Genomic DNA, 143,518 nt, shown 5'->3' with positions numbered 1-143,518 from the left:
CAGTCGGTTGAGCGTCTGACTTCGGTTCAGGAGCCCCATGCCGGGCTCTGTGCTGACAGCTCAGAGCCTGGAGCCTGTTTCTGATTCTGTGTCTCCCTCTCTCTCTCTGCCCCTCCCCCGCTCATGCTCTGCCTCTCTCTCTGTCAAAAATAAATAAACATTAAAAAATAAATTAAAAAAAAAAACCCTAGATGCCTTCCATTTCATTTTTTCCCCCATTATTGATTGGGCAAGAATCCCCTGCACCATGTTGAACAAGTGATGAAAGCAGATGTCCATGTTTACTCCCAATCTTACAGGGAAAACATTCAGTCTTTCATCATTGAGCATGATATTAGCAGAAGTTTTTCATAGCTTCCCTTTATCAGGTTGAGGAAGTTTCCTTCTTTTCCTAATTTGCTGTGAGTCTGTGTCTGGAATGAATGTGGACTTTGTCAAATGCTTTGTCTGCATTTTTGGGTAAGATCATATGATTTTTCTTTTTAGTCTGTTGAAATAATAAATCACATTGATTGATTTTGAATATCAAACCAACTTTGCTTTTCTGGGATAAATCCCACTTGATCCAGATGTATTGTTATTTTATATATTGTGGATTCAACTAGCTAAAGTTGTTCAACTAGGAGGAACTGGATTTCATATTTTAGCCCCTGACTGGTGCACTCACTCTTGAGTTACAGCTTCTTACCCTATTCTTGTAAGAGAGATCTTCATTTTGTTGATCCACAACCAACAAAACTGGCAGAAGGAAGAAGTAACAAACACTTGTCCTTGGCTCAAGTAATTGCAACTCAACATCCCCAGGCCACCACACTCTAAGACAAAGCCCCCCACTTCCCCCTCATCCCACAACCAGACAGGAACCGAATCTTCTAAAGTGCAACCTGTGCATTTGAGTCTGGAGGAAGCCTGAGCTACACTGCCCCCTGGTGTACGATTTATCCTGCACAATATCCATCAGGACCCCTAGTCTCTCCTAATGTGGAAAATCTCTGAAGTGTCCTGCAGATCACTCTGGGAGTGGCACCAAACCCTCCCCCAAGATTCCCCACCTCCCATAGCCTCCCAGATTCCTGGGCTGAACTTTGGGAAGAACGCTGTGGTGCTGGAAGGGGCTTCTCTGTCCCATCTTTTCTATAAACTGTGTAAAAGGTCATGGAAAAGCCAATACGTTAGAATATATTGATAAAGTCAGCTCTGAGATTAAATGAATGATTTAAGATCCATGCAATCTTGAACTGGAAGGCCCATTCTCAGCTGTTATTTCGGGTATGTATTTGGTCCTAGAACTAAGGCTAGTTCAGTCCAGAGCTCACCCCAGGTGTGTGGGAGGAGATAAGGAGGTGAGAAGCCTTGGGTCATCCTGAGATACATAAAAGAACGAGGCTGAAAGACAAATAGAAGAACATGGAGGGATTAGGGAAGAACGCTTCCGATACGTGGCTCCACATTATAATCTGTGAACAACTTCACCTCTGTTCCAGCACACGGTCCTTACCAAGTCACATGGTCTGGCATGTGGTAGTCAAGCAGCATTGCGACTGCCACTCAGGCATTGAACCTGGCACCTTCTTGGCTGCGTCACAGCAGGTATCCAGAGAAACAGCCTGTGTCAAGCAGGTTTGGACATGACAGGTGGGACAAGTGAGAAGTCCTTAAAAGAAATAGAACTGCTTGTTGGAATATCCTCAGGCACTGGTTTTCTATGTTGGCTGCATGTGAGAAACTATAAAATACTGATGCCTGGATACCACCCGTAGAGATTATGAGGTAATTGGTCTAGAGCCCAGGTCCACGTCAGAATTTTTAAAAGTTCCACACGTGATTCTAATGAACAGAGCTAAGAACTACTGCTCTAGGGATGTCATGATTATTTTGGCTGTGATGTGCTGGAGCAAAAACCTGACAGAACCCGAAAGCTCTTTTGAAAACTGGAGGCAGCTATCAAATGAAGGCAACTTGTAAACAGGGACAGAATATCCTGCAATAATAAAAACTGCCTGATGGGAGAGGGGAGCTGCAGGGACTGGCAGTCCCAGTCTGGCCTCTGTGCAGCTGCAGGACCGTCTCCTGTCACTTCTCACTAAAATGTTTTTCTTGGAAAAATGAGCACATCGTGTCCCTGAGCTCAGAGGAAAGCCTGGAGATGACATTCCTTCCTGGGGCTTGGGCATAGCTCTGCGGTGTGTGTGGAGACCGGCAGAGTTGGTCAGCAGGGAACTTGAGCGCTGCTCTCTCTACGCGCCTGGACATTCCCCTGCACAAATTCTGGAGTGACAGGAGCAGTCTCAGAGGGTTGATTTTGCCATGCTTAGATGCCAATGTGGTGGCCTGGGAAACCCCTAAGGTCCTAAAAGCCCTCAGATTCAAAAGAAATGAGCACCCGCTCTATGAGAGCAGAAAGAAGACATCTCCAAGTGTCTTAGGAATGGAGTGTAAAACCATATAAGGGGCTTCGCTTCCTCTGAAGAAATAATTTAGCAGAGACACATGCCTGAACTCTTTGATATCTCACCTAGTAAAAGAAAGGACTGTAGATTTCCACTGGCATCTAGGTTGTTGGTTAGATTCTAGCTCTAAGTAGGTGTTCAGGCATTTGCAAATGCCCTAGATCTCCGTTTGATAAGACATGCTCCCGCAGAGCAAGGATTTTGTGGCTTTAATTAGCTTGAATACTTCATTGATCTTCCCTAAGATATTTGTAGCAAGACGGAGAGGAAGCCAACATAGTCGACACCTGCAAAAGGCCCACAGCCTTCTCTTGTGTTACAAATTTCATTCACTTATTACTCATGTATTCTTCATTCACTCAGTAAAATATTCCTCTTTAAGCCGTGGGTGGGAGATGGACATTCCAGAGTCTACGAGGAAAGTAAGCTTTCGCGATGAGCCCTACGGTTCCTCCATCCCTTCCTCCATATGTTCTTGAGATTTAGGACTTCAGAATACAAATCTATGTAATAGAACGGAGATGTAAAGGAAGGTAGTTACCATCAGAAAAAACCAGGCAGAGCCACTACAAGCCAGCGGTAGCGTGGCCGAGCGGTCTAAGGCGCTGGATTAAGGCTCCAGTCTCTTCGGGGGCGTGGGTTCGAATCCCACCGCTGCCAGGTGGAATTTTTACCAGCAGCGGAACTGAGGTCAGAGGATGACGAATAATCACTCCAGTGTCTACATAGGTAGCACCGGAATGGGTCTGGGGTGAGTACACGAGGGTGAACTTTCAGGTCAAGTGCAGAGAGCGCCTGCTTTCTGGCCTGGGTAGCGCTCTGGAAAGTTTTGCCAACCCGCAACGTTTTGATAAGTCTTCAAAGACGAAGTTCACCAGGAGATTAAGGGACGGCAAGAAACAAATGTTAAGACTTCACAGTGGCAGGTGTGTCCACAGAAGTAGCTGTCACACGCGGATTGATATAAGGATTGATAGAAGGGCTTGGAAGAGACAGGGAGTGCTTTTTTGTTTTACGTTTTTCCCACTCATAAACGGAAACGCACAGAGGCTTTGCAGCCAGTCCCGGAGCAAAACGTCCAGAGGAAACTCCTTTGGCAAGATCACAGGGCTCAGACCCTAGGGCTGTACTGTCGCCCGCACGTACCTGCAACTTTTGCGCTGGCTCCTGGGTTCTTAGGTCCCCGTTGGCCTGTTTCCTGGAGCCTTCCGGCTCGCGTTTCTGCCTCCCCACTCCCAAGCCCCGTTTCTGCTCTCTCGACGCAGTGTCTCCCGGTTCCTCCAGGTCTTCTCGGCCAGGAAGCGAGAAGGAAGGACACGGCTGAGCGAGACTGTCCGAAGATGTGTCTCGGAAAGGAGGCAATGCCCGCGGGAGGAGGGGGGTGTTTCGGTTTTCGCAGACCTGAGTCAGGGGTCCTTGATGACCAACTTGGAAAATAAGCTCACTGCCCCTAAGCGCTTGCTCTCAGAAAGCCCGAGAAAGTTTCGACCCCAAGTGCGAACTCCTATCAGACATTTTCACGTCTTAAACTGTCAGAACTTCCGTATCTGTGCGTGTGGTTTGGGGGCTCCCCCGAAGAGTGGATGGGTGGAACCCAAGTGCAATCTAAGACTTGCCCCTCTCACTGTGTCTCTTGGGGGAGGTTGTGGTGAGAGCGCTTTTGGGCAACGGGGAGAAACTTCCTTTCGAGGAGGGGGTGAAGAAACGGAGGTGGCCCGTGTCCTTAAAAGAATGACCAAGAGAAACTTCAAGTTTCTGGGCTGCTTCTCCATCTAGGAGTTCCAGTATGGTTGTTCCTCTTTTGCTTAAGCATACTCACTTAACAAAATCACAATCCTTATTTAAAGAAAGCCTTCTGTCCCCGCACTCACCTGGCTCATCTAGAATGGAGAGAAACAGTAATGCTAGACTGGCCTCAATTTAAATTCATGGCAGTGATCTCAAGCGTGTCTGCATGACAGTCTTACAAGTTTTCGAGAGTCCTCTACTATATAGGATTCTTAAAGACTGCTGTTTCATCCCTTCTCAAAACAGCCATCACCTCCTCATGCATTCTAATGCTCAGCTTTCTCTTTCACCGAGAAAACAGAAGCAGTCACAGGAGAACTTCTACAAGGTCCTCATCCACCTGCTGCTGAGTATCTTTAGGACTCCCGTTACTGTGGATGATCTATGCGAGATCCTAGCTAAGGCCATCTCTACCCTTGGTGCAGGAGATGCTGTCCTCTCTTGCTTACCCCAAAACATTCTTTCCAACACTTGTTTCTTCTCTGTTCTGCGGGATCATTCCCATCAGCCTACTGGTACGTGGCTATTAAGATCCAATTATCAAATAAAAATAGCACGTTCTGGCAGCAATGATGGGAGCAGATACAAGGCTCGCTTTATATTCACGGTCACTCTAAATCTTCATGCGGCTTTTTCTAGGTCTCTTAGTATCACGCTAATAAGTGGTGCAAAGGCCTGAAATTTGGTTGCATGGGTGGAGTGTGAGAATGGACATTTCTGTTTTCTCCTTAACCTCTTTCTCCCCAACGCTGGTAGGAGGTGATGTAGATCAAGATGTATGCACCTTCCACAAATTAGTGAGTACCTATTTTTTGCCAAGGATTGTCCTTGGCTGGAGGAGGTAAGGTTGTGATCCCAGGGAATTCACTTTCTAGAAGTCAAAGGATTATTTTCTCAAGCAAATGGTGATGTTCAACCCAATCACCTTCCATCTAGATTACAAAATGTGAAAATAAGTGAAGAGGTTAAGTATGAGGTAATGTGGCAGAGTGGTCTAAGGTGCAGGGTTTAGGCTATGGTCTCTTGGATTTGTAGGTTTGAATTCCACCACTGCTAATGCTTTGATGTTTTTAAAATAAAAAAAAATCCATCCTTTAAACTTCTCTTACGTACTAAAAAGTTAGTACAAAAAAATGTGATCAACAGCAGGTGTCTAGTCATTGAGGGAGACCCTCACAATCCAGCCGGGTACATATTACTGATCCCTCAGTGAGAAGACATGTAAATTTCCTTTTTCTATAATTTACAGAGAAAAGGGAATTGCTGCTCCATGAAATAATTGAAATGTTGTGGTCTCCCAAAACCATTCTGATCAAAAAGAACTAGGCCGATTTCAGGTTTGGGGCAAGAAACATACATGAAGAGCTGGCAAGGAAGCAAGAATTTCTGCAAACTACTAGGCCATGGCAAAAGTTCTCAGGAGCCAACAACAAGTTTCCACTGGCCAAAGATGGAACAAACGGATGACCAAAAGGAATACCTACTCCAAAACATTGAATATAAAAACATATAATGATCTCCTAAAGGCAGAAAGAAAAACAACCCATTGATCACCAGTGGGGACAACCAGGGAGAAAATTATTTAATGTGAAATTTGGCAATTAATGGGTTAGAATCAAGCATTATCCCTACCTATTAAATGTACATTCTGTTTAAGATAACCAAGTAGCCCTAGCTGGTGTATAAAACTTCTGTGAAGAGGAAATCAAGCCAATAAATATGGATGAAATATAAAATTGGATATCATGATTTAGCTGTGATGATATTAATATTTAAGGATAAGCTGATGGGGCAATTTGCAATGGAGGGATCAGGCTCTCTGTATGTGAACCCCCTGATCAACACTAATATTTAAAATTGAAAGAATATGTGACTTTTGAGCTGATACTCAATACGTGAAGTACATAGAATTGCTTCTGAAGTACTTTTGTAAAAACTCTAATCTTAATCAAGAATTGACAGTTAATGTTCTATTTTCAAGAAATGAGAGAGCAGTATAAATTAAAATGAAGGAAAGCATTAGATTTGGAAAAACGTATAACATTGTCCAAAACAACTGATTCATTTCTTTATTATCTTACTGGCAGAGACAGAAAAGAGGAGAGACACAGAGACACTGAAAGAGACTGATCCAAAATAGAGGAGATTTACACACAAACCAAACAAATATATGTGCAAAATCTGTTTCGCTCTTGATTAGATTAAAACCTCTTTATGTGCCATTTTGAGAAAATCAGGGAAATTTCAATATGCATTATGTAATAAATGTTACAAAAGAATGAATATTAATTTTCGTAGGTATAAATTTGTGGATATGTAATAATGTTCATATGATTAGAGAACCATACTGAAATATAAATGGTGATAATACATGATATAGGTTTGTTTTATCATACTTCAGATAAGAGGAAATAGAAGAGGGGACCCAGGCTGGTTCAGCTGGTAAAGCATGAGACTCTTGATCTCAGGATCATGAGTTCAAGCCCCACATCCAGTATGGAACCTACTTAAAAAAAAAAAAAAAAAAAAGAAGAAAAGAAGAAGAAGAAAAAGGGATAGATAAATTAGTAAAACCCTGAAGATTGTTGAATCTGGGTAATGATTATGATTATGGTATCTCACCATTTACTTTATATGAAAATTGATAAAATAAAGATAAAAATGAAATTCCTTTAGACTTGTGAAAATGTTACATTATTATGCTTAGTATTTACAAAAATCTGATGCGAAACATAAACTTCACTTATGTAGTAAAAACATTCTCATTCTCTAGAACCAAGTAAGACTTACTATTCTATTTTTAGTGTCCTGATTTGTATCCCCAATGTGTAGGTGTTGTTTATATTTATCCTGCTCATCTATGATTGGACTATTTCATTGTGCAGATTAGTTCCCATTGGTTCAGATTACTGTTATTTTAACTACGTTTACCAAAGTTTTCTTTGTACTTCTTACTAAAACTCCTGTAACATTAGGGTTAGATATTCAGGATTAACCACTCATTATTTAAAAAAATTTTTTTTCTTAAATATTTATTTATTTTTGAGACAGAGAGAGAGCGAGAGCATGAACAGGGGAGGGTCAGAGGAAGAGGGAGACATAGAATCTGAAACAGGCTCCAGGATCTGAGCTGTCAGCACAGAGCCTGACACGGGGCTCGAACCCACAGACCGCAAGATCATGACCTGAGCCGAAGCCGGACGCTTAACCGACTGAGCCACCCAGGCGCCCCTAACCACTCGTTATTTTAACATTTACATTTTATATTCTATACCTTGTTACTCTTAATGTTTTGGGGAATAGTTCTCTTAGAGACTGGTAAGTCAGTATATATACATCTGAATAAATAAAATTAGTCAAATCAATTTATTAATTTTTCAATTAATACACTTTATGTTTGGGGACAGTATTATGTTAAATTAAGCACAGAGTACAGAGTTCCCATGTATACTCTAACTGCCCTTCATCCACTGTTGTCTCCTATAATGATAACGTGCACTGCTGTGGTATATTTTGCTGCAGTTGATGAGACAATTTTGAAGGTTTATTAATAATTAAAATCCAAAGACACATTTTCACTATGGCAAAATACCTGGGCTCAAAATTGAAGCTTGCTCCCAACAAGACAAGAGAGGAATGCAGCACAGCCTGAGAGGACCAGAGCATGCAAAACTACAAACCCAGCCTGGCTGACTCTTTCTGCCTGGTACCACACAGAGAGAGTAGTACCGGCTCAAAGGCACTGCCCCTCACCCCTATCCTCGAAGGTGCAGATACACCTGCCGCCCACACACGCTCGAGGCAGGGGCACTTGAGTGTGGCTTGTTGTGCTTCTGGGAGACCTTCGCTGGATGGATGAGATGTCTTGGGGAGCATGGGATCTGAAACGTCTGAGAAAGACGCGGAGCTAGGGCAAAGGATTCCAACCGGGCTCAAGCCGGTGATCTCTGCGCTCTTGTCTTCGGTGCGTCTCCGGGAAGCCCACAGAACTGTGAGCTATTTCGGGGAGCAGCCGCCTCCGCCACAGGAATCCGGGTCTGGGGGCAGAGGCGGGGAGACAAGTGCCCAGAATGGCCGCGAAGCCTGGGCCCCGTGGCCGTGGTCTCTAAGCCTGTCCCCAGAGCCTTTCCCCATCACTTCCCAGTAAGGGTCCCCACGCCAAAAAGTGAGCCCCACTGGGGGCGCAGCGCGGCAGGTGCATGGTGGGTGGGTGGCGTGGGGACGAGGCGGGGGCTGGCACTCACAACACGGGGGAGGCGAGGGCGCTGAGAGGCGGCGTTCCTTCAGAAGCCTCCATCTGAGCCTGAGGTCCTGCGGTTCGCGGCCGCCCACCCGGTGCCCATGGGGTGGGTTCTCCTTTCCCTTGCTCCGCAAGCCCTCCCCACCCGACCCATGCATCTGTTTCGCCAACGCCTCCATCTCCGCCCCCCTCCCTCTTATCCGCTTTCTGGCCCCTGACAGACGGCCTTAGTCGCCCCCCCTCTCCATTGTATTAAGGAACTCCGGGACGGGAAATGACGCCACACGTGAGGGCCCGGGTTGGGTATCTTGAAAATCCCGGTCCCAGGACACCTGACTACCATCACGTGGAAGCGTGCGTTTGGCTCTCTTCAAAGGGACTTTCCGACCAACCCAAGACAAACTGCACCTGTGACGGACCAGTGTCTTGGCTTCGTCATTTCCAGAAAGAGCGGTGACTCAGCCCCAGTGCCGTGCGCCCTTCGATAGCTCAGCTGGTAGAGCGGAGGACTGTAGACTAGACGCGATGTGGACATCCTTAGGTCGCTGGTTCGATTCCGGCTCGAAGGAGGTGCCTGTTATTTTTACTGGACCTCATGAAGGCCTCCACCGGCTAGTGTCAAAGGCCTCGCAGGAGGGACCAAAGCCAGGAAACACTTTCAGAACTCCTATACAGCTACGTGTGTGCTATCTATCCCCAGGGAACACACCTGCACCTCTTTTCCGCAGTCCGCACACCCATGGCCTGCAGCGCGCAGTCTGCTTGGTACTCCTGCCTTATCAAGGAGCCCTGATGCCAGCCCTTTTTATGCACCCGGTGCTCTAGCTCCGGGATCTGCCACCACCGTTTTTGCTAAACATACATCCCTACCGAACAGGCACTGTCCTCGGCAAGCCCTGGAGGCTGATAAGGACACAGGCCATCACACGGGTCTTGGGCATCCTTCTTGAAAACCCACTCTCTCAACGTCTGTCTCAGTCTCCTTCTCCTCAGCTTCCTCCTAGCTTGGGCGCCGTCTCACGTCTGTCTAGCCCAACTTCAGACTCTTGAAATTGTCTTCGGTGCGTCTCCGGGAAGCCCACAGAACTGTGAGCTATTTCGGGGAGCAGCCGTCTCCGCCACAGGAATCCGGGTCTGGGGGCAGAGGCGGGGAGACAAGTGCCCAGAATGGCCGCGACGCCTGGGCCCCGTGGCCGTGGTCTCTGAGCCTGGCCCCAGAGCCTTTCCCCATCACTTCCCAGTAAGGCTCCCCGCGCAGAAAAGTGAACCCCGAGGTCCTGGGGGCGCAACGCGGCAGGTGCATGGTGAGTGGGTGGCGTGGGGACGAGGCGGGGGCGGGCACTCACAACACAGGGAAGGCGAGGGCGCTGAGAGGCGAGATTCCTCCAAGGGGCCTCCACCTGAGCCTGAGGTCCTGCGATTCGCGGCCACCCACCCAGGGCCCATGGGGTGGGTTCTCCTTTCCCTTACTCCGCAAGCCCTTCCCACCCGACCCACGCATCCGTTTCGCCAACGTCCCTTCCCCTCCCCCTCTTAATGACTTTCTGGCCCCGACGGACAGCAGTAGTCCCCCCATCGTCTCCTCTCCCACTGTATTAAGGAACTCTGGGAGGCGAAAAGACGCAACAGGTGAGGGTCCCAGTCGGGAATCTTGAAAATCGCGGTCCCAGGACAGCCGGCTGCCATCACGTAGCAGCGTGTGTTTAGTTCCCTTCAAAGGCAGCTTCTGACGAATCCAAGGCAAACTGCGCCTGGGGCGGTCCAGTCTTGGCCTCGTCATTTCCAGAAAGAGCGGTGACTCAGCCCCAGTGCCGTGCGCCCTTCGATAGCTCAGCTGGTAGAGCGGAGGACTGTAGACTAGACGCGATGTGGACATCCTTAGGTCGCTGGTTCGATTCCGGCTCGAAGGAGGTGCCTGTCATTTTTACTGGACCTCATGAAGGCCTCGACCAGCGGCTAGTGCTTAACGACAAAGCCCTCCTCTGAACCTGGCAGGGTCAGGATTACAGCAAACTCACTCTCACAGTCCAAAGCCAGGAGAAGCTTTCGGGACCCCCTGCACAGCCAGGTGTATGCTGTCGTTAAGGAACACCTGCACCATCTTTCTGCAGTCCACAGACGGGTGCCTTGCAGCGCAAAACAGTCCACCCTGCTGGGGCTTTATGGAGGAGCCCTGAGCAGCCACTTCCCACACCATCCAGGGCACTTTACACTCATGCACCCACCCCCTGTGTTCTGGGCTCTGCCACCAACACCAATTTGCCCAGATGGGCAGATCCCTGCCAAAGAGGTGGCCAAATAGGTGCTGCCCAGGGCAAACCCTGGAGGCCCCCAAGCACACAGGCCAACACAGGGGTTAGAGGACAACCTTGGCATCCTTCTTGGAGACTCACTCTTTCATTCTCTGTATCTGTGCACGGGTGTAGTCTTTTCTTTCCTCTATGTTTTTGCTTCCCAATTCCAATGCTGGGTAAATATTTTGATCTACAAAGACAGAAATGGCTCATCTTCGTGCTTAGCGTAGTATTTGTACAGAATTGCCCTTGGAGAACTTTCAATAATTGCCAATTCTGGACTGCACCTTAGCTGACATTTGTAGGATGCAAATGTAATTTTGTATGTAGTTTGAAAGGGAAGATTATAACTCTCAGTGGCCTATTTACGTGGGTGTCTAGATTGTTGCTCCTGACAGACACAGGTTTTATTTGTGTTGCACTTTTTGCCTCTGGAGTTTTGTGGCTTTTGTCATAAGAACAGTGATCTTTCCTACTCTGTTCACACCATTGGGCACATACAGGTGATCTACATGAAGATTTTACAACTCTTTCTCGGCAAAGAGACCTCAGGTTTGAATGTCACCATATGCAGAAATTAGCATTGTGGGATCAACGATGAAATTTCTGGCCTCTCTTTGACACCCGAGAATTCTACTTCTTTGTGCACTCGGCTAATGCTTCCACCATTACATTTAGATTTGTTTTTTCCTGTCTACTGAGAAGTGTTCCCTGAGAATGTGAACTGAAGCAGGTATTCATCAATAAGGGTATAGTAAATCCTACATCCTCTTAGCTCAAGAACCTAGGTCATGTTGGCTCAAAAAAGCTGTCACTCCTTAAGACTGTATGTTTTAGTCACAAACCCTTTAATAGGTACCTAATCTGTCCCAAGTACTGTGATTGTGCCAGGGAAAGAGAGATTAAAACATAGGTCTTGCCCTAAATAGTTTAGTGTTTGTAGGGGACAGACAGATGGAAGCAGATAATTAAAATATAATGTCCTGAAAACTGTAGTAGAGGTACATAGGACATTCCATGCAAATCTAAAACTAAAACTAACTTTGGAAAGTTTTAATTCAGGCTGGGGTAGAGGTCAGAGTAAAAAATGGGAGAGGTCTCCTGGTAGCACCAATGGCCTGAAGTCAGTTGACTTTTAGAACAGGAGACTAGATCTGTCATCAGGTGAGTTCAGTGGACACAGAACAGCTTTAGAAAAATACACAGAAACCTGAAGAGTGTTGATTTTGTGTGTAACTGTATATAATATCACTAGAGCATACATACAAGTCCAGGACTAGCCAGAAATGAAGTATTGATAATCATGCATGAAATTTAACCCAATCTCATCATATCCCTTGGGTTTTAATTGCTACTCACTCCAGAAGCAAGGGGAAGATTTCTCAACATCCTGTTTGAGTCTTCATAGAGAAAGCACCATGGCTTTATCACTTGATCTATATGTTATTCTAGCAGAATGGCAAGAAGAAGAAAAATGCATAGTGTTCATGTACTTCAACATTCGCCTCCACTCCCGTTATCACTTTCTCTGCACATACATTTTTGTTGCTGCCTGGCTTGGGTGAGCTGACAGATAAAGGCAGAAACATTGCTAATGTCGAGAGAGAAAAATCTTATGTTGAATGAAGGCTTTACTTCTTTTTCAGATTTGACTAGAATAGGGAATCGGGAAATTTCCATTCAAGATCTCTTGAGGGGTGCCTGGCTGGCTCAGTTGGCACATGCAATTCCTGATCTTGGGGTTGTGAGTTCAGACCCCACTTTGGGTGTAGAGATTACTTAAAAACAAAGTAAAATAAAAAAAGATCCTTTGAAATTGTCTTCTTTCTTTCTTAAACCTCACCATCTCTTTACCATCTGGGTAGCCTTTCTCAGCAAGTACTTCCTCTAACTGGGTTCCTGATGCCTGGATCAATATAATTCTTGAATGCAGGTCACCCCCAGTGGTAACTAAATAGTTCCAAACAGGTTATAAATAAAAAATGTTTACTTTTCACTAATGGGATTAATTAGAAACCAAAGCTTTTGTCACTCTCCTCCATCTCTGCACTTGTGCTAATACCAGCAGTCAAGAAGGATGTAGTCCAAGACTGGCAAAAACAAACAAACAAACAAAATATATACATATATACGTATAAATGAATATATATATGTATAAATGTATATATATGTATAAATATATATATTTATATACGACTATTTGCATGTAAAATCCATAAATGAGAAACCTAACACCTGACCTCAAGTGGGATATGTTTTCGATCAGTGTGTAAAGGAGAGTGGAAAAATGTCAGCATCTGTTCAAGATGGAGGACAAGGGATATCTTCCTCTCAGGTACACTTTTGCCTGCTAGTCCTATATTGCACACAGACTGAAATATCTTGGGGCATTTTGTGGCAAAGCCTCCTTATTTAAATAGTAGCTTTTAGAGGGGTGCCTGGCTGGCTCAGTTGGTAGAGCACTGGACTCCTGATCTCAGGGCTTGTGAGTTCAAGCCCCATGTTGGGTGTGGGCCCTACTTTAAAAATGTCAGATAACGTATCAGATAAACTCAGAGCCTACTAAAATCATTGAGCACTGTCCAATAAATAAAACTCTCTGAAACAGGAGAGGGTGAGATCCTAGAAGTTGGTAGCCTTGAGAGATAATACGGTGACTCAGAATCAGAAGGCACCCTCCCCCCTCTTTTTTTTTTTTTAACCAGGCAGAAAAACAATCTGAGAAGCCACACTTGAGATTAAAACATAAAAAGACAAGCAGTTTTTTCATAGGCAAGGCTTGGTTTCCTGAGTGCTGTTCCCATCCCTGCAGCTTCACTTTCCCCCTCAGTATGTCAGATAACAGGGCAAGAGTCTGTGTCACAAAAAGGGGAAATGAGTTCCTGTCCCTCTGTCCTGTAGCATGACCCACCCTCAGTGGAAGGCCAACACCGTCGCAGAAGATGGCAAGTATTGCTCTTTTTACAAGTGGGCTTTTCTGCCTCTCACCTTAATATTCTAATGGGGGTGCCTGGGTGGCTCAGTCAGTCAAGCATCTGAATTAAGTGTCCCACTTCGACTCAGGTAATGATCTCACCATTCAAATGGGTTGGAGCCCCACATCAAGCCCTGCATCACACTCCTCACTGACGGAGCAGACCCTGCTTGGGATTCTGTCTCTCTTCTTCTCTCTCTGCCCCTTCTGCACATTCAATTCCATTCCCTCCATTCCCACCTCGGCCCAAACTCTGTGACTCAGTCAAAATGTGCCATGTTTCCTGGCTTACAAACACCAGGTGATGACAAGGTTCTCACTCTGCTTTGATCCCTCTGCCTCATCCTTTATCAAAGTCCTTCCCATTATCTCTGAATCATTTCAGGATCATCTTTTACCACAATCTTCTCCTAGCTCCTCAAGATTCAATTTGGTTCTCCTCCTCTTTGTCTCTTTGGTACTCCTTGATTACTTTCACCTTTCCACCTATCACAACATACTGATGGTATACTTTCACATCCTCTTTAGGAGTGAGCTCCTTGAAATTTGGGGCAATGCTGTATTCATTTTGCATAGGACAGACACCCAGCATATGTGAAAATATTAACTGGCCTAAGGCATTGCAGCATCAGTTCAAGGAAGATGAGGGTTGTGAATGAATCATTACAACTCGGAGTAATAACTAGAGACCTGCTTTCTTGGAAGACAAAAAAAAGCCCCATAATTTCTTCTAAGATAACAACCAGAGATGACATATCCCACGTAAAGAGCCCAGGGTTTTCTGTGATGAAAAGTGAATGAGGAAGCATCTGGGAATCACACAATAAGATATTCAAATTAACTCGACCCCTGAGGAAATTTGAAAGTTGAAAAAAATACATGAAAATATCTGCTTGATGACATCGGAGAGATAAAACAAAGATAATAAGGGTTATTTAGCCAAAATATAGGAGTGATAACAACTAGAAATCTACAGTGATATTAACTAGAAACTCCCCACGTATAAGGAAATAATTCATATTGTGCTGCCAACGTGAATTGTATGTCAGAAGCAAGCAAGAACATAAGAAAATTACCATGGGCCAGTTTCATTCATAAACATAGATATAAAAAATTGTAAACAGAAAATTAGCAAACCAAATAGTGATATATAGAGAAATTATAACTTATCTGACAGAACTGGAGCTATTAGATAAAAGTAGGATTGATTTAACATTAGAAAAATCAATGTTCTTCACTACACTAAGATACCAAAGGAGAAAAATAGATGCAGAAAATTTGTCTAATAAAATCCAATATCTGTCATGGTAAAAATGATAAATAAACTAGGAATAGAAGTCAATTTACTTAGCTTGAGGAAGTGTTTCTGCAAAAAGGAAGTCTCATTGTATCTTGTATCTCACAATATATTTAATGGTGAAATTGTGTTAGATTTCTGTTTGAGCCTGAAACACGATTAGGATGCCCACTAATCTGCTGTTTCACATTATACTGAAGGTTTTCGTTAGAAGAAATGAAAATGAAGAAATGATTGAGTAAAAAAATTTGAAGAAATCTATGAAGTAACAATACTGTGGACACCATTTGTAAGATTTAAGATCCACCAACTGAAAATCAATGAACTCCTAGGTGTTTGTCCCTCTTGGTTAGTGGGATGGCTTTTGGTGACAGTAGTCTGAAACACCTTCTCTTCTCGCCTCTCTCTTCTCTCTGGTGTCTGTGGTGAGGTGTGAAGGCTCATGTACACCATGACACATACCGCCACGCCCCTCCCCCGCCCTTGCAGTTAACCTCATCAGTCCTGGCCAGAGATATGTGAGCACAAGTGATATAAGTGTCCTCGTATGCCAACCCTGTGCTCTCCTCCTCATCCTTAGTGACTGTGCAGACCTTACACTGAGGAGCCTGGATCTCCAAGCCACTGCTGCAGCCCACAAGACTGTGAAATGAATGAGAAATAAATCTTCACTGCATAAAGCCAAAGAAAAAAATCTGCAGGTGTATTACTAGAAATAATAAGCAATAGTCAAAGATTACTTACGTTCTTCTATGCCATAATACTAGTTAGAATGTTAAATTTAAAAAGATTACCTTTATAATAGCATCAAACAATGAAATACCTAGAAACACATCTTTTAAAATGTGCAAAAATCTCCAGGCACAAAATGCAACATATTATTGGAGAATTAAGGGAAAGCTACACAAAGGGAAAGACAGCCCCTGTTTTTTTTCCTGTACTGGAAAACTCAATACTATAAAAATGTCAAATCTTAAAGTAATCTATGATCTTAAAATCCAATAAAAATTCCACACTTAGGCAGTGCAACTTGACAATTCTAAAGTATATATGGGCATGCAAAGGGCCAAAACTAGTTTAATAGACTCTTGGAGAAAAACAAATAGAGAAGACTTGCTGTATCAGAAGGTAGTCATAATTATTATGAAGACACAATTTAGTCAGAGTGGTAGTGATATAGGATAGGCAAATATACCAATGGAACAGTACAGTTTAGAAAAATAGACGAATGGTTGGTCGCTGATTTATGACAAAGATTAGTGAGAGAGGGGAGGGAACAGACTTTTCAATAAATGGTGATGGATCATTCACCTAACATAATGGATGAAATGAATCTTGATTTATTAAAGCACATATCACATGTAAAATGATAAATGATAAACCCAATTGTGAAGTGTAAAATAGTAAAGCTTATTTTAAAAAACATAAGAGAATGTCTTGATGACCTTGAGACAGGCAAATATTTCTTAAACAAGACCTATAAAAACAAATATAAAGAGATAAATATGATAAATTGGGCTATATTAGAAGTAAAATCTCATTTAAAAAATTCCACTGAAAAAAATAAAAAAAACAAAAAGCAAAAAATTCCATTGAGTGAACAGTCCTGCACAGGGTGGAGAATGTATTTGTGTATACAACAAAGGATTTACATCCCAAATATGTGAAGAATGCCTACAAATTTATAAGAAAAACAATTGATAACCCATCCCAAATGCTTTTTCTTTCATCAGTTTTAAAAGCAATGTAATTCCTGAAATAATATTTTGATGACCTTTTATTCTATTAGAAAAAATAGGTTCTCCTAAAACTTCACAATGTATCTATGTTCCAAAGGTTTTAAATATAACATTTTAAAAGCCTTAAATTTTTCTTTGAGGTTTTATGTGAAACATTTACTTTCTTCAGGAAAATAACTTAATATCTAAAGAAAAAGATATTAAAATCAATCATTTTTTTATTAAAAATGTTTTTGTAACACTTTTATTTTTGAGAGACAGAGCATGAAAGGGGGAGGGGCAAAGAGAGAGAGGTAGACACAGAATCCAAAGCAGGCTCCAGGCTCTGACAGAACAGATCCTGATGCAGGGCTTGAACCCATGAACAGTGAGATGATGACCTGAGCCAAAGTTAGATGACTAACCAATTGAGCCACCCAAGCATCCCTAAAGTCAACTATTTTTAAAAATGGATGAATGCTCGTACAAAAAAAAAAGTGCTTTTATCACCTTTTCCCTAAAGAGAAACACAAACTATTTCACTATCTTTAACAAACTCTCAAACTACAGCTGTTTAAAAACTTGAAATTACAGGGACTCCTGGGTGGCTCAGTCGGTTGAGCGTCCGACTTTGGCTCAGGTCACGATCCCATGGTCCGTGAGTTTGAGCCCCGCGTCAGGCTCTGGGCTGGTGGCTCAGATCCTGGAGCCTGCTTCTGATTCTGTGTCTCCCTCTCTCTCTGACCCTCCCCCGTTCATGCTCTGTCTCTCTCTGTCCCAAAAATAGATAAACGTTAAAAAAAAAATTAAAAAAAAAAAAAAAGCAAAACTTGAAATTACACGAATCAAATTTTCCAACTATTATGGAGCCAAAGGTGTTCAGATTTCACATATTAAAGAACTATCTTATAGTTTTCAATAGCTCAAAAGTCAATAACACGCAAGTGCTACTATTTCTAGATAGTCAAAAATCAGAAGGAATTGCATGGTCTGAAGGGTATTTTAAGTTATATGAGGTCATTGATATCCCATACATAATTCAAGTATGATATTCTAAAGATAGGCAATTAAAAAATAAATATCACTTTACAACCCAATACATGACAGTAAAGCCTGGAAACTTAGTTTTTCCTCCACCTTTAATTTATGTTGTTAGATACTGGAGCCTTAAGAATCTCTTAAAAAGTCATTAGACTACTTTTTAGAGCAGTTTTAGGTTTACGGAAAAATTGCATAGAAATTACAAGTCACCATACTCCTCATGTTTCCCCTATTATTGAAATGTTGCACTAATGTAATACATTTGTTATAATCGATGAACCAATATTGATACATTGATATATAACTAAAGTCTATAGACATTACTCTTTGTGTTGTATAGATTTGAGAAACGCATAATTTCATGTATCCATCATTACAGTAACATACAGAGTAGTTTTTCTGCCCCCCAAATGCCTTGTGCCCCACTTATTCATCCCTCCCTTGTAAACCTCTGATTTTTTTTTCTTTAAGATCTTTAAGTAATCTACATACCCAACATGGGGTTTGAACTCACAACCTTGATATCAAGTGTCACATGCTCTACTGACTGAGCCAGCCAGGAACCCAACCACTGACCTTTTTACTTTTCCGATAGTTTTGCCTTTTCTAGAATATCATATTGTTATAATTACACAGTATCCTTTTTAGACTAGTTTCCCTTACTTAGCAATATGCATTTAAGTTTCCCTCCATGTCTTTTTATGGCTTGATAGCTCATTTCTTTTTTAGCACTGATGGATTTATCTGGAAGAATCCCAGTTTATTTATCCCTTCACCTACTGAAGGATATCTTGGTGGATTCTAAGTTTTGGCAGTTATGCATAAAGCTACTATAAATATTCATGTGCAGATTTTTGTGTAGTCATAGTTTTCAACTCATTTGGGTAAATACATAGGAGCATGATTGCTGGATCATATGGTAAGTCTATGTTGAGCTATGTAAGAAACTGACAAACTGTCTTCCAAAGTGGCTGTATCCTTTTTATCCCTGCCAGCAATGAATTGCTATTCCTATTCCTATTACTAATTGCTATTCCTATTACTGCACACTCTGTCAGCATTTGGTGTTGTCAGTGTTTTGGATTTCAGCCATTCTACTAGGTATGTAGGGTATCTCATTGTTTTAATTTGCAGTTCCTAATGATGTGTGATGCTTTTTCATATGCTTATTTGCCATCTGTGTGTCTTCTTTGGTGAGATGCATGTTCAGATCTTTTACCCATTTTTAAAACTAGGCTGCTTGTTATTTTATTGTTGAGTTTTAAGCGTTCATTTTATGTTTTGGATACAAGTTCTTTACCACACACATGTTTTGCAAATATTTTCTCCTAGTCTGTGGCTTGTGTTTTCATCCTTCTAACAGTGTCTTTCACAGAGCTGAAGCTTTCAATTTTAATGAAGTCCAATGTATCAATATTTTCTTCATAGTCTGCTTTCTGGGTTGTATTAAAAGACCCAGTGCCAAATGCAAGGTAATTTGGATTTTTTTCCTATGCTATATTCTGGAAATTTTATTTTGCGTTTTACATTTAAGTCTATGATCTCTTTTGAGTTCCTTTTTGTGAAAGGTGTAAGGTCTGTGTCTAGAGGCTTTTTTTTTTCTTTTAGTATGTGGATGTCTAATTGAGCACCATTTGTTGAAAAGACTATCCCCTTTCTCTCTTTCTCTCTTTTTTTAAAGTGTATTCATTTATATTTTTAGTATCTCTACACCCAATGATGATCCCAAGATCAAGAATTGCATGCCCTTCCAACTGAGCCAGCCAGGTACCCCAAGACAGTCCCCTTTTCTCCATTGAATTGCCCTTGCCACTTCTTCAAAGTAGCCTTCTTCTAATCTTATATTTATGTAGGTCTATTTCTGAGTTTTTTATTCTAATCCATTGATCTTTTTGTCTATTCTCTTGCCAATTCCATTAGTGTGTTGATCACTGTAGCTGTGTAGTAAGTCTTAAAGTTGGGTAGTGTCAGTCTTCCAACATTGATCTTCAGTGTCATGTGAATTGCGGGCCTTTCCATATAAACTTTAAGTTTTTGATACCACAAAATTTGCTGGGATTTTTATTGGGATTGTGTTGATTCTATAGGTCAAGTTCAGAAGAACTGACATCTTAACAATATTGAGTCTAGGAAGACCCATGTACATAGAATATCTCTCCTTTAATTCTTTGATTTTTTCATCAGCATTTTGTAGTTTTCCTCATACAGATCTTATACATATTTTGTTAGTCTTTCTCTCTTTCTCTCTAGCTCACCTCTCTAAGGTCAGGGCTCCCTCCCCACTCTGCTCCCATGGCTCTTTTCTCCCACAAATCAACTCTCCGCAATTCCTAGGTTCTGCGGAGATTTTTCCTGTTTGTAGACATGCAGCTTTGCTCTCTAAGACTTCCAGTCAATTTCTTGGGTGTGCAGAATGATTTGATATTTATCTAGCTGTTCGGAGAGGAGACAAGCTTAGGGTTGCTCTACTCCTTCTCCATCTTAACCCTTTCCCCTATACATATTTTGTTAGAATTATACCTAAAGATCTATTTTTTGTTGTGCTAATATAAATGATACTGTGTTTTAAATTTGTTTTTAACGTTTTATTACTATCTATTTTTGAGGGAGAGAGAGAGAGAGAGAGCAGGGGAGGGACAGAGAGAGAGGAAGACACAGAACCCAAAGCAGGCTCCAGGCTCCGTCCGAGCTGTCAGCGCAGAGCTCGACAAGGGACTGGGACTCATGAACTGTGAGATCATGACCTGAGCCGAAGTCAGCCACTCTACCGACTGAGCCACCCAGGAGCCCATTAAATTTCAAATCCCAACTGTTCCTATACACTATCTGGTATAGAGGAAAGCAATTGACTTAGGTATTAAACTTGTATCCTGTAATTGTGCTATAATTACTTAGTAATTACAAGAGGACGGTTTTTTGGTCCATTTGGAAATTCCTATATAAACAATTATATCATCAGTGCACAAAGACAGTTTTATTTCTCGCTTCTCTATCTGTATACCTTTATTTTATTGTCTGCATTAGCTAGGACTTCCAGTATGATGTTGAACATGAGTGACGAAAGAGGATATCATTGTTTTTGTTCTTGATGTTAGGGGGAAAGCATCTAGTTCCTCACAGTTAAGTATGATATTAGCTATAGGTTTTTTGTAGATATTCTTCATCGAGTTGAGAAAGTTCCCCTCTATTCTTAGTTTACTGAGCATTTTTATCATGAATGAATGATGGATATGTCAGATGCTTTTTCTATATCAACTGATATGATTATATGATATTTCCTCTTTAGGCTGTTGATGTAATGGATTACATTAATTGGTTTTTTAATGTTAAACCTTCATATCTCTAATAAATCCCACTTGGTCATGGTGTAAAATATATTGTTGGATTTGATTTGATAATTGTGTTGAAGATTTTTATATCTGTGTTCATGAGAGATATTGGTTGGTAATTTTCCTTTATTGTTTTTGTCTGGTGTTCATATTAGGGTAATTTTGGCCTCATGGAATGACTAGGAAATATTCCTTCTGTTTCTAACTTCTATAAGAGATTGTAGAAAACTGGTATCATTTCTTTCTTAAATGTCTGATAGAACTCACCAGTGAAACCATCCAGGAATGGTGCTTTTTTTTAGAAGGTTATAAATTTTTGATTCAATTTCTTTAGTAGAGAAAGGCCTAATCACAAGACCTACTTCTCCTTGTGTGAGTTTTGGTAAAATGTGTCTGTTAAGGATTTGGCCTATTTCACCTAAGTTATCAGATTTACAGGCATAGAATTGTTAATAATATTCCCCTATAATCCTTTTAATGTCCATGAGATCAGTAGTGAATACCTCTATTTCATTTCTGACATTAATAATTTGTGTCTTTTTTCTTTCTTTCTTTCTTTCTTTCTTTCTTTCTTTCTTTCTAGTCATTTGCATCTTTTCAATTTATATTTCACTAAATAGGTTAGCTTATTTAGAAGTTTATAAATGTTACTGATCTTTTCAAAGAACCAGCCTTTGTTTTCACTGATTTTCTCTACTAATTTCCTGTTTTCAATTTCATTGATATTTGTTCTAATTATTATTATTTCTTTTCTACTGCTTATTTGGATCTAATTTCCTCTTCTTATAGTTTCCTAAGATGGAAGCCTAGATTACTGGTTTTAGATCTTTCTTCTTTCCTAATATGTGTATTCAATGTAATAAATTTCCCCCTAATCATTGTGTTTGCTGCATTCAACACTTTTTGACAAGCTGTGTTTTCATTTTAATTTAGTTAAAAATATTTTATTTTATTTTATTTTTTTTTTTTTAGAGAGAGAGAGTGTGAGCAGGGGAGAGGGGCAGAGGGAGAGAGAATCTTAAGCAGGTTCCCATGCTCAGTGCAGAGCCCAATGCTGGGCCTGATCCCACAACCTTGGGCTCATGACCTAAGCCAAAATCAAGAGTTGGACACTCAACCGACTGAGCTACCTAGGCTCCCCTAGTTCAAAATATTTTAAAACGTCCTTTCATGTTTCTTTTTTGACCCATGAGTCACTTGGAAGTGTGTTGTCCAATCGACAAATACTTGGGGATTTTCCAGCTATCTTTGTATTATTGATTTCTGGTTTAATTCCATTGTGGTCTGAGAGAATTATATAGTTTCTATTCTTTTAAAATTGTAAACATGTATTTTATGACCCAGACTGTGGTCCACCAAAATCAGCTTACATCAGTACAGCAAGGAGAGCACTAAAATGATTCTTTTTTTTTCCTAGCCAAAATCCTAAATTGCAAAATCCTTTTCATTACGTAAGGAAGGAGCTTACTCCTCTCTGTCAAACCCAGCAAGAAGGTGTTAAGAAGCTTAAAGTCTCTGGCAGTTAATGCACAATTCAGCCCTAACTCCTGAGAACACAGCCTCTTTACCAGCACCATTTGGGAGAGGTGCTAAAATTGAGATTCAGAGCAAGTTAGGATGGAGGAAATCCAACTCGAATACTTGCCCACCATGTGCAAACAATTCCAACTCCAAATTTAGAGCACAGAGAGACAGCTTGGTCTGAAAGAAACCCTGGTCTGTCAGGCAAGACTCCTACAGGAAACTGGGAATCAGCAGGCCACAGTGATCATGCTCCCTCTAGGAACGTAAGACCTCCATGGTGGCAAACTTGTAAGTCTCAATGGGGATAGACTGCTTTGAGTCAGTCAAACCTTCCCCTAGAATCCCTGCTAGGCACATCCACCTGGATTCCTGCGTAACAGCTTAGGGAACATATTGTAGTTCCTATGTGGGAGGTTAAGGAGGCTGAACTTCAACTTCAGAGACTATGTTGTCCTCTGGGGATCAAAGGGAAAGAGTCCACACATTCATGAAAGAGATGACTCTCCCTTGGTGGAATATTCACAAACATTATTGCTTCGGAACATGAAGGCTTCTGGTAAGGGTTAGGGACTTCTTGTCCTGTCAGGTGTGATTGGTGGAGAACATGGGTCACATGTGGTCTTAAGAAGCTGAGGCCTTCTTTATTACCCAGGCTAGTTGTCATCCCTCTCACTCCCAGCAAGAGACTGGATGGTTTGTCTCTGGAACAGGTAAAGCGGAAAGTCTTTTACCTTTGAAACTAGGGGATTAAATAAATTATATATACTGGTTACCGTGATGTCTGTTTTAGATGACACATATTTAGCAGTTAGATAGGAAACTGAAGAATTTTCTTTGCATTATCTGACAAGTCCAAAAGGAAAAGTATGAAGATACTGGCATAGGTGCTTCCTAAGATACAAGCCAGTGGTATCACCATAGAGTGAGGCTGAGAATTATCAAGTACCATCCATGCACTCAGAGCTTCCAAATAGCTACTTAGTTTCCCTCTCTTAATATAAACGTTTAACCAAGGATCAGCCAATTATTGGAAAAAAATTATCTAATGTGATTTTATTTGTCTGAAACAAGTAAGTGAGAGAAGATAACTTGGAGGAAGCAGTGACCATATAGGGAGAAGATAATTTTACTTAAAAAATTTTTTCTTAAAGATTTTGTTTTTAAGTAAGCTCTACACCCAACGTACATCAAGAGTCACATGCTCAACTAAGCTTGCCAGATGCCCTGATAATTTGAAAGTGTCATTAACAGGATGCCTAGGTGGCTCAGACGGTTAAGTGTCTGACCTCAGCTCAGGTTATGATCTCACAATTTGTGAGTTCCAGCCCAGCGTCAGGCTCTGTGCTGACAGCTCAGAGCCTAGAGCCTGCTGTGGATTTGGTGTCTGCCTCTCTCTGCCCCTCCCCTACTCATACTCTGTCTCTCCGTCTCTCAAAAGTGAATAAACGTTAAAGAAAAAAAAATGTCACAGGGACGCCTGGGTGGCTCGGTCGGTAGGTTGGACGTCTGACTTCGGCACAGGTTATGATCTCACTCGGTTTGTGGGCTCGAGCTCCGCGTCGGGCTTTGTGCTGATGGCTTGGAGCCTGGAGCCTCCTTCGAATTCTGTGTCTCCTCCTCTCTGCACCTCCCATGATCATGCTCTGTCTCTCTCTGTCTCTCAGTAATAAATAAACTTAAAAAAAAATTTTTTTAATGTCATTAATGTTCTCAGAGAGAATATGTTACAATCATAAGACAGAAAAGAGTTTTGCAAAACCAAACCAAACAAAAAAGAATTAAATGAATTAAAAAATATGATAGATTTAAAAATGTGCCATAACATAAAGGCAAGTAAAGCAAATACTTACTAATAGAGAATAAGATAGAAAAGGTAAGAACATTTGAGGATCAGTAAAGGAGGTTGTATTTCCAGTTGATAAAAGAAGAGAGGAAAAATGGAGACAGAAAAATTGCCAAAATAATCCCTGAAAATTTACTATATTTTAAGGGCATTAGTTTCTTGATGATGTTGTTTGATATTCAAAAGTCTTTATTGTTGGGGCACCTGGCTGGCTCAGTCAGTAAAGCATGTGACTTTTTTTTTTTTTTTTTTTAGCATTTATTTATTTTTGAGAGACAGAGAGTGAGCAGGGGAGGGGCAGGGAGACAGACACACACACAGAATCCGAAACAGGCTCCAGGCTCAGAGCTGTCAGCACAGAGCCCGATAAGGGCTCAAACTCACAAACCATGAGATCATGACCTGAGCCAAAGTCAGATGCTTAACTGACTGAGCCACCCAGGCACCCCACATGTGACTCTTGATCTTAGGGTTGTGAATTTGAGCCCCATTTTGGGTGTAGAGATTATTTTTAAAAAGTGTTTATTTTTGCTGAAGTACAATAGATCTATTTTTTAAAAATTTTGAGGGGCGCCTGGGTGGCGCAGTCGGTTAAGCGTCCGACTTCAGCCAGGTCACGATCTCGCGGTCCGTGAGTTCGAGCCCCGTGTCGGGCTCTGGGCTGATGGCTCAGAGCCTGGAGCCTGCTTCCGATTCTGTGTGTCCCTCTCTCTCTGCCCCTCCCCCGTTCATGCTCTGTCTCTCTCTGTCCCAAAAATAAATAAACGTTGAAAAAAAAAAATTTGATACTGGTGCTTTTGGTGTTACGTCTGAGAGTCTGTTGTCAAACCAAGGTCATGAAGATTTACCCTTATGTTTTCTTTTAGCAGTTTTATAGTTTTAGCTCTCTTGTTTGCGTCTTTGGTCCATTTTGAGTTAATTTTTGTACATGGTGTGAGCTAAAAGTCCAACTTCATTCTTCATTCTTTTGCAGCAATTAAATAACTGATTGTTCTAGCACCATTTGTTAAAAGACTTTTCTTCTCTCATTAAGTAGTCTTGGCACTCTTTTTTTTTTAATGTTTATTTATTTATTTATTTTGAGAGAGAACGAATGCAGATGCACAAGCTGCGGAGTGGCAGAAGGAGAGGGAGAGAGAATCATGACCTGAACCCAAATCAAGAGTCAGATATTCAACTGACTAGGCCTCCCAGGCACCCTGGCACTCTTGACTATAGATGTATGGATTAATTTTAGACTCTCAATTCTATTCCATTGATCTACCTATCTATCTATCTATATACACACACATATATATCTGTCCTTATGCCAGTACCATACTGTTTTGAGTGCTGTAGCTTTGTAGATGATTTTAAAATCAGGAAATGTGGGGGCGCCTGGGTGGCTCAGTCGGTTAAGCAGCTGACTTCGGCTCAGGTCATGATCTCGCGGTCCGTGAGTTCGAGCCCCGCGTTGGGCTCTGTGCTGACAGCTCAGAGCCTGGAGCCTGTTTTGGATTCTGTGTCTCCCTTTCTCTGACCCTCCCCCATTCGTGCTCTGTCTCTCTCTGTCTCAAAAATAAATAAACGTTAAAAAAATTTTTTTTAAATCAGGAAATGTGAATCCTCCAACTTTATTTTTATTTTTCAATACTGGCTTGGCTAGTTGGGGTCTCTTGAAACCCCATAAGAATTTTAGAATCAGCATGTCCATTTCTGAAAAAAAAATGCAGTTGAGGTTTTGATAAGGATTGCGATGAATCTATAGATTACTTCGGTTAGTAATGCCATCTTAACAATGCAGTTGATCCTTCAACTGCATAGGTCCATATATATTCAGATTAAAAAAAAACAAAGTACAGTACTGTAAGTGTTTTTTCTTTTCCCTATGACTTTTTTTTTTTAATTTTTAAAAAATTTTTAAGTAATCTCTACTCTGAACATGGGGCTTGAACTCACAACCCTGACATCAAGAGTCACATGCTCTACCAACTGAGCCAGTCAGGTGCCCCTTATAACTTTATTAATAACATTTTCTTTTGCTTACTCTATTGTAAATATAGCATATAAAAATACATATAACATATAAAATGTGTGTTAATTGACTGTGTATGTTATTAGTCAGGCTTCAGGTTAACAGTATGCTATTAGCAGTTAAGTTTTTAGAGACTCAAAAATTATACTTGGATTTTCGACTGTGCAGGAGGGTCAGTATCCCTAACCCCAGTGTTGTTCAAGGGTCAACTGTATTAAGTCTTTTAAACCATGAACATGGGCTGTCTTTCCATTTAATTAGGGATAGTTAAATTTCTCTCAACAATATGTTTAATTTTTAGTGTACAAGTCCTACATCTCCTTGGTTAAATTTGTTTCTAAGTATTTTATTCATTATTATGCTATTGTAAATGGTAGAATTGTTTTCTCAATTTAATTGGATTATTTATTGTTAGTGTATAGAAATACAAATGATTTTTGTATATTGACTTTGATACCTACAGCATTGCTGAATTCATTTATTTGCTCTAATTTTTGTGTGAATATGTGTGTAGATTCCTTAGGATTTTCTGTATAAAAATCATAAAATCTCCCAGTATAGATAGTTTTAATTTCTTCCTTTCCAATTTGGATGCACTGTATATATTATATTGTTTTGTTTTGTTTCATCTCATCTTGTGTCATTTCATTGCATAGCATTCCATTCTATTCTATTTGCCTAAATGCCCTGGCTGGAATTTCTAGTTCAATATTGAATAGAAATGAAGAAAGTGGTCATCCTTGTCTTGTTTCTGATTTAAGGGGGAAAAAATGAAAATGAGCCTTGAAAAAGAGACTGAGATACAAAAAGAAAGGTCAACAAAGAAATTGATTTAAAAAAAGAAAATTCTTCAGTTTCTTATCTAACTGCTAAATATGTGGCATCTAAAACAGACATCACAGTAACCAGTACACATAATTTATTTAATCCCCTAGTTTCAAAGGTATAAGACCTTCTGCTTTACCTGTTCCAGAGACAAACCATCCAGTCTCTTGCTGGGAATGAGGGGGATGACAATTAGCATGGGTAATGGAGAAGGTATGTAGACCCAAACTGCTTCTTAAACATTTTTCATCCAATTCTTAATTTAGCCTTCCACTCACTCCACTTCCAAAAAGAGAGGGAGTCTGGAATAAATTGAACCGATTTTTGTTTTTTCTCACTGCTTGAAGAGAATTCATCTTTTTTGACAAATCTTTTCAGGTCAGCCACTGCTAAATTATCTGCTTTTCTTCTTCTTCTTCTTCTTACTGTTTCCTTTTCCATGCTATGGTTTTAGTGGGGCTTCAGGAGGGAGTAGATGTAGATTTATGCCTTTTTCAAATTTGAAAAATTGAAGATTTTTTTTTTCTACTTTTAAGTACGTGTTTCCTCTAAAGCCACTTGTCCTGTTTTATCCTTCTCTTTCCACTGTGGCTATATTCAAAGCCAGGTGATATTTGAGGGTCAGTTAAAATGTATCAATTAAGGACTATGGAGTGGTTATCTCCTGTTTGTATTTTAGATTTGCATTGTATTTCTCTGTTCTTAATTCAATTATCTACCATGTTTTTTTCTCCTAGAAGTTCTTTTTACATAAACATTTGGTAGTGGCACTCTGCCTTGTTTTTTTTAATGTTGTTATGTAGTTACCCTTTTAAAAAATGAAAAGGCAAGAAAAAGAAGAAGAGAAAACATAATTTTTATTTCATTTTAAGGAACTTGTCATAGTGAGAAAGATAGGTTTCTGTATTCAGTGTAGTATTTTAATCCAGTCTCCCGATTCTGAACTATGATTCTCTATGTGTGTGTTTTGGCATTGCCTCCATTATTTTTGGATCAGAAAACAGGGTGTTGCTGAGAGACTTGAATTCCTCTTGGAGTTAGTAGTTCATTATAGTTTTACATTTTCTGGCTCTGAGTAGCCCACATGGTATTTGATATTCCCCAGTGGCTACTTGGCTAATTTTGTGGAATTAGAGTTGCTATCTTTAAGAAAGTATTTCTGACATTAATTTTTAACTAATTTCCAAAAACTTAGAATTTTCTTTAGAGATGTGATTGTCATATTTCTGAGGCTTTTTTATTATAAAAAATTTCAAGCATACTAAAAATAGAATAATATAATGAATCACGGTGTAGCCAATGCACAGTTCCATGAATTACAAATTTAGGGCGAAGCTAATTTTACCTATCCCCCCCCCCAGTCACTTTATTTGGAAGCAAATCCCAGATATATCATTTTGCTATAACTTATTTTTTGACATAGAGTTGCAAGAGCTGCTGCTCTCAAGTTTGGGGTTCAGAGCAGTTTAGTTCACATACCATTATTGAGCACCTAATGTGTGCCAGGCACTGTGCTTGGTGCTAGAAATACAGAGATCAAAATATAATTCCTGGGGCGCCTGTGTGGCTCTGTTAGTTGAATGTCCGACTTCGGCTCAGGTCATGATCTCGCAGTTCCTGAAGTCGAGCCCCACATCAGGCTCTGTGCTGATAGCTCAGAGCCTGGAGCCTGCTTTGGATTCTGTGTCTCCCTCTCTCTCTGCCCCTCCCCTGCTCATACTCTGTCTGTTTCTCCCTGTCTCTCAAAAAATGAATACATGTTTTTAAAAAATTAAAAAAAATATATAATTCCTACCTAGGAATTCAGAGTCTAACAGGGGATGCAGATGAGAAAGCAGAAATACAATGGGTTAAGTATTGAGAGTTAGGTCAGCAGAACATGCCCCAATTCAGGTTGGAGAGCAGGCAGAGTGGTGGGATAGGGAGTGGGGGGTAGGAGAAGATTCTCAGAAGAACTGATATGCACCAGAGTACATGGAGTATGAATAGGAGTTAGTCAAGTTTTCAGCCAGGGGCATAGAGTAGACACAAATGAAAAAAAATGTGAACAACAGTCCAGAATTCTAAACATTGTTTGGGTGTGTGGTATGGTATATATTACCAGAGGACAAAGTAAAAGACTGGGAGAAGCAGAAGATAGAAATGACATGAGGAATCTTTCCCTATCTTATTATACCCTGAAGGCTCCTATCACTTGCCAACCCAGAATCAAGGGTAGGGATTCCCAATATCACTTTAAGTCCTCAGGGAGAAGACACAATGTCTGTGTTACCTGGGGAGTAAACATTTCCCCTAAGTGCCATGCAGAAGAAAGTTGGATGATGACTATGGTCTTCCACACTTGGTCTGACTCAATTTTTTCTCTCATTCCCACTGTATTGCCCCAAGCCTTTTGGGGCTGCTGGGCTTGAGGGGGTTGGCAGATGGAGGCAGAAACATTCCCAGGCACCTCTTGTTGGATGAAGGATAAGCCTCTTTTTCAGATTTATCAGTAATGGAGTCTGGAAAATTTCCATTGAATTGCATATCTCCCTTGGGTCTTTTCAGAATTATTTTCTCGTTCTCTCTCATGGTTTTACCTCAACACTTGGGTCCCACTTCTCTAGCAGGTACTGCTGCTAACCAGGCTCCCAATGTCTGGATTAATCAGTCCTCATTTTAGGACATCTCCATTGGAAACTGAAGTTATGCACAAAGGATTCTGTCCTACAATACAGGGGTTAGTTAGAAACAAGTCTTCAGGCTTTTCCTTCTCTGCACTTAGGCTAATGCCAGGATTTAGGGAGGATGCATTGTAGAACAGGAAAGTTGACTGTGCATAAATGCATCAGCAAAAAAGTGAAGACCTGCCTTTAGATGGAACATTTTTCAACTACTGGAAATGAAAAGAACTATAGGTAAGTGCAGTAAGTCTTTTCATAGCTAGATGAACGATTTGACCCCTGCATATCCACCCTTTGCCTTCCAACCCCATGTTATTCTAGAGTACCATACCTTGGAGCATTGCGAGATCATGGTCCTTCATTTGAAGTGTGCCTGTTTAAGCCTAAGACAGTGATCACATTGTAGAAGGCACTCTTTTTACAAGGAGAGAAAGGTGGGCCCTGATGGCTGACCTGTACATGGCCATACAAAGGGACAAGTGTGATGCAGCCACCTCAGGATCAGAAAGCCCCTTTGTTTACAAGGCAGAAGAATAGCATCAGAGGAATTATGCCCAAGAGGAAAACACAAGAGAAGAGGCAGATTATCTAACTGCTGCCTGTTTTCCCAAATGCTTTGCCCATCCTTAGGAACTCCAGGCTATGGTTAGCCTCACACTACAGGGTATGAAAAGGACCAGGGTGGAGCTGACCATTGGGTCATAAAAAGGGAAAGAGAATCCTTACAAGGTGATCCCCACCCTCATGGAAACATCAAGGACATTCAGGGGCAGGTAGGAGGGATTCCTTCCACATTTAAGGTTGCGACTCATCTTCCTCTTACTTAAGGTATAGTTAGGTTCAGTTCAGTGGAAATATTTTCACAGAGAGCCAGAAAGAGTCCCCTTTGAGGTGACCAGTTCTATCTCATTGCACTCCATGCATTATGTCCTGTGCTTTGGCCCAGATGTACTATGTTCACGTGCTGCCCTTTTCCATTAAAAAATCTCTTTTCTCTTCTATCAAATCCATACTCACTTTTTAGTATTTATTTTAGGCATCACCTTTCTCCAAAATACTTCCTATCTCTCTAAAGTCTCAGTTTGGATTTTTTTCCCATGTGCCCCCTTAGACCCTATTCTTTCCTGTGACATTCCACCTGTGACACATATTAACTTTTCCATCATTCTCATTAGGCAGTGAGCTACATGAGAGTGGTGACAACATCTCCTTTATTTCTGAATCACCACATATAGCATCCGATACATAATCAATACAGAGCAAGAGTTGAATGATTTCACTGACAGTAAGGCAATTTCTATAGAAGCTGGAGGGAGATGAGGCTCTGAATGGAATCCTTAAGGAGAAAGACCATAGAATTGCTTTATCCTAGAGAAAAGGCACAAATATTTTTCTGCTCAGGTAGGACCCACAACTGAGACACTGTAAGTAAAGAGGTTCCTGTTTGCTAGGAGCAAGGACTGCTGCGGTGTGCCAGAGAATAGTAAGGCTGAGAATCAAGGCCTTAAGGTCAAGTCTCATGCTTTGCATGGCTAAAGGGGATCAGTATTCTCCTAATAACTGAGGTGTTTTAAAAACTTCTTTTAGCGGTTTACAATTGAGGAGCGCAGAAGTGGTTAAGTAACTTTTCTGAGGCTACTCAGCTAGTAAATGGAGATACTGGAATTCAAAACCAGGCAGTCTGGCTCAGGTCCTGATCCTGGTAGAATGGGAATCATATTCTTCATGAAATAAGTTTTTGATATTTTTGTCCAACTCATATACTCAATGATATCAGTATTATAATAATGAGGCATCACTATTTAAGATCTGAGAATGGAGACTCCTGGCATTTTCATACCTAAGTTTTTGCCACCCTTTCTGGAAAATCTTCTCCAGCTTTAAAAGTAATATAATGAGGACCTCAGGTTCTTCAGATCTTAACAGTGGTTGGAGAAAGTGGGGAAGTGTGTGCCATATCACGATAAAATAAGTTTCAGGATTGTTCTGGAGATGACATGTCCTCACCACGATCATGTTCATGTTGTTGCACAGGTGGGAAAGATAATGGCTCCTGGGGGGAACCAGAGCATTGGTGTTACAGAGTTCATCCTGGCAGGTTTCCCAAATCTCAACAGCACAAAAGCAGAACTGTTTTCTGTCTTCCTTCTCGTCTATCTGCTGACTCTAACAGGCAACGTGTTGATTGTTGGAGTGGTAGGAGCTGACACTCGCCTGCAGACTCCTATGTACTTCTTTCTGGGTAACTTGTCCTGCCTAGAGATCTTGCTCACTTCTGTCATCATTCCCAAGATGCTGAGCAATTTCCTATCAAAGCAACACACTATTTCCTTTGCTGCATGTATTACCCAGTTCTATTTCTACTTCTTTCTTGGGGCCTCGGAGTTCCTGCTGTTGGCTGCCATGTCTGTGGATCGCTACCTGGCCATCTGTCACCCTCTGCACTACCCCTTGCTCATGAATGGCACTGTGTGCTTTCGGGTGGCCTTGGCCTGCTGGATGGGGGGACTTTTCCCTGTGCTTGGCCCCACAGTGGCTGTGGCCTTACTTCCTTTCTGTGAACAGGATGCCATGGTGCAGCACTTCTTCTGTGACAGTGGTCCACTGCTCCGCCTGGCATGCACCGACACCGAGAAGCTGGAGGAAACAGACTTTGTACTGGCCTTTCTCGTCGTTGTATCCTCACTGATGATTACTGCTGTGTCCTATGGTCACATAGTTCTGGCTGTCCTGCGCATCCCCTCTGTTTCAGGCCGACAGAGGGCCTTCTCTACCTGTACCTCCCACTTGATGGTGGTGACCCTCTTCTATGGAAGTGCCATTTTTCTTTATGTGCGACCATCACAGAGTGGCTCTGTGGATACTAACTGGGCAGTGACAGTGGTAACAACATTTGTGACACCACTGATGAATCCATTCATCTATGCCTTACGCAATGAGCAAGTCAAGGAAGCTTTGAAGGATATGTTTAGGAAAGTGGTAGCAGGCTTTTGGGGGGAACTTTTGCTTCCTAAGAGTTTCAGTAAGAAGGAGTGAAGTGAAAGTGAAGGGGGTGTAATAACCAGTCATAGGTCCAAGTCTTCTCTGTTGTCATTCTTTTTCCGGTGGTTATCATGGACATCACCAAATGACCAAATTCTGTAATCCCAAAAGAATTCCAAAGCCATCAAGTCTACCCTTCTTCTCCTTCAGACAAAATTTCTTGATTCTATCTCATACATACCCCCATATTATTATTGATATATCATGATCAATGCCATCATTACATCATAAGATCCTCCAGCTGGTGAGATCTTAACCTAAGAGTCCATGGTCACCAGGGAGTCTAAGGATGGACCTCAGAAAATTTATAAACTGCCTTACTATTTAAATTTTATGTGTTTGACTTCATATGCATTTGTCTGGGAAGAGGATCCACAGTTTTAATCCAATTCTTGGGAGATCTGTGTGACCTTTGCCAAAAGTTAAAAACTGATTAAATTTTTCAGTAGTATCTTTCGGTTATTTATGAAAAACAAGAATTTTAAGAAAAATTTCCTTATAATCTTAAAAATAAATAAAAATAAAATAAATAGATTACCTGTGTATTTTTGTATACACTTTATGGAAAACATTGCATTTACTGTCAGGTGGAAAAGAGGTAAAGCAAACTGAGTAAGGGACTTATGCACTTCCCCACAGTAATCCGAATGTCTTTGCAAAAGCAGATCCAAGAGAAAGTTCATGAATATTAGCATTTAATGTGGTTTTCTAATTTGTACTTTATTATAAAGATGATTTAAAGATATCACTCATTTTTTCACTGGATTGTGTTCCTTTCCTTTGTCCACTTTTTATATCCTTATTTCTGTTGTGTTCAGTCTTGTTTTGTTTTTAGTAAAATTGGAATTGGGACAAGGACCTTTAATATCAAAGAATTACAAATGTCAACTATTGCTGTACCTGCCAGGAACCAGACTTTGTGGTACGTTTTATGTACTTCACTAGATATTTGAAAGGGAGTGAAGATTCCTATTTGTGGTACCCCTGGAAATCTTGGACAAATATTCACTTATTTCTTCATTCACTTATTTTTTTTTCCATTTATTTATTCATTTGCTCCACAAAGGTCTTTTAGGCATCTGACATATGCTATATATCATATATAGTGATATATGCTCAGAGGAACAAGAAATGGTTCCTCACCTCATGCAACTTTGATTTTAGAGGGGAAGACTGAGACAAATAATAATGCAAAGGAATGGGGATGATAAAGGGGTTTATAAAACAACATTGAAAATTATATGAAAACTGATTTACCCTTTCGTATTTTCTTGTTAAAGAAATGTTCAGAGGCTGTCATTCATTAAATAGGCATTAATTCCATGTTAGAGTGTGTTTGTATACACAGACAACATATATATAGAAACAGCACATCAACCTCAACATTGGCAAGCTGAGCATTAGCATGCAAAGAGATAGCCATAAAGCTTCAGTGGGCTCTGGAAATAGTAATGCTTTCATCTAGTTCTATTAATAATACACACAAACACACACTAAATAATTCAATCCCCAAAGATTTCTGAGTGAAAACGAAAGGCATGGAAGGAATGACCAGTGGTTTGAGAGAGAAAAAGAATTCTTCAGGAGTGATCTAGGAGCGCTGCCCAGAGAGCAGATGAACTATTTATTACCTTAAAATCTACCCAATTTCATGAAGCCTAAAAACCTTCAGCCAGTCCCAGACACTGACTAAAGAGAGGAATTCGTATCACAGTTTATGATATTTTTGGAAGGAACCACTCCCATATTTTGGCAATAAAGTGTGTTAAACCATCGATTTTCAAAATTATTTTATTGTAGGAAATGACTTTGGACTCAATTCAATAAAAGTATATCGAATACCATATTCTGGGAAATAAGTTGGTATGGAGAAGTACAAATACATGATCTCTGCCATCAAGGAACTCACAGACTATATAGGTATAAATATTATAATATATAATAAAATTATATTAATAAATAAAAATAAAATAAAAGTAATATATATATGACTGTGGGTCAAAATATAATAGACCACTGTAAAATTTAAAAGTGGGTCTGACAAAATGACATTTTACTAACAAAGCATAAGAACAAATATTAGGTAATTGAATGTGATTAAGAATGGAAATATCACAATAAAAATTGTACTAGGGAGCAATCTGTGATTTTATTTTTTCAATCTTACTTTACAAGTTCTTGTTCCATAGGAATTTTTTACTCTTAAAAAATTTTTTTTTTCTAATGTTTAGTTTTGAGCGGGTTGTGATGGGGGGAGGCGTGAGAGAATGAGAGGCAGGGAGAGAGTGAGACACAGAATCTGAAGTAGGCTCCAGGCTCTGAGCTGTCAGCACAGAGCCCCATGCAGGGCTTGAACTCACAAACTACAAGATCATGGAGATCATGAAGATCATGAAGATCATGAAGATCATGACCTGAGCCAAAGTTAGACACTTAACCGACTGAGCCACCAAAGTGCCCCATGAATTTTTTACTCTTCATCTTAATCTCAACAGCACTTCGCACAACTGATCTTGGACTTGTATTGAATATAGTTTTGTTCTTTGGTTTCCCTGGGACTGCACTTGCCTGGTTTTCTGTCCACATTTCCAGCTACTTTGTTTTGTTTTGCAGGTGTATCCACTTCAATAAAGCTATTAAACATTAGCTAAGTTGTAAAGTTATTTCTAGAAATCACAAATTAAGAGGACGCTGAAAATAAAAATGTATCTCCAACACCTAGAACAGATCCTGGTCCATTGAATGTAACCAAGAAAAATTTGCTGAATGAATTAAAGACTCATGAGCAGATGATAGCCACAGCCCTGAGAGAGATGCTGAACTCAAGTATCCAGCAGCTTGAGTGTTAGTACTCATTCCCACACTCAGCCCACTCCAGTGACTATTAGAAACTGAACCTCTCACATGTAGCTAGAGCCCTTAGAGGGTTATTAACAGTAGACTAGAAAAAATTTCCCTTGCAGCAATCAACACATTTTTCTGCCTCTAGGAAAAAGTCATCCTTGAAAATTCTCAACGGAAGCTCTGCCTTGCTACATAAAATTTGTGTCATCTGGGGTTACCAGAGGGCAGGTGGGTGGGGCGATGGGTGAAATAGGTGATGGGGATTAAGGAGTGCACTTGTGATAAGCACTGAGTGATGTACAGAATTGTTGAATCACTATATTGTACACCTGAAACTAATATAACACTGTATGTTAACTATACTAGAGTTAAAACAAAAACTTAATTAAAAAAATAAGGATTATAAAAAAACATTAAAAATATTTGTGTCATCTGGGACACTGCAAACTAATACATTAATATAATATTATTCCCATTTTCCCAGATGACACAAATATTTTTAATGTTTTTAAAATTTTTAATATTTTAATATTTTTAATGTTCATAGGCAGTATAAATATAAACCTCAAAACGATATGAAGAGACATTTCTCCAAGGAATTTATATAAATAGTCAATAAATACATGAAACTCAGCATTATTAGTCATGAGGGAAATCAAATGAAACCACAACGAGGGACCACTTCCTACCTGCTAAGATGGTTATAATGGAAAAGACATAATAATAAGTACTGATGAAGATGTGAAAAATTGGAACACTCATAAATTGGGAATGTAAATTCCCACGTTAGAAAACAATATGGCAGCTCCTCAAAAGTTTAAGCATAGTGTTACATATGACTCATCAATTCTACTTCCAGGTATATGCCCAGGAGAAATGAAAATTTTTGTGTCCACACAAAAACTTGGACATGACATTCATAGCGGCATTATAATGCCAAAAGTGGAAACAACTCAAGTGCCCATCAACTGATGAATGGATACATAAAACGTGGTATATCCATACAACAGAATATTGCTTCACAAAAAGGAATGAAGTATTGATACATGCTACAACATGGATGAATCTTAAAAACTTAATGCTAAGTGAAAGAAGCCAGTCATAAAAGACTATACATTGTATGATTCCACTCACCTAAAGTATCCAGAATGGGCAAATCTGTATAGAGAGAAAGTAGATTAGTAGTTGCCCTGAGCTGCAGGAGAGGGATGGGAGGAAATGAGGAGTGACTTTTAGTTGGGTATAATGGGGTTTTTTGGGAGTGACAAAAATGCTGTAAAATTGATTACATTAATCTGAAAATATGCAAATATGTAAAAAACCACATTTGTGTATTTTAAGTGGATAAATTATATCAATAATTCTTATAATGGATCTTATGCTTCATCACTTATAGTGATTCTACTTTGAATCCTGATACATTTTCCCTGGTAATCAGCCCCCATTTTTCCTGTATCCCCATTATTTTTAAAAATGAAGACAGAAACTGGGTCAGACCTGAGTTTGCTTTCTTGCCAATCAGAAGAGTATCTGATAATTTGGAACACAGCAAAATCTCATCACATTATTTTTTGAAAGCACAGATTACATAAGGGTTAAATATGTATCAAATAGTCATGCTCACTGGTAATTTGCTGTGGACCCTTTTGCATGATTCAAGGGGGACAGGTCATGTTCATAATAGTGGAGAGTACTAAAGGCCCACACCAGCTCCCACAAATCAATATTATTTTTTTAAAAAGGCAGTTATATTATAAAACACAAGCAATCAGGACTCTAAGAGTAAACAGATAAACAATGAAAAGCAGACTTAGACTGTTAGGAACTTCAGTTAATATAACCATTATTTGGGTTCTGAAACCCGCACTTCTCTCCCACCTAAGATCATCTTACACCTATTTCTGCTTTTTCAGACTGGCTTTCCTTTTACCTCCCTCCTCAGGCTGTGAGCTATCATCCCCCTTTAATTTGCTCCTTTTTGCCTTTGTTCCAGTGCTGCTGAGTTCTTCCTGTCTTGATTGTCAGCCCAACCAGTATTCCTGCCTTCTACACAGTAATAGGAGCAGTAATAGTGCCACTTTCATGTGTGCTGGTCTTAAAAGTCCTTACAAGTTCTTGATAACCCAAGGAACCTTTAAGGGCAGGGAAAGACAAGGACTCACTAAATAATCATGAACTACCCCTAAGACCTTTGAGCCAAACATGTGAAAGGACTAGGTCTTCCCCTTCACAGCCAAGCTCCTACAAAGAATTCTTTACCTACATGGCCACACTTTCCCCCTCATTCTTCAACCCACCCAGCTCTGTCATCGTCCCTATACTTTCTGTTTTAAATGCTGGTAAAGGCTGTCAACAGCCCCTGAGTAACCAAATCAGCTGTCAGAACAAGTGACTGTCAGGAGGTTTCCTTCTCCAGTTCTTCTACTCACTGGATTCCATTCCCAACTTTTTAAACACTGATGATCACCAGGGCTGGTTCTTAAATTCTTTCTCTGCGAATGCTCTTCCCTGCACATTTTTAGCCAAAGCAACATTAACTGCCACCGTGTGTATGTGTGTGCATGTTTAATTGAAGTATAGTTGAAACCCAATATTACATTAGTTTCAGGTGTACAACACAGTGACTCAATAACTCTACACATTATATTGTGCTCACCACAAACGTAGCTACTACCTGTCACCATATATACAATTACGATGTTTTTAATTCCTAAAATTCCTTCCTTTAGTTTGAATCTTTCTCTGGAACCCCATGCCTTTATATCCAGATTCCTACTGTGCATCTCCCCAGTAGCAAATACATCAAACACAACAAAGCCCAGGCTAGGTGTATCGCATTTCTGACGGGACAACTAACTGGAAGTCAGGGCATCCTGGAAAATTCTACTCTTTCTTTTCCTGTCATCCAATAACCAATCACAAAACTCTTTATTCTTGCCTGGCCACATAACCTAACAACTCCGGAAAGGACAAATATCATGGAGTCAGTCAGAAACTCAAAGATTCCCAGTGTACAAGCAGTTTGGGAAGATAAGTAGATTTGAAGGCCTATCATTCCAACAGTTCACAGGTTTGGGCCACTTCTACAAGCCGGAATCAACCATACTCTTAAGGTTTCAGGTAGACACCTCACACTACAGCCGGCTGGCTTTCCAGGTAAGCAATCAAAGAATACCAACAGGGCTCGTGGATTCTTGGTAGAAATGACAAGACTACTATCACTAGGTTATATTGAGTCTTGGAAAAAATTCAGTTATGATCTCTTTGAATAGAACGGATGTCTGAGCCTTTGGAGCCCAAGGGTCCCCAGGCCGCAACTTTGCATTATTGGGAAGATTTCCAGGGCACTTGTGACTGTGCAGCAGACGGTGTCCGCAACCAAGAGCGCAGCCGCGGTCCTAACCGCGCGGCTGCTCCCAGGCGGGTGCTAGATTCCGCACCGCCCAGGGATCACTGCAGGGGACCAGTGGCCCCAGGAAGAGGGTTCTGGCCCGGCATTGTGATCCCAGCACACCTCCGGTACCACTCTCTTCCGTGTGAAATGCTGTAGTGAGAATTGCACGAGTTTTCTTCCCGCGAAATGTGCCTCGCTAAACACGGCCGGAGCAAGCTACTCCTGACAAAAGAGCCTGTCAGAGCCAGACTGCGGCACCCCTATCTCATGAAACCCTTGGCTCACCGTAGCATCTTCATTGTCCTTGCATCGGTCCACAGAAGTGTCCAGCTTGCTCGCAAGCTGATCTCGAAACAGGTCCAGGTTGGAACGGACCTCAGCCTAGGTGGACTTAAGCTTGGGTTGTATTAGCTGTATTTGGCTCTAAAAGGACGGGGAAGAGAAGGGAAAAAAACCAAAAAGAACAGGGCTCGTCCGGGATTTGAACCCGGGACCTCTCGCACCCAAAGCGAGAATCATACCACTAGACCAACGAGCCAGCTCTGAAGGTGGGCTTTCCTCTCTTGAAATGATCATTCATCCTCGTTTGTTGCATCACACTACTGGACCGTTTTTGACGCTTCTCGTAAGCCCAATGATTTTTTCCAGACCCCAAGAATATCAATGAGCGCATTCGAAGGAATCTGAGCCACAGCGTCCCACAGATAGGAATGTTCATTATGGAGCTCAGGCTGAGCTGCGAGTCTGTCCGCGGACCCTCCTGAGGTGGGGTCTGGTTGCTTACAGGGTTAGGACCAGAACCATCGCAGGCGCACCGGGGTGTAAGGACACAGTAAAAATAGGAACCACCGAGTTCACGAAGAGGCAAAGGTTACCTCCAGGACCAACAGAGGAGCTCGACACTATGCCCCCCCCCCCCCCCCCTTGGAGTCAAATCCCAAAACTACTGCTTTAGTCCACTGAGCTTGCTTTTGCTTGTTCCTTTCAGCTTTATTTAATAAACGTTGTGTTTTAGGTCTAGATTTAAGCCACCCTTCAAAGGTGGGCATAAGGTGACCTTGGGGAAGAGTTGTCCTTTCCATACCTTCTTTTTGAGAAGGCTGGACCCTCCTGCTTCTCTATCACCCAGAAGATGGTGGGTGGAAAGGGAAGGGAGGGCGTTGTCCTTGCTCTGCAGGGCTTTCTGCAAAGGGAACGATGTTCTTGGGCTCTAGCTTGTCTGCCCTGGTCACACTGTCTACCCTGTGCTGAGCACATTTCTGGCACACTGGGTAAATAGCTACTGAATCTCCTGAACGAGGCCCCAGACTCCTGGGCGGGCTGAGACCAGAGGAGAGAAAAGGAAAAAAGGAGCGTTCCCTTTCCAATCCTTTCATGAGTCTCCACTTTGTATTTGTTCTGGACTTCGGGAGAGCCTGGAGGCCCAGAGAGAAGCTGCCTCGGGGGAGTCCACGTTGTTAGCGAAGAGCGTTAAAGGACCGAGGAGAGGGTTACACTCTTTTAGCCAGCGTTTGCTTCAGGAAACCTGGAGGAGTCTCAGGTCCAGATCGACTGTGGCGGGGTCTGATTCCGCTGAAAGGCTTGGGGAGGGGGTGAGGGATGTCTGGATGCCTTGGCGCCTTCACTGTGGCGGTCCCCAAATTCTGAGGGTCCGAAGGGTATGAACTGTGCTTAGAGAAAACCATCTCCATTAAAAAAAAAAAAAAAAAAAAAAAAAAGTTTTATGAGTCCAAGCAGATGGGAGACATGAGGTCGCGGACATATCTTGCATCCTTTTCTTGCATCCTCTTCTGTAAGGAGCCCTCACCCTACCCCACTTTACCCCAGGGCTCACTGGAAGCCCGGGTGTTGGCAGAGCTCAGTGACTTGTTAGGACTGAGGCTGAGGAGCCTGTGCTATGGGCTCTACCGGTGGTCTTCTAGAGACCTACATTCGAGTTTAGGCCTAGTCGGGAACATGTTTCTTAGCCATTCTCTTGATTGAAGATGCTTCCTTCAAAACGAATTTGTTTTCATTTAGATTTATCTATTAAATTTTGTTTAGATGTAAAAGCCAGTTTGGCTGCAGTTTTTAAAACAAGGGATACAACGGTAAAAATGGACCTGTAGGGCGGCTCCATAGCTCAGGGGTTAGAGCACTGGTCTTGTAAACCAGGGGTCGCGAGTTCAAATCTCGCTGGAGCCTTAGGTGGGTGCTTGTTTTCCCACAACGTCATTCTCCGTTTTTGTCTACTTCTTGACCCAGTCTTGATGGGGGAAGAGTGGGGGGAAGCACTGTGTAATCTTTTTGGTAAAATCAGATCCTGGAGATCTGGGACGGAGGGTTATAGAACCGGAGCTCCTGGGATCCCAAGGAAAAGACAATGTGTGTGTGTACCTTTCGGTAAGTAGGAGAGGAACCAGATTCCTCAAGTTTCTGCTAGAAGACTGGATGGGTTGGCGGAGTCCACACCTCCGTATTTGAGGAAGAGAGCAAATCAGCTCGGGCCCATTGATAGCAGTGACCCCCGGCGGCGTGGAGTCCGGCACACCTCCCAAGTGCACCAGCCGGGCGCCCAGTTTCTCCTGCGCTCCTGGAGAACTGGTTCGTGGGTTAATCGGCCAGCTTAGGCCAGAAACTAGGTAGATAAACCCCAATCGGGCTTCTGCTCTGCTTCCATACTCACTTTCTCCGACTCAGAGTCTGTTTCCTACGCCCCAGGCTACTCCTGGGATTCGATTTATTATAGATTCGACTCTCGGGGGACTTGACGAGCTTCAGTCTTAGTCTGAATCTCAAATACAAAGAAGCCAGACTTCTCACTAGCTGGTACTATATCCACAAAAATCTACAGTAACGCGCAGAAGTCGCGCCCTTCGATAGCTCAGTTGGTAGAGCGGAGGACTGTAGAGGAACGACGTCTGCTGTTATCCTTAGGTCGCTGGTTCGACTCCGGCTCGAAGGAGGTGCTTGTTGTTTTGATGTAATCCCGTACTCAAACTTCCTGAAACTTTTGCCCTCCGGTTTCTTTTGATTCTATTTTCAGGCAACAAGAGAAGAGCTTTCCACCTACCAAGAAACCTAATTTCACTTATCTTTATGATCATGGAGTAGATGTGGTTCACTCAGGAAATGTGAACTAATGGCTTTCATATTAGATTTGAATCTGTTACCTTCTAATCTTTAGAACCAGTTTACGTTGATTAAATATTGGGGTAACTGCGCTCCACCTCACCAGATACCTATATTTTTTCATAAGCGCAAATAATGCACACTAGGCAAATCAGGGCTTAAGGAGAAATATATTAGAAAGTCTGCCTTTGGAAAAGGTAAATACACAATAGAGAGTGAGCAATGCAAAAGACTAAATATGCACATGTAGATGTTCTTTCATTAATAAGAAAGAAATACTAATTTAAACAAGAGGATACTGTTTCATCACCAAATCAGAAAATGTTGACTAATATGTAATACTGACCAAGATGCAGTGAGGACTTTCTTGTAGGATGGTACTACTTTCTGGAGGACATTGGGTGTTATAAATCAGGAACCTTGGGGTGTCTTGGGGTGACTTCAAGCCCCATGTTGGATGTAGAGATTACTTAAAAAATTTTTTTAAATCTTTAAAAAAAGTAAATCAGGAACCTTAAAAAGATAATGTTTGATCAAGTATTCTATTCTACTCTTAGAAATTTATCATTCATACATGAAAAAAGGATATATGGCAAAATAGTTATTTGTGGGTGATTTGTATCTTTATATTTTTATGTATTTTTTCAAAATATATCACGTGTATACACTACATTAATAAAAAACAGTGTTTTAATCTTACAAAATGAAGTTTAAACATACTCTGTGTCACTGTGGAAGACATTTTGGCATTTTCTTATAAAACTAGACATACTGTTATCATACAATCCAGGAATCATGTTCTTAGGTAACTACTACCCCCAATGGTAGAAAACTATGCCCACACAGAAACTTGCCCATTTATGTTCATAGCAGCTTTGTGCCAAAACTTGGAAGTAATAAAGATGTCCTCTGACAGGTGTTTAGGTAAATAAACTATGGTACATTGATACAAATGGAATATTCAGCACTAAGAAGAAATGGGACATTAAGCCATGAAATGATATGGAGAAACTTTAAATGCACATTCACTAAGTGAGAGAAGCCAATCTGAAAAGGCTTCATACTGCATGATTCCAAGTATATGACATTCTGGAAAATGCAAAATTATGGAGACAGTAAAAGTGGCTGCCAATGGTTGAAAGAAGGGAGGGGTGCATTGGCAGAACACAATTTTTAGGGCAGTGAAACTATTGTGTATGATACTACAGTGTACTGGTGGATATATGTCATTACACATTTGTCAAAACTCATGGAGTGTATAATACAAAGAGTAAATCCTAGTGTAAACTGATGTGGAAATGTTGGGGTTCAGAGCCTATGGCCAAGAGACAATTCTTGAGATGTCTTCAGTGCAAAAAGGTGGTTTTATTAAAGCACAGGGACAGGACCCATGGGCAGAAAGAGCTGCACTGGGGTTGTGATGGGTGACTGATTATATACCTTCAGATTGGGAGAGTTTAGGGATAGCCTAAGTCTCTAAGGTGTTTTGGAAACAAGGTTTTCAGGATCCTGAGGGGGCTGCCTGTTGTTGGGAAAAGATCATTCATTACTGTTTAGTAAAAACTCAGTCATGACACCCTTCAGATGTATATCAGGAGGCCATAAGCTTGGAGTATGATTGCCAACATATATCTTGAGGGTGGGGGGGGGGGGTAAGATACAAAGGAAGCTTCCAAAGGGATTTTTATATGTTAAAGTAGACATACAGGATCCTGAGTGGTTGGGAAAATGTTAAGCTAAGATTGCCTTTTGCCCTTAGCAAAGTGTCATCATTGAGGCAGCTGAGCCTCAGAGGAAGGTCACTCTGCCTGTTTCAAGGCTTTGTCAGTGGGCTGTAGGCAGTAAAGGAATTTAATTTTTCATTTGCCTTTGTTTCCCACATCATAAACTATGGACTTTAGTTGATAATGATGTGTAATTGTTAGTTCATTCACTGTAACAAATCTCACTAGTGCAGAATGTTGATGGTAAGGAGGCTGTGGGGTGGGCAGAGAGGAGAGAAGGTACATAGAAACTCTATTTTCTTACTCAATTTTGCTATAAACCTAAAACTGCTAGTCATAGTTCAGACTGCTATAACAAAAGTACCATAGACTGGGTGGCTTAAACCAAAAATGTATCGCTCACAGTTCTGGAGACTGGGAAGTCCCAGATCCAGGGGCCAACACATGGTGTCTGACAAAGCCCTGCTTTTTGGCTTGTGGACAACTGCCTTGCCTCTGTAGCCTTGCATGGTAAGAGAGAAATCTCTCAATTTCTGAGAAAAATATGGCCTCTTTTGTGAAAACCTCAGGTGGCCAATATATTTCTTGGTGAGAGGTGGGTGAAAAGGAAGTGAACATCAAAGAGGAGTCATCAAAGTGACATGAAGGTGGCCTAGGAAACATGGAAGAGGATTTGAATGGGGAGAGGGAAAGTAATTAAAAAAAAAAAAAAAAAAGACACAATAAAAATGTAGCATGAAAAGCCCCAAGACCTTGATTCTTGCAGAGTCCTAGTTCCCTCCTCCATTTATTTCATTCATTCTTCATGACAGTGCTGGGAAATTGCAGGGGATTTCCTTCTTGAGGGGAGCAGCCTGCCCAAATCCAGGAGTACTACTGTTAGGAAATAGGAACTGTCATGGCTGAAAAGTGCAGTGGGACAGCCCTTCTGAGAAGACACCACTAAGTAGTCCCTGAGCGTATCTTCTCTTTCCCACACTGAATCAGGTGCTGCACAGTTCTAGCAGTTGAGTGGTTTAGTCTCCAAATCTAAGTAGTCTCCAAGACAAGTAGATTCATTTGGAAGGACAGGGGAGTGGCTAAGTCAACACCATTCACAGCACACACTCCCTGGGCCGGATGCAAGGAGTCAGCCAAGAATCAGCTTGGAAGTGTTTTGGAATCAGAAACCCACCTGCAAATGAAATTCAAAATAACTGTTTACCTATCCAACCCCACCCCCGTGAAGCAATCAAGCCTGAGTGAAAGCTTGAAGCCTGGTAAGTATTGGTTTTCTCATTCATTCATCATACTCAATTACAAAAGTAATGTGATTAAAATCCAAATCGGATCTGTGCAGGTTATTTTCGGAGTATAGAGCTGCAGCTCTTAAACCAGTGTCAGCAGCAGGCTGATGGGGGCAACCACACAATTTCTGGGAAGTGTTCCTGACCCGATGATGCCTAAACCGGGTCAAAAGAATGAATCAGTGCGAAAGTGGATTTTACAAGAGTGAGACCAAAAGAGTTGCCGAGTGAGGCAACACAAAAGCAGTGCAAAAGCCTTGACAAGGAGTAAGTCAGGTGCAAATACAACCTGGAAGGGAATGTCAGAGGAGCTAGAAGTGGGAGATTATCTGTAGTAAACAGAGGTGGTTTGCTTGCAAACCTAGAAATCAGTGTCTGGTGGATGGAAGTACGGAAGAACGGAGAAGAAGAATTCCTATGAGTTAGGTGAGTTATTATTACGTAACCCTTCTTTCGGGGCCGAAGAGCTCGGGGTTTGTAGCTAGATTAAAACACACTGATGGCAGTGGTGGGATTCGAACCCACGCCTCCGAAGAGACTGGAGCCTAAATCCAGCGCCTTAGACCGCTCGGCCACACTACCGCTTGGCGTGCAGAGCTTTTTTTTAACCTTTAAGTTATGTACCTATCCAGCATATGAGCTCAAAATTTGGAGTTTTCTTCGCGGTTAGTGGACTTCCCCGCAGGGTTTTCATTCAACCCTACGGATCTGAACTAGAGAGGAGTCATCGTGTTCTCACACGCCTGTGAAGTGAAACATAAAGTAGTCAACGATCATTACAGTGAATGTCCTTGGAAGATTTTTACCTTTTCTGTAACCTAGGCAATAAGACGCAGGAAAAAAAAAAAAAAAAAAAATCCCGCCGGCGACTTATTGCCCGTGATTAGAGAAGATTGAATAAGGGCTTCCTTGCCGTTGCGTCGTTGGTCTGTGGCTGTGAGCCTGAGTGCAAATGGATTCTGAGTTCAGCTCCAGAAGGAAGCGCCCTTTCATTCACAGATCTGGCCAGCCTAACACAGAATTCCAGGGAACTCCTTGGTCGCCTCCTCCTGCAGATTCAGTCAGAATGGAGAGATTGGGTCGAGTTGCGGCCTTCTGGGTCAGTAACTACCGCACTGCTGTAGTATCGGAACTATTTCCCTTACGTAGGGACCAAAATGATCCCCCATCCCCACCCCACCAAGGGAGGTTGTGTTCCAGGAGCGTCCCCAGCCCAGGAAGGGGTGGGTTCGGGGCTTCCCTTGGGTGCAAGCGCCCCTAGCTCCGTTCAATTTCTTTTAAAAGGAGCAGAGAGAAATCTAGATAAAAGTTTCATGAGTGATACCTGCGGTCTGCTGACCCAAAGTGGGATCTTGTACCTGTACATGAACTCTACCCGGCTCAAGGCCCTGGATTCTGCCTTAGCTCTATTCTTTGCGGTTTCTGATTGGCCATTTCTGGGTCTTCAGAACCAGAAATTCTCCCAGGAATCTGTTTCCGAACTTCAAGGGCCCCTCCCCCACCCACCTCCTCTTGCCTTTCCTTGCCTGAGGGTTTTCCGAGACTTGGTGGCCTGAGGGTCGGGGGCTGGGGGTGCGCCGAGAGAGGCAAAATTGTTCTTCACTGGATCTTCACGGGGCGAGTGTCCCGCTAGCTCCCGCCCTCGCTGCCGCGGTTGGGGGACGATGAACAGAAAAGTTCTAGAAAAGTTGCTTGGAAATAGGGTGTCGAGAGCATTTGATGGATGTAGACCCAGGCGGGGAAATGGGGGTAGAAGGCTGGGGTCCGCGAAGGAAGAGTCCTGGACGGTCCAAGGTCAGAGGCGGGGTCTTCTTAGACGCCTAATCAGCAGCACCCCATTCCAGCCAGGCCCGGCTGTCTGGTGCGTCATCTCCCCGCCACCTCCAACCTACCCCAACCGGATCCCTCCTTGCACACAAGAAATTAAGTGCCTCCTGGTTGCTTCTTTTGCCTTCTGCTTTCCTCTCTCTAGTTCGAGTTCATGGGCAATCTGAGCTCCTTGAGCAGAACTGGGTGTCCCCCAGTAGGCTCCAACCAAGTTCTCTTTCTCTCCAGAAGCTCCCAGAGTTAAGAGTGAGGTGCAATGGTCAGCTTGGAGGTGGTCAGCACGGGAGGCCAGTGATCCACCGGTCTAGAGGACTGGTCAAGGGTGTGGCTTCTGCTCCCTACTCGCTAGAGGCAGAGGGATTCCAATACCCCTCCCTGGCCCTTTTGGCTGAAGTGTAGGACTTCTAAGAAATTTCACTTTGTGTTTCAGAATCCTCAGAAAAAAAGTGAGTGTGAACTGATTGCCTTCAGCAGTGCACAAAAGTCTTTGCCACTTTGGAAAGAATGATGTGGGAAGATTGTTGTTAATCTCAAATTGTGGAGAACATAGAAGTCATGTATAGCCACCTCTAAGTGTAAGATAAGGAAGCATCAGTTTGAAAGAAAGAAAAGACCTTGGGGCTTTTCATTACTTGAAAAAAGTGGGGAGGGAGAGACCAAATATTTAAAATATAGTTTAAGGGGCACCTGACTGGCTCAATGGGTGGAAAATGCGACCATTGATCTCAGTGACTTTAAGTCCCACGTCGGGCATGAAGCCTACTTAAAATAAAAATATTTAAATGTTAAAATAAAAATTTTAAATATTAATAAATTATTGCTAAAATATTTTTGAAATATTAAAAATATTTAAACTAGTATACCTCCTACTGAGCCAGATAACAAATTTGGAGTCTATGGGTAGCTCTTGGGAAGGTCTTTTTTTTTTTTCTTTTGGTGATTTGGATGCTTTTTATTTCTTTGTGTTGCCTGATTGCTGTGCCTAAGACTTCCAATACTATGTTGAATTAACCGTGGCGGGAGTGGACATTCCTGTAGTGTTCCTGACCTTAGGAGGAAAGCTCTCAGTTTTTCCCCATTGAGGATGATATTAGCATTGGGTCTTTCATATATGGCTTTTATGATCTCGAGGTATGATCCTTCTATCCCTACTTTCTTGAAGGTTTTTTATCAAGAAAGGATGCTGTATTTTGTCAAATGCTTTCTCTGCATCTATTGAGAGGATCATGTGATTCTTGTCCTTTCTTTTATTGATGTAATGAATCACATTGTTTCGTGGATGTGGAACCAGCCCTGCATCCCAGGTATAAATCCCACTTGTTCATGAGTGAATAATTATTTTAATGTATTGTTGGATCCAGTTGGCTAATATCTTGTTGAGGATCTTTGCATCCATGTTCATCAGGGAAATTGGTCTAAAGTTCTCCTTTTCAGTGGGGTCTTTGTCTAGTTTTGGAATCAAGATAATGCTTGCTTCGTAGAAAGAGTTTGGAAGTTTTCCTTCCATTTCTATTTTTTGGAACAGCTTCAAGAGAATAGGTGTTAAGTCTTCTTTCAATGTTTGGTAGAATTCCCCTGGAAAGCCATCTGGCCCTGGACTCTTGTTTTTTGGGAGATTTTTGATTACTAATTCGATTTCTTTGCTGGTTATGGGTCTGTTCAAATTTTCCATTTCTTCCTGTTTCAGTTTTGGTAGTTTCTAGGAATTTGTTCATTTCTTCCAGATTGCCCATTTTATTGGCATGTAATTGCTCATAATATTCTCTTATTACTGTTTGTATTTCTGCTGTGTTTGTTGTGATCTCTCCTCTTTCATTCTTGATTTTATTTGGGTCCTTTCTTTTTTCTTTTTTATCGAACTGGCCAGTGGTTTATCAATTTTGTTGATTCTTTCAAAGAACCAGCTTCTGGTTTCATTGATCTGTTCTACTGTTTTTATTTTGGTTTGTTTTGTTTTGGTTTAGATAGCATTAATTTCTGCTCTAATCTTTATTATTTCCTGTCTTCTGCTGGTTTGGTGTTTTATTTGCTGTTCTTTTTCCGGCTCTTTAAGGTGAAGGGTTAGGTTATGTATCTTTAGGAAGGCCTGGATTGCTATATGCTTTATTCATATGACCACCTTTGGTGCATCCCAGAGGTTTTGGGCTGTGGTGTTATCATTTTCATTGACTTCTATGTACTTTTTAATTTCCTCTTTAACTTCTTGGTTAGCCCATTCATTCTTTAGTAGGATGGTCTTTAGTCTCCAAGTATTTGTTACCTTTCCAAATTTTTTCTTGTGGTTCATTTCAAGTTTCATAGTGTTGTGGTCTGAAAATATGCACGTATGATCTTTTGTACTTGTTGAGGGCTGATTTGTGTTCCAGTGTGTGATGTGATCTGTTCTGGAGAACATTCCATGTGCACTGGAGAAGAATGTATATTCCACTGCTTTAGGATGAAATGTTCTGAATATATCTGCTAAGTCCATCTGGTCCAATGTGTCATTCAAAGCCACTGTTTCCTTGTTGATTTTCTGTTTAGATTATCTATCTATTGTTGTCAGTGGGGTGTTGAAGTCCCCTACTATTATTATCAATGAGTTTCTTTATGTTTGTGATTAATTGATTTATATATTTGGGTGCTTTCACATTTGGAGCATAAATTTTTACGGTGATAATACTCTTCTTCATCTCTTGTTACAGTCTTTATTTTAAAGTCTAGATTGTCTGATATAAGGATGGCTACTCGGGCTTTCTTTTGTTGACCATCAATCTTAAGGTGTCTTTAGGTCTAAAGTGGGTCTCATGTAAACAGCATATAAATGGATCTTGTTTTCTTATCCATTCTGTTACCCTATGTCTTCTGATTCAAGCATTTAGTCCATTGATGTTTAGAGTGAGTACTGAAAGATATGAATTTATTGCGATTATGTTTCTCGTAGAGTTGGAGTTTCTCATGGTTTTCTCTGGTCTTTTCTAGTCTGTTGATTTTGGTCTTTTGTTTTTTTTCTGTCTTTTCTCCCCTCACAGAGTGCCCCTTAAAATTTCTTGCAGTTAGTGGTCACAAACTCCTTTAATTTTTGTATGTCTGGGAAACTTTTTATCTCTCCTTCTATTTTGAATGACAGCCTTGCTGGATAAAGAATTCTTGGCTGCATATTTTTCTGATTCAGCACATTGAATATATCCTGCCACTCCTTTTTGGCCTGCCAAGTTTCTGTGGATAGGTCCGCTGAACCTTATCTGTCTTCCCTTGTATGTTAAGGACTTTTTTTTCCCTTGCTGCTTTCATGATTCTCTCCTTGCCTGAGTATTTTGTGAATTTGACGTTGATGGTCGGTTTTTGTTGAATCTAATGGGAGTCCTCTGTGCTTCCTGGATTTTGATGTCTGTGTCTTTCCCCAGGTTAGGAAATTTTCCACTATGATTTGCTCACATAACCCTTTTATCCCTTTTTTTCTCTCTTCATCTTCTGGGACTCCTATGATTCTGACGTTCCTTTTTAATGAGTTGCTGATTTCTCTGATTCTTAAATTGGGCTCTTTTGCCTTAGTCTACCTCTTTTTTTTTCTGCTTAATTATTCTCCATAAATTTGTCCTCTATATCGCTGATTCTCTGTTCTGCCTCATCTATCCTTGCCACTGCAGCATCTATTATAGATTGCAGCTCAGTTATAACATTTTTTATTTCATTCCAACTAGCTTTTACTTCTTTTATCTCCACACAAAGGGATTCTAAACTATTTTCAACCCCAGCTAGTATTATTATTATCATGATTCTAAATTCTGGTTAAGACATCTTGCTTGTATCTGTGTTGATTAAGTCCCTGGCTGTTGTTTCTTCCTGCTTTTTCTTTTGAGGTGAATTTCTTCGTTTCATCATTTTGAAGAAGAAAAGGAATTAATAAGGTAAAAAAATTAGAATTAAAAAATTAAAAACAACACACACACACACACACACACAAATCAAATAAATGATGCTAGATCCTAGGTGTTTTTTGGTCTAGGTGTTGAAAGGAGGTTGATAGATTAGAGAAAAAAGGGAAAAAGAAAAAAAAAGGAAAACGTTTGAAACTGTGGAAAAAAAATGATTACAATGAAATAGAATAAAATGAAACGATGGAAGTAAAATAGAATTTGAAAAATTTACAAAAAAGTAAAAAATATACTAGAAAAAATTTTAAATATTTTAATAAAAATTGAAAATAAAAATAAATTTTTTCTCTTTCTATATTCAAGGAAAAGAATAGAAACGAAAAAGAAAAAAAAAGAACATTGAATACATGGACCAGCGAACAGACTGAAATACGATTGAAATTACATTGTTTACCCCTAGAAGTTAAACTATGAAGGACTTTAGAGTCTGTAAACTAAGTAGGCGGAGAGACTTGTGGTGTTTCTGAAGAGCGAGGTTGGCCCAGTGGGTGGGGTTAGTGTAACGGCTCAGTTCTCCACTAGATGGCGCTGCTTAGCTTACTGGGGCGGATTGTTGCGGCGCTTGTAGGCGTGTATGCGCGTGCGCGGGAGTGGTCAAAATGGCGTCACCCAAATGCCCGGTCTGTAGTATCTGAACTCCGTTTTCCCTGACCAGCAGTCGCACACCTGTCCTTTGTCTTTGGCTTTTGTCCACTCCCCGCGTTTACACTGTCCATGACCAAGCCGTCAGGTTGCCAGGCGGCACCTCCCTCCTGAATTTTATCTCAGATGCGGCTGTGTTTCCCCACCCCTCACTTCTGAGGGACTGTGGTTTTGACCCGTTCTGCCCCTCTGTAGGAGCATGTCAACGAGCAATGGCCAGTGCCAGCTGCACCCAGGAACATTTATGGGACTGTGCTGCTGCTGATGCCCAGAGACTGAGGCTGGGCGCCAGCCCGCCCCAGAAAAAGTTCACGCAGTTGTGTAGCAGCAGCGTTTCAGGAATTGTGGAAAATCACAACATGCATCTGGCACCAGGCTTCACCCTTCAGGAACTTGTTTTAGCACCAGCGAATGTCGAATGTCGTTCTTTGCGGTCAGCTGAGACCTCTGGAATCGGCAGCGGTGGCCACACGGACTCTACCAAATGTCCTCCCAGCAGGGGAACCACTTCTCCCCGTGTGGCCCGAGAACTTCCCGGACCCCACTCTGCTCCTGGGAATTCGCCCTTCCCACCAGAGCACCACCAGGTATTGAGCTGAGGAGTTTCAGACTCTGCACTCCCCCTGTTTACAGTCTTAATGAAATTTAAACCCTCTCCTTTCTCCTTTCTCCCTTTTTTGTTCAGTCCTTGTGGCTGTTTCCACTTTTCCACTTTCTCTCCAGCTGCTTTGGGGGGGGGGTGCTTTTCCCATACTCTCCCCGCGCCCCCGTCCCCCGTCTCTGTTCTCGCTCAGCAAGCATAAACAGCTCCCTGCCCTCTGCAGCTTCTCTCTCCCCCAGTTCACCTCGCTGTGCTGCGTACCTGTTGAGTTCTGTGGTAAATGTGCAGATTGTTGTGTTAATCCTCAAATCCGTTTTCTAGGTGTGCAGGATGGTTTAGTGTTGATCTGGCTGTATTTCATGAATGTGAGACACAAAAAAAACTTCCATTCTGTTCCACCATCTTGGCTCCTCCCTTGGGAAGGTCTTTTGATGAGCTCTTACAGATGCGATTATACAGGCACACTTGTGTATGTGTATGTTAGGGCTAATTTGGTAAACACACACATTTAAATAAACCAGAGTTTATGTAACTATGTTTTAACTTAAAACACCACCACCACCAACATGTCATAAGGTGCAAGTGTTCTGGGCCCTTCTTGATCAGGCAATAAAAAGAACCAGTCAACAGGAAAGAACCTGGTTTACAGCAGAGCTCCCCTTGATCCTGGTATGCTGCATTTTCAGCATCCAAACAGACAGACTTGAAATCAGTTTCCTATCAGGAGAGAAAGTATTACCCTCTCTCGTACCTGGCTGAAATTCCTTTACTGACCAGTGTGCATGGCTTCCCCTATTAATCACTGGATAGTGTTTGAGTACTCCTTGCTTACTTTGAACTCACTGGCTCCTTCAGTGGAGGGAGGAGCCTTGGTCTACTTCCCTCAAGAAGTGGTTGCTATGTTGGATTGCACAGTAAAAGAAAGAAATGCCCAGAGACTCACAAGCCAGGTTTCTCAGATTTCCTTTGTCACACATTTAATTGTCCAGTATCTGAAGCAAATACATAATGGCCCCTTTGGAAAGAAGCCTGATACAGATAAATGTGATGGGTTTATCTGACACATGGTTATTCCTTCCCTCTTCAACACAGAATGCTAGTATTCTAAGCTCTAGCATTCTGCAATAATGCCAGAGAATTTAACCCTGAATTTCCTGCTATCTTTACCTTGTTAATAGTCCAGATGATGAAAATTTATTTACAAGCAGTAAATTCAAGACCTTGATACTCAAACTGTGGTCCAGGCACCAGCAGGATCAGCATGTCCTGGTAAGTTATTAGAAATGCAGGGTCTTAGGTCTATTGAATTGGAATCTTAATAAGCTACCCAAAGGTTAGAGAATTTTGACAGGTACTCTCTGTTCCAATCTATGTATCAAATGCCCCCATGGTCAATTTAGGGCATTTGAAAGTTCCCACCAGAATCCTTCTAGATCAGCAGGAGACTCGCATTACATTGCAATGTAAAATTCTTTCTCTAGCTCCAGTACAGAGCCAGCCAAGTAGTGGCCTGTACTGTAAAAATAGTGCTCAAAATTAAATTCTGGTGAATGATATGTATTGGATGTATTTGGATGTATTTGTATGTATTTGGATGAATGTAATAGATAGTCTTTTGAGTATTTATTGAGCCCCTACTTAAATATTTAGTTCCTTTATGGTATCACATGTTAATTACATTGTTCATCATAGTTCTTTTTTTTTTTTTTTTTTTTTTTGAGCCAGAGAGAGACAGAGCATGAGCAGGGGAGGGGCAGAGAGACGGGAAGACACAGAATCTGAAGCAGGCTCCAGGCTCTGAGCTGTCAACACAGAGCCTGATGCGGGGCTCGAACTCACAAAGTGTGAGATCATGACCTGAGCTGAAGTCAGACATTAACCTACTGAGCCACCCAGGCTCCCCTACATTGTTCATCATAGTAATGCAAAGCACTGTGATGTACTTATTCTTGCAAGTTTTCTAAAATAAATGTTCAAAGGAAAAGGAGAGAAGGGTAATCACTTTTCTCAGTTTTGACAGGGAGAATCAAACCTCTTCTTTTTAACTTGTATTTTTCCCTTACAATGTTCATCAGCTCAGGAAACCATCCTACTATCTTTAAGTCAGACTTCTAGGAACTCAGACCACTATCTCTAGTAACAAGCCAGGGAGCCAAGCAATAATTCTGTAATAATCAGCCCCAAATGGCCAAGACTTGATTAGCAACTGACAGCTTTCCTAATATTTGTCCCTGCTTCCAATTTAGGACCAACCAGAGAAAGCCAAATATGCACCCCTAACCAATCACATAGGATGCTTTGCTTCTAGGTAGACTATCTGTAGCTTCCCCATGCCAATGGTATCCAATCAAGGCACACCTGAAGCCTTCCACTATAAATCTTTCCCACTTTTCTGTCTGCCTTTGAGTCTCTGACAAAACTCAAATGATGATGGCTGACTTCCTTGCTACAGCAAACTCTGAATAAATAGCCTTTGCTGTTGTCATTTACTTGGTCTTCCTTTATTTCCACACTAGAATTAAAACTTTGCACAATAAAAAGTTGAGGGGAAATGGATGAAATACAGATAAATATGCAAAAAGTAATTAAAAATAATCCTAAGATCCCTACCAGGGGTCAAGTTGTTCTAGAGAACTTCTAATTGGCCAGAACACTCTGGAACAGGCCTTTTTGATGTTGCTCTCTGGACCAGACTAGTGGAGCAGGCTCTTGGAACCTCCTGAGTCAGGCCAACCCAAGTGAGCTGAGGGCAGTGAGTGGCTGGAAGAATGAGAGAGATTGATGTAAGGTCCTGGGACAAACTTCAGGGGTAGGAAATAGACTGAATGTAGATAGGGTCTCTTGGGCAAAGGTTTAATTATCCTGTGAAGAGAGGGAGGACCCTGAACCCAAAGACAGCCTCTGTGAAGGGGAACAAAAACCATCAGGCCCATGGTTGTTGTCCTAGCTTCTCTTTTTGGAGGCTCCTTTGAGCATTTTAAATTCCTTTCAGATGTGTAACAAGCAGTCTACAGTTATAGGGAAGAATTCAGTCCATACAGAGAATAGAAAAGAATAGAAGCTTGCTCAGTTGTGACAGAGTAAGGATGAGGGAACAGATTTCAGGAAAATGTTAAGAGGAGCCAAGAATGCAATGGGAGAAAAAGAGAGGAGAAACAGCAAGTAGGGAGGGAATGAGAAAGCTGTTGGGGTGCTGGTTTTGACTGTTTAGCAATGTTGCCTAAGGCCCGTGTCTCTGAATAAAATAACAATAATAAAGATGGTAATAACCGTGATGATAGTAATGAACTCTCATTTCCAAAACAAGGATACAGCAACCTTGCAAGGTTAACTAACTGACCCAGGTGTTTTCTAACCACTATGCTACATACTCAAGTCCAAAGGGATGACCAGGCTGATTAACTTGGAAGTTTCTACCAGTAAAATGCCTTGTGTAGGCAAATGGGATACAGTGACCGATTCTTGATTCTCTAAAGCAGAGCAGTCAGTTCAAAGCCTTGTAGTTGTCTTACAGACAAGGAGGATATTGTCTGGAGAAAGACTGAGGTTTGCACACCAAGGGAACATTGGGAGGAATGGCTATTGTCAAGCCACAGAAGATCCTATTACCCTCTTGGCCCTGAACAGTTGGATATGTTCCTCTCGTCTTAGGACAACCTTGTGAGGCCTCTCCGTGACTCATCCCTGAACCAAGAATATCTGCCATAAATGCCTGATTCTGCCTGTATGGAGATTTCTCTTCCTTCAAGATTTGTAAGGTTAGTGGCACCGTGTTTTACACTGATACAATGAAAAATAGTTGTTGCCAGTTGTTGCCAGGGGAACTATGTGTGGTTTCTTTCCTGATTGGATGGGGGCCCCCAAATGTGGGGCAAGGTCAGGTGGAAGCAGGTAGCCTGAGGGGTGAAAGAACACCCGAGGCAAAACAAAGGTGGTAGATGTTTATTGAATACACCTCAAGGGAGAAGCGGGAGGAAGAGCAGGGGAGAGATTGCTTGCAAGAGGTGGGGGTGGGGAGGAATGTATCTAAACCGGGAAGGGGAGCATGTATGGACTTTCCCTTTTTGGCAACTGTGCCTATGTGTAAGTAGCCCATTGGTCAGTTAGGGCCTATGGATATTTTGAAGTGGGTCATCTTATGGGCCTGTTTGCATTCAGCCAGAGGGTTACTGCAGGCCCTTTTGCCTTGATCAAGTTTCCATTGCTCAAGCCTGAGCCTGAAAGGGGCCTCTAGGCTGCAGAGACTTGAGGTCCTGGGGCTTAAACCCAGTCAGACCTGAAGAAGTCTTGGAAGGTTCTTGGTCTTGTCATGAAAAATAACCCAAAGACAGACATGCAACACAGCAGATGAGCGACACAAGCAGGGAAGTTTATTAAGGCAAAAAGTACCCTCGAGATACGAGAGCAAGAGCGAAATTGAGAGAGCACTGTGTCCCTGGGGTTTGGGATTCTATCTTTTGTCAGCAGTTGTTAACTAGGGCATAGAATATTCATTACTTGGGGCTGGAAGCAGGGCTTCCCACTTTTTCTTCCTAATTGGGTCAGGGGTTTCCTGTCTTGGCATCCTCCATCTTGGGCCTGTTGGGTTTGGTCCCCCTTTGTATGGAATGCCTCCAGGACAGGCCTCTGACTTTCTTGGATCTGACCATGACTTCCTCCTTGCTGGCTTCCAGGTATCCTGTTAGAATCTAACTACTGCCTACTCTAACACAATGAATCATAAGCTTACAGATAAGCTTACAGATTTCTTAGAAACTTCATGATCTTGGACAAATGAAAACATTAAAAAATAGTGGGCACAAGAACAGGCGTGTGGACAGAGTCGAAATCTTGCTAAACAGAATTGGTCCACTTTTGGGGGTTGCATGAATCAGTGCTTTTTTCCAGTGTTCCCAGCTATGATTATATTTGCAGTAAGAAATAAGTACAATATCTTTCTTAAATAATTTTTTTGTTCCTGTTTACTAGCTTATATAAACAAGGTTTCTAAAAAGTGAAAATCCTTTTTAAAAAGTTGAATTATTTTCATACCGAAGATGTAGGTAAATCTTCCTTTAAGGAAGGATTAAACTTTCTCCCCAACACCCCTTTTCCCTACATGCTCCTACCCCTAAGCCTTCGAGAGAGAGGCATTGATCCCAAAATACTTAAGGTTTTTAGAAAGGACAAAACCATGACAAATCTTTTTTCACCTTCCCCAGATTTTATCACAATATTAAATGAAAGGAGTGTATTATAATCTGTCCATCAGACACCCTCTATAGGAGTCTCTTACATGTGCCCAAATATCTGAGATTCTTATATCTGCATCCTTTCTGTGGCTCCAGATGCACAGGGATGCACTGTCTCAGGAGAGTATCAAGATGAAAGACAAGACAGCCTGGTGGTGGCTCTACTCGAAAGGAACTTTTTTAGAGGGTTGACAGGACATGAAGAAATTCTCATTTTATGGAAGAAGATCTTGGATTTTTGCTCTGGTCAAAGTTCTTAGTGCTTTGGGATGTTGGCTTTACTGTGTGCTTCTATAAGATGAGAGGTAGAGAAAGAGCCCACAGGATGAGGCTCCATAGCTCAGGGGTTAGAGCACTGGTCTTGTAAACCAGGGGTCGCGAGTTCAAATCTCGCTGGGGCCTTTGGTCCTTTTTTCCTCCGAACCTCACTTCCAGACGCCTCAGAAGATATAGGAGGGCAGGACCTGGCACCTCAGAATCTCCCAGGTCCTCCGCACCTACTGAGACGTTGAGGCAATGCCCGATACTTTCTCTGCTTCTGTCTGGTGATTATAGAAGCTGATAAAGGACTGTTGTGAGGCTTACGCTTTCTGGGTAAACAAACACGCATTCCTTCCAACAGAAGGCACTCAAGTGATACGGTTCTGGATACCCTAGTGACGGGAATGAGCCTTGAGGCAGAGTTAAAAGGCATCTGTAGGCTGGCTCGTTGGTCTAGGGGTATGATTCTCGCTTAGGGTGCGAGAGGTCCCGGGTTCAAATCCCGGACGAGCCCAGTTTTGCTTCCTTCAACTTGTTTACGTTTCTGTCGCTGCATTTTGTCCTCTCTTCTCTGCTTAAAATGGTGCAACCGAAGGCTCCCTACGCGATGTGAAATAGCAAAGTAGAGACAGCTCCAAGCTAGCTTTCGAACTCTGTCCCACGACCTGTTTCCTCACTCCCCTGGGCCGACAGGCCGGCGGGCAGGTACGAGAGCAGATCATTCTTTGGCCTCTGAGTGCCTCCATAGTGAAATGGAAATGGTAATGCGTTCCCTTCCCCTGCCTGACTCCAGGGACTCATTCAGTCACATAAAACAGTGTATGGGAAATTTCTTGGAAACTTTATATGGTGCCACATATACCGAGCTGTTTTCTTTCCTGAGAGGGAACTGGGGGCTGATGCATGCTAACATTGTCATCGTTTTAAAAATGTACAATGTGTTATCCTTTACAAGGGTTTTTATGTGTTGTCACATAGCGTTGTCTCTTTTTTTCTTTTCCTCCCTCCCTCCCTTTCTCTCTCTCTCTCTCTTTTTTTCTCCTCCTTCTCAGTCATTCTGTTCTGGCCACACTGGCCCTCTGTTCCTCAAATACATGGCACTGGTTTCCTGTTCTGAGCTTTACTTTCTGTTTCCTCCTCCTGGAATATTATTTCCTCAGATATTTGTATGACTTCCTCTTTAATTCCTTCTGTGCTCAAATGTCACCTCTTTAGAGACATCTTCCTTGATCACCCTTTCCAAAATAGCCCCCAATTGTCACTATTCCCTACATTATTTTTTTCCTCACAGCACTTATAATTATTTGACATGATTACACACATTTGTTTGTTTCTTTTGTCTTCTCTTTCCCCCCTATTAGGATACAAATTCCAGATATAAAGGCCTAAAGTTTTATTATGCTTGTGGCTGTGCCCTAAGCACTTAGCACTGTATACAATACATAGTAGAATGGATGAATGAATGAATGGATGAATGAATGTTACCATATTCCTGGACATACTTGCTGGCTTCCAGAAGCCACAATTAAACAGCATTTATTTCTGGCTTCTGTAGACTCATATTAAAGTCTTCCCAAAGGGTAGGAACCATGGCAATGGGCTTACATTAAAAAGGGAAAGCCTAAACTGATCTTGATCTTTCCACTTGGGCCCAAGTACCCAATTCAGGCTTCTCCTCAGAAAGAAACTACCTAACTGCTTATCTGCAGACACCAGAATTACAAATACCTGTATTGATAATAACAAGACTATCATATAGACTTTTTCACTTCATGTAGCTTTCTGTAGACAATGTTTGATCTTTTATTATTTAATCTGTAGTGGAATTTCAACCCAGATGGGAGAAAAGAAAGGGTAGTCTTAAGTGTGGCAAAATATGTATTTAAGTAATGAAAATACTTAACATTTTTTTGACTACCAGACTCTGTGCTAAGCACCTTTATATGTATGAACTAGTTTTCATAACACTTCCATGACATATACAGTATTACCTTCATTTTACATATGAGGAAATTGAGGCATACAGAAGATAAGCCACCTGCCTGACACCACACAGCTAGTAACGTGAGAACTGGAGCTCTGGTAGTCTAACTGCAGAGTCCACTGTCCTCAGCATCCTCTCCAAACCCTCACATTGCCTTCCTTATAGGACATTTGCTTTCTGCTTGATGAGGTCTTACCATGGTTCAACACTGTTTTGTAATCGTATGGCTTACTTTTCCAGTTTGGTCAGTGGGCTTCCCTTGTAACAGGCAGGCATTATGTTTTACTCATCTTTTCTGCACCCCTCAATAGAACAGTGCCAAAAACAAGTGATCAAAATATGCTCTTTGATTGAGTGAAGAAAGGCAAAGCAAAGGTTATAGGTATATGATATTAAAGTACTAGTACTTTACCTCTGGGAAACCATGGGTTCAAAGGCATCATTGTAATCTTATGATGGCATTGTTTTTCACTAATAAGAACTTTGAGTTTTGAAAGAGTAAAAAATAGGAAGTTACAAAACAGCATATACCCATATTCCCACTAACTGGAGAAAGAGGTTGGGGCTCGAAAGGAACACGAAGAGATTCAGTGCTCTTATGTGGCCACACCGATGCAAACATTGCTGTCTGTTACAAATTAGCTCAAAAGCATATGGCAGCGGTGGGATTCGAACCCACGCCCCCGAAGAGACTGGAGCCTTAATCCAGCGCCTTAGACCGCTCGGCCACGCTACCTGCTGGTGTAGTGTGAGGAAGCATATTCTCTACCCTTCGATCTCTTCCCGGCTCCCCGCCCTCCACCCTCCGCCCTGTGGTTCATAGTTTTGTCGTTTCCCGGGTTCTTCGTATCTCTTTTTTCGCCCATCCCTTCCTGGTTTGTTTTGCTTTCTTTCGTCTTTTAAGCCACAGTATTTGAGACTGGTGGAAAGAGCTGTAACACACGTCCTGTCCCGAGAGACAGGACCACCTCTGTTAGGTTTAGACGTTCGAAGCACCTGCCCTGGGCCAGGCGCAAGCTCGTCACCAGGAAGAGTCAGGGCCCTCTCCTGTCTCACGGCTTCCCTTCCCATCCAGGGAGGGCGTCACACGACGGGAGCTGTCTCTCCGCGAAGGATAACTGAGTTTGGGGTCGTCCGGCTGCAGGGCGCCCTGACGCGGCTGGAGGAGACAGCACGCGAAAGCTTTCCGGAAAGCACGCTCCGTGGAGTGTGAGGCAGGGCGGGAGATGTCGGAGCGCAGGAACGGTCTGCAGAGTGCCTAGTCCGAAAGGAGCCTCCCCGTTGCCCAGCTCTCCCGCCAACCGCCGGCAGCCCTCCCCACGCCCCCGGGGTCGCCCCGCAGCCCGTGACTGTCCTGGATGCTATGGCATCCCACCATTCCTGTATAGCATCTTTGGCTCATTCGGAAGCCAAAACGTGCCGAAATATTCTCGTTGATGCCTGGGCTTTTTTTTTCCGAAAAAAATCTGTAGTCGAGGGGCATCGCCTTCCGGAATTTGGGCGAGAGAGACTGCAGTGATCACTTTATCCACTAGGCGTCACCCCTTGCCCACAATTGTAAAGAGGGGACTTTCGGGCCAACTGTCTACGTGGCTAAAATTTTCTTTACTAAAGTTTAAAAATGAGAGAGTAGTTGTGTGTGGCTCGTTGGTCTAGGGGTATGATTCTCGCTTAGGGTGCGAGAGGTCCCGGGTTCAAATCCCGGACGAGCCCTGTTTTTCTTCTTCTGTCTGTTGTCTTCCACCCCCAGTAGACCTTCAGCTTTCTTGGTGTTTAAACACCTTCCCACTGAAGGGAGCACCTTCTGTAGCTAAAGTCACTGGATGTAAACCATTGTATACTCCACTACTTCAGGTTTATATACTTAATCCTCAGGCAAATGTTCTTTGTGTTATTAAATCTGGATAAATACCAGATGTTATTACATATCATTTATATGGTCTTTGACAAAAATCACTATTTCTAAAATTGACCAGCATTTCACTTTTGCAGTTTTTTGTTGTTATCCAAAAATTGTTCATTCAGGACTGGGAGAGTTGTATTTTCTCTCAATCATTTTGCATAACCCTCAATTTTCCTTCACTGCAATCATGGGGGCCCTTCTTTGGGTACTGGGACCACAGAGGGTCAGCAAATGCAGCAAGATGTCTTGTCACAAAAAGCCTGGGGTCCCTTCTTCCTTCAAGCCTAACATTCCAGGGACTTGGGCTGTGTGCCTGTGGGGGTGGGGGAGTCTCAAGCATGGTAGCACCTTGGGAATGAACTTCTAAGCAGGATGCTCAAGCCTGCCAGCTTATTAGTCTCACCTGTGAAGCTTTTTACCATTCACTGGTTTGGGGTCCAACCCATTAAATTGGATTTTGTGAGGATAGGGCCTTGGCATGGCTATTTGTTAAAAGCTCCTCAGCTATAATTAGGGTTGGCCTAGGAACTACAGCAGCTGCGCAGTTGCTCCACAGGCCACAACTGGAGACTCTCTCCCAGCTGGGACTTCATCTTCCCTGGATAAGGGTAGTTCTGGGAGCAACCACATGCCAAATTTAGTTTCTCTGTGACCCTCCTTACTTCCCCAGGCCACAGAAGCAGACTGTGCTAAGAACAGGAAACTCCAAAAGATAAGAGACGGCCCAGTGGTTCAGCCTGCTTGGTTTGAAGGGGACAGGTGGATAGGTGCATGGCTCTCATTCCTCACACAGCGTCAAGACCCTAGCTAACATCAAGCCTTCACCTGCACTCCCTGCCTGCTGTGTGTTTGGTGCTTACATCCCCCTCAGTCAGATGTGCCCTGACTCACCTGATGAACAAGAGCTAGAAACCACAGGTATTTTTCACCTCACTCTTAGCTATACTGCTGAGTATTTAACTTCTGGTACCTCTTCAACATTTGGAAGAACTGCAAAATAATCTTGGAACCAACCCAAGATTATTTAGCGTTCTCACATTCAATCCTTTAACAGATGATGTTGGCTGCACAGTTAGAACATTTCCAGAATCCAAACACTTCTCACCACCTCCACCACCACCACTGTCGCATAAGCTGCCACCATTTCTGCCTGTGCTGTTGCAATGGCCCTTTCGCAGGTCTCTCTGGTTGGTCCTTGTGCCCCTTCAGTCCATTCTCAACAGAGAAGACAGAATACTCTTGTTGAAACCTAGGTCAGAACTGGTCATTGCTTTGCTTAAAACCCTCTGTGCATCTCCATTTCATTCAGCATTAAGTCAAAGCTCCTTGCCATGGCTTAAAAAAATCTCTACATGACTTTGCTGCTTCTTGAACTCCCTTCACTTCACTGACCTCATCTCCTACAGCTCACTCCCTTTGGTGGCTACATTCCAACTACATTAGCCTTCTGAGCACCTCAGAAATTCCTGCCTCAGTGCCTTTGCACATGCCCTTCTCTCTGTCCTGAATCTTATCTTCCTCCTGCCTGTGTAGCTCAGTTCCTCCCTGCTTTTAAGATCCCTATTCAGATGTTACCTATCAGAGAGGACTTCTCTGACCACCCACATGAAATAGCATCCACCCCCTTTGCTCTCTGTCCCCCGTTCTCTAATTTTGCACACCCCCTTTGCACATGCCACATGACTTTGGCTGCTCCTGCTGTTGCTTTTCTTAATTCTCCTCCCACCCCCCACCACTGGACTGCAAGCTCCAGGAGAACAGGTTTGTTTTTTTTTGTTTTTTTTTTTTTGTTTTCTTTTTTCTTTTTCTTTCTTTTCTTTTCTTTTCTTTTCTTTTCTTTTTCTTTTTTTTTTTTTTTTTTTACTGCTGACGTCTCAGAGGCTAGAACAGTTTTTAGCACCTAATAGATACTCAATAAATATTTGGTTAATGAGTGGCAAGAATTGCTTTAAATCACAAAGTTATACAGGCTTTTAAAGAATGCCACATCCTGTTGCATCAGGGGAGACAGGAGCATGGAGGTTCTGGGGACTTGAATAGAGAGAGCACTCTTGCAGTGTGAGGGATGGGTCATCATTGGGGCATGCCTGGAAAATATTCTGTGGCAGCCCCCCTTTTAGGCCACGATATGGCCCTGTCAATATTTTGAAGAAGTGTTGAAAGGTTCTTTTTGGTGGGGATAGGGGTGAACAGCACAGGCACTGCCCTAGATTTGTGTTTTATTAATTTTGAGAGAGAGAGAGCATGCACATGCTCACACAAGTGGGGAGGGGCAGAGAGAGAGGGAGAGAGAATCCCGAGCAGGCTCCACACTGTCAGCACAGAGCCCAATGTGGGGCTTCATCCCACAAACTGTGGGATCATGACCTGAGCTGAAATCAAGAGTTGGATGCTTAATCAACTGAGCCACCCAGGCACCCCAGAACTAGATTTGTGTTTTAAAAAGATTATTTGGTGGGGGAGGGGGAAGTACCTGGGTGGGTCAGTCGGTTAAGTGTCCAACTTCGTCTCAGGTCATAATCTCACAGTTTGTGACTTCAAGCCCTGCTTTGGCCTCTGTGGTCACAGCTAGAGCCTGGAGACTGCTCCAGATTCTGTGTCTCCCTCTCTGTCCTTTCCCTGTTTGTGTTCTGTCTCTCTCTCTCTTGCTTTCTCAAGGATAAATAAACGTTGAAAAAAAAATTTTTTTTAATTAAAAAATTACTGTGGTAGTAAGGTTGACAAAAAGCCACTGGGAGCTCCATTTCTGTGTCTAATAGGCCTAGAGCCCTGCATCAGGAAATGTTATGGCTGGATGTCTTTTGCCAACTCTAAAATTATTAGTTGTTTTCACCTCCCGCTTATTTTCACCTCGTGCATTCCACCAACTCGGCCAGTTCCCAACCACTTTTAAAGAATGTTGGTGAGAACCACAGAATTAAGCTCAGGGCCACAGAGCTAGTTAGTGGCAGAGCCAGTGTCAAGACAGGAATCCAGCTTTCAGGACTCCCAGGCCGCTGCTCATTCTGCCCTGGCTGGGTGCTTCTGAAAGGGGAGATGGTTTGTTTGCTTGTTTAATGAATCTGGATTCCTTGGGGCCTTGCTGATTATTTGGGCTCAGGGGACAATCATTCATATTCTTTAAGGGCATCTTACTGATTTTCAGGGGAGCTGGATCTGGCCCGGAGAGGAGGGCAGAGACAGGAGTGGTATGAAGGATCTGAATGTCCTCGGAGGTGCTGTGGGGAAGGCTGGGTTAATGGTCCTTCCTCAATGAGGGTGCAGAGGAAGCTGCTGGGGCTCAGTCCAGGGACACACATGAGAAGCCAGATATGCTAAGATCAAAGCATTTTCAGAAGTAGAAATCTAAGGGACAGGGGGCCTACCAAGTAGCTGTTAGAAAGACATGTTTATGCAGCTTCCCTCAACCTGGCCTCCCCTGGGTTATGGCCTGCTGGCAGTCATTTCAGGGACACACATAAAGTTACCAAGAAAAAAAAAAAAAAAAAGGCTTACTTTGCCGCCAAGGGAGAACAGGATCGCCCATGTTCACAGCTTGAGGCTTTTAAGTGTAATGCTGAGATTGATAGCCTCTGATCTGAGTCTGAACATGTCCTGCCCAAGTCAGGAGCTGCTTGTTCTTGGACACATGCAAGCTCTAGGCTGATGGTCTCACCTGGACAAAGAGACAGGTGAGGTGGTGGGAGGGCAGGTTGGCAGCTGGCCAGAGACTTAGAAAGGTATTGCGTGAATCCACTAGTTAACAGTGTGTTTAGGGAACAGCTCTCCAGTTGCCAAAGGTAGCTGATGACCCCACCAGAATAGTGGTGCTTCATTCCTCCCCACTTTTTTTTTGGCCAATACTTAGTGTTCTTGATTTAGTGTGTGTTCTTTTGACCAAAATGTCAATTTCCTAAGCCATTTCACAGGGCTCCTCCACCTCTACCACATACCTGAATCAGAGCCCCACCTCCCCACTTCCGGGCCTGGTAGCCAGTTTCCATCTCCGTTTCCCCACTGCTTACCTTGACTCCAGGCCAGGGGGCAGAGACCACATCTCTACCCGCCCTGTGTGTGGGGGGAGGGGAATAGAATTGGTTGCCAGAAATTTGTCTCCTTAAGAGAATAGGAATTGTGTCATTTCAGTTTAGCTCAGAAACTTAGTTTGTGATAGCAGAAAGGAACCTCAGAGTCAAATTCTTCCTTTGTTACCACGTCCGTTTTAGAAATATAGACTCAGACTTGCGAAGGAACACAACTTGCCCAGGATCGCCTAGCTAGTTCATGGCAGAGGGAGAACAAGACCTGAAGTCTTTTCCTTTTTCATCTGTTGGCCAACAAAAGACAAAGCAGCAACTGCAGAATAAATGAATGCGCTGATTTGGGGTCTTGGGGATTGCCACCTGGAAGGCGCAGAGTGGAAGAAAAGTGTGCCCCGAAGAGACAATGGAGGTCAGGGTATTTCAAGAGGAAAGAGAATTTACATGAGTTGTTTTCAATGAGATGTGATTGGTGCTAGCTGCAAAAGTGCTGAGCTGTTAGAATGCTACTGGAGAGTCACATGCAAAGGTTGCAAAAGAGTTTTTCCGGCCTTCTGGCCAAAGCGTATGGATGTTTTCCAGGACGTTGTTTGTACAGTGCTGAGGTTTGGGTTTCATCGGTGTGAGGACGTGCTTCAGACTCACTTCCCCAAAGGCTCCCGGCTCCATTTTATGGCCCCTTAGCGTGTCTGACTCCATTTTACGAATTTTCTTTCACACATCCACTCTGCAAACAACTTTTGATCTCTTGTGAAGTACCAGGCAGTGTGCTAGAGCAAACAGGTTCCTTTTCCTGGCTCTCCAGAAGCCCACATGTGGGAAAGAAGGCCAAATAAACCCTTTGCTGCTCCACACAGCAATCACTAAGCCAAATTATGTACAGGGAGTGTGGAGACAGGCTTCTTATGGAGATGCAAAGAGGAGATGGAGGTGGTTAATTGAAAGAAGGCTTCCTGGAGGAGTTGGTAAGGCCCCATGCCCTTTGCCCTGCACTTAGAGATATTTCCTGACACCAGGGCTTTACTTTGGTTGTGTGAAAGTTTGTGGGAACCAGCACAAATTTCCTGACCAGCAAGGCCTACTTCCAAGGTTGGAAAGAATCCATCATCTGACTGTTCTCCACACCAGGATAGGAGGTGAAAATGGTTTGGGAGGGTTCTTTGGTGAAAATGAATAGGGGGAATGAAATCAGATCCCAATTTAGAAGTGCTTCCAACCTTTCAGTCTTTAGGGAGGTGCTAAAAGGTGGCATCTGGGTGATAAAAAAATGGGCACGAAGATTAGAGAATGACGTGTGGGGGGGGAGGGAGGAGTGCACCCTGTGCCCTAAGTGACCTTACTGAATCCAAGCCATTCCCAGCTTCTCACTGCCAGTGCTCCCCACCCCCCACCCCCCGGCCCTGCTTCCAGACCACAGGCACACTGTCACTTCTCCCACACTTATGTCTGGCCCCGGAAACTCTCTCCCTGGTGGAACCCAGATCATCCTAGCTCATGTGTATGATCCCTGTGAAATGATCTCCAGATTTCCTGAAAGAACACAGGTAATTGAGGACCACAGCTAAGGAATACAGACCAATCCTTCCTCTTCCGAGGGTGTGGTGCATTTGGGGGCAGGCCCTCCCAGTGTCCAAAGAGGGGGCCCTCTGAGAAGCTGCTTGAGTCATGTGACGTGAGGCACTTGCACAGGCTTTGTGGGATGGAAGCTCTGCAGCAGGGCAGGAATCCAGATGTGGTGCTTTCAGACTGAGGTGTCAGGTACTCTGTATTGTAATGTAAAAGTCAGTTCTATCCTGGAATTGCAAATCTTTAGAAAGTATTATGCTGCTTACCAATTTGGGGCTCATCTATTGTGGTGACCCTTAAATTTCAGTGTGCATTATAATCACCAGAGATGGCCTACTGATTACAAATGCAGATTCCAGGGCCTTACCTCCAGAGACTTGGATTCAGTAGGTCCAGGGTAAGGCCCAGGTTTCTGTAGTTTTAGTTAGTAGCCAAGAAAGGGACGCTTTCACTTAGAAACCACCTCCATTCAGTATATATATTTATAATTTTTTTTCTTAATGTTTATTTATTTTGAGAGAGAGAGAGAGAGAGAATGCCAGCATGGGGAGAGGTAGAGAGAGAAGAGAGAGAGAGAGAATCCCAAGCAACCCCCACACTGTTGGCACAGAGCCCAGTGCAGGGCGCAGTCTCACTGACAGTGAGATCATGACCTGAGCCAAAATCCAGAGTCTGACACTTAACCAACTGAGCCACCATATATTTTCTTTCTCTTTCTTTCTTTCTTTCTTTCTTTCTTTCTTTCTTTCTTTCTTTCTTTCTTTCTTTCTTTCTTTTCTTTCCTTATTTATTTTTACATGTTTATTTATTTTTGAGAGAGAGAGAGAGCACATGCATGTGAGCAGAGGAGGAGCAGAGGGAGACGGAGACAGGATCTGAAGCGGGCTAAGTGCTGACAGCAGAGAGCCCAATGTGGGGTTTGAATTCACGAACTGAACCGTGAGATCATTACCTGAGCTGAAGTTGGATGCTTAACCAAGTGAGCCACCCAGATGCGCCAGGCAGGGGCAGACTAAGGAGTGGTTAAGGGCTGGTGGTGAGGTCATTAACCCTCCCCTAATAACTCTGCAACCTCCACTCCCATTCTTTCCTATGGGCAGTTCATGTTTCCTCAGCTTTAGGTAAAGCACTCAGAAAATCCATCTTCAAGAAGAGTGCCCCTAGCGCCCTCTTGTGGCATGATCACTGTCTCCTGCACGCTCCTCTATGGGAACTCTGTGGTCACCACTACAAGGACAGAGGGGCCCAGGCCTTGGGGAAGAGGAGATATAAAGCAGAGGATGATAAGGGGAATAAGCAAACCCCATATCAGAATGACCAAGGAAAGGGACATTCAAAAGGAGTTCTAGTGAAGGGCTGCTGATGGCTGCTGGAAGTAATGCATGTGAGTTAGTGTTAAGGTTTTTTTCTCAGCCCTGTATACTTGTGTTTGGTGGGCATTAAAGAAGTTAATGCAGGACTTATAAATTTAAAAAGCACTCCTCAACGAGCTTCTAAAGTGCCTTTGGGAAGGGCACTAAAATTCTAGTAGTAGTGAGTGATGGGGTTTGGATTATTTTTATATGAATATTGAAGGGCAACCCCCCAAACAAAAAAAAAAAAACTGGGACTATTTAAGTTACATTCCCTTTGTTTATAGTTTCCTTGGTTTGGGGCGCCTGGGTGGCGCAGTCGGTTAAGCGTCCGACTTCAGCCAGGTCACGATCTCGCGGTCCGTGAGTTCGAGCCCCGCATCAGGCTCTGGGCTGATGGCTCAGAGCCTGGAGCCTGTTTCCGATTCTGTGTCTCCCTCTCTCTCTGCCCCTCCCCCGTTCATGCTCTGTCTCTCTCTGTCCCAAAAATAAATAAACGTTGAAAAAAAAAAAAAAATTTATAGTTTCCTTGGTTTGCACTCTGGTGCCATCTATGGCTCCTAGTCCCTTGCAGCAGTTCCCAAACTGCTATTCCATAGAACCCTGTTCCTTTGGATGCTAACAGTGGTGCCACTCAAATGAAGCTCCATGCTCAAATCAGTTCATCAAGTTCCAAATCAAAGGAAATTAGTCAAGCCTCTCAGAATCTCATGCTTTGTGAATTTCGTGACTCTTCAAGGGAAGGAATATGATAACAATGTTTCTGAAGCTTTTGATCAGGACACTTTTCTTGAAGCACACTTATTACCATTTTCCAGAACAGTGTTTACCTGAAGGCAAGTGGGAAAAGCGCTTGATTTTCCTCCAGCGTTTATTCCCCCTTTCTTTTTAGTAATAGCAACCAGAATTTTAGCTGGGCACATGACAACCCAGAATAAATCCAGCGTTTGCCGCTATCCTTTGCAGTTGAATATGACCGTGTGACCAAGTCATTGTCAATGAGATTCAAGTGGAGATGGTGTGTGACACTTTGGGATGTACCCTTAGAAGGCACTGCCATTCCCCTTTTATGCCTTTCTCCCTGCTGGCTGCTCCCTACTCCCTGCTGGCTGGAGATGCTAGCTAGGGCTAAAGTGGCCATCTGAACAGTGACGTAGAAGCCACATCCTGGGATAGAAGTCCAGCACCTTGGAGCACCTCACCAATCCTGCACTAACTACCCCTGGCTTTCTTTTACATGAGAAATAAACTTCCATCTTGTTCATACTGCTGTTACTTTGTGTTTTCTGTCATTAGCCGCCATTTGGGAAATGTATAATGATAATCTCTTTAGATTTTTTTGTAATTTTTTTCATGCTTATTTTTGAGAGGCGAGAGAGAAAGAGAGAGAGAGAGAGAGAGCACAAGCGGGGAAGGAGCAGAGAGAGCGAGATGCAGAATCTGAAGCAGGCTCCAGGCTCTGAGCTGTCAGCAAAGGGCCTGATGTGGGGCTCGAAACCACGAACTGTTAGATAATGACACCCTTTTTTTTCTTTTTAAAAAAATTAAAAAAAAAATTTTTTAGACAAGAGAGTGAGTGTGATCAGGAGAGGGAGAGAGGGAGAGAGAGAGAGAGGGAGAAAGAGAATCTTAAGCAGGCTTCATGCTCAGTACGGAGCCAGACGCAGGACTTGCTCTCATGAATATGATATGATCTGAGTGGAAATTAAGAGTCAGATGCTTGGGGCGCCTGGGTGGCACAGTCGGTTAAGCGTCTGACTTCAGCCAGGTCACGATCTCGCGGTCCGTGAGTTCGAGCCCCGCGTTGAGCTCTGGGCTGATGTCTCAGAGCCTGGAGCCTGTTTCCGATTCTGTGTCTCCCTCTCTCTCTGCCCCTCCCCCGTTCATGCTCTGTCTCTCTCTGTCCCAAAAATAAATAAACGTTGGAAAAAAAAAAAAAAGAGTCAGATGCTTAACTGACTGAGCACCTAGGCACCACTGGTTTTGTTTTTTTTTTTAAATATTTTTTCAAAACCAGTTGCGTATTAGGATGTATGTATAGCCTAGGAATGTATATAGAAGCCAACAAAAATAATAAAGGATATTAAGAAAGATTGGAATAAGGGGAGGGCCCTTCCTATTAAAAGCATTTAGGATTAAAAGATGTATTCTAACAATAAATATGCTAATTGTAATAAATTGGGTTATTGAAAGTATTCTTGTAAAGTTTCTATACATAGAGAGTTTATATAAGGGAAATTAAGAAGAGGGTTTTCCCTTGGTTGGTGCTGTTGGCTAGTACAGGTCCCATAGTGAGAAGGAGCAAGAATTGTTTGCCTTCCAGATTCTCCTGGGTAGGTAGGGAGGAAAAACAAACTTAATAATGGCATAAGTTGAATTTCTCCCCAGCTTAGTAGGACAGAAGACTTAGAATTAGATTCAACTTGATATAGAAGCAATTAAGAAATGTAATTTTCTTTCCCATGTTTGTAGAATAAGATTCATATTGGCTAGGTAGCAAAATATTTATTTACTATACTTCGCTGATCTTTTAAAGTGACTGGATGCTCAGAAAAGGGTCTTTATTTGGTCATAAGTAGATTGATGGGAAGGTGGGGGGCAGGGAGGGGAAGGTGGAATCCAGGAGACCTCATGAGCTATCCCATCAAGCAAGGGAGGCTCTCAGGACAGGAATGGAGAGAGATGGGGAGTCAAAAAGGAACTTTTGGGGTTTTTACAGCAGATGGAGATTTAGAAACTAGTTTTTATTATTGTTGGTATGATAACCTATACTCTACCCCCAAGAACGCTTCAGTGGTATCTACAACTTGCTAAAAACTTGTGGAATTAGATTTGCTTTGGGAGATTCAGCAAAGTGATGAGCCCTCTATTCTGTTGATCTACTTGCTGTTTTACAATCACCTTAAAATGGTGACTGACAACAATAAGAATTATGTTGACCCTCAATCTGGAGGCTGACCAAGCTCAGCTAGGCAGTTCTTACTTGAGGTCGTGCCTGTTTTTACTCACGTGGCGGCTGGAGCTGGATGATCCCACAGGCTTTTTCACTCAGCCATCTGGCATCTGGGCTGAGAAGACCTGAGCATCAGGGAACTGGAACAGGTGGGGCAATCTGAGCATCTCTTTCTATCCATGTGGCATCTCCTTGCAGTGGCCTCAATGTTACCAGACTTCATACTTGGTGGCTGAAGGCACCCAGAGTGAATGCCCCAAGAGAACCATGGCCAAGCAGACCTAGTCTCAGAAGTCATCAGAAGAGATGGGATCAATTGCACCAGGCTAAATTAGTGGGAGCAGGCACAAAGGCCCACCCAAGTTCTCAGGAAAGACTGTGGACTCTACCTTTTAATAGAGGAATCGCAAGATTCTGGAAGAGAATGTGGAATGGAAAACATTTTGTGGCCATTTTTAGAAACTACAACCTGCTATATAGCCTTAAGTTGAGCATGGCATTGGGCAATTGCAGACGCCTTGCAAGAGTAGCCAACCACATCCACAGGACACTAATGACCTCCACAGTCTCCTGTGGGAGAGCCAAAACCAGGGGAGCTCTTTGAGCACTTCTCTCTATCCAAGTGTCCTCTTCATGAGGTGGCCTCAGCACAGTGGAACTTCGTACACAGCAGCTGAAGGCACCCAGAGTAAGTGCTCACTTCCTCTGCTGTCACTTTGAGACTCTTGCCTGGTATCATGGGATACTGGAGCTGGGTAGTTCCCCAGCTGTCCTGAAGGGCAGCTTTTTCATTTGATGAAATGAGTGATTAGGGAATTGCAAATGATGTGTTACATCCTGACACTAATTTTAGTTTCCAGCAGCTATGTGCCTCCTGTAGTCCCTGGGTTTTGCCCCAAAGCTCAGCAAAGGGGGGTTGGGGTGTGGGAAGGAGTCTTAGGAAAAATTCAGTAGTCCAAAAATAGATCCAGTTTTCCCTCCCTTTCCTTCCTTTTCTTCTTCCTCTTCCCCCTACCCACTCCTTACCCTTCTCTCCCTCCCCCTCCTCCCCCTCCTCTTTTCCTCCCCTCCCTCTCCTTCTCTCCCTCCTCCTCTTCCTCTCTACCTCCTCCACCTCCCCCTTTCCCCCCTCCCCCTTTCCCCCTCCCCCTTTTCCCCTCCCCCTCTTCCTTCCTCCCCTCCCCCCTCTCTCCCTCCTCCCCCTCCTCCCTCTCCTTCTTTCCCTCTTCCCCCTCCTTCTTCCTCCCCTCCCCCTCCCCCCTCCCTCCTTCAACTCCTCCCTTTTCTCTTCTTCCTCTAGCTCCTCCTCCTCCCCCTTCTCCTCCTCCACCCTCCCTCCATCCTTTCTTCTTTCCTTCCTCCCTTCCCTCTTCAGGCACACAAAATTGAGTTTATCATATTCTGTTTGTAGCCTATGCTAGGCCTTTCCTTTGTTTTATTCAATTTTATTATTTCTTTTTATTCCTTGTGACTGCTTCTATTTCTCCCACCCTCATGGACACGTGTGCTAGAGTATTTAACCCATGTTCTTCCATCCTATGTATTGTATACCCTTGGAAAATACATTGTATTATTTTGGAGCATGTATGTTTTAAATTTTAATAAATAGAACTTTCATTCTGGTTCTTACCATTTTTCACATGGCACTGTGTTTTCCAGTTCTATCCATGTTGCTATTTCTAAATCTATTTTTTGAAACTGCTTTATACTATTTTATTTTATGTATTCAGCACATCTTCACTCATCCATTCCTCTCAAGAGGGACACATAAGTTGCCTCCAGGCCTGCTCTGCTACCAGTCATGCCATGAGCAACCATACATGTGCTCCACCTGGAAAAATTCTGGTGGGGTCTGTGCCCAGGATGGGGTCACAAGGGCTCAGCATATACACATTCATTCTAAATTAATTAATTAATTAATTAATTTGAAAGAGCATGAGTGGGAGAGAGGGTCAGAGGGAGAGAGAGAGAATCTCAATCAAGCAGGCTCCACGCTCATCACAGAGCCTGTTATGGGGCTCAATCCTACCAGCCTGGGATCATGAGTCAGTCATTCAACCGACTGAGCCACCCAGGTGCCCCAGGTATACCCATTCTTAATTTCACTAAACACTTCCAGGTTACTTTCCAGTATCACCACACCAATTTTCATGCCCACTAATATTTTTGCCAGCACTTGATAAAAGATTTTCTTAAAAAAAAAAAAATATATATATATATATATATTTTAATTTATTTTATTTTTTAGAGACACAGAGTCTATGTGGGGTAGGGGGCAGAGAGAGAGGGAGAGAGAGAGAAACTTAAGCAGGCTCCATGCTCAGTGCATGGAGCCCAACCTGGGGCTCGATCTCTCGACCCTGAGATCATGACCTGAGATGAAATCAAGAGTTGGTTGCATAACCAACTGAACCACCCAGGCACCCTGAATATTTCATTTTTTTTTAAGTAATCTCTACACCCAATCTAGGGCTGAACTCACAACCCTGAAGCCAAGAGTCACATCCTTCATTGACTTAGCCAGCCGGCAGCCCAAAATATAAGATTTTCTAATTTTTGAAAACTTGATGGTTACAAACTGTTATCTCTTGGTTATCTGAATTTCTGTTTATTTGATTACAAGTGAGGTTGAGCATTGTTCATCACCCATGTTGACTTTCTCTTCTCAAATTGGCTTTTCATAATTTTTGGCATTTTTTTCTCCTTGTAAGTTTCCTGTCTTTTTATTGCTGACACGAGGGAGTCCTTTACATCTAGATGTTAACTCTTGTTGGTTTTAGGCATTACGAGTGTTTTCTCCCAGACTGCCAGCATTATTTAACATGTGAACCCAGTCTCTGTTCAATTTCTGCAGGGTAATACTCTGAAATGTACAGACAGGTCTAGCTGCCTCAGGTGAGGATAAATTTTGTAACAAATGTTGCCTCCCCCTTCTGTAAACTTAATATAGCATCTATAGTTCAGGTACTTGGAAGTCCTGGCAGGAAATAATGAACATGTTATAATGTGTATATATATTTCTCTTTATAAGATGAAAATGTTTCTGCAGATAGTGTGCAAAGCAAAATTTAGTCACTAGAGGTAATTAATTATTTACATTTACATCTTTGTGGCACTGTGCAACACATATCCCAAAAAGGACAGTTTGAGTTCCAAAAGAACGCCCATTCTACAAAATTTGGGAAAGTAAATAATAACCCCTTAGTCATTCATTTCCATGGTCTGGGATTTCGCTTTGGTTGTTGATGTATAGAAAGACTTTGAAGACTTTTCCAGTATTGCAGACCATTTTCCATCCTCCAAATCACTTTCTTCTTACCAGTTAGAAAGAGGAGACTATGTAGCTGTCTCTCCAAAAAAGAAATCACTTCGGGGCAAGAAGTAGTAAAATTAAGTCCATTTTCCCATTTCTATATCAAATGACGAGGAGATGATAGCAACAAAAAAGCTCTTATTTTCTCAGTGTCTTATACCACGGTCTTTTATCAAACCCTCATCCACTGGTTCCCTATGTCAGTTTCCCAAGAATACCATAGGCCAGTGGTTCCCAAATTTTGTTCCACATTAGAATCATTGGGGGGGCTTTAAATATCTCAGACTCAGGTTACAGCCAACACCAGTTAAAGCCAAATGTCTCAAGGTGGCATTTAAAAATGCCCAGGTGATTCCAGCGTTCAACAATGGGTTTGGGAACCATTGCCATACTTCCCCAGGAACCCAGGGCTTGATCAAGGCTAATGTTAATGTCAGGGAGTTGTTTCTGTCCTGCACACCATGTGGGAATGAGGCTTGCTAGGACTCGATGTTCAAGTGTTAAGTGTCAAGAGGGTGAGACTCTTGTTCCTCTTGCCCTCTTCTATCTCCACAGTAATCTATCTGCAACATTTCTTCTTGAATGAAATGAGCATAATAGCTACTTTCTAGGTTTGCAGGAAAGACTGACTGCAAATCTGGGAAATAGACGATAGTGTGTCTGACACACAGCAGGACTTTAATAAATGCTTTGGAAAATCCACGTTTGTTTAATGAGGACACATTCAGGACCTGCCTTATGTAAGTCTCCCTCTGAAGATAACTTCTCGTCCTTCCCAATGACACCCAAGCACACTCTTCACAGGCTCCTCCCTTTCTGCTCTTTTCACTTTGGCCCTCCCCACACTCACCTAGCTCCCTATCAGTTATTGCCAAGGAACAGCTAGACACAACGGACTTTCTCAGATCTTTGGTCACAAGGACATGTTACCTGTGAGAACTACAGCAAAAACACAAGGTGAGAGGAGTTAGCTTGGTAGGAGAGATTGGAAGAACTGGGAAGAAGAGATTAATAGTGCTGAAAACATGTGGAACTGGATGGAATTAGTGTTGAGACAATTAAGATAAAGGAAGTCATTCAGCAGTAGGAAGAAAACAATCAGCCATGGGTACGTTTGAGCATCCTTCTACATGTCCAGCTCTGTGTTAAGCACTCTGATGGATTCAGGAGAAACGGAAGATCTCAAGGAGCTTGCAGAAGCAAAACAAATACGACACAATGGGAATGACCAGAGAACAGTTCAATGCCAAACGCTGAGAGCTGAAATAGATCAAAAGGGCTTGCTTGGGGAACTGTTCCTCCAGCTGGAGCCTGAGATTTTAATTAGCAGAGAGAAGGAAGTAAAACATCCCAAGGGTGGGGGAGCAAAGTCCGGGGATGGGGCTGGAGGAATCTGATCACCTTCTGCTATGTCCTGTCTCTTCTTACTCTGTAGGGCTTACAGCAGATGTGAAGGGAATCTCACCCGTGATGATACTAATGGTGATAATTTACCTGATGCTTTTGTTCTGGGAAAACGAGCAGAATGAGGAAGGAGAGGAGTCCACCATAGAGCATCTGCATGTGGACTACCCTCAGAGTGACTCTCTTGTAAGGTACTGCAACCACATGGTCTTACAAAGAGTCATCAGGGGACCTGACAATACCTGCAAAAAGGAGCATGTTTTCATCCATGAGAGGCCTCGAAATATCAACAGTGTTTGCACCTCTCCCAAGAAAATGAGTTGTCAGAACCATTCTTCCACTTTGTGTTTCCAGAGTTTGACAAAGTTCAAAATGACAGTGTGTCAGCTCATTGGAGGCACCAGATACCCTGCCTGCAGGTACCACATTTCCTCCGTGGAGGGGTTTATTGTTGTCACTTGTGATGACGTAGGGCCAGTTACTTTCCAGAGATATGTTAAATAAGTTGAGACCACTGCCTGGGTCTGAGGGGTACTGGTACTCTCCTCTCTTGCAAACTTCTGTATGGGGTACTGGTATATTGGTTCCTCTCTCAGGGGTACCAGTAACTGGTTCGCCCTGGAGCACACCTCAACTGTGGACATGGGGTAATGCTTTGTGTGAATTGGGTAGCCATTAGTAATTCATCTGTCCTGCTGGTACGGCTAAGCTGGAATAATTTCATTCTGGTTTAATAATAATAATAATAATAATAATAATAATAATAATAAAAACTCGACTGCATTGAATCATAAACTCTTCATGTGTTTTAATTTCTTGTCCCTTTTCTCTGGGTCACGTGTTGAGAGCCAAGAGTGAATCCGAGGCAGAGCTGGGATTCAGGTAAAGTGAGCAAGGTGCTCACTTCATGTACACAGTTTAAAAGCGCCCAAAATCCCAGTAACCTGGATAAATAACATTTTAAAAAATCAAAATTAATGCAAAAATTTTCTGATGAATAAAATATCTGAGTTTTAAATCAAGACCCAATCTGACAGGGTTGGACTTAAGGTGACATGAATTAGTGAGTTAGCCAGGACAGGGTCAGAACCTATTATTTGACATTTTGGTATTTGTCATCAGAGATTACTTTGCATTAAATTAATATTTTTTAAGTGTTGCATTAAAATAATATTTATCTTGATTACTGGGCTTTTGGGTACCCCCTTAAATTTTGTACCCGGAGTGAGTGCCTCCTTTTGTTTCCCAATGCTCCCAGACTTGATCCTAGGTGTGGAGGCATTTGGAGTCATTGATGAGGGTCTCCTCTGAAGAGGGCATATATAATTCAAGCTGCGTCTGTTTACATTTAGCAGCTGCCTCTGTGCCTTGAAAGAAGGGGAAAGGGAGAGTGGAAGGATTGCCTGATGGGTCAGAAACCATTTCCCTTAAAGACTGTGGTGAGAAATGAATCCAGATTTCCCAGGAAGAGATTGAGACTCTCAGAGCTCAGTACCTGGACGCTTGCATCCACAGAGGAAATAGAGAATTTGCATCCTAACTCCTGACTCTTTTCCCCTTATAGATCTTACAGTGGAACTGATTGTTTAACTCCCCCACATCCAGCTATGGGCAGGGTGTCTTTTGAGTTAGAGGGTGAGCCCAAAGAATGCAGAGGAGAGGTTCCTTATTCTGGGGATTTGATTAAGTCCTGTTCTTCTCTGAGCATTAGCCCCCTCACCTGGGAAGTGAGGGGCTTGGACCAGCTAGTCTTTGAGGTTTCCAGGCCTATTACTCCACAATTGTGTTTCTCCTTGTTGGACGAAAGGGTTAGTACTGAGGAGTAGTGAGAAATAAGGGATAATTGGCAGCTGAGTGCCAGGTTACGGGGTCACTAATTCTGAGTTATGACATTTCGATCCTGTGAGAGCCAGAAACACAGTGAGCTAGAGCTGGCACAGGCTATGCACAAGCTTTAGAGGGCCCTTTCTGTTCTCATCTTTTCAGTTGAGAGATTTTAACTATTGCATTATTTATTCGAACTTAGTTCAGGGTCAGATCCAAAAAGGAGGTACACCTGTGCTAGTTGTTAACTCTGTCTTTTGCAAGCGTCAAGTTCTAACTGATTGATTTGATTGAGGGAGGGAGGACATCTACACTTGTGAATGAAGGACACTTTGCAGCCTGGGAAGTAGACAAGGCTTACTCATTACCCATTTCTCCATGGGAGTCCCACTGTCACCGTCGTCTTCGTGGAAGTTTGGATGTCACCAAGGAAGCAGAGCCCTCGGATGCTGAGTAGGAACAGGTGGTCCCTGGCAGATGACTTATTAGAGTCTAAGTAGCAGCATCATTTCTTGGGCAAAATTTTAAAGTCACTGAAATGTGTCTTTAAAGACCCTGTTTTTATATTCTGAATTCTGATTCCTTTTCCTGCCCCTCTCCCCAGGATTTATTGTCCTTTTTTTTTTTTTTTCCTTCTCACTATTTTTCCTTCCCTTCCTCCCATAAGCCCCCTCCTTCTAAGTAGAAACAGAATTTTGCAGATAAATTCATTCTCATTAAGGTGCTAGTAACTGAGACTGTCCAGTGGAATCTATTCTCAGAATATTTTCATTCAATAGGGATCAAAACCCAATTCAAATGAATTGTGATGTTTTAGACATTTGTAGTTTGGGAGGGTTTTTTTTTTTTTTTTTTTTTTTTTTTTAATGGACACCTAGCAGCCCCAATCAAACCCAAGTAGCTGTGAATTCTATCCACTTGAAATGGATGTTTCAGAAAAATGATTTCAGTCAAGAATCTCTGCCTTGCTCTTCCTTTTTATTTTTCTCCCCAGTATCTTTCTGTTTTCCTGTTATCACCTCATTATTGATGTTGACAGTAGAGGATATTTAGAAAAAAAATCTAAATCCTTCTTCCCTCCTACCTTCAATCTGCAGCAAGTCTGGTTTAAGCCACACACACAAACACATCCACTTAATTCCTAATCATTTATCAATAATCAATCAACCCAATTACTGAGGCTTCTATATTCTTAGTGCTGAGTCTTTGCTCTAACTTCACACACAGAACATTTTTAAATTACCTATAATAAAAACCGCAAGTCCATGTGTGTTAATGTCAAATGAGTGGTATAAGAAGGGAATGATTATATAGAATTATCAAATCAATATGTTGTACACCTGAAACTAATATAACATTGCATGTCAATTATACTTCAATAATAAAAAAGGAAATGAGTGATAAGAAGATTAGGGAAGTGAACAATAGAGTTGGTAGACATAAGTTGTGAAAAATGTGTTAAAGAAAGAATGTGATCTGAATTGGGCTTTGAAGGATTTCAAGAGGCGGAAAAGAGTAGGCACTCAAGAAAGGACCAAAAATGGAGAGACAGAATAGGGTGCATTTGGAGAAGGGTGGATAGTGCTGATTTGGTTCATGTACCAAAATAATGGGAGATAAACCTTGAGAAGCTGGTTGAGATTAGATCAAGAAAGCCTTGACTACATGGCCTCAGGGGATTAGATTGCCTTGAGTAGGCAATGAGGAATATTTCAAGGTTTTTGAAATAGTGTCATTGCAAGGGGTATTTTTAGAAAAGCAGTGTATTGAAGGAATCGGAGGGGCCAGGAGCAGTGGTTAGGAGGTTAGAGTGATAATGCAGGAGATATAAGGGGATGAATCTCTCAGTGGTGGGAGGGAAAAAAGTTCTTTCTAGAGCAAGAGAAGGAATTATCACCCTGAATAAGCATTTTTTCTGAGATTCTCATGATGAATTTTCCAGTATTGAGCTCAAGTAGAGGATTTTCTACATGTTATGTTGTTAACAAATGTTGAGAAACTAGCACATATACAGTTCAGTGTTTGATTCTGTACCAAATAAAAAGGAGCAGAAACAAAGTTCCAGGCTCAAGGAATTTTCAACCCTAAAAAGAGGGAGAAAAGAATTACATACATCATCTAACTTGAAAAGTAAAAAAAGAACATATAAAATGAAGTGCAATGTAATCTATGCTGTGGGGTTTCAAAAAAGCTGAAAACAAATCACTGTGGGTTAAAATATAAACAGGGATGATTTCTTCAAAGAAGAAACTATGATACCACCACTGGGCATTGCCAGATGCCCACTTTATTAAGTTCTCTGAGCATCCTTGGTTCCCATTGTCTCCTCCTTCTACCCCATACAATTCTACCTACCCCTTTCTTGCCCCTCCTTCCTCATTCAGCTAGACGAATAACAGAAACTCCCAGGAAACAAATAGAGTTTCACTTCTCAGCCCTGTAACCAGCTGGATTCTTTCTCTGCAGGACCAACTTGCCAGAGGAACTGGTAAAGAGAAATTCTATGACTGCGAGTGGGTGGGGAAAGAAATGAGAGATGGGGGAAATAACATGTTTTGAGGCCGTAGGAAACTCAGAAGTAGTAAGGAATGTGTTGGGTGAGATTACTGTGACCACTATGTAGATGACAGTCCCTCCCAAAGAGATTATAGACAAAGAGAAAAGAGAGAGAAATAACTACTTGGTTTGGGGCACTTTAAACATACTATCTTGTACAATTCTCACATTCCCCCCCCCCTTTGTTTTTTCTGCATGGGGAAACTGAGCTTAAAGGAGTTCGAGTAAATTGTGTATGAGCGGGTAAGCGGGGATTTGGAGCTAGGTCCTCAGATTCCACAGCTGAGTATCTTTTCATGCCATCATCCTTCCATAGAAGGAGCCTGAACTTACATGCAGGAGTCGATCCTGGGAATAACTGCCCTGAGGAAAAGAGAACTATCTCATTAATATTCTCCTTATTTTCATCTTTTACTTTTTTATTTTTACTGCAGAAGAGAGTACCCCAGATCTGAGATGGATTCTTTCTTTCTGCTGCTCCTCGGCCTGGGTTTGGTTCTTGCAGGAGCTCCAGAAAGCATAATGGAGATAATTAACGAAGAACTTTCGGGGGAAGAGATGTACTATGATGTGGCAAACAGGGACCAAGAAAAACGGACTAGTGAGATATTAATGAACTTGACTCTGTTACATAAAAATACTAGTGCCAGTATGTCCAAGGATAGTCTGTCTTCCTCGTTATTGACATTCAGAAGATTACATTATAGCTTCCCCGGAGGAGACAGCCCAGGTAACGACAAAGAGTATTGCAATGACGTGGTGGTCTGGAGAAAAGTTTCCGAAGCTAATGGGTCATGCAGGTTGAGCAATAACTTCATCCATGGCTCCATGGAAGTGATGCACGGGGTCCCCAAGGCCTCCAGCTGCAAGTGTGGACAGAATCTTGGCATCAACTGCTCTAGGAGCCCACGTCTGGAGACCACTATGTGCCAGCTTACTATGGACAAACAGTTCGCCAGGTGCCAATACCACAGCAATACCTCATTAAAGAAAATATTGGCAATGCTGACAGGTCATTCTCTGATGAGCTGGTTAGTTAGTGGCTCCAAGTTGTAAATCCCACAGAGCTTTGAGACCGGAGTCTCTCTAAAGAAAGACATCCTTATTCTCATTATTGTTTATTTCCTTCTATTATCCGTATCTACCATTTCAGCAATATAGCAAACTCTTGGTTATCTATACTAACTGGAGGAATGAAAAATGCAAAATTGTGAATTCAATTAAAATTTATAACTGATCCTGGAGTACAGATTCTTTCTCTCCCCCTCTCTCCACCCCACTTCTCGGTCTCTGTCTCTCTCTCTCTCTGTCTCTCTCTGTCTCTCTCTCTCTCTCTCACACACACACACACACACATACTTTCTTGGAACCAGACCAAATTCTATCCTAGCTCAGCTATTAAGCCAAGAAGCAGAGTCCATCCAACCTGACAAAATTAAGAGAAAAGGCCCAAAACAAATACTGATAATTGAAAGTTAATTGTACTGCCTCTGAGACTATTCAGAGAAATAATGAATGAGCATAGGGGATACTATTATCTCCGTTTTTCAAATAAGTGTGTGCATCCATGCTCACAAATGTGAGCACCCACCCATGCAACCAGGTGCTGCCTGTCCTCCAGAAGATGCCAGAAGAAAAAGATGCTTTTTGGCTTAGCTGTTGCCCTCAGTCAACAGCTCCGGCCCTATGCAAGCTCCATTCCTCCATCCTTGTCCCTATCTATGTCACAAGTTGCTACAGATGGAATGATAAAGCTCGTATTGCAATTTTTACTCAGCATGGTCTTGATTCCCTGGGACTGTGGGAGAGGGATGCAAGCCATGGAGAAATAGAGCAGGTAGAAAGATGGGAAACAGGACATCTCTGCCAAGTACTAGGCAGCGTTAGTCTTCGATCTTGTTTCTGATGTTGTATTGGTTTTTTTTTTCACTACCAATTGTTTATTTGTAAGTTTTAGGGTTCAACACTCTACACAAAGTATGGGCCATTATCTTGTTCCTTAGTGGGTGCTTTTGTGTTCCTGTTCTCTCCATCCTGAGACCACTCTTTTAATGTCCTGATTTTATTTATTTTTTTTTATTTAAAAAAAATTTTTTTTTCAACGTTTATTTATTTTTGGGACAGAGAGAGACAGAGCATGAACGGGGGAGGGGCAGAGAGAGAGGGAGACACAGAATCGGAAACAGGCTCCAGGCTCTGAGCCATCAGCCCAGAGCCCGACGCGGGGCTCGAACTCACGGAGTGCGAGATCATGACCTGGCTGAAGTCGGACGCTTAACCGACTGCACCACCCAGGCGCCCCTGTCCTGATTTTAAATAAATACATGTATAGCAAATGTTACATCACTGTAACACTTTTCTTACTGTACAGCACTCTTAATATATCAATTTTCCTAATGCTTTTCACATCATGTGCAGGATTCTCATTTTATTAAAACTGCAAGACTCTGACAATCAACCAATATGCAGCATTAGGGCGGATAGTTTTATATCTTTCAGCTGGGTTTTCCTTGTCAGTATGGTGCCTGCTTAAATAGTCACTATGAGCTTGGCCAAATAGGTGTGTAGTTAGCACTCAATTTTCTCTTGGCAGCCAGAGGAGAAGGTGATAGAGGGAAATGCCTGGGACCCAGAGTTTTCTTCTCCGTAGGAGGAGAACCTGGAGCCCTGGAGGAGAGGTATGCTCCCTGGGGTCCATTCTGGGGATAGTTCTATGTGGCAAGGCTGGTGCTACCAGCCACTCATCACACGTGGGACAGGTTCTCCAGAACAGAGCGGTCCATCGGGTCTCTTCTTGGTTCCAACTTGGTTCCATTTGAGTCACTTCTTCCCTACAGTACAGTCCGACTGTAGAGTCAAGCTCTGGGTGATGGGCATGTCAGCCCCAGAGACAATAACTATTCAAGCTCTGGCAAAGTTTTTTGGTAATATGCAAAGAAAACGCAAATCCAGCCTCGTTCAGAATTTAGTACAGACTTCTTCCTTCACCAGAAGAGAAGAGCAAAGAGCCATAATAGATACCTCTTTCTAGGCCAGGACCATCCTCTAAAGAGTCTTAAGACCAAATCTTTCCACTTCTCTGAAGGAATCGGGAGCTCCCAGGGCATATCTAATCATCATACTGTGAAGTCTGAAAGATGTCAAATGTGGAGATGCCATCGAGAGTTGAGACTCCTAACTACTGGCATTTCCCACCCTCAAAGCCTGTCACCCCTTTGACATAATGTGCAGCCTGAGATCCCTCATGATGATGATAGGCAAGGGATTTCACATTTTAAAACATTGAGTCTTTGTAATGTCCCTTCTCTGTTCCCAAACCACAGAGAGCTTTTTTTTTTTTTTTTTTTTTTTTTCCCTTTCATTTTTCTTGTAGCTTTACACCTAAATTTCTCGGCCTGGCTTCCAAGGCTACTAATGCCCCATTCTCATCTCACCTAGCCTGACCCCAGCACTGTCCGTCTTCTGTTGCTTTAAGGTTGCTGTCTTCACAGTCCCCAGAACTCACCTCCTTGTCTTCACTCCGTTGGTGGGCTGGTCCTGATAGGCTTCCTCTTCATGGTCTCATTCTGTCACCTCAGCCCCTTCAACTGCACAAGCCCGCCTGGCTACAAAGGGCCAAACAAGTGTCTCTTGGACTTCCTAGAAAGATAACCGAGGGTAGATATGTGCCATTTCTCTGCAGCTACCGAGAGACATTAGAGGGAATGAAATGAGGGAATAAAGGAGACAGATCCAATCCCAAGGGCCACAGAAGGGAGAGTTGGATAGAGAAAGGAGGCTGGGAATGTAATGATAGAGAGTTTTGAGAAAGGGATACTAAGGGGGGTATGTAGCACAAAAGTAATACCCATCTTGTCTTTAGCCATTCCCTCTGCTTTCCCAACATGAAGGGCACTAAATTCCCTTTAATCAACAATTCTGAAGCGAAACAAGTCCTGGCTCCCAAGGCCCAGGGTGATGCTGAAGTAAGGGGAGCCTTTGTGACATCACAGATAAGTCCTCATATGTTTTACTGCCTCATCATGCTCCCCCACCCCCAAGTCACTTCACATCAATGTCTTTATCTACATGATGAGGAGGCTGGATTAGATCTCGGGGCTCTCTGACTTGGATAGCCATCAGGATCAGTGTGGTGGTGTTTTCTGGTTGCCTGCCCCAAACTACCTGCTCGGCCTCAAGCCAAAGAGGTACAGTGAGGCATGGAGCTGCCCAGCCAGACTTCTTTTCCCAGGATCTCTGAGCAGGAGTGATGTGTGCCACTTCTACATCCAGGTTTTGTGACATGGAACTGGCCTCCTCTGTGCTTTTTTTTTTTTCTTCCCAACTGCCAAATCCCCAAAATGGACATGGGTGTGACTCACCTTTCATCCCTTAGATGTTAATAGTGTTCTAGGAATGTTCTAGGAATGAGCTGAACACCAAAAGGGAAGGAAGGCATGTACCTGAATAACTGTGTGCAGCAGAGATATCTCACCAATCTGGACTGCTTAATTATATGAGAGAGAAATACATATGTATATACATTTTTTACATTTTTATTTATTTAGTTTAGAGAGAGAGAGAGGGAAAGAGAGAGAATCCCAAGCAGGTTCACCACTGTCAGGGCAGAGCCTGACGCAGGGCTCAAACTCACGAACTGTGAGATCATGACCTGAGCTGAAATCAAGAGTCAGATGCTTAACTGACTGACTGAGCCACCCAGGTGCCCCAATATGTATATTTTTAAATTCACCATATTTTGTTCCATTAGCCTAGCCTTACCCTAACAAATGTACTAGCCGTAGGAGCTGTTATCAAATACGAATCCCTGGGCCCTGGTCCAGGAGATTTGGGTTCTATAGATCTGGGGTAGGACTACAGCATACAGGACTTTTACAAGTGTTAGGTTTGCTGATGTGGTTTGAAGTTTGAACACCACTAGATTAGATGGCCTAAAATCTTTCCTTCTAGTTATAGAACATTCTAATTCTAGTCCCAGTGAGGGGAAAAAAGGTTGCTGCGTACGTGTTCAGCGCTTTTGCAGACAGCACTGGGGCAAAACAAGTAAGTTTAACTCCGATTGACTCTGAACTTCGTTCGCAGTGTCCCAAACTAGGAAGGCGGCATTGTTGTCTTCAAACTCCCTGGAAGTGAACACACTGCAAGAGGGACTCAGTTTCCAAAAACACGAGAGTGGCTGAGATGTTAGAAGAGGCGTCACACACATGGAATGCATCCTTTTTACTCCGGCAACTAGAGAACTGGCAGACCTTCATGTTTATTAATATGTTAAACTTTTTTAAGATCACATATGATAATTACCACAGGGATGGTTAATAGGTAATAGCAATATTTAATTACCAACTAAGATCTTATAATGTGCCAGGCGCTTGTCTAAAATGTACATATGGTTTCTTTATTCTCAGAGCAACCTCCATGAGGTAGATTATTATTATCTCTGCTTCAATGATGAAGAAACTGAAGCATAAAGACTTCAGGAAATATACAAAGTCACACACATAATAAGTGGTCCCCCAGGAACAAACAAGGATGGTCTGATTCCATAAATCAGAGTTTTTTTTTTAGTTTTTATTTATTTTTTTTTCAATATATGAAATTTATTGTCAAATTGGTTTCCATACAACACCCAGTGCTCATCCCAAAAGGTGCCCTCCTCTATACCCATCACCCACCCTCCCCTCCCTCCCACCCCCCATCAACCCTCAGTTTGTTCTCAGTTTTTAAGAGTCTCTTATGCTTTGGTTCTCTCCCACTCTAACCTCCTTTTTTTTTTTTTTCTTCCCCTCCCCCATGGGTTTCTGTTAAGTTTCTCAGGATCCACATAAGAGTGAAAACATATGGTATCTGTCTTTCCCTGTATGGCTTATTTCACTTAGCATCACACTCTCCAGTTCCATCCACATTGCTACAAAGGGCCATATTTCGTTCTTTCTCATTGCCATGTAGTACTCCATTGTGTATATAAACCACAATTTCTTTATCCATTCATCAGTTGATGGACATTTCGGCTCTTTCCATAATTTGGCTATTGTTGAGAGTGCTGCTATAAACATTGGGGTACAAGTGCCCCTATGCATCAGTACTCCTGTATCCCTTGGGTAAATTCCTAGCAGTGCTATTGCTGGGTCATAAAGTAGGTCTATTTTTAATTTTCTGAGGAACCTCCACACCGTTTTCCAGAGTGGCTGCACCAATTTGCATTCCCACCAACAGTGCAAGAGGGTTCCCGTTTCTCCACATCCTCTCCAGCATCTATAGTCTCCTGATCATAAATCAGGTTTTTAATGTTTATTTATTTATTTTTGAGAAATAGAGAGAGCACAAGCAGGGATGGGGTAGAGAGAGTGAGACACACAATCGGAAGCTGGCTCCAGGATCTGAGCTGTCAGCACAGAGCCTGGCGTGGGGCTCGAACTCATGAACCAAGAGATCATGACCTGAGCCGAAGTTGGAAGCTTAACTGACTGAGCCACCCAGCTGCTCCAGTAATTAAATGGTATCTGCCATTATTATTTTCATTATGATTAGATCAGGGCACAGTGTTAAACACACAACTGAAGAAAAGCATTTACTATTGCTGAGAAAGGGTTTCTGTCTTGAATATATGAAGAGTTCTGTCTATTTAATAAGTTAAAGATGAACATACCTGAAGAAAAATAAACCAGGGACACAGAAAATTAACAAAAGAAATAAATAGTCATTAAACATTTGGAGATCTTTTTTCCCCTTTCTTCTAAAGTAATATAGATAAAAGCGGTGTGATATCATTGTTTACCTGCCCAATCAACAGAAATAAAATAATAACATAGTGGTGGCATAGGTACAGGAAAAGGGACAATTCTCGGGCACTCCTCCTGGGAAAACAAATTAGTACATTTGCCATCTCTCTGGAGAACAGATAGAACTAAGCCCTATTCTAGTTTTCAGACTCTCTGCACATTTGGTTTCTTTAGTTCACTGATGACAATCCTCCTTCCTCTTATACATCCTTTAGGTAAGAGACTCAACTCAGTTAATTCTGGCCCTTAGGACTTTGAGTTGGGGATCTCCCCAGGTGCCTGAGTGGGCCCTGGGGCTTGTCCTACAGATGGTCAAAGAACAGGGCAGAACCCCAGGCATGAAAGCTCCAGGTTATGCTGCTTGGTTCACTTTCCTTGCTCTCCCCAGCTCAGGCTGTTCTGAGAACTCCATGTTCTTTCCAGGAACATGGGCTGAGCTTTCAGACCCATCCCATTAAACACGCCTTCTGAGAGCTCTCATGGCCTCAGGAAGCAGGGCCCGTCAGAGGAGGAATCAGCAGGGGTAGGAGCATGAGAGCAAGGTTGGGAGGCTGATCTCTTGGGAGATGCCCACACAAAGAGTGACCTACCTTTACTTTTCCCCTTCTGACACTCACCGCCCCCCCCCCAACCATCCCTTCCTCATCCTACATCCGTATTCTCTTCTCTTGCCCAGACTGTGCCTGCAACACACATCTCCTTTTCGCACCCTGTCGTGGCCTTTTGCTTTCTAGTTTCCTTTTAGGCTTTGCCCCACTTGACTTTATGTGTTCTCCGTGTGTCCTGCATTCATACTCACCCGTCAGGTGTAGAGTGACAAGGGTTCTGGAATCAAGTCACCCATAAGACTTAGGCCACTATTCAATCTGTCATGGTTCCAGCCCCTGTGAATCTGGGGCTCATGGAGCACGTGGCTCTGAGTTGCCCAGGTGGAAAAGGACAAGAACAGCATGAATTGATGAACTCACCCTGGGTACACATCAAGCCTTTTTAGTGGGTGCTTCAGCTAGTCTTCTAGCAACCTCCCAGTCTACTAAATTCCCCTTTGTCTTCCTTTAGAAAACACTGGAATTTATCAGTTATATTTATAAAACTCATTGTAATCATTTTAATAAACTACATATTTTTGTGCCTAACTGCCAGACAATACGGTCATGGTTGTGAACATCGCTCAGTGTGTGGCAAATTATATTGATGTAAATTTGTTTTTATCACACTTCAAAAATCTGTCCATAATTTTTTTTTGTAGTTTTATTTCTCATGTCAGGCAGTCACCTGTCCATAAACTATAAAAGTTGAAAGGCATGTCTATGTAGGCCCAGACTGGTTGAATAGGCATTTGGACCTAGGGGAGAGAAATGTAATGAGATTACACTGACGTGGTCCATTATGGGGGCAGAGTAATTAGAGCAGTTAATGAGCAGAAGATATTTATAGGCAAGCAGTTGAGAAATTTCCATATGTAAGGCTGTCCATACCAGCTGTTGTGGGGGAAAAAGTATAAATAAATGTACCCTTACTGCACAAGGTATTGAATACAGGACAGTAGAATAACATCTTAAGAGGGAGACATATCTCTTTTGTCTAGGGTGATTAGTGCAGGGACCTGTAAAAGAACTAAAATTTTGAACTTGATGGATGATCCATTCAAATAGCTAAGATTTGAATAGGAGAAAAAAAAGGTACTAGGAATGGGAAGTAACACATAAGTACAAGTAGGTGGAAAGATTGTTATAGACAGAGGAGTATTAGAATAAATAATTTGTATGTTTTTTACCTACAAGATTGTGGTTGCTGAATAATGGTTCCCAAAGATGTCCAGGTCCTAATCCCTAGAACTGGTGAGTGTTACTTTATATAGCAAAAGAGACTTTGCAGATGTGATTAAGTTAAGGATCTTGAGATGTGGATTATCTGGGTTGCTCCTGAGTACAGTTGTAAGTGCCCCTGTAAGAGGAGCCTGCGGAGATTTGACTACATCAGATGAAGGCAATATTTGACTGAAGCAGGACAATTGCAGAGCACTTACATGAGCTCGCAGTTGGGAAAGTCATCTAACACAAAACCTATTTTATACGAAAATGTTGAATATCTCATGAAAATTATTGAATACTGTACTGAAAGTGAAAACAGAATGCTTGGGTGGGTACAGAATGCCTAGCACCACGAGAGTATATCGCATATTGCTAGGCAGCCCAGGAAAAGGTCCAAATTCAAAATTCAAAGTAGTTTCTACTGAATATGTATTGCTTTCACATCATCACAAAGTCGAAAAAATCATGAAGCCAAACCATCACAAGTAAAGACACAAAATAGATGAATAGTTGTCTAGGACTGGCGGGAGAATGGGGAGTGATGGAGGTGCACACGAGGAATCTTTTGAGGGTGATGGGAATGTCCTGAAAGTGGATTATGAGACAACGGCACACCTCTAAGTTTACTAAAAATCACAGAATCGTGCATTTTAAAGGAGTGACTTTTACGTTATGTGAACTATACTTCAATAAAACTGCTAAGGAAAAACCCAAGGAATTTATTGTTGACACATTTTCCTGATCTCCTTCATCCATCCTAACAGCAAGTCCTGTGATTTTTATGTCCTAAATAACTTAAATCTATCATTTACCTCCATTTTGTTCTGCCCAATATTTTTTAGATTTTCTTTACTTATTTTGAGAGAGAGGGCATGTGTGCATGCAGAGGAGGGGTAGAGAGAGAGGGAGAGAGAATCCCAAGCAGGCTCTGTGCTGACAACAGGGCTTGATCTCACAACTATGAGATCATGACCTGAGCCAATATCGAGAGTTGGGTGCTTAACCGACTGAGCCACGCAGGTGCCCCTGTTCTGCCCAGTTTTTGTTTAAGATAGTCCCAATAATTGCCTATCTGATTTCTTCTGGCACACCCTTGTGCCTGCCTAGCCGTTCTCTAGTGTGCAAACACAATTTTCTGCTAAAAATATAAATCTGTTCATGTCTACTCAAGTTGGGATTCTTTTCAGATGACATCTGGCCATTTCCAAACACTCTACTTATTTTCTGTTGGGTGGCTGCTTTTTTTCTTTTAAACAAATAGGAAGTAATTTTCTTTATATATTACAGACATGGCAGGATAATTTATTAAGACACTTATTTGTTTACTTTTTTTTTTTTTGGTCCTTCTCTATGAGACAAAACCAATATAATCACTTTTCTCTTTTCCATTACCAAAAAAGGCAAGTTTTTGTAAATAAACCTTGTGGGTTATTAACATCTTTTGTATTTCAGGCCAGGTAACAGCAGTGAATAGTAATGAAGAGTGTGCTAGTCTCCCAGAGATTAATTTGAGTGTTAGGCCCCCTGAAGAAAGTATGGCCAAGAGTGAAAGAAGAGAGTACATTTCCTTGAAAGTGGATAGAAAGGAGAATTATCTTTGGGGATGGTATATTTCCTGCAACTGGAGGAAAGTAGTGACCCAGTATTCATACAGCCCCCAAATGAGGAGATGTGAGTTGGCTGGATTCTAAGTTCAGAGGTGGCGTGTGGATTTTTTTTTTTTCTTGTGCACTCTCAGGAGGATTCTTATTATATAAATGAACCAAACATAGTCACTGTATATAGGCCCTATGTGTACTTCTTTATAGCAAGTGGGATTCATAGGCTTAAAAGGTCACCAGTGTCAAATTGAAATTTTTACCCATCTGGTTGTCTTAAATGTCACCTTGGTAAGCATATTTTTTTGCCTTTTAGAGCATGTATGCTTTGCATACGCATAAAACTACACCCAACATCTGCAAGCCACAGGGTAAAATAAGCCCTCTAGCTATAAAACAACAGCAGCAACAACAACAACAACACACAAGCTGCTGCTGCCCTTTGGAGCTCAAAGACTCCCCTTCATTCTGCAGAGCGCCATCTTTTAGACACATAAGCCCCCCTCTTAATTCCCTCTCCCCTGGGAGTTTTCTTGCCCCCCCCCCCCCGGCTTCCCTGCCCTGGCCTTAAGGATGGTACCTCACCACCACCACATGGTGATGGTGGTCTCTGGGTGGTCTCCTGCTGCGAGGGACCTCACCCACACACCCACTTGCCAAGCGGCACCCAGATAAAGCTTGTGTGCTACTGCCACACTGTGGTCGTATCTTTTTCTTTCATCAGTCCCCAGATTCCTCAGACTATAGTTCTCATCTTCATGCAGTGATCCTTGTTCCAACACCGCAGCCTCTGCCCAAGACTTTGTTTTTTTTTCTCCCTGGCGACGGAATTCTAAGGGTGTGGCAAGTGGTAAGCCAATCGCCACTAAGACTTGTTATATTTCTTCACATTTTAACTTTTTATTTTTTTTAATTTTTTAATGTTTTTATTTTTGAGAGAGAGAGAGAGAGAGAGAGAGAGAGGGAGAGAGAGAGAGAAAGAGACAGAGCGTGAGAAGGGGAGGGGCAGAGAGAGAGGGAGACACAGAATCTGAAGCAGACTCCAGGCTCTGAGCTGTCAGCACAGAGCCCCATGCGGGGCCAAACCCACAAACCGGGAGATCATGACACGAGCCACAGTCGGATGCTTAACCGACTGAGCCGCCCAGGTGCCCCACATTTTAACTTTTTAACACAGTTTTATTGAGATGTAATTGACATATGATAAATTGCACATATTTGAATTGTCTAATTTCGTAAGTTTTGACATATGTCTATGCCCATTAAGTCATATCCAACATTTACCAAATTTCATGCCCTTTAGTTATTCCTTCTTCTCACCTTCCCTACCCCCAATCTCCAAGCAACCACTGATCTGCTTTCTTTTCACTACAGATTAATTTCCATTTTCTAGAGTTTTATAGAAATGGAATCATACACTATGTACTATCTTTTGTTTGGCTTCTTTAACTCAATTTAATTATTTTGAGATTCATCTATGCTGTTGTGTGTATCAATAGCTCATTCCTTTTTCTTGCTGGGTGGCATTTCATTAAATGGATATACTACAATTCATTTATCCATTTACCTAATGGTAGAAATTTGAGTTGGTTCTAGTTTTTGGTGATTGCAAATAAAGCTGGTGTGAACGTTCATGTAAAAGTCTTTGTGTGACCATACATTTCTTTTTCTCTGGAGTAAAACCTACTAGGGGAATGGCTGGGTCAAACGGTGGATGTGTATTTACCTTTCTAAAAATCTACTGAGCTGTTTCCAAATTTGTTTGTATCATTTTATATTGTCACCAGCACTATTAGGAGAAATCCAGTTCACCGACATTCTTACTGACACTTGGTAAAGTCAGTCATTTTCATTGTAACCATTCTAGTAGGTGTCTGGTGGTATCTCATTGTGGTTTTAAGTAGCATTTCCTTGAACATTAAGGATATTGAACAACTTTTTCATGTGCTTATTTGTTTGCCATCCATATATCTTCTGAAGTGCCTGTTAAAACATTTTCCTATTTTTTTATTGGATTATTTGCATTTTCATTGTTGCATATTCTGGATACAAGTCCTTTATATATATATATATATATATATATATATATATATATATATATATATATATGTGTGTGTGTGTGTGTGTGTATGCATATATATATTATAATGCATATATATGTACATTTGTATATATATTATAATGCATATATGTGTGCATTTGTATACAATGCATATATATATGGATTCATATATATTATAATGCATATATATTATAATGCACATATATGTGCATTCATATATATTATAATGCATATATGTGCATTCATATATATTATAATGCATATATATATGCATTGCATCTAGTATGGATGTGTAGTGTTTATCAGTTTTCTCTTCAATACTGCTTTAACAGCATCCCACAAATTTTGCTATGCTATGTGATTCTTTTCAACAGTAGTCAGATCAAAATATTTTCTAATTTCCATTTTGATTTTATGTTTGTCCCATGGATTATTTAGAATTGGTTTGTTTAGTTTCCATATATTTTGAGATTTTTGAGAAGTCTTTCTCTTATTCATTTATAATTTCATTCCAATGTCAGAGAATATATTTTGTTTAACTTGGATCCTTTTGAGGTTATTAAGACTTGTTTCACGGCAGAAAATTTGGTGTATCCTGGTAAGTGTTCTGCAGGAGCTTGAAAAAATATGTATTTGCTTTTGTTGTATGGAATGTTCTATAAATGTAACTGGGGGTAAATTGGTTGTTAATTTGGTTCAAGTCCTCAATATTCTTGCTGATTTCCTGCCTACTTGACCTATCAGCTATTGAGAAATGGATATGGAAGCTCAAACTGTAATATATGGATTTCACTTCTCCTTATAGTTCTTTCTGTATGTGCATCTTGCAATTTGAAGCCCAATTTTTAGGAGCATAAAAATTTGGGATTGTTACGTCCTGTTGATTAATCAAACCTCATATTTGGAAATGACCCTCATTAGCCTTGGTAATATTCTTTGTTTTGAAATCTGCTTTATCTGATATTACTATAGCACTCCAGCTTTCTTTTGATGAACACTAGCATGGTATATGTTTCTACATCCTTTATTGTTACCTTCTTTATGTGTCTTCATATAAAGTGTATTTCTTGTAGACAGTATATACTGAATCTTGTTTTGTTTTTTAAAATCCCAGTCTATCATTAGCTTTTAATTGGTATGCTAAGACCATTTACATTTAGTGAGATTATTGATACAGTTAGTTGGAGTCTAACTCCTGCTATTTGTTCTATTTGTCCCTTCCATTTTTTCCTCCCTTTTTCTGATTTTGGGGCCTTCACTTGATTTATGAATTTTTTTATGATTCCACTTTTATCTCCTTTGTTCACTTTTTAACTACAGCTCTTTGTTTTAATTCAGTGGTTGCATTAGGATATACAGTATATATCTATAACTTATAGCTTACTTTCAACTGATACTGTACTACTTCACTCAGTATAAAAACCTTATGCTAGTATACTTGGATTCCTCTCAGATTCTATGCTATTTTCATGCATTTTACTTTGGAATATGGTATAAATCCCATTATACATTGCTACTAGTTTTGGTTAGTCTGTTTTATTTTAAATAAATTTAAATTAAAAAAAAAAAAAAGCAGGGCACCTGGGTGGCTTAGTCGGTTGAGCGTCTGACTTAGGCTCAGGTCATGATCTCATAGTTCCTGAGTTCAAACCCCACGTCGGGCTCTGTGCTAACAGCTCAGAGCCTGGAGCCTGCTTTCGAATTCTGTGTCTCCCTCTCTCTCTGCCCTTCCCCCCCCCCCCCACACTTTCTCTCTCTCTCTCAAAAATAAATAAACATTAAAAAATAATAACAAAAAAATCATATGTATTTGCCCATTTAATTACCATTTATAATGTTCTTCATTCAAAAATAAATAAATATTAAAAAATAATTTAAAAAATCATATGTATTTGCCCATTTAATTAATTACCATTTACAATGTTCTTCATTCCTTTGTGGAGATTCACATTTCCAATTGGTATAATTTTCTCTCTGCCAGTTTACCTTCCCTGTTTGCTGGTGATGACTTTTTGTAATCTCTGCAATCTAAGAATGCTTTGATTTTGCCTTCGTTTTTTAAAGATATTTTTACCAGGTATAGAATTTCTACCTTGACAACTTTCTTACTTTGAGTACTTTAATATTTTCCTGCTCTCTTCTTACTTACATTATTTCAGAAAAGAAATCTAACATCACCCCTCTCTTTGCTTCTCCAATCCTAGCATGCCATTTTTCTGAGGCTGCTTCTAAGGTTTTCTTTTCATGACTAGGTCAGGGTTGTTTTCTTCCCAATTTGGTTATGATGTGCCTTGGTATGGTTTTCTTCATGTTTTGTGCTTGGAGTTCATTGAGCTTTTTTTGATTTGTGAATTTATACTTTCCATCAACTTTTGAAAGTGTTTGGCTATTACTGCTTCTAATTTTTTTTCTATCCCCCTGCTTCTCCTTTTTTTTTTTTTTTTTTTTTTTTTTTTTTTTTTCAACATTTATTTATTTTTGGGACAGAGAGAGACAGAGTATGAACGGGGGAGGGGCAGAGAGAGAGGGAGACACAGAATCGGAAACAAGCTCCAGGCTCTGAGCCATCAGCCCAGAGCCCGACGCGGGGCTCGAACTCACGGACCGCGAGATCGTGACCTGGCTGAAGTCGGACGCTTAACCGACTGCGCCACCCAGGCGCCCCTGCTTCTCCTTTTCAAAGACTCTAATTACTCATCTGAAGTCACTTGAATTCATTCTACAGCTTGCTGATGCTCTTTTCACTCTTTGTTTTGTTTTCTTGTTTGATGTTTCATTTGGATCATTTCTATAACCTTCAGATTCACTAATCTTTGTTCTGCAATATCTAATCTGCCATTAATCTCATCCAGTGTATTTTTCATCTCACACATTTTAGTTTTTATCTTTAAAAGTTTCAAAGTTTGATTTGTTTTTTTCTATTGTCTATGAATCTACTTAATTTTTTGCACAGAAGAAATCCAGTTATAATAATAATTAAAAAAATTTTTTTAATGTTTATTTATTTTTTGAGAGAGCATGAGGAGGGGAGGGGCAAAAAGTGGGAGACACAGAATCCAAAGCAGACTCCAGGCTCTGAGCTGTCAGCACAGAGCCCAACACAGGGGCTCAAACCTGTGAACCATCAGGTCATGACCTGAGCCGAAATCAAGACTCAGATGCTTAACTAACTGAGCCACCCCTTATAATAACAGTTTTAATGTCTTTATTCTATGCCTTCTTATGGCCAAATGCAATTGAATGATTATTCTCCTCAGTATGGTTTTTGTTTATCTGCTTCCTTTTTTAGTAATTTTCTAAAAGTTTTTATTTATTTATTTTGAGAGATAGACAGTGTGTGTGAGTGGGGAAGGGGCAGAGAGAGAGAGAGAGAGAGAGAGAGAGAATCCCAAGCAGGCTCTATTCCATCAGCATGGAGCCTGACTCAGGGCTCAATCCCATGAACTGTGAGATCATGACCTGAGCGGAAACCAGGAGTTGGACGCCTAACCTACTGAGTCACCCAGGTTCCCCCAGGCTTAGCTATTTTTGATTGGATGCCAGATGTTGTGAATTTTACCTTGTTGGTTTACCAGGTAAGGATATTTTTGCATTCCTATAAATTTTCTTGAACTATTTTCTGGGATGCACATAAGCTATTCAGAACCACTCGATCTTTTTGATTTGTTAGGCAGGTACAGAGCAGTTGCAGCCTAAGGCTAATTATTGCCCATTACTGAGGCAAGACCTTCCTGAGTACTCTACCTAATATCCCATGCATCTTGACTTTTTCCAGCCTGGTTAGTGACTTTTTCCAGCCTGGTTAGGCACTATCTTCTCTGATCCTTTTAGATAATTCTTTCCCCAGCCTCAGGTAGTTTTCTCCCACACTCATGATAAAGAGTACTCTGCTGCATACTTGAGAGGAACCCTGTGCAGATCTCCACGTTTCTGTTCAAGGCAGTTCTTTCCTTTCTAGTACTGTGTCCTGTGGACTCAAGTTTCTTGGCCTCCTTGTTTCCTCAATTCCTCCTCCTCATCTCCTGTAGTTTTCAGGCTCTTCCTGTTTGCCAACCCTTCACTTGTGCCTGAAATCTCTCTCCAGGCAGTAAGCCAGGCAAATTGTAGGACTCACCTTGTTAGTTTCCTGTATCTCAAAGATCAGTGTGTTTGGTTGTCTCATGTTAGTGTCTTGAAACTAATTTTTCCAGCATTTTTATCAGTTTTAAAAATTGTTTCAGGTGGGAGGGTAAATCAGGTCCGTGTTATTCCATCTTGACTAGAAGATTATATTCATCCTTATGTATGCTTTCATTTTAAAACCAAATCTGGGGGTGTCTGGGTGGCTCAGTCAGTTAAGTGTCTGATTCTTGGTTTTAGCTCAGGTCATGATCTCATGGTTCACGAGTTCAAGCCCCATGTTGGACTCTGTGCTGACAGCGTGGAGTTGGTTTGGGATTCTGTCTTTCCCTCTCTCTCTGCTCCTCTCCCTCTCACTCTCTCTGTCTCTCTCTCTAAGTTAATAAATTAAAAAAAAATTTAAAACCTATATATTAAAAAAAACCCACAAAAATTAGGGGTGCCTGGGTCGCTCAGTCAGTTAACCATCTGACTTCGGCTCAGGTCATGATCTCACGGCTGGTGAGTTCTAGTCCTGCGTTGGGCTCTGTGCTGACAGCTCAGAGCCTGGAGCCTGCTTTGGTTTCCATTTCCATCTCTCTCTGCCCCTCCAACACTTGTGCTCTGTCTCTATCAAAAATAAATAAACCTTAAAAAAAATTAAAATAAATAAATAAATAAAACCAAGTCTAGGGGAGCCTGGCTGGCTCAGTCGGTGGATCCTGCAACTCTTAATCTCAGGTTTGTAGGTTTGGGCCCCACATTGGGTGTGGAGATTGCTTGAAAATAAAATCTTAAAAAAAAAAAAAAAAGAAACAAGCTTAAAGTGTTTTTGTCTAAACAGGCTCCTTAAAATTTTTGGAGACAAACCACCTCTCCTTGCTTTTCTAGTGAGAAGGTAGATCTATCATGGCAGAGTTGCACTCATAATGAGTTAATGATGCAAAAGCTAAGAAATATAGGAGTTTGATGAAGATCTCATAGGAAATAAGAATACTTTGTGAAGGCATAGATGAGCCTTTTGCTTTTACTGCTGTAGAATATTGGGAAAGAGAGAAATTCTTTACAGCACAAGAAATTCTTTACCAAATTCTTTGGTAGCTCAAAGGGATGTCAATGGCTTTTGTGTTAAGTTTCAAAAATGTTAGTTGTTTAAAAGGGGAGGAAAAAACAACCCTATGTTCCATATTAAGACAATTGATAACAGAAAGAGAAACTATGAAACTATGATGATCAACACTCATGTACAAAACTGTAACTTTCTGTTTTACTAGGGCAAATGCAGATACTTTGATTTTCCTAACTATGTAGGAAAGGCAGAAGACACCTAAAATTGTAACAGAGGTAAATTGTGCTGCCACCCTTAAGAACTAGGGTTTTGGTGCAGATACAATGGATTGAGAAAAGAAATTCATACTTTTCTTACACCTGAGTTTGAGAAGCACTTTCACACTGATCACATTTTCAAAGCACTTAAAAAAATTTTTTTGAACATTTTTTATCTATTTTTGAGAGGCAGAGAGAGAGACAGAGCACTAGCAGGGGATGAGCAAAGAGAGAGATGGAGACACAGAATCTGAAGCAGGCTCCAGGCTCTGAGCTGTCAGCACAGAGCCCAATGTGGGGCTGGAACCCAGTAACTAACCGTGAGATCATGACCTGAGCTGAAGTTGGACACTTAACCAGAGCCACCCAGGCACCCCCAAAGCATTTTTTTTTCCCAAGCTGTTGCTGGTTTTTGAAGTTTATTTTTTTGGTGTCTTCTGCTATTAGAGATCATTGTCATGTTATTTGTTTTGGGGTCAGATTTTCTTTGTACTCATGTATACAGGTATGTAATTCAGTCTATGCATATGTAATCAAGCTTTTTAATAATTCAATAATTTTCTTAGTGGCTGTGCTCTTGTTTGGTTTAAGAAAGACATCCTTCACTAGCTCCAAAATTGTGAAAAATATTCTACTATATATACTTGTATCATTATAATATCCTTAATGTTGTTTTAAAAATATTACTTTGACCTCTAGTCCATCATACATGGAAGAATGTGTTTGTGTGTGTATGGGTGGGTGGGTGTGAACACTGAAATCTGTTATTCTTTCTTTCTTTCTTTCTTTCTTTCTTTCTTTCTTCTTTCTTTCTTTCTTTCTTTCTTTCTTTCTTTCTTTCTTTCTTTCTTTCTTATAATCTCTACACCCAATGCAGGGCTCAAACCCATAACCCCAAGGTCAAGAGTCACATGCTCCACTGACTGAGCCAGACAGTTTCCCCTATTTTTTCTTGATATAGAACCCACTGTCTCACTGGGCTTTATTTTCCTTTTCGCTGGCAAAATCTATGAAATATTCTATCCTAATATATTCTATGCTTCTATTTTCCTGTTATTTCTGATCACTGAGAAGGACCAAATTATGAGATCAAGCCATATCAGTGGCGATATCTTAGTCTGTACCTGCTAAACTCACACTGACATTACAGAAAAAAAAAATAGCAGATATCAATGTAACAAATCTCAAAAAAATTTTTTTATATAGAATCATACAATAAAAAAGCTAATTAAGGCATACATAAATATAAACTTGCAGGAAACTGCAAACAAATATGAAGAGATTTTTGTCATCCCGGAGCTGGCTTGACTCCATTTTTGCAATATAAGATGTCAAAATTATTCTATATTTGTGCTCTGAAGATTGATTTTCAATTATTGAGTAACTCTTATTTTGTGTACGTCTATTAAGATCTGGTTTTGGACACATGTTCTTAAATATGAAGTGCCAGTATCTCAAACTGTCACATTTGATATCAGTTAACTTCCACTTTTGCATCAGGAAAAGTCAGTTCCTTTCTGTATTCTCCCTCTGTGAGCGCAAATATTCAGGTCTTTACTAGGGCCTGGACCCTAGTAAATGTCTTGAACAAGAGGTGTGCATTTCAGGGAAGTCACTGATCCTCTTAGGACCTACAAAAATCACATTTTTCTCTAGATTTTCTCAACCTGACACCATTCTCAGTTTGGCTAGGGGTGTAACGGTCAGAAGCATAAATATTGCCTCAAAATGTTTAAGCAGAGTCTAAATTTGAGGTTAGCTAAAACCTAGATTTTTCTTATGGAATTCAACGAAGAGATATTCTGGGATTTACTCATAAAGGTAAGTCTAACTCTAAAGACTGAGTTTTTATCTTTGCTTAACCACTCAAACTAAGGAACTGACTCTTCCTGCTACTGAGCAAAAGTGGAAGTTAACTGATACCAAATGTGGCAGTCTGAGAAATTGGCACTTCATATTTAAGAACACGTCCAAAACCAGATCTTAAAAATCCATTTCGTAAGTGACATTTCTTAGAACTAACTTATTTTAAATTTGAAAAATAGATGGCTTTAAAGACAACAATAAGAAATCAACCATTCAGAAATAACAGTTTATTGAGGTTTTATTTTGGTTCCTCCGCCCCCACCACGTAATCTATATTTCCATTAATTGGGATCATGTTGTAGATATAGTTCAATGTTTTATTTTTTCCCCAGCCATTTGTAATGGACATTTGCCACTGGTCTCCATCCCTTTCTTGTTTTGTAGGTAACAACCCTTCCTTCGGTCAGCAACTGGAATTCTGCTGGAATTTTAATGGTGTGGTTTTGCCTTTACTTCCCCGAGGAGGACATGTGTTACAGGTTGACCAATCAGAAGACCTCACAATCCTGGATTTACGCATGTGACAGAAACAAGGCCAATCGGTAAAGTTATTTTCTATATTGGGTGAAAGTGGGAGAGGATGACACTTCCTACTGTGACCTTAAATATAGGCTATAAAGGTAACAATGATTTTCTCTGCCATTACATTGAGAGACCCTGCATGAGAATGCAGTTAGCATAGAAAACAGTGGTGGAAGAGAGAGAAAATAAGAGTGCAGTGAAAGATTTAATTTCTTCATCCTGCTGTGCCTCTTGGACTTGTTTTCTGTGAGTCAATATAGTTCCTCTTGTGTTTAAGTTAATTTGTTTGGTACTTCTATCACTTGTGACCAGATAATCCTACTACTATAATATTAAATATATTTCATATTTTTAAATTTTCATGGGTTAATTTATTTGTAAATTCTGGAAAACAATCTATTCTATAATATATAATTCTCTGACTACAGAATACTATCTCAAATATTAGCTTTTACTACAGCGGTTATTATTGTTTTTACCATATTTATGAACATATCAGACTCAATTTAACCTTTCCTCAAATTTTTGGATATTTATGTTTTCAAATTTCAAATTTTTGTCTTTATTAAGTAAAGCTTACTGTCCATATTTCTATATAAACTATTGCTGCTTAGAATCTTAGCTATTAAAAGTGGGGGGATATTATCAGCTTTTCAAAGCTTTTTATTATATTTGCCAACTTTTTCATTGTGATCACAAATGAGTGATTGCCCACCTTATCTCACTCACCAGCATTGAGTTTATGAGGTATTGTAATTGTTACCAATTTGTAAGATACAATTTTAATTTTTCCTTTTGTGATTGAAGCTATATAACTATTACACAATCATAATCCTTTGATGCCTTATTGTAAGGTCTGTTAAAGTCTTGCATTTTAAAAATGATTTACTTTTAAAATACAACCTAATAATCTCTCTGAAATATGTATTTGTCTCCCTGGGGAGACTTTGACCCATCTTACTCTTTTATTTTTTTTAATTGTGACCAGGGACTCAAGACCTGCATAATAGAAAAGGCCCGGGATAGACAACCTTGCTCAGGCCCTTCCCTGCCTATACACCTATAAGTTACCCTCACCCTCCCAAGCACGTTTAAAAGCGGAGAGGAAAAGTGGGACTCAATCAGATATGTGCACACCCATGTTCAAAGAAGCATTATTCACTATAGCCAAACAGTGAAAGCAATTCATCTCACTTTTTTTCCAAAAACATTTACTGAAAAGGCCTAACACTTCCCCACTATTTTGGGATGTTTTCTATGTCATAAATTACATTTTTATGTATACAAAGGCAGTGCTTCTCAAACTTTAGTGGGCTAAGACTCACCTTGTGAACTTGTTTATAGTGCAAATATATGGGCCCATTCACAGAGGTTCTGATTAATGAGGTTTGAGGAAAACCCAGGGAATCTGCAATCCACAGGGCGTCCAGGTGGTTCTGCTGTGTGAGGTTGTCAGGCAAAAACTTAAGAAGCATTGCATGAGCATGGTTCAATCCGTCTGTTCTCTGTTCTCTGTTTCTGTCTCTGTCTGTCTATCTGTCTTGCCCATTTACTGCAAATTCCCATTCCTACCCTGTGCCCCAAGCAACCACTAATCTACTTTCTGTTCTGTCTCAGTACTAATTTTTGAACAAGTAGGAGAATGAATGTGAGTTGCTTTATTAGATATTAAAATATTTTATAAAATTAGAATAAGTAAAAGCATATCACTGGCAAGTGAATAGATAAAACCATCATCAAAACACAACAGATAGTTCAGAAATAGAATTGTTTAATATATAAGCTAACTTTTAAATTAGTGATGAGGGACCCCAAATCATTGGTACTGGGATTATGGAAAAATCATCTGAAAACAAAACCCACCTGTCACTATACTTCAAAATAAATTCCAGATGGGTAAAAGACTTAACATTTTTCAAAAATCCATAAAAGTAATACAATAGAATAGAAGCAAAAATGCATATACTTTGGGGTCAGAAAGGATTTTGACAAGTGTGAAACTACAATCTGAATTCATAAATAAAAAAATTAAGAAGTTTAGGATACAAAAGTCAAGGAGGTATCCTGGGCAGGCCCTGAGGCATGTCCTCAGCAGGAGCCTGAACTCTGCTCTCCATGCACCTGCTGTTCCGTTTTCTGCAGCCCAAGATGCCGCAGACACTCCAGGTTCTCATTTATGGGAATGTGTGCTGAGCTCCCTGGACTTTCACAATGGTCTCACTCTCCTGAAGAGACTCCCCAGGGGAGTCTGATAAGAGTGTAGAAGCAAGGATGGGAGGAAGTGTTCATGCTTATGGCCACACCAAGACTGCCCAGTCTCACGTCACCACTGCAGGCCAGTTTTTCTTTCCAGTCCCATTCTCTGCTCTCCTGCCTTCAATCCTCCTGTTCTCTCTACTTTCTCATATGTGCCCCCCACATCTGCCTTTTTTTAAAAAAAATGTTTATTTATTTTTGAGAGAGAGAGCAAGTAGGAGGGGCAGAGAGAGAGAGACAGAGGATCTGAAGCGGGCTCTGCACTGACAGCAAAGAGCCAGATGACAGGTTTGAACTCACAGACCTTGAGATCATGACCTGAGCTGAAGGAAGATGCTTAACCAACTGAGCCACTCAGGCACCCCAACATCTGCCTGTCTCTAACTCCTCCATTCTCTGACTTTTTCTACTCACATATACAAAGGTTAGATCCAACCTGTTTCCATCTCCACGTAGCTCAGAGTCTCTGGGTTATGAGTATTGGAGAATCACTCAGGTTGCCTTAAGGGAAGACTTCTCTTATGCCAAGGCCACAGTGGAGTAAGAAAACCCAGGAAACTCTCCTGCAGCAGCTCAGGTAGGCTTCATGGCACGTGGGCCAGCACATGGGCCAATTTCTTACAGCACTCCAGTGGTTCAAACACAATTCTAGTCCTCCCCACTTATTTTTTTTTTTTTTTTAGTAGGCTCCACACCCATCACAGAGCCCAATGTGGGACTTGAACTCACGACCCTGAGATGAAGACCTGAGAACAAGAGTCAGACGCTCAACTGACGGAGCCACTCAGGCGCCCCTGGTTCTTGCCACTTTTGTGTGTCTCTGTGTTTCTGTTAGTTTCTTCTGACAGAGTTACAAAAACAGCCTAGAGAAGGAAGCACAGGTTAGCCTCAGGAAGGGAAACTAGACTGATAAGGGCCATAGAATAGCAGTGAAGAACCGGATTGTAGATGTCAGACAGACTTGTGACCTGAGCATGAACCAGGGTTTTGCCAGGCCCAATGTAAGATTTTAAGCAACCTCCTTTCACAAAGAGATGCTGGTTACAATGAAGACAAAAACAATACTAAAAAACAACATGTCTATCATAAGGCTGTTTGGATGATGAAGATGGTAATGTATAGATAGTGCTTTGTACATCATTGCTTGTTGTGTTAGCCATTATTATTTATTATTTGTATATATATTTATTTATGTAAAAATAAATATTATTTATACATATTACTTATGTATTTATTTCAGCTGCTCACAGTTGTTTTTCTCCCTTTCTATTCCAAGCTCCTGTGCTCTAAGGGGAGGCCAATTCCCCCAATATCAGGATCTCTGCAGCCCAGCCCTGAGGCATCCATTCTCTGAAGCATAGACACCACAAGGACTGAACAAGGTCAAGAGACTCCAGGCACAGGTAGGCCTGGAAGCCTGTTCTCCAGTGTACCTAAAGCACTTGCCTTTGTCTGGGAAGTCTCCTTGGAGAATTGATTAACAGCCAGATTTGGAGTAGAAATGGAAAATGATAGATAGGCCCAGGAGTTCTCTGTGAGAGATGACACTTTGTACTAAAGGATAGACTGTCCCCTGGTATCTAGCAGTTGGGCACAATTCCAGTAACATGTTACTACTGTTCAGGCTCTTGCAAGGAAAGTTTTAAAATAATTATTCAACATAACGACCACAAAGCTTAGTAATAATGTGCTTCATTAGTATATACCAAATTAAACATTTTCATTTCTTTTTAAGGTAGGACAATTTTTTAAATAATGTAAGTCATCTCAGTTTTACACATTTGTGTTGCAGAGACACTTGCTCATGTGTATTTAAAGTACTGGGGGGTATTGGGGTGCCTGGATGCCTCAGTTGGTTAAGCATCCAAGTCGTGATTTCAGCTCCGGTCTTGATCTCAGGGTTTGTGAATTCGAGCCCTGCATCAGGCTCTGCACTGACAGTGAGGAGCCTGCTTGGGATTCTCTCACTCTCCCTTTCTCTCTGCCCCTCCCCTGCTCACACTCTCTCTCTCAAAAATAAATAAACTTAAAAGAAAGAAAGAAAGAAAGAAAGAAAGAAAGAAAGAAAGAAAGAAAGAAAGAAAGTAAGTACTGGGGGATTTTGGTGCAGCCTGCTGTGGGGTGAATAGACAGGCGGATGCACTGATCTCGAGGAAAGTAAGGACTGAAATATCTCCTGATGAGGTTACCGTAACTCTGCAGACAGGCTCACAGGGTGGAGAGAGTTTAGGGATGCGAAACCTGATCACAGCAGAAACCATGAAGTCTACCTAAGAGAAGAAAAAAATAGGATAAAAAAACACCCCCACAAGGTAAGTGATGCCCCTTGGTGGCAGAGCCATTCTGAGTGGTAACAGGAGGCAGAGGAGGCTACAAAATGGACGGAGCAGCTCCAGGCAAGGAGGTCGTGCTGAAAGCATATTCACAAAGAAAAGCAGATGGTGTTCATCCGACCCCATGTACCTTGCTTGATCCCTTCTCCCAGGGCGTCTATGGTCTGAGATGAGCAAGAGGAGAAGTCATAAGATGAAGAATTTTCCTCATAGTAGCAGGCGGAGGGGAGGGAGGATCACTTACAGCTCTCTACCGTGTGAGTTCACAACTCCTAAGAAGAGTACAGATGCATTTGTTCCAGATGGTGGGAGCCTCTTCTCTGCCTGTCTGTCTGTCTGTTTGTCTGTCTGTCTCTCTCTCTCTCCTCTCCCCACTGCTGTCTTGACCTCCTCTCTCCTTCCCTCCTGCCCTCCATCTCTCCTTTTCTCTCTTCCTCATCCTTCCTTGTTTGCTCACTGCTCTCTCTCCTTTTCTCTCCCTCCTTCCTTCACCTTTTCCTCTCATATCGACAGTCTTCCTGACTGAGTACAGGCCTAGGAAGGTTACTTTTTAGTCCATACTTCAGAAATGGTTAAATATATTCTGAATTATCAATTTGAATACTGCCCAAAGTCTTCGAGCTCAGAACGGCGGTAAGTGGCAGAAAGGAATGTTGCCCAGCACAGGAATAGAAGCGGGCACAGTATGGAAATGGCTCACATCCCCTTATCTCTCGTAGTCCCCCCTGGAAAGCATGTGGACTCTGATCGCCCTGCGGCCCCTCACTCTGCTGCTTTTGCTGCTCCTGCTACTGCAGCCACTGCAGTTGAAAATCTTGCACAAATATGTTCCGTTGTCAGCGGAAGAGATAGAGCAATTTGAAGATTATTTGGAGGAAATGCGCAGCACAGGACCTACCCTACCAACCCCTAAAGATGTTTTCAAAAGGCGCACCATTATTGATCCAGGAAGACCCTTAACTGATTCCAACTACTGCACTGATGAAATAAAGATGAAAAATGTCCACAACAGATTCCGTTGTGTAAAAGAACATTTCTTCCTCCAGATATCATTTGAGGAACTGCAAGACATCTGTAACAACCTGTTTGTGTCTTGTAAGAATGGGGTGAAGAGATGTCACAGGAGCAGGCAATCAATAAAAGGAGTGTACTGTAATTTAATCGAAGGAGTGGTAATGACAGACTGTGTCCATGAATCTTCTTACAGGCAGGGACAGGTCCTTATGACTTGTCGATGGCAAAATGATATTCAAGAAGTTATCCCTGCTTACATAAATGATATTATGGAGATAAATGATACTATCAAGGAGAAACATGTCCTCCACGGTTACTTCCAGTGACCCTTCTAAAAGAGTATTCTCTAAGACGTCAAGAGTAGGACACATCGCTCGCCATATGGATCCTTACGGTTCAAAATTGAGAATGGTAACGTTGATTCTATCAGTTTTAATCATCCACCTTCTTCCCTTCTTCTCCTGACACCATGCAAACAATGTGGGCTAAGTTCACAGACGGTGCTCTGAGATGTGGCTTCAAACAGGTCACGTCATTTAGCACATTTTGGATGTGTTTGGAGGGTGAATGCCTGAAGGGAAAGGGTGGCTGGCTCCAAGAGGGACAGGAAATGGTTATCTGGAGTGTGCTCCTATGTTGTCTTCATGTACATCTCTAGCTCAGTAGAAATAATAAAGTGCATTGACCTAGTGAAGTGTCTCTGGTATGGTTATGTGGGGTTTCCGGGTTGGGAATTACTTTTCTCTGTGATGTAATTTGAAAGAAAAAGAACCTAAAGCTTCTCAAGAAATTGTGCAATTAAACTTTCCAGTGCTATATTTGTAGGTATTTCACCCATTCTGTTCTTTCCACACAACAAAATACTCAACGAAAACGTAAAGGTGTAGATTCTAATAGAGACATCTCAGGATAAATACTGAAATATTCAGGATGGCAAGCTCCCCGAGGTACTTTTCAAGTGTCCAATAGTATTTTTGTAGATTCCCACACCTTTGCTTTAGCTTAGGCAGCAACACTGTTCACAAAACTACAAAAAATTCCTCACTTTCTGGCAGTCACCTTTATTCACAATCCCTTTCCTGGCTTACCAGTAGATGTGGCTTCATTTGAGAATACACCACTTCCAAAAAAGGCTGGAGAATCTGTATGATGAAGGAAATCTATTTGTCCAGTTCAGGTAATAATTTCTCTCCCTTTGTGAAATCTCTTAACATCTTTTTTAAAGTTTGTTTATTTATTTTGAGAGAGAGAGAGAGAGAGAGAGAATGGGAGAGGGGCAGAGAGACAGGGAAAGAGAGAATCCCAAGCAGGCTCCGAGCTGTAAGTGTGGAACCCGAGGCGGGGCTCAATCTCACAAACTATGAGATTCTGACCTGAGCCAAAATCAAATGTTGGATGCTTAATTGACTGAACCACCTAGCCCCCCCCTTAATATCTTTTCGTTATTATTTTCAATAACTTAAGGCAAATGGGATAAGAAGGAGTGAAAGGAGATGGTAGGGAGAGTGTCTGTTACTTTTGCACATCGTACTGAAATCCAATCCACTTATTTCTTCCCTAGTCCTTATTCTTGTCTTCAGACTCAGAGCTAAGATCCTACTTTATCAATTAGTTGATGCAAATAAGGGTCTAGGGACAAAGGTTCAGATCCCATTTCAGTGACTAAGGGGGAACCACTGTTCACATGGAGACTTGTGGCTTTTAATCGTAATATCTGAGTGAATGAGGATCCCATCAAACTTTAGAAATCTCCATCTCTAAAAGTCAACCTTCAGCTGAAGAAGTTCTGCATATAGGCTAGCATGAGTACGTGCTATGGACCATCTCATCTGGGACATGCTCATTTCACCTATCTTGGGATTATCCAACATATAATATATTTGTGGGAGTATGGTATAGTACAGTAAATAAGGCAGGAAATGACCATAACATATGTACTTCTCTCCAGATAAATGATCTGATCCATACACATTAGAGACATGGAAATAGAACAAAGATTATTTATACAGATTGTTCTTTTTATCTAATAATGCATAAAAAAATCCAGGTCCTGGCCTCAATCCATGAGATTCTTTAAGATATATCAAAACTATAATTTTTAGCTTTACCCATTGTAAGATTTCAAAAGATTATCATCCTGTCTCCATTAGCATTCTCTCTTCCTTAATACCAAATTAATAAGATGAATATTGTCCATAACCTTGACTCATATCACAATTTATTCTTTATGTTAGAATCCCTTGAGTTGATGCAACATTAATTTTTTAATTGTTATAAAATATACATAGCACAAAATTTACTACTTAAGCCACTTTTTAAAAAAGTACTTATTTTTGAGAGAGAGATCATGAGCAGCAGAGGGGCAGAGAGAGAAGGACACAGAGGATCTGAAGCGGGCTCTGTGCTGGGAGCGGAGAGCTCCATGCAGGGCTTAAACTCATGAACCGTGAGATCATGACCTGAGCCAAAGTCGGACACAACCAACCGAGCCATCCAGGCGCCCCTTCTTTAGCCATTTTTAAGTGTATACTTCAGTGGCAGTAAGTGCATTCACACTGTTGTGCAACCATCACACCAGCCAGCTCCAGAAAATTTTCATCTTGCAAAGCAAAACTCTGTGTATGTTAAACAATGACTCCCACATTTACCCCTCCTCTCAGCCGCAGGCAACCCCCATTCCACTTTGTCTCTTATGAATTTGACTATTCTAGATACCCCATATGAGTAGAACCATACAGTATTTGTCCTTCTGTGACTGTCTTATTCCATGTCTTCAGGATTCATCTATATTTTAGCATGTGTCAGAAGTTGTTTCCTTTTTAAGGTTGAATAGTATTCCATTGAATGTATACACTACAGGTTGTTTATCCATTCATCCATCAATGAACACTTACTTGGGTTGCTTCTACTTTTTGGCTATTGTGAACAATGCTGTTTTGAGCAAGCATGTACAAATATCTGTTTGAGCCTTTGCTTTCTATTCTTTTGGGTCTATTACCAGAAATGAAATTGCTAGATAATATAGTAATTCTATTTTTAATTTTTTGAGAAACCACCACACTCTTTTCCATAGCAGTTACACCATTTGACATCCCACTAGCAGCGCACTAAGTTTTCAGTTTCTCCAATCTTATCTTCACCAAAACTTGTCAGTTTCTTTCTTTCTTTTTTTTAATAATAGCAATCCTAATGGGTGTGAAGTGGTGATACAACATTAATTTTAAATTTTAATTATTCAGTGAAGGAATGTAGGCCACCACATTTGTAACAGTAAGAAAAAAAATTGTGTTTGTTTCCTAACCAAAATAAACCCTAATTGGTATTGTCTTTAGAAAATTTATGATGCACATAATGTTATTGAATAAGAGTGGAAGAGTAGAATCCAATACGCAGAGAGCACGGTGGTTCCATATCTTCTATTCTAGCACAACATTCTCCAACAACATTAGGGGGAGTATAGAACCAAAACTTGTCGCTATCCCTATCCTGCTCCTTACTGAAGAAAACTGATGATGCCTAGTTGAACCCTATTCATTTGCCCCTGCATACTTTTGTGCGAAGTTGAATTCGTATTTCTGGTTGACTTGAAGCATACAAGAACGGTTTTTCAATTATAATGTATATAGCAGTCATAATACCTCACACTGTATATGCTCTATAATATAAAGATTTCAAAGTGCTTTCATGTACTTGTTCATTGTTGGTCACCATAACCCTGTGTCACAAATGAAGGAGTCATATTCTCTGTCCACTGTTTGCTCAGAAATATGCTTGGTCACTTGTCCTGATCACACACAACTTAGGATCAGCAATGAGATCACACACTTTATCCAAACCTTTCTTTTCTTTCTTTCTTTAAGATGGATATCTTTCACATGTATGAAATATAAAGATCTTGATATCTATAAGCTATCATATTTTTTTGAAACACAAGAAAGAAATGGTTTGTCCCTTATTGCATTTGGTGCATTCTATGATTTGCATTGAGTATGAGATAAATATTCCACCCCAGTTTTCATAGTCAGAAGATTACAAAAGCTAGTAAATATTATCAAGTTCTTCTCTAAGAGATCAAAGGAGATACCTCCAGTGACATAGAGCCTCTCCAGACATGACTCTAATCTATCAAAACAAAAAGTAGAAGATACTTTATCCAAATGAGATTTTGAACTCAGGAACACCTTTTCTGTAAGACTGGACTCTGACACTATGTTTTCCAACTACTAGAATATAAACTTCAGGAGAACAAGGACATTCACAGTGATAATGAGTATATATACAAATTGACATTTCAAAATGTCAATATTTGACATTATTCAGTTGTTGAAGATTGTTTTCCTTCTCTTATTAAAATATATTCAGGGGTGCCTGGGTGGCTCAATCCGTTAAATATCTGACTATTGGTTTCAGCTCAGATAATGACCTTGTGTTTCGTGTGTTCAAGCCCCGCCTTGGATTCTGCACAGACAGTGCGGATCCTGCTTGGAATTCTCTCTCTCTCCCTTTCTCTGCCCCTCCCACATGTGTGCAAGCTCTCTCTCTCTCAAAATAAATAAACTTTTTAAAAAATGAAAAAAATCTTCATTACAAGTAAGTATAAGCAATTCACCACTTTAATATATGCTCTAACAGTAGTGCCAGAGCAGAGGGAAGAGCAGCAGGTTTTGAGGATTTCAGGAAGCAAAACATTTTATGGATATTGGGCTAGAAGCTTGTGAAACAAATGTCAAAATGGAGGGAGCACTTCTAAGAAAGAGTAGACATTAAGAATATGAAAGGGAGAAATTTCAAGGAGGAAGCAAGAGTAAGAGAAAGAGGTAGAGAGGGAAGATGAAAGCAAGTCCTGGTCACGAGGAGGCCTTCATACCAGGAAAAAAGGTTATGTCAATAAAGGGCAATTTTAAGGGGCGCTGTTAGCACATGGGAAGTCATTAGTGAATGTTATCCAGTGTCTGTATCTTCACACTTTCTGTGCCTTTATGTGCTGACAGCCTGGAGGTCTGAAAGAATATTTCTAGAGAAGGCAGAGGGAGACAGACCGAGGCCTCATTTCTTTTTTTTTTTAATTTTTTTTTTCAACATTTATTTTTTTTATTTTTGGGACAGAGAGAGACAGAGCATGAACGGGGGAGGGGCAGAGAGAGAGGGAGACACAGAATCGGAAACAGGCTCCAGGCTCTGAGCCATCAGCCCAGAGCCCGACGCGGGGCTCGAACTCACGGACCGCGAGATCGTGACCTGGCTGAAGTCAGACGCTTAACCGATTGCGCCACCCAGGCGCCCCCCGAGGCCTCATTTCTAATAGCACACCTTCCCTTGCTGATCTTCAACAGGGTGTTGAACACTCACTAAGAGATGGAGTTGCCATAATCCATTGCCACTTAAAGATGTTAGGTTGCACATTTAGACAAATAGGTGGTGAAAGTTTTTTAGTGTCTCATTTGTTGACATTGTGACCCCGGCATTTTGGAGAAAGGGATAGTGACAAGAATTCAACAGGTGAGTAAATATCTAAGACTACTGGTCCTGTGACCTTCTGTTATAATTATGGTATAGATGAATCCGATGCAACAAAGATTCTAAAATACAGTACCTCAAACAGATAAAAGTTTATTTCTCCTTTCTATGACAATCCAGGGGAGGCAATTTGTCCAGGGTGGGAAGGTGACGGTGCTCTATGTGGTCACTGAAGGACTGGGGTTCCTTCCACATGATCCACATGATCATTTCCCCAGCTCCGAGGTGTTGTCTTTGTCCAGTTGGCCGCAGCCAACTCACCACAGATCTGTACTCCAGTGCACAGGAATGGGAACAGGTAGAGGGAAGCCAGCTTTCTCTGAAGGGGACATGGCTAAGAATTTGCTCGTATTTCTTCAGCTCATATCACACTGGCCAGAACTTAGTGCCAAGGGCACACTTAAGGTGAGAAATCTGCAGAATGTGGTTTGATACTAAAAGGAAGAATAGAAAAATGTATCTAGGGAAGCAATTATTGGTCTGTCAAACATCTGATCTGACCTAAGGAAATGTTTTTCTCAATGCAGTTGATCATCATTGTTGCTATTATTCAGTCTTTAAACATCTGCCTTGACCAACTGCAGACCTCTATAGGAATTCAGGGAATGTACTCACTACTTACTGGCCTTCAAATATGAGCATTTCTAGGTAGGATTATTATTGAGGAATAGAGTGTTGGCTCCTTGTGCAGAATCTTATTTCAGCCAACCTGGAACAGTACAGAATCAATGACCAGTAATGTCAGCCTAAAGTGATTGCTAAAACCCACCAGCAAAGGTTTGGTCCATTGATTTTCAACTCTCACTCATGAGCCAGAATCTTTAGTAAAACTTTAACAAAATTGCTGAAGCTCCTGGAGATTTATTTAATTCACTAGGTATGGATGAGACCTAGCCATATGTATCTTTCACAACCTCCACAGGCAATTCTAAGATTCAGCCAGAGTTCAGGATAACTGAAAATAGCGTCCATGCCAAAAGTCTAACTATTGAAACAAACCGGCAAGATGATTATACCGAAGATAGGAGATTCCTTTTACTAGAGGTGTGTGCATCAGGCTATCACGGATGGCTGAGGAAATTCACTAACATCCTACACCTAAGTCTCCTTGCTCTGGATGGTGGAAGGAAGCAACCCATTGAAAAATAATATGGGACCAATGACCAAGGGAAGAGAATTAGTCTTTCTGGCAGTTCTGGTTCTCATTATAAATTTGTATGGTTTTATTATAAGTTAATATATGAATGACGCCTAACAATAAATCTCAATTTGCTTAATTTGGGGTGTGTTAATAAAATTAAGTGTCTGGAAAGCAAAGCTAAGAACAGATGCTCACTTGTAGCAGTTTTACCAAAGTAATTGTAGCCAGCCTCAATTAGGGACATTTTTGTCACATCTCTAACCTAAGTGCAATAATCATCATAGAGAACGATCTCAAAATTAACCTTTTGCTACAACTCAGATGTGTAGAAAAGAAGGCAAAGTCTTCATTTTGTGGATAACTAATCTGCCGTTCTCACGAGACACCGCTCATGGGGAATTTGGTTGGGTCTCCCTTCCTTTTCCACTTCTCTGTGGAAAGGAACTATGTGAGGAGAGAGGAGTTTCTGTTTCTGCACCATGGCAGGAGAGAAGGCAAAGACTGGAGCAGATATTTGTACACCAATATTCATAGCAGAATTATTCACAATAGCCCAAAGATGGAAAAAACCTCAAATGTCTATCTGTGAATGAATGTATAAATAAAATGTGGCACATACGCATGGTAGAATATTATTTCGCTTTGAAAAGGAATGAAATTCTGATACAGGCTACAACATGGATGGATCTTGAAATGTTATGTTAAGTAAATAAGCCAGACTCAAAAGAACAAATAATGTATGGTTCCACTTATACGAGGAACCTAGAGTCAAATTCATAGAGACAAAATAGAATGGCAGTGTAGCTCCTGTTTCTGGAATCAAGGCATTCCTTCCACATGTAAAGAGGTTGGAAGCTGCCAGTGCTCCCTAACAACAAGTAAAAAGCTGAACAGACTAAAAAAATCAGCAACTCTTTTAGGATCTGTAAAAGAGTTGAGGAGAGGACAAACCACTGCCCCCAAGATTGGAGAGATTGACAGGCAAATACAGAGAATAACAACTTAATGGAGGAGAGGCTCATGAAGTGTTAAATTAACTAGACAAGGAGGCCATTAGACTGAAGTGGCTTTAATTCCTGAGTACCCTAGGTAAGCACTACAAAACCTAAGACTGAAATGCCTCAGGGTGAAAAAATTAAAACCTAAGGACAATCGATCACAAGCAGCCAACTTGGCCTTCCCAAAGAAGGTGACCACGTGGGATATAGCCAATTAAATAATTTCCCTCCTGGGGCGGCTGGGTGGCTCAGTCAGGTAAGCATCTGGCTTCCGCTCAGGTCATGATCTCCCGGTTTGTGAGTTCGATCTGGCTCTGTGCTGACAGCTCAGAGCCTGGGGCCTGCTTCAGATTCTGTGTCTCCCTCACTCTCTGCTCCTCCCCTGTTCATGCTCTGTGTGTGTGTCTCTCTCTCTCAAAAAATAAATAAAAACATTTTTAAAAAAAATAAATAATTTCCCTGCTTTGCTTCTTACCTCTTCTCTATAAAAGTCTTTCCCCTAGCTCCTTTTGGTGAAGCGCTTCTAACCACTTCTAACTGGGCACATGATTTGAATTGGTTTTTGATCAAATAAACTGAAAAATTCAGTGTGCCTCAATTTATCTTTAACAGGGGAAACCACTGTGGGAACCAGTGCAGGGGTAGGAAAATCAGAACTGTCACTGATACATTGCTGGAGGCAATGTTGTATGGACAACTCTGAGAGTTAAAAATTTCAGGAGAAATTTTTCATGAGGAGGTCCCAAGTTTTGTGAGATTTACCTCCCCATGCTTGAGCAAGTTCCCTGAACAGGTTTCTTGTATCACAGAAAAATCTCCTAGTGCTTCTGGCAGGGAGAGGGGGAAAGGAAACATTTTTCTCTGTTCTTAACGTTCTGTTTTCTTAACAGAAGCACCCTGTTCTTCTTAATGAGTCTTGCCCTCTGGAGAAACTAGTTAAACCGAGGCTAATCTGCTGGGGAATTATCAGAGTCTGACTGACCTGGGGAAAACAAAGTATCCAACTCCAAAACACTCTACCCATCCTCTCCCCTGGAGAATCCAAGATATGACAGACATGACACAAGTGAGATTTTAAGAGCCTCTGCAGAGTGTATGGTAGAGGAAACACTATCTGTTGTCCCTTAATATTGGTAATTCCTTTCTTCCACTGGGGTTCGTAATAGGAACCTCAAATTTTACCTGAGCACATAGTCAGTCACCCAAAATAAAAGAGGTAGTTTTCAGTTTTCTTTGCAAGTAAAATTGGCCATCTGACTAATTTCTAGACAGGGGATGTCTATGGAAAATAACTGAAATGAGTGTAACTTCTGAGACATATTCTTGAAGGGGAGGGGAATGCCCCTGTTTTCCTTTTCTTATTCCTAATGGTTGGAACATGGACACGATGGCTGAAGGTATAGAGTAGCCATCTTAGACCCTGACATGGAAGCCACATGCCTGGTTTGAGCAAAATAAAACTGAACAACAAAATAGAAAGAACCTGTATATCTTACACCATGGAGCACCATAATAGACCTAAACTGTCTGTTCCTAGACTTTAGAAAAAGAAATGTGAGAGAAATAAACACCTATCTGGTTTCAACCATTGTTATTTGAAGTTTCTGTCTCCTGCACAATAATTCCAATTGATACATGCAGGATTTGGGGAGGAGGGAACATAATCACGTGAGATGTAGGTGGTTACTATTAAAACAATTACATCAATAACCACCAACTGGTGAGGCTTGAGATCTAGGTTGTCCAAAGTATATGCCTGGTGTTAATTTTAAGAATTACATGTAATGATACAATTGGAAAAATAGAAGCACAATAGCTATGCTATGTTAGAGAAGCGTCAACCCTCTTAACTACTGCTCAATCCCCATGCTTTACCTCAAATATGCTGGCATGGGAGAACAACAAAAGAACATTCAAATATAAGGATTAGCAGAAACAACTCTTAGATTGGGAATTACATATTTAGCTGCATCACTGACTTATTTATGAGCCTGGAGGACCACGGAAATTCTTTGTGTTTCATTAGCTAGCCAGAGATGAATCTTCTTAATTCGAAGAAAATTACAGGCAGAAGTGAGGCTCTTTGGTCAACCTTTTGGCTCTGTAAGCGCCAGCCAAGACCCAAACTGAGATCCCTCCATATCTATCTCATGATTTATGACCATACTCAAAAGACAGCTTTGTGAGATATTCAAAACTCAATAAGGTATCTACTGACTTAAATAATAACATTTGCGATTTAAACTTAAAAGACTGAGGAAGAACTATGGCTTTTCATTTTGTTTGTTTAAAAAAAAAATTTTTTTTTTGATGTTTATTTTGAGAGAGAGAGACAGAGCATGAGCAGGGGAAGGGAAGACAGAGGTGGAGACACAGAACCCAAAGCAAATTCCAGGCTCTGAGCTGTCAGCACAGAGCCCGATGCGGGGCTTGAATTCACGAGAATTCATGAGATCATGATCTGAGCCGAAGTCGGATGCTTAACTGACTGAGCCACCTAGGCGCCCCTGGGTTTTCATTTTGAATTTTAACCAATTTAATTCCCACTGTTAAAACCAAAATGAAATTCTTTTTTTTTCTTTTATTTTTATTTTTTTTCTATAATTTATTTATTTTTTATAATTTACATCCAAGTTTGTTAGCACATGGTACAACAATGATTTCAGGAGTAGTTTCCTTAAACCCCTTACCCATTTAGCCCATCCCATCTCCCACAACCCCTCCAGCAACCCTCTGTTTGTTCTCCATATTTAAGAGTCTCTTATGTTTTGTCCCCCTCCCTGTTTTTATATTATTTTTGCTTCCATTACCTATGTTCATTTGTTTTGTATCTTAAAGTCCTCATATGAATGAAGTCATACGATATTTGTCTTTCTCTGACTGACTAATTTCCCTTGGCATAATACCCTCTAGTTCCATCCACATAGTTGCAAATGGCAAGATTTCATTCTTTTTCATTCTTTTTGATTCCAAGTAATACTCCATATATATATATATATATATATATATATATATATATACACACATATATACATATATACATATATATACACACACATATATATATGTGTGTGTATATATATGTATATATGTGTGTATATATATACACACACATATATATATATGACATCTTCTTTATCCATTCATCCATAGATGGACATTTGGGCTCTTTGCATACTTTGGCTATTGTTGATAGTGCTGCTATAAACATTGAGGTGCATGTGGCCCTTTGAAACAGCATACCTGTATCCCTTGGATAAATATCTAGTAGTGCAATTGCTGGGTCGTAGGGTAGTTATTTTTTTATTTTTTTAATGTTTATTTATTTTTGAGAGAGAGATACAGAGACAGAGCATGAGAAGTGGAAGGGCAGAGAAAGAGGGAGACACGGAATTCAAAGCAGGCTCCAGGCTCTGAGCTGTCAGCACAGAGCCTGACACGGGGCTCAAACCCACAAACCACGAGATCATGACCTGAGCCGAAGTCGGACACTTAAATTACTGAGCCACCCATGCGCCCCAGGGCAGTTCTTTTTTTAATTTTTTTAGGAACCTCCATACTGTTTCCCAGAATGTCTGCACCAGTTTGCATTCCCACCAGCAGCGCAGAAGAGATCCTCTTTCTCCACATCCTCGCCAACATCTGTTGTTGCCTGAGTTGTTAATGTTAGCCATTCTGACAGGTGTGAAGTGATATGTCAGTGTGGTTTTGATTTGTATTTCCCGGATGATGAGTGATATTGAACATTTTTTCATGTGTCGGTTGGCCATCTGGATGTCTTCTTTGGAGAAATGTCTATTCATGTCTTTTGCCCATTTCTTCACTGGATTATTTGTTTTTTGGGTGTTGAGTTTGGTAAGTTCTCTATAGATTTTGGATACTATCCCTTCATCTGATATGTAATTTATAAATATCTTCTCCCATTCTGTCGGTTGCCTTTTAGTTTTGCTGATTGTTTCCTTTACTGAGCAGAAGCATTTTATTTTGATGAGGTCCCGATAGTTCAGTCTTGCTTTGGTTTCCCTTGCCTCTGGAAACCTATTGAGTAAGAAGTTGATGCCTCCTCGGGGCGCCTGGGTGGTGCAGTCGGTTGAGCGTCCGACTTCAGCCAGGTCACGATCTCGCGGTCCGTGAGTTCGAGCCCCGCGTCAGGCTCTGGGCTGATGGCTCGGAGCCTGGAGCCTGTTTCCGATTCTGTGTCTCCCTCTCTCTCTGCCCCTCCCCCGTTCATGCTCTGTCTCTCTCTGTCCCAAAAATAAATAAACGTTGAAAAAAAAAAAAAAAAGTTGATGCCTCCAAAATCAAAGAGGTTTTTGCCTGCCTTCTCCTCGAGGATTTTGATGGTTTCCTGTCTTACATTGAGGTCTTTCACCCATTTTGAGTTTATTTTTGTGTATGGTGTAAGAAAGTGGTCCAGGTTCATTTTTCTGCACGTTGCTGTCCAGTTTTCCCAGCACTATTTGCTGAAGAGACTATCTTTTTTCCATTGGATATTCTTTCCTGCTTTGTCACAGATGAGTTGGCCATATGTTTCTGGGTCCATTTCTCTATTCTGTTTCATTGATCTGAGTGTCTGTTTTTGTGCCAGACCATACTGTCTTAGTGATTACAGCTTGGTAATACATCTTAAAGTCCGGGATTGTGATGCCTCCAGCTTTGGTTTCCTTTTTCAAGAATGCTTTGGCTATTCAGGGTCTTTTCTGGTTCCATACAAATTTTAGGATTGTTTGTTCTAGCTCTGTGAAGAATGCTGGTGTTATCTTGATAGAGATTGCATTGGATATGCAGATTGCTATGGGTAGTATTGATATTTTAACAATGTTTGTTCTTCCTATCCAGGAGCATGAAATATTTTTCCATTTTTGTGTGTCTTCTTCCATTTCTTTCATAAACTTCCTATAGTTTTCAGTGTATAGATTTTTCACCTCTTTGGTTAGATTTAGTCCTAGGTATTTTATGGTTTTTGGTGCAATTGTAAATGGGATAAATTCCTTGATTTCTCTTTCTGTTGCTTCATTGTTGGTGTATAGGAATGCAACTGATTTCTGTGCATTGATTTTATATCCTGTGACTTTGCTGAATTCATGAATCAGTCCTAGCAGTTTTTTGGTGGAATGTTTTGGGTTTTCCATATAGAGTATCATATCATCTGTGCAGAGTGAAAGTTGGACCTCCTCCTGGATGATTTGTATGCCTTTTATTTCTTTGTGTTGTCTGATTGCTGAGGCTAAGATTTCCAATACAATATGAATAACAGTGGCGAGAGTGGACATCCAGTCGTGTTCCTGACCTTAGGGGGAAAGCTCTCAGTTTTCCCCCATTGAGGATGATATTAGTGTTGGGTCTTTCATATATGGCTTTTATGATCTCAAGGTATGATCCTTCTATCACTACTTTCTTGAGGGTTTTTATCAAGAAAGGATGATGTATTTTGTCAAATGCTTTCTCTGCATCTGTTGAGAGGATCATGTGTTTCTTGTCCTTTCTTTTATTGATGTGATGAATCACATTGATTGTTTTGCAGATATTGAACCAGCCCTACATCCCAGATATAAATCCCACTTGGTCTTGGTGAATATTTCTTTTAATGTATTGTTGGATCTGGTTGGCTAGTATCTTGTTGAGGATTTTTGCATCCATGTTAATCAGGGAAATTGGTCTATAGTTCTCCTTTTGAGTGTGGTTTTTTCTGGTTTTGGAATCAAGGTAATGCTGGCTTCATAGAAAGAGTTTGGAAGTTTTCCTTCCATTTTCTATTTTTTTGGAACAGCTTCAAGAGAATAGGTGTTAACGCTTCCTTAAATGTTTGCTAGAATTCCCCTGGAAAGCCATCAGGCCCTGGACTCTTGTTTTTTGGGAGATTTTTGATTCCCAGTTTGATTTCTTTACTGCTTATGGGTCTGTTAAAATTTTCCATTTCTTCCTGTTTCAGTTTTGGTAGTTTATATGTTTCTAGGAATTTGTCCATTTCTTCCAGATTGCCCATTTTATTGGCATATAATTGCTCGTAATATTCTCTTGTATTTCTGTTGTGTTGGTGGTAATATCTCCTCTTTAATTCTTGATTTTATTTATTTTGGTCCTTTCCTTTTTCTTTTTGATCAAACTGGCTAGTGGTTTATCAATTCTGTTAATTCTTTCAAAGAACCAGCGTCTGGTTTCATTGATCTGTTCTACTGGGTTTTTTTTTGTTGTTGTTGTTGTTTGTTTGTTTGTTTGTTTTGGTTTTGGTAGAATTAATTTCTGCCTTAATCTTTATTATTTCCTGTCTTTTGCTGGTTTTGGGTTTTATTTGCTGTTCTTTTTCCAGCTGTTTAAGTTGTAAGGTTAGGTTGTGTATCTATGACCTTTCTTCCTTCTTTAGGAAGGCCTGGATTGCTATATACTTCCCTCTTAAGACTACCTTTGGTGTGCTTCAAAGGTTTCAGGCTGTGGTGTTATCATTTTCATTGACTTCTGTGTACTTTTTAATTTCCTCTTTAACTTCTTGGTTATCTCATTCATTTTTTAGTAGGATGGTCTTTAGTCTCCAAGTATTTGTTACCTTTCCAAATTTTTTCTTGTGATTGATTTTGAGTTTCATAGCCTTGTGGTCTGAAAATATGCACGATATAATCTCAATCTTTTCATACTTGCTGAGGGCTGATTTGTGGCCCAGTACGTGATCCATTCTGGAGAATGTTCTATGTGCACGGGAGAAGACTGTGTATTCTACTGCTTTAGGATGAAATGTTCTGAATATACCTTTTAAGTCCATCCAGTCCAGTGTGTCATTCAAAGCCATTGTTTCCTTGTTGATTATCTGTTTAGATGATCTATCCATTGTTGTAAGTGGGGTGTTGAAGTCCCCTACTATTATGGTATTATTATCAATGAGTTTCTTTATGTTTGTGATTAATTGACTTGTATATTTGGGTGGTTCCACATTTGAAGCATAAATGTTTACAATTGTTAGATCTTCTTGGTAGATAGACCCATTAATTATGATATAATGCCCTTCTTCATCTCTTATTACAGTCTTTATTTTAAAGTCTAGATTGTGTGATATAAGTATGGCTACTCTGGCATTGTTTCAGTGACCATTAGCAAGATAGATGGTTCTCCATCCCCTTACTTTCAATCTTAAGCTGTCTTTAGGTCTAAAGTGCATCTCTTGTAAACGGCATATAGATGCATCTTGGTTTTCTTATCCATTCTGTTACCCTATGTCTTTTGAGTGGAGTATTTAGTCCATTGACGTTTAGAGTACTGAAAGATATGAACTTATTGCCATTATGTTGCTTGTAGAGTTTCTCGTGGTGTTCTCTGGTCCTTTCTAGTCTTTGTTGCTTTTGGTCTTTTTTTTTTTTTTTTCCTCCGTCTTTTCTCCCCTCAGAGAGTCCCTCTTAAAATTTCTTGCAGGGCTGGTTTAGTGGTCACAAACTCCTTTAATTTTTTATCTCTCCTTCTGTTTTGAATGACAGCCTTTCTGGATAAAGAATTCTTGACTGTATATTTTCCCGATTCAGCTCATTGAATATATCCTGCCACTCCTTTCTGGCCTGCCAAGTTTCTGTGGATAGGTCTGCTGCACACGTGATCTGTCTTTCCTTGTAGCTTAAGGACTTTTGTTCCCTTGTTGCTTGCATGATTCTTTCCCTGCCTGAGTATTTTGTGAATTTGACTTGATATGACTTGTTGATGGTTAGTTTTTGTTGAATCTAATGGGGGTCGTCTGTGCTTCCTGGGTTTTGATGTCTGTGTCTTTCCCCAAGTAGGAAAGTTTTCCACTATGATTTGCTCACATAACCCTTCTACCCCCTCTTCTCTCTCTTCATCTTCTGGGACCCCTATGATTCTGATGTCGTTCCTTTTTAATGAGTCACTGATTTCTCTAATTCTTAAATCATGCTTTTTTGCCTTAGTCTACGTCTTTTTTTCTGCTTCATTGTTTTCCATAAGTTTGTCCTCTATATCATTGATTCTCTTTTCTGTCTCATCCATCCTTGCTGCTGTGACGATCATTAGAGATTGCAGTTCAGTTATAGCATTTTTTATTTCATCATGACTAGCTTTTATCTCCACAGAAAGGGATTCTAATCTGTTTTCAACCCAGCTGGTATTCTTATTATTGTGATTCCAAATTCTGGTTCAGACATCTTGCTTGTATCTGCATTGATGAAGTCCCTGGCTGTCATTTCTTCCTGTTGTTCTTTTGGGGTGAATTTCTTCCATTTGTCATTTTGAAGAAAGAAAAGGAATTAATAAGGTAAAAAAAATTAAAATTAAAAAATTTAAAACAACACAAAAAATTAAATAAGTTTGCTAGATCCTAGGTGTGTTCCGGTGGTTGTTGAAAGGAGGTTGATAGATTAGAGAAAAAGGGGATAGATAAGAAAAGACAAAAAAGGAAAGCATTTGAAAATTTGAAAAAATGAATACAATGAAATGGAATAAAATGAAATGATGGAAGTAAAAAAATAGATTTAAAATTTTACAAAAAAGTAAAAAATATAGTGGAGAAAATTAAAGATAAATATTAAAAAAAATTTTTTTTAATGTTTTTATTTATTTTTGAGACAGAGAGAGACAGAGCATGAGCAGGGGAGGGGCAGAGAGAGAGGGAGACACAGAATCTGAAGCAGGCTCTAAACTCTGAGCTGTCAGAACAGAGCCTGACATAGGGCTCGAACTTGCAGACTGTGAGATCATGACCTGAGCTGAAGTCAGATGCTTAACTGACTGAGCCACCCAGGTGCCCCAAAGAAAAATATTTTTAATCGAAATATTAAAAAAAGATAATTTTTTTCTCTTTCTGTATTCAAGAATAAGAAAAGAAAAAAAAATCGAATAGATGGTCCAGCAAACCGACTGAAGTATGATTGAAATTACATTGGTTTCCCCTAGAAGTCAAACTATGAGGCACTTTATAGTCCATAAACTAAATGTGCAGAGAGATGTGTGTTGTTCCTGAAGAGCGAGGTTGGCCCAGTTGGGCGGAGCTTAGTGTAATGGCTCCATTCTCCAATAGATGGCGCTGCTTAGCTTACTGGGGTGGATTGTTGTGGTGCCTGTAGGTGTGTATACGCATGCGCAGGAGGGGTGAAAATGGCATCACCCAGCTACCCAGTCTCTTGTATCAGAACTCTGTACTCTCCCCAACCAGCAGTCGTGCACCCCTCCTTTGCTTCCAGCCTCCGTCCACTCCTGCTTTTACACCGTCACCAAGTCATCACTGCTTTGTCTGTAACGAAGCCGTCAGGTTGCCAGGTGGCACCTCCCTCCTGAGTTTTATCTCAGATGTGGCTATTTCCTGACCCCCTTACTTCTGTGGGACAGCGGCTTTGACCTGCTCAGACCTTCTGGGGGAGGGTCTCACTGAGCAAGGCCAGGGACCAGCCTGCCCCTAGGAACGTTCTGGAGACCGCGCTGATGCTGATGCCCAGAGACTGAGGCTGGGTGCCAGCCTGCTCCAGAAAAAGTTCACATGATCATGTAGCAGCAGCATTTCAGGGATTATGGCAAATCACAACACACATCTGGCTGCAGGCTTCACCCTTAACGTCCTTGTTCCAGCACCAGTGAATGTAGTTGTTCTCTGGGGTCCACTGGGGCCTTTGCCTATGGGGAATCCTTCCAGCAGGGGAACTGCCTCTCCCTGTTTGGCCCAAAGAACTTCGAACTTCACTCTGTTCCTGGAGATTCGCCCTTCTTACAAGAGCACCACCAGGTATCAAGCTGCGGAGTTTTAGATTCTGCACTGCCCCTGTGTATGAAGTCTTAATGGAATTTAAATCCTTTCCTTTCTCCTTTATCCCTTTTTTGTTCAGTCCCTTGCGTATTCTTTCTTTTCTCTCCAGCTGCTTTCAGGCGGCAGGATGCTTTCCATACTCCCCCTCTCCCCCTGCCGGCTCCATCCTCTCTCCACGTGCAAAAACAGGTCCCTGCCCTCTGTGGCTTCTCTCCCCCAGTTCACCTCTCCGTTCCATGTACCTGCTGAGTTCTCTGGTTCAGGTTGTGCAGACTGTTGTGTTAATCCTAAGATCAGTTTTCGAGGTGTGCAGGATGGTTTAGTGTTGATCTGGCTGTGTTTCAGGGACAAGAGATGCAAAAAAACCTTCCATGCTGTTCCCCCATCTTGGTCCTTCCCAAAATAAAATTCTTAATAGGCATTGTGGAAAAACTGCCTTGAGTGCAACAAAAAACCTCACATCCATGCTCACAGCCCTGCTCCTTAACAGTCTGTACTGTCTGCATGCCCTCAGTTGCTGCTCAGTGCCAAGCATACAGAAAAATCCTAATGATGCTAGGGCCTAGCGCCTGCCCTGGGACTTCTGTTTCTAGCTGAGGGCCAAGACAAGTAGAATGATGATTCTGGACCTTACCAGAGACCTTGGGAAACCCCTGGGGCAGAGCTTGGGCATGATCAAAGGACAGAGTTGATGGGTTAAAAAAAATAATGTAGGAAATTAGGAACATTCTGATATGTGTAGTCCATGCACACACTGACCTCATTTGCCTCATTATTCAGGAGGTATCAGAGGTCAGGTGTTCTCCCTACATGGGAACAGGTACTGATTTCCTTCCAATTTCAAATAGTAATGATAAAAATCATGAAAGCTAAATTTCCAGGCTTCAATAGCCTATAAGTATAAAATAAAGCTACACTTCCAATACAAAAGCTCATTTTAAAGACTTTGAAGTGCTCATTTCCCCAGACAGGCATGTAATCTCCCTTTACTGTCTTTGGGGAACTTCTGAATCTCCTGGGGTTGCTGACTTCTTGCAATCTCACAGATCCTTCAGGTCCTTCTCTCTGTTCAGGGGTCATGTCCACTGACTGTCCTGTCAGAGGATGTTGCAAGCTTGCCTCCACACTGGTGCTTCTGCTTCCAGCACTGCCTTGGCTTCAAGGGAGAAAACACAGCTTCCCCTTGACTCCTAGGCCCTAAGATCTACTATTTCATTCCCCTACTTATCCAAAGCAGAGCTGTGATTAGACAGAGACAGCTTAAAAAATTAAATGTTAAGATAATTGGAATTAAAAAAAATTCAAACAGCAATAAACTATGTGGCAGTCAGCATCCTTAAATAAACCTCTTTGTCTTTGGAGATATTTCCAAGAGGTAGAGTCCTAGAAGTAAACTTTACTGGTTATGTGAGTATTTGATTTGTGATTGTCACCAAAATGTACACATATTTTACATGCTTTTCTATAACTGTGTTATACTTCAACTTTAATGGGTCTTACATTTGTTTCTGGATCAAAGAAAAATTACATTTTTATTTTTTTTATTTTTATTTATTTTTATTTATTTATTTTTTTAAAATCTTTTTATTTATTTTTGAGAGACAGAGAGAGACAGAGCACGAGCAGGGGAGGGGCAGAGAGAAAGGGAGACACAGAATTGGAAGTAGGCTCCAGGCTCTGAGCTGACAGCACAGAGCCCGACGTGGGGCTCGAACATACAAACCGTGAGATCATGACCTGAGCTAGTCAGACGCTTAACTGACTGAGCCACCCAGGTGCCCCGAAAAATTACATTTTTAAACCTAATGTATATTCACATATTTTCTCCCAAAAAAGCAATGTCAATGCATACTCTTATAGAGAGTCTATTTAAATCCTTCTAACATTGCTATCAAAGATATCATATTCCATTCTGATAGAAAAAATCTGTTTTTTGGTTATGGTTATTAGTGAGGTTAAATATCTCAAATGTTTACTGACAGTTTATTCTTTTCTTTTGTGAATTCCCTATTCATACACTTTGCATATTTTTCTACTGGGTTGTTTATATTTATTGATTGATCTTAGGAGCACTTTACATACAATGGGTATCAATCCTTCTAGTGTATGCTGCAAATAGTTTTTCTGTTTAGATGTTTCTTTTACAAATTTGTTTATGGTATCTTTCATCATCCAGAGGTCTTAAAATTTATGCAGTGAATTACAACTAATGATTTGCATATCCTTTAACATTATAAATACATTTTCCTTTATCTTCTGCTTTGCTTTTATAATGTAATTTTTCAATGTCTTAAATTTTTAATTCATATTAAATCTTTTTTAGTGTATGTTGCAAGATAGAAACACAATTGTACTGATGTTTAAGAAATACTCCAACATGTTTTCACTAGTTTCAGCTTCTGGCTGAAACTCCTGGAATGTGAGATGCTGGGCGTAGAACCCAGTTGAGCCAAAATTCAGACCTACTGAATTGTGAAATAATAAATAGGTATTGTTTCAAGCCACTAAATTTGCGGTAATTTGTTATACAGCAGTAAAATGACAAATACAGTAAGACTAAAAATTTTGGCAGCAACAAAAAACAATGTTATAGAAAGGCATCATGTTGAAACTCACTTTCAAATGGTTGCCCCCAAGATTATAGACAGAATTCTGAAATCAAATGTGAAATGTTAACAATTAGGGAAACGGGGTTAAAGATGTATAGAAAGTTATGATTTTTTTTTTTTTAGTATTTTTACAAATTTTCTCTAAGTCTGATATGAACTAGCAATTCTCAGAGTAGCAGAAGCAGTAATATGTATGGTCATTAAGCACGTGAGGGGATGTTCAATCCCACTGGCAATGTGGGAAATGTAAACTATTATGATAATGAGATATAATTGTATACATATTATAATTTGGAATTCTTCCAAGTATATACCCAAGAGAAACACACATACAGGCAAAGGAAGATGCACAAGAAAGTTCATTAAAGCGCTATTTATATAATTACTATTTGGAAGCTTAAATGCCCATTTATAAAGGAACAAATACATAATCCAGTACACTTATAGAATACACTAATAACAAAAATCAACAAATGGGATCTACATACAGTAGTGTTGATAATCCCAGTAACAATGTTGGTTGTTAATTGCAAGTGGCAAAAGGATATGCACAACATGAATTAAGTTATGTACATTTTAAAAACACAAAGTGGTATACTTTATGTATATATATATATAGTTTGTGGTATATGCAAAGCTAGTAAAAGCATAAAAATATCCACAGGGAAAATAGTACTAACGTCTCTGGAGTAGTTACTGCTGGAAAATGAAGAGAAAACAATGGGGGAATAACATTAGCTGCATCTGCATTCTCTTAATTCTTTTAAAAAATAGTAAGGGGCGCCTGGGTGGCTCAGTCAGTTGAGAGTCAGACTCTTGATTTCCGCTCAGGTCATGATCCCAGGCTCAGTGGGATGGATCCCTGAGTCCAGCTCCATGCTGAGCGTGGAGACTGCTTGGGATTCTCTCTCTCCCTCTGCCCCTCTCCCCCACTCACACTCTCTCTCTAAAAGTAAAATAGTAAAATAAAATAAAATAAAATAAAATAAAATAAAATAAAATAAAAAGATCTGAACCACATATGGCCAATCATTTACATTTTAAAAGTATTGATAGAAGTGTGTGTGTTCTAGTATTATTTTTATTCTTTTCTATATCGTTGATTTATATTATCGTTTTTTGAAAGAGATCAAAGAGACTTAATTATAGAGTCCTTAAATGTGGAGATAGGAGTCAGAGGAGATGGAAGTGCCTTTAATTTTTTTTTAATAGAATTAGGTGAAAAAGAACATTCTGATGAGTCTGTTCATGAGATTAGCTTTGGAGTAATAATTTAAAATAGTGACAAGGAAATAATTAATGAGTCAGCAATTTGTACATTTATGTTAGTTTCTTTCCCTTCCAAATGTTAAGAGCTGTATTGTAACATCTGATTTTGAAACCGAACTGTTTTACAGAGGTATATCATTTTGATTTTAATCTCTTGAGTAATGCATATTAATTGTTGAAGACTAAGATACTATTGAAACAATTAACCATGTTCTATCATCCAGAGAGAATTATGATTAACTTATTGGTTAATCTTCACAGATAATTCTGTCATCCAGATAAAATTATGATTAACTTATTGGTTAATCTTATTCAGTAAAATAAGTGCCCATGTACTCAAATTTTTAAAGAAATCTTGGGACCTGTTTTTATAGTTCCAATCATGAGACTTGTGCACTGGTGCCATCTGCTGGCACACCTCATACACATTGTAGATGCTGTGGGGTTATTTTTGAGAAGTGAACACATAAAAAAAAATTAGACTCACCATAAATTCAGCATCTACCATTTCCCTTGTATTGCACAGACATGCACACACACACACACATCTGCACACATATGTATATACTTATATACATATATTAATATATATGTACATATAATCCAAGTAGGCTCTGCATTGTCCGCATGGAGCCCGATGTAGGGTTGGAACTCACGAATCATGAGATCATGACCTGAGTCAAAACCAAGAGTCAGACACTTAACTGCCTGAGCTACCTAGGCACCCCTGAGCTCCCTTTATTTTAAAGAGAAATTTACTTTTCCAAGGGCTACAAAATTAGTCCTATTTGTTTGCAAAGTCAACTTTCTTCACATATTGAATGGTTTCCATATCTCTTTAAAATTGCAGTTAAAAAAAAAAACATGAAGTAAAAGCAAACATCACGAGGCAGGAACTATGGGATAAAATCATAATAATAATTAGACCTCAAGTTAGTGGATTCTGAGTTATCAGAGGAGCTATTGCTTTCATAAAACAAAAACAAATTGCTATGAAAAAGTAACAATAGAAAGAGGATAAACACTTGTAAAATAAATATAGAAATGTCATGGGGAACAAAAGAATCAGTGTCTGGATCAAAAGATAAGGTTAAGCAAATTACCCAGAGCTGGAAATGGTGCCTCTTAGGACTTGGACTGGAGTCAGAAAGTGGTAAGGAAAGAGACTGTAGCTTTTAACTCTGTGTGTGTGTTCCTTTGATAAATACAAGATGCGACCTGAGTGACAGAGTTTTTGTTTAGGATGATGAAAAAGTTTTGGAAATAGATGGTAGTGATGGTTTCACAGCATTGTGAATGTAGTTAATGCCACTGAACTGTATACTTTAAAATGGCAATTTTTTTTTAATTTTTTTTTCAACGTTTATTTATTTTTGGGACAGAGAGAGACAGAGCATGAACGGGGGAGGGGCAGAGAGAGAGGGAGACACAGAATTGGAAACAGGCTCCAGGCTCTGAGCCATCAGCCCAGAGCCTGACGCGGGGCTCGAACTCACGGGCTGCGAGATCGTGACCTGGCTGAAGTCGGACGCTTAACCGACTGCGCCACCCAGGCGCCCCTAAAATGGCAATTTTTATGTTTACATATGGTTTACCACAATTAAAAAAAAAAAAAAAAAAAAGCATGAGCAGAGATAAGATTCGTCTTCTGCCAAGTCTGTGTCCTAACAACACCCGTGCTTAGGGAAATGCCAAGTCCAGGATTCCACAAGATGGATTGAAGTGACCACAGCTGTGAAGAATTACAGAACTATGCAAGTGGGGAATTGCAGTGATCCCAGTGAGGATATTTGCTTATTTCTGAATGTGATGCTGCCTGTTCAGAATAAAAAACATGAGTCACCATTAAACAGGGGCTTTCAAGGGGAAAAGTTCCGATTTTACAAATGGCTTGTCTTTTTTTTTTTTTTAAATCTAGTCTTGGGATTTTAACTAAATCTTTTTCCATCCTAGGATTAACATTAAAAAAGTCACTTCAAAAGTGGTTGAGGTGACTAATCTGGGCAAAACAAATAGATTCTAAGAGAAGAGGCAGTGAGGAGAAGCCTGGGTGTGGGAGCAGCCTGTCCAGGCTGGTATAGATAATCTTAGGAACAGTAAACACTGATGCTGACATTACCCACAGAAGGGTGTGTGGCAAGACTAAACATGGGTGAATAAGGAGACATTCATGGTGCTTACACAAACTGAGCACTATGATATAATTTCCCTCGAGGAAAATTTCCTCCAGGAGAAATTCCTGAACCATATCTTCTCTGGATATCTTCCTAAATGATTCCAAATTCAACGTGCGGAGGGCATGACCGAAGATACAGTGCAGCCATCATGAATAATCCACTCAGATTTAAAGAGTTTTAAATTTGTGTTTACAGGGTATAAAAGAGTGTGTGTGTGAAAATCAGATTCATGAAGCTTTGTGTCAGGAAGTGGAGAGAGTCTCAGGGGAGAGGAGACACTGAATCATTAAGAATTTGTTTAGAAATGGCCCATTCAAAAGACAGACAGAGAGAGAGAGAGAAATGGCCTGTTCAGTAAAAGGTATGCAAAGTTATGTAATAATGAGAAGTTATATTTTGCCTATAAAACTGTCAGAGATTAAAATAAAAGATAATACCAAATTATGCAAAGGATATAGAGGGCACAGATCCAGTCTGTATACTGGTAATGGGGTTATAAGTACAACTTTACTAAAAGGGAATGTGTGAAAACCTAAAAGTACCTATAACTTTAAGATTATTTATACTCTGACCTAATAATTACACTCAGAAGAATTTGTTTTAAGGAAAAGCATCAGTGCAAATTATTTATCATTGGAAGTCACTTCAATGTCCAGAAGTAGGGAAAGAGTTAAATAAATCATATTTCATTAATAAAATAATATACAGCTAGTAATTTTTTTATTTATAAAATGCTAATGCATAATTTTAACTTTCAAAAAATACACTTCTTCCCTTTCATTTGCTTATTTTCACTTCCCTTCCTTTCTCTTTGCTTTCCTCCCTTTATTTCCCCTTTCTTCCCTTCGTATACAATTTTGTCCTGAAGCCATTAGATGCAGTAGAGCAAGGTAGGCATCCACAAGGAGGGTTGGGCTGGCATGGAGAATAGGAAGTCAGAGCCTGAAACAGGTGAATGGAGCATTCATATAGGGGGTGAGATGGAGTTGGGGTGAGGTATGAGGGGGGGATGAAGCATGGAGAGTTAGAGCTTGAGTAGCTAGAGGAGGTGACCACTCAGAGGGTGACCTGGTGTGGGGTTTGGAAACTGAGATGGGGAGCATCCATGGCAGGAGGCAGCCTCGCACAGAGTGTCAGAATCAGAGTAGGCAAAGAGCATCCATATGGAAGGGGGACAGTGGCAGCAATGGAAGATTGGTTGCATACATGGAGATTGATCAAATAAGTCAATATATTAAAGAAAATAAGGAAAAGGGGTGTTATAACTATGGAAATGGAGATATAAATATGGAAGGGGAGAAAACTAATATGAGCTCTTAGGTTAGACTGGAATTGGAGGTATTGGTATGAACTCATGGTTTTTAGTGTAAACAAATAAAATACGTGTGTGTGTGTGTGTGTGTGTGTGTGTGTGTGTGTGTGTGTGTATAATTGGATCTTTTTGCTATATTCCCAAGCTCTGTCAGTGTTGGAGCTCTCTTGGAGCTCTCTCACCCGAACAACCATAAATACAAAACACTGTTCTCCACTGAAACAACCAGGTGTCTTTGGAGAAATGGCTGGTTCAAGGAAAAGGGAAATATAAGATGAGCTTGGACCATTATGTTGTTTCTCAAAGCAAGGAAGTGCCTAAAGAATAATGGGGGCATGGCAACAGTATCCAGAAGCCAGATTTAAAGGATTTCACTGACCAGTTTGGGGACCGATTATATAACTCCTTGAACAAAACAAGAAACCATGAGTTCCTATTGATATAAATAAATAAATAAATAATTTTAAATGTGAAAAGGAATTAAATACTTCCAGTTTCAAAGTACATCACCACAAAATATTTATTACTTATTGTTAGTTACAAGAGAAAAATAATGGTAACTTTAGTAGAGAAACCTGGCAAATTCTGCCTTAATCAAGTGAATAAAGTAAACATCACTTCACTGATTGCAGTGGGAAGAACACACATCACTTCTATGTACAATCTGATTCTAATCAGGACAAACCCACAGTGAGGGACATTCTACAAAACAGCTGGCTGGGGCACTTGGGTGGTTCAGCTGGTTAAGCATCTAACTCTTGATCTCAGTTCAGGTCTTCATCTCACCGTTGTGAGTTTGAACCCCAACCCCATGTTGGGCTCCACGCTAGGGGAGACGCCTACTTAGGAAAAAAAAATAGGTACGAAATAAGCTTCCAAGGAGTCAGTAATGAATCAAAGAAAGCCTGAAGATCTAGATCAGAGCCAAGGAGAATAAAGAGACATGACAGCTAAAAGAAATACACGATTCTGAATTAGATTATTTTTGCTAAAAAAGGACGTTTTTGAGACAAATGGTAAAATTGGAATAGAGTCTCATTATCAACCATAGCGAAACTATGGAGAGAGCCCAAATGTCCATCAACTGATGAATGAATAAAGAAGATGTGGTATTTATATAATGGAATATTACTCAGCCATCAAGAATGAAATCTTGCCATTTGCAACTACGTGGATGGAGCTAGAGTGTACTATGCTAAGTGAAAGAAAGACAAATGCCGTATGACTTCACTCATATATGGAATTTAAGAAAGAAAACAGATGAACATATGGAAAGGGGGGAAAGAGAAGAGAGAGAAACAAACCACAAGATACTCTTAAAAATAGAGAACAAACTGAGCGTTGATGGAGTGAGGTAGGTGTGTAGGAGGTGGGCTAAATGGGTGATGGGTATTAAGGAGGGCACTTGTGATGAGCACTGGCTGTTGTATGTAAGTGATGAATCACTGAATTCTACTCCTGACACCAATATTGCACTGTATGTTAATTAACTAAAACTTAAATTAAGAAAAAAATGTGAATAGAGTCTGAACTAGATGGTAGCATAATATTAGTGTTAATGTCCTGGCATGGACAGTTGCGTTGCGGTTATGTAAGCAAATATCCTTGTTTGTAGGAAAGATACACTAATGTATTCAGGGGTGAAGGAGCAAATGGTTTAGGAAAAAACATTCTTTGTACTGTACTTGAAACTTCTCTCTGAGTTTGGTATTATTTCAGACACCTCAAAAATATTTTTAAAATATAATAGAAAACTGCAATAATATTTCATTTCAATCATGCTTTTAAAGATATATATGTTTGTATGTGTATTTGCACATACAAAAGATAAAAGTATCTGTCCCAAAACATTGAGTGATTAACTTTGAATAGTATAAGTACATTTGACTATGACTTTCCTTTGTTCTGTATTTTTCTAATTATCTATGATGAATTTTATTACCTTTTTTCTTGATTCATTAAATCGCTATAAGAAAAAGTAGAAAATACAGATATACAAACAAAAAAAATAATCGATCAATTAAAATTTACCTAAATCTCATCACTGAAAGTTAACCACTGATGATATTTTGACATATGTCTTTCCAAGATTTTTTACATATATATATATATATATATATATATATATATATATATAGTGGAATCTTAATAAACACACATATATAAACAAACACATATATATAAACACACACACACACATATATATATATATATATATATATATATATATATATATATACACATATAGTGGAATCTTAATAAACACACTATAAACTTTTTTTCATTGAACTTATCTTCATTCTTCCATGTTAATAAATGTAGGTGTTTATTATCACTTTAAGGTGCTAAGTAGTATTTTACTGTGGCATTACTATTACTTATTTAAATGATCCCTGTTATTGGACATTTAGGATTTTCCACTTTTTACTATTATAAACCATACTGCATCCTTGTTCATATAATTTTATGCACTTGCCAAATTAAGTCCTTAGGATAAATTATGAAAAGTAGAGTCCATGGGTCAAAGAGTATGAAAAAAAATTTAGGAGCTTTTACTGCACATGATTCTTGGATAATTTCACATCTCCCACCACAAGAAAAAGGAAGTACAATTACCCTCTGGAACTATGTATCAGTTTACATTCTTACAGGCCAGGACGTCATTGGATATTGTCATTTTTTTCCTTTGTGAAGAACTTATATAGTCCAAATAAATAATAATCTTTAACATTTCTGGAGACATCTTGATATACAGATGCATTTCAAAAGTTCATAAATGTCCTGGAAGTGATAGATAACCTGTGGTTTTTAACTAAGTTGGTAGGTCAATTATTAGTCATGAAGTTGAGGGAGTATAATCATTCTTTAGGTCCCAGATAAAGAAAAGAAAATAATGATCATAAATAGAGAAATGTAAAACACCACAATGAGCCATTCCAGAACGGAAATCTTTCATTTCCTAACTGTATTCATCACTTATTGCTGTGTAACAAATTACCCTAAAACTTAGCAGCTTAACGCAACAAATATTTCTTATGTCACAGTTTCTAAGAGTCAGGAATTTGAAAGCAGGTTAGCTGGGTGTTTCTGGTTCAGGGTTTCTCATGAAGTTGCCATCAAGATTTTAGCCTGGGTTACAGTCATCGAGAAGCTTTGTTGGGGCTGGAGAATCCACTTCCAAGAGAGCTCATTCACCTGGCTTTTGGAAGAAGCCTTGTTCCTTACTAATATTACCAGGAGACCTCAGTTCCTCACCACAAGGGCTGTTTGAGTGTCCTCATGACATGGCAGCTAGCTTACCCCAGAACAAGTGATTCAAGAGCAAGAATAAGGAGGAAGCCTTGGTTTTTATTTTTTATTTTTTCAGCTTCTCTTAGAAGTAGTATGCTATCGCTTTGATCACAAGGTGTCACATTCGATCAACTAGAAATGAATCACTGGGGTGCCTAGGTGGCTCAGTTGGTTAAGGGTCCGACTTTGGCTCCAGGTCATAATCTCACAGTTCGTGAGTTCAAGCCCCGCATCGGGCTCAGTGATGACAACTTGGAGCCTGCTTCAGATTCTGTGTCTCCCTCTCTCTCTCAGCCTTGCCCCCCTCTCTCTCTTTCTCTCTCCCTCTCTCTCTTTCTCTCAAAAATAAATAAACATTAAAAATAAATAAATCACTAAGTTCAGCCCATACTTCAGGACAGGGGAATTAAGGTCAGTGAATATGTAGACATTAAATCACCACAATGACTAGAAACCATGAAGCTCTTATCAAGGCATATCTGGAAAGTCTCAGATATTGATGACAAGTGGCTGACTATCCCCAGATTAAGAAAATTGGAAACATGGTATAGTGGTAACACTGTTGATTTAAGGGTCAGGAGATCTAGACCATCTTTCTCTTAAGTGGTATTGACTAGTTATAAAAGGAGGATCAGGACATATCAGGCAATGTTTGAGAATGGGCCATGCAAAAAACTATGAGTTCAATTTAATACATATACATTGAGCACCTAAAAATGTATGAGGTATTGTTAGTTCTGCTGAAGATATTCCTCACTTGCTGATAAACAAGAACCAGAGAGGTTACTTGCCCAAGATCGGATAGTAAATGTTTGAACTTGGATTTGAACACAGGCTGTGAAGTTCCATATTCTCTGTGCCTAACTAACCATGATGCCACACTGGCATTCTAGAGTCTACCCTGCCTGCTTGTTTGCCTGAAGTAATCTTCAACCTGGGCCCTTGGCCTTCAGCTCCTTAGAGACTTTCAAGTAAAATGAGTTCATTATTCTTTCCTAGAATACGTAGGTCCTAAAGAATCAGCTTCTTTCAAGGCTTGCTCTTTGCAAAAGTATTAGGCCAGGTGGCCAAAAAGCAGATCCTATGATGGAAATTCTTGAGTTAGTAATTCATTGAGAGCATACTCTCAGGAGATACCTGTAAGGAAATAACTGAAGCAGGATAGGGCAGAAGAAGAAGTTGAACAAAGATGTGATTTTAGCTAAAGTCCAGCCTCAAACCTGACCCCATGGAGAGCTCTGGAACATAACTGACATAAAATTAAGGCAAGAGGTCCAGGTTCTTGTTCATCTGTATCAATCAGTCATTGGCTATGAGCTACCCTGGTGGAAGGACATAACTCTTAGGCATCACCAATGAGGAAGCCCCCCTCACCCTTGCCCTCTTTGGAGGTGATTCTCCAGAGAAGGGTGCAACTGGGAATTCGTGGCAGGTAACACTCAGCAGCTGGGGCAAAGGATATCTGTCTTTATCATCTGACCCTTTGGAATCCCTTTCCTTTGCTTTGGAAATACATTCTTGTAATCCCAGTCTCCTAATGGAGTTGTTTGACATATGTTGGTCCTTAGACAGACTAGCTTTCCAGAGCAGTGCCACGTACAGGATCAATTCACATCATCTCCCCTCTTCCTTTCACAATTTTTCCCTATGGGTCTCATTTGTGGATATGCTATAATGGCAGACACAATAACTGGTTTTAGTTTTTTGCTTTTATTAAAAAAAAAGAATGCATAACCAGTAACCAGCACACTGCTGAACCCTTGTAAAAGAGTTCATAAAGTAGAGGCACCTGGTCCATTGAGTGTCCAATTGAGTGTCCGACTTCGGACACGAGTTTGAGCCCCACATTGAGCTCGTTGTTATTGACGTGGAGCCCATTTTTCCTCTGTCCCTCTCTCTCTGCCCCTTCCCCCCTCTCAAAAGTAAATAAACATTAAAAAAAACAATATATCTTTTAAAAAAGAATTCATAGTAAGTACTGTTTTCTTGTTGCTTTTTTTGTCATCTTACAAAGGTACTGAAAATCCCACTCATTCTTTGAAGCTAAAAATTTTATATCCTTATATATAGGAATGCACAATAAGTTCCTAAGGGTATAATTCCAGACACTAGTCTCACATCAGTGATGGAGATCTGACACTTTCAAACAGTGGGGCACCCATTGCCTCCTAAAATCCTGTATCCTGTACAAATAGGTGAAGAGCTATCATGCCCTATGAGCTCTCACAATTTCCCTCATCATGCCTTCTGCTTAGCCTTATTTCCACCATATTCCTCGTCTCTTTTATTCTTCCCCTTAATCCATATTTTACTTGGTCTTTGAGTCATAAGTCTAATAAAGAGACAGCCCAGTTGCTCTTAGAGGCGGCATCTCTGATTTGAGTCACTTCCTGGAAACTAACGGAAGTCAAGTCTGCACACATGAAGAAGAAATGGTGGACCTATGGGTAGGGTGCAGGGTACAGAGGCAAGAGCATCAGCAAATTACATGCTAAAGCAAAGGATTGCTGAACATAATGATAAGTCTGTCCCTTGGACTCCCTTCACATCCCACCAAGAATGAGTCTCTGCCAGATGTTATAACTTTATCACCTTGGGAAGGAGAAGGGTTGAAGAGGGCCAGCTCATTTTACTCTTCCTGCCAAGACTGAGCACTCGAGGGAGCTGAGGAAGAGTCTCCATGTCAGAAGTATAGTGATTTATTGCTGAAGATGTAGAATTATAGGTAGAGAAAAGATTATACATATGTTTATTGTCCAATCAGTGCACATGCAGATTCTTTGTGGTATCTGGGCACCATATCTTCCTGCTAGACCTAGGAACCATTTTTTTGTGTTCTTTACTGACAAATGTTATTGTTCTTGGATAATTTTACATCTCCCACCATAAGAAAAAGGAAGTAAAATTTCATGACCTTTCAAAACTTGCCTGAATTTAAACAATGGAGATCTTCCTGCCTCTGCAGTTTCCTAATGCTGTTTATTTAGTGCTGGCTATATCATGATTCATGACACTGTATCATCCACTGAGCTGCCTGTAAGCACCAGCTTCTAATGACTTTCTCTGGAAGTTTATTTTGTTACCTTATATTGTTGTCAATAACCACAAATGCAAGTCTTACCCAATGACTTAGTCCATTCAGGCTGCTATAACAAGTACTACAGATAAGGTGTCTTACAAGCAACAGAAATTTATTTCTTACAGTGCTGGATGCTGAAAGTCCAAGGTCAGAGTGCCAGCATGGTCCGTTAGGGCCTTCTTCTGGGTTGTATACTTCTCATAGTATCCTCACATGGCAGAAGGGTCTAGAGAGCTCTGGGGGATCTCTTTTATAACAGCACTAATCCCATTCATAAGTGCTCCATGACCTAATCCCCCGGGATAGACCCTACCTTCTTTTTTTGTTTTAATATATTTTTTTAATGTTTATTCACTTTTGAGAGAGAAAGAGCATGAGCACACATGAATGCAGAGGGGTAGAGAGAGAGAGAGAAACAGGAGATCCCAAGTGGTCTCTGCACTGACAGTGGAGAGCTTGATGTGGGGCTCAAACCCACAAACTGCAAGATCATGACCTGAGCCAAAGTTGATGCTTAACCAAGTCAACCAGGTGCCCCGATAGGGCCTACCTTCTAATACTATCACATTCGGCATTAGGATTACATTTTGTGAATTTAGGAGTGACACATATTCAGACCATGGCACCCAGAGTATGCAGGAAAATGAGAATGATAATTCATTTTCTGGTCATATGGAATTTGTCATTGGTAATTTTATAATATAAACATAAAACAATATATCTTCCAACCATATCTTCTCTTGAACTCTGTGGGTCATAATCACTGCATTCCTAGGATGTGACCTCTTGTATAACTAACAACACTACACTCCTGCCTTCTGCACATAGCCACCAGCAAGGAGGATAGGCAAGGGGCCCATGGGCAGAGTAAGAAGAGCAGTACTGTTTACATAAGGAACGACAATTATTTATCTTTATCAAGACCAACCCAAGAGAGTACATCATCACCTATCGATCAGAGGTGAGAGAAGACATTGATTAGAAGTACCCCATGGGTCCTACAAAGCAATGGCCTCAAAGCCCTTACAGGAGACAGGAGTAGCTATTCCCTATCTCCACATGGTGTGGAGCTTGCAAACAGTGGAGTAACCACCCTGGGTGCCAGCAGTGGGGGGCTCACAGGGCAAGGAACAGGTGCTGCTATCCCTGTCCCCCTCAAGTGTTATAGGCTAGAAGTAGCAGAGCAGTAAGAACATGAATGGGTAAAAGCCTCCCACAATGCATCAACTCCAAGAGTCAGTAGTGACCACTGGTGACTCAGAATGCTAAATTCATACTGTGTCTGGGATGTGTTTTAAGCCAAATTCATATGTGAGCACCATTCTGGTGACCCACTTTCATGTGATCCCACAAAAGAAATACCATGCCAGCCAGAGCGAGTGATCCACTTTCCAGGCCACCCTCCTAGAACCAGGGCTTGGCTTTAGGCCTCTAGGATGACTGTGTATGTGCAAGTCTCAGAACTCTTGGAGGGGCAGCTGGTTGGCCCTACACATGGGATAGGGGAGCAGCACCCTCAAGGGGATAAATGGGACTCAAGCCTACAAAGGTCCCAGTTCAAGCTCGGAGCACCTGATCTAGATGGTACTGTTGGCCCCAGTCAGTACCAGACACAACAGGAGGACTTCCTATGTGAAAGGCACTCCAAAAGTGTAGGGTAGTTCTGAGGGGTTGGGCCCAGGGCAGAGGCCCTGTTTGCTGAGTTCTAAGGACTGCACTAGCCCCAAGTATATAAATTTTGTGGATATCCAAGGGATGGAATTTGAGGAGTTTTACAGGACCCCACATACCCACATAGTAGCCAACATGCCCAAAATTGTAAGACGTGCCAATAGTATTGCATTTTGTATTATAGTACTGCTTCCAGATGGAGCCTGTCAAAATGCTTAGGTGCTTGGGGCACCTGGGTGGCTCAGTTGATCAAGCGTTCGGCTCAGGTCATGATCTTGTGGTTCTTGAGTTTGAGCCTGTGTTGGACTCTGGGCTAACAGCTTGGAGCCTGCTTCAGATTCTGTGTCTCCCTCTCTCTGCCCCTCCCCCTGCTCATGCTCCTCTGTCTCTCTCAAAAATAAACATTAAAAATTTTTTTAAAGAAATGGTTAGGTGCTCAATGAGCACCGAGCCCAGCAACATCACCACCAAATGCAGCTGCCACTTACTGAACCCTATTATGGGCCATTTAACCTCATATAATTCTCATAGCTACCCTATGAATTAGGTACTATTATCTCATTTTACAAATAAGGGACTGAAGTTCTGAGACCTAAGAACTATTATCCATGATCACAACTGCTTTTAACTGGCAGAGCTTCAATTTCATGCCATGATTATATGATTCTCAAGAACTGGCTCCTTTATCCTACAGCAGCATATCACATGAGATTGACGGTATAGTCTAAACACAGATTACTTTATAATCTTATCTAGTTGTTAGTCTTTAAGGTAGGCCCAGTGATAGCTATATTAAATGAACAAAGCCAGGAGAAAAGCTTAGAAAATTCTAGGACAACTTTTCCCAACTAGAAACATAAGTTCTAGAAGATGTTATTAAATGATTAAGGGAAGGGTGGATTTCATGGTAAAATCGATTTAGCAATACTGAATATGATCTGAACTCTGCCTATTAGAGATTCACAGCCACGCTAATAGTAAAGGTTGTGAGATCTGCATAAAACAAACTTAACTCTGTTTCACCCAGCATCTCCCAAATCATTTTCACATGTCTATTAACAGTCTTTGAAACCAATTCACAGAAAAACTGCTGTAAGAGGAATTGTAACAGAAGCCTCAAAATGCTTGGATTCCACTTGGTGTGCAGACCCAAACTCAGACTAATTGAATCGATATCCCTGGAATTATACTTATTGGGATTATATGCGTTGTATTTTTAACAAGGAGATTCTAATGAACAGCCAAGGTTGAGAGAAACTTGTACAGGGTGTTCTGAAGATGATGTTTCAGTGCCTTGCAGATCATAAAGTGATTTTTTTGGCCTTAGTCCCTCCCTTCCAGCAGCTTATTATGTTCGTTGCTATGTTACCCAACAGGCAGAGTAAGATCACTAGCAAAATAGGGGCCAAAAAGAAAAAGAGAATATTAGTGAGAGCAAGGAGATTGATTTTGAAAAAAATGTATTTATATTTTTTTCAAAAGGATTTGTGTAGTAATTTTGGTAAAAATCCAAACTTTGTTGAACTTTCATATAAATGTACTATGTTTTAGTTGGGTTTCTTTTTTTCTTTCTCTCTTTCTTTCTTTCTTTCTTTCTTGAGATGGAGAGAGAGTACACAAGCAGGGAAGAGGGGAAGAGGTAGAGAGTGAGAGAGAGGGAGAATTCTAATCAGGCTCCATGTTCAGTGCAGAGTCTGACATGGGGCTCAAACCCATGACTCTGGGAACATGACCTAAGCAAAAATCAAGAGTAGGATGCTCAACCAACTGAGCCACTCAGGTGCCCCAGGTCTCTCTCTCTATCTCTCTCTGTTTTTTTTTTTTTTTTTTTTTTTTTAAGTATTTTGGGTAGAGTCCATAATCAACCAGGATGTTGGGCCTCTAAAGTCACAGTCTGGCTCTGTGTTCATGTTCTGAGAGAAGGACTCAAAACCTAGAGATTCCCTCCTGAACATCCTCTCTCTCTCTCTCTCTCTCTCTCTCTCTCTCTCTCTCTCTCATTTTCCTATAGTATATAGTACATACGTACTTATCACAAGACAAAGAATCCAGAATCCAGGCCCTAACCTCTAGTGAGTTGAATGTCACCCTTTGGGGTCCAGGAGAGCAAACTGAAGGGTGCTGCAAATCGGGAAGCAGCAAATGAAGGGAAGGGCAGGAACACCCCATTTGAATTATAGATCAACCATTTATAAGTGGGGTGATCTTGGTCAAGGTGAAATTGGCCTCTCTGAGCCTGTTACTTCTCATCTGTAAAGTGGAGCTTATCTACTGTCCCTCTTTATAGGGATTATGTAAAACCAAGTACGTGACAGCATCTAGTAGAGTGTCCACATAGAAGGATAGCTTCCTTCCTGCTTGTCTGGAAGAGAAAAGAACACATTGAGCCCTCTGAAATGTGAATCAGGCTACTCAGAAGTTTTTATTGACTGCATAGTGTTTGACAGGGATCAGAAAACTTGCTTCTCTTGAATGATTCTATGTTTCATACAATTTTTATAACTCCTGAAAAGGTCCCAGATAATCAACAAGCAGATAATCAATAAATGTGCCAAAGAAGAATATAGGAGAAACTTATAATATAGTTGCTTCTACAAAGATGCTTATGACTTCATAGGGTCATATATTGTATACTCAAATTAATTAAAGGCTAATTAAATCATGTATACAGGTCCACAATTCTTTACCTGAAACTTCTATTTTGGGTAACTCAAGAAAAACTTATCCACATGGTTCACCAGATGCAGTACTACAGCCCTAGATACAGTCACTGATTTGCTTCTGCAGTGCAGGGGTGCTGTGTGGAAAGCCCAAGGGGCTCACGTGATTGTCCTAGAGGCTCATGGATCACAGGGAAGGACATGGGACTACAGTGAGCTCCTGTAGTCCATATCCAAAGACAAACATACCAGGGAACAGACTGGTGGCAAGGATCACAGAAGATACTAGAGAATCTCTTCACTGATCCCTTTCCAGGGCAGGAGTGATGGAGGACCTGGAGAGACCATATATCATTACCCTATTTTGCCAACTGTAACCCCAGCAAAAAAAGATGCAGGGTGGGTGAAACCTAGGACAATGAAGAATTGTGTTTTCAGGGGACAGTGGTAAGGAATAGGTCAGCCTCTCTTCCCAGAACCTTTTTTGCAGAATACCTAACAGGAGGAAAAGGGTATGAGAAAGAAGTGGGAAGGAAGGGAAAGAGGAGAAGGGGAAGGGGAAGAAGAAGGGAAGTTGCTTCATTGTCCAGACATCACCTGGACCTTCATGTCATTACAGGATATAATAATAAACTTTTCAAAAATGAAAGTGAGGTAATTACAGTGAGGAGTGACTTGGCCTGGTTTAGATAACTTGCAGAATGTCAAATCAAAAGGACGGGAGCTTTTGTGGCATTTGCCTCCCTTGAGTTCACAGGCAACAACAGGATTATTACAGACAGCTCTGACTGTATCTAGATCCTCGTGGATGAATGTGTACTGGGCTATGCATGTGTGGTTGTGTTCCTTCACCTTGTGTGCCATCAGGGCATTGCATTCCCTGGCCATCAGGTCAAACCTGAGATAGTCTTTGTTGCTCTGCAAGGGAGCTTCAGCTCTGAGCATCTTGTTCCCTCCAACTTCGTCTTCACCAAGGATTGTCTCTTCTGGCCAGCCAGGTTGCACTATTCCTTTGTTGCTAAGCAGCATGGTTTCTGTAGTTCGGATGCCCTCTCCTTTAGTGGCTTTGGTCTTGTCCTCTGAGTCGCTAGACAAAAACTCACTGAGGGACTCATCACTATCCTCGAGGACTGCGGCAGCCATCTGAAGTCCCAACCCCAGACCCACCCCCAGGCCCAGTAACAGCAGCAACATCATAAAGAAGATCTGTACCAGAGTCAGCTTCATCTTTCCTGGAGGGAGAAGGGAAACAGAAGGACTGGCTTTGAGATGAAACTTGGCTCCATCGGGGACCCCAGACTCCCTAAACCCTGACAACTTGGTCTTTGGGGTCTCCTCTCCTTTCTCCGCACTACCCAATCCCCTCAAGGGAGAGATTCTTGCTTGTTCTTTTCCCATTTCTCTGGTCACTCCCCACAACATTCCTGTTGCTGTGTGATAAGCCACAGCTTATCCTGCAGAACAGGAAGATGGTGGGGAGAAGCAGCCCTAAAATTGGTTCACATATGGGAAGTCAGTGGGGAAAGTTGACATCCAGTGACTCTTAAACAGAAATTAGTTCCAAATAACCCAAGAGAATGCTTGAGAAGACAAATAAGTACAGTGTCACACTTTCCTTGAGAGAAATTCCTAGAGAAAGCCT

General features: G+C 41.1%; 5 protein-coding genes, 1 long non-coding RNA gene and 11 other non-coding genes across 25 annotated transcripts in view; 12 read left to right on the top strand and 5 right to left on the bottom strand.

Annotated features, from left to right (window-relative positions):
- The first annotated feature begins 3,028 nt into the window (after window positions 1-3,028).
- TRNAL-AAG lies at window positions 3,029-3,110 on the top strand. Its single transcript has one exon. It is a non-coding gene; the product is annotated as a tRNA-Leu (tRNA).
- Window positions 3,111-8,956: 5,846 nt separating this feature from the next.
- TRNAY-GUA lies at window positions 8,957-9,047 on the top strand. Its single transcript is given in 2 exon segments — window positions 8,957-8,993; window positions 9,012-9,047. It is a non-coding gene; the product is annotated as a tRNA-Tyr (tRNA).
- A 1,250-nt stretch (window positions 9,048-10,297) lies between these two features.
- Window positions 10,298-10,388, top strand: TRNAY-GUA. Its single transcript is given in 2 exon segments — window positions 10,298-10,334; window positions 10,353-10,388. It is a non-coding gene; the product is annotated as a tRNA-Tyr (tRNA).
- A 21,272-nt stretch (window positions 10,389-31,660) lies between these two features.
- LOC123582239 (olfactory receptor 6S1) lies at window positions 31,661-33,213 on the top strand. The gene has a single exon (XM_045448488.1). The coding sequence runs from the start codon at window positions 31,993-31,995 to the stop codon at window positions 33,034-33,036; it is 1,044 nt and encodes a 347-aa protein (XP_045304444.1). The 5' UTR covers window positions 31,661-31,992; the 3' UTR covers window positions 33,037-33,213.
- A 6,533-nt stretch (window positions 33,214-39,746) lies between these two features.
- On the bottom strand, window positions 39,747-39,818 carry TRNAP-UGG. The gene has a single exon. It is a non-coding gene; the product is annotated as a tRNA-Pro (tRNA).
- A 1,573-nt stretch (window positions 39,819-41,391) lies between these two features.
- On the top strand, window positions 41,392-41,464 carry TRNAT-UGU. The gene has a single exon. It is a non-coding gene; the product is annotated as a tRNA-Thr (tRNA).
- Window positions 41,465-42,132: 668 nt separating this feature from the next.
- On the top strand, window positions 42,133-42,224 carry TRNAY-GUA. Its single transcript is given in 2 exon segments — window positions 42,133-42,169; window positions 42,189-42,224. It is a non-coding gene; the product is annotated as a tRNA-Tyr (tRNA).
- Window positions 42,225-45,901: 3,677 nt separating this feature from the next.
- On the bottom strand, window positions 45,902-45,983 carry TRNAL-UAG. The gene has a single exon. It is a non-coding gene; the product is annotated as a tRNA-Leu (tRNA).
- A 10,047-nt stretch (window positions 45,984-56,030) lies between these two features.
- On the top strand, window positions 56,031-107,112 carry RNASE9 (ribonuclease A family member 9 (inactive)). 8 transcript variants are annotated; one of them, XM_045450202.1, is made up of 4 exons: window positions 56,031-56,146; window positions 100,682-100,839; window positions 104,316-104,478; window positions 106,128-107,112. In XM_045450202.1, the coding sequence occupies exon 4, from the start codon at window positions 106,143-106,145 to the stop codon at window positions 106,746-106,748; it is 606 nt and encodes a 201-aa protein (XP_045306158.1). In that variant the 5' UTR covers window positions 56,031-56,146; window positions 100,682-100,839; window positions 104,316-104,478; window positions 106,128-106,142; the 3' UTR covers window positions 106,749-107,112. The 8 variants fall into 8 exon arrangements, with proteins under 8 accessions (XP_045306158.1, XP_045306160.1, XP_045306161.1 ...); XM_045450200.1 differs by lacking the exon at window positions 56,031-56,146 and adding an exon at window positions 84,823-84,941 and having other exon boundaries at window positions 104,352-104,478; XM_045450198.1 differs by lacking the exon at window positions 56,031-56,146 and adding an exon at window positions 84,823-84,941.
- TRNAT-UGU lies at window positions 57,949-58,021 on the top strand. Its single transcript has one exon. It is a non-coding gene; the product is annotated as a tRNA-Thr (tRNA).
- On the top strand, window positions 58,323-58,394 carry TRNAP-AGG. The gene has a single exon. It is a non-coding gene; the product is annotated as a tRNA-Pro (tRNA).
- Window positions 60,519-60,600, bottom strand: TRNAL-AAG. The gene has a single exon. It is a non-coding gene; the product is annotated as a tRNA-Leu (tRNA).
- On the top strand, window positions 61,506-61,577 carry TRNAP-AGG. The gene has a single exon. It is a non-coding gene; the product is annotated as a tRNA-Pro (tRNA).
- RNASE12 (ribonuclease A family member 12 (inactive)) lies at window positions 75,108-77,155 on the top strand. Its single transcript, XM_045450207.1, has 2 exons — window positions 75,108-75,927; window positions 76,406-77,155. The coding sequence occupies exons 1-2, from the start codon at window positions 75,894-75,896 to the stop codon at window positions 76,876-76,878; spliced, it is 507 nt and encodes a 168-aa protein (XP_045306163.1). The 5' UTR covers window positions 75,108-75,893; the 3' UTR covers window positions 76,879-77,155.
- Window positions 80,453-81,988, top strand: RNASE11 (ribonuclease A family member 11 (inactive)). The gene is made up of 2 exons (XM_045450206.1): window positions 80,453-80,686; window positions 81,189-81,988. Exon 2 carries the CDS (start codon window positions 81,211-81,213, stop codon window positions 81,808-81,810), a length of 600 nt encoding a protein of 199 aa, XP_045306162.1. The 5' UTR covers window positions 80,453-80,686; window positions 81,189-81,210; the 3' UTR covers window positions 81,811-81,988.
- Window positions 81,511-84,723, bottom strand: LOC123583276. 2 transcript variants are annotated; one of them, XR_006704816.1, is made up of 3 exons: window positions 84,602-84,722; window positions 84,260-84,393; window positions 81,511-81,617 (listed from the first exon to the last, which is right to left on the bottom strand). It is a non-coding gene; the product is annotated as an uncharacterized LOC123583276 (long non-coding RNA). The 2 variants fall into 2 exon arrangements; XR_006704815.1 differs by lacking the exon at window positions 81,511-81,617 and adding an exon at window positions 83,163-83,736 and having other exon boundaries at window positions 84,602-84,723.
- A 34,496-nt stretch (window positions 107,113-141,608) lies between the features above and the next one.
- The window catches only part of RNASE10 (ribonuclease A family member 10 (inactive)), a 3,924-nt gene continuing 2,014 nt past the window's right edge, over window positions 141,609-143,518 (bottom strand). Inside the window, exon 2 of the mRNA XM_045450197.1 lies at window positions 141,609-143,108. Coding sequence (XP_045306153.1) covers window positions 142,456-143,103 — 648 coding nt within the window. The 5' untranslated portion in view covers window positions 143,104-143,108 and the 3' untranslated portion in view covers window positions 141,609-142,455. The remainder of the gene's footprint in view (window positions 143,109-143,518) is intronic.

Source organism: Leopardus geoffroyi, chromosome B3 (assembly GCF_018350155.1).
Source record: "Leopardus geoffroyi isolate Oge1 chromosome B3, O.geoffroyi_Oge1_pat1.0, whole genome shotgun sequence".
NCBI classification, from domain to species: Eukaryota; Metazoa; Chordata; class Mammalia; order Carnivora; family Felidae; genus Leopardus; species Leopardus geoffroyi.
The sequence above is the reverse complement of the archived record's forward strand: the minus strand, read 5'-3'. Positions and strand labels throughout refer to the sequence as shown.

Excerpts from the sequence above, each read along its gene's own strand:
- RNASE12 (XM_045450207.1), top strand. The coding sequence starts at position 75,894 with ATGTTACCTGTGAGAACTACAGCAAAAACACAAG. Across the intron at positions 75,928-76,405 it reads AACTACAGCAAAAACACAAG|GGCTTACAGCAGATGTGAAG; the intron begins GTGAGAGGAGTT and ends CTTACTCTGTAG.
- RNASE9 (XM_045450202.1), top strand. The coding sequence starts at position 106,143 with ATGTGGACTCTGATCGCCCTGCGGCCCCTCACTCTGCTGCTTTTGCTG.
- LOC123582239 (XM_045448488.1), top strand. The coding sequence starts at position 31,993 with ATGACATGTCCTCACCACGATCATGTTCATGTTGTTGCACAGGTGGGA.
- RNASE11 (XM_045450206.1), top strand. The coding sequence starts at position 81,211 with ATGGATTCTTTCTTTCTGCTGCTCCTCGGCCTGGGTTTGGTTCTTGCA.